Below are 144,179 nucleotides of genomic sequence, written 5' to 3'. Positions count from 1 at the left end.
CTAATGATCACAGGCCGAGGGTCAGACAGAGACCAGATTCCCATCAAGTACAGATCTTATATGGTCCTCTAAAGGTCCAGCCAGTACTTTACTCCACTGGTGCTGAGAGTAGCAGAACATTGTAGTACTCTGGTGGGCTGGCTCCTTTAACATAAGAACCTTTATACAGGTTGGAAAGTGTCTGCATAATTTATCACAGGTAGTCTTGCTCTTTAGAACACATTGAATCATAAACAGAAATTGAAATAATAGTTACCCTCAACTAGGTACTTGGTAGTTTTAGATTAAGTAAAAAATGAGCAAAGCTAAGAAGCAACTTCTGGTGGGCTCAGAGCATGTCAGTGCCCCAGTGTAATAAGTAAGTCACTGCCTCAGGAACCTCACCTACAAGGCAGAAACAGTCTTTGGTGGCTCCTTTCTGTGAGAAAACAGTGGTGGACAATGGGTTAATAGATGGATACTTTGATATATTAGTCATATTATATGTGTATCTACTAAAATATAATAGGACTTACATTCTTTTTAGTGTTTGTAATATGCAATTTCCCTAACACAGTACTTCAGATACAGAGCCTCCTCGTATAGAGTCTGAAATGGATCTACCTTGCATAATAGTAACTCATTTGTGTAGAACTTTACATTTTACAAATTACCTTATTGATATCTAATTTCATTTTCAAAATAGTATTCTATTTTCCATTTTATGGATGAGGCTTAGAGAACTTGTTACCCACTTAAAAAGTTTACTGGTATATAACTTTTTTTTCTTTTAGTATTTTTCTATAAAAAGTACCTGATGATTATTTGTTGCCGAAGGGTAAGCAAATAATTAGTAGTTGGCAGGGGAATAAATCCCAGATCTTCAAACTTATGGATTCTTTTTTGTTTAAACCATATGGCCTTTCCCTTTCATAGCAGTATTTTGGTGAATCTACAGTAGAATATTAAACATAATGAAACATAAGGAATTTGTGAGTCGTTTTTTTAACATTGTAATATTTTTTTTATTTTCCCAGTTACATGTAAACAATTTTTTACATTTGTTTTTAAAACTTTGAGTTTCAGATTCTCTCCCTTCCCTTCCACCCCCTTTTAAAGTGTGAAGTTGTACAAAACATTTCTATAAAAGTCATGTTCCCTCCCAAAAAAACCTCAAGAAAAGTAAAGTAAAAATAAATAAATAAATAAAAAGAGTATGCTTCAATTTGTATTCAGACACAATCAGTTCTTTCTCTGGATATGGATGGCATTTTTTATCATAAATCTTTCAGTGTAGACATGGATCATTGTTTTGTTCAGAATAGCAAAATCATTCACAGCTGATCATCCCATAACATTGCCATTACTTTATGCATACATAGTACATTTTACTTTTCTTGAGTTCGTGGAGGACTTTCTCGATTTTTCTGAGAGCATCCTGGTCATCATTTCCCATAAAACAATAATATTCTGATGAGCAAGCTGATTTCAAAAAGCCAGGAAAGACTTATATAAACTGATGCTAAGTGAAATTAACAGAACCAGTAGAATACTGTACATGGTAACAGCAAGATTATGTGATAATCAACCATTATAGACTTGGTTCTTCTCAGCAAAACACTGATCCAAGACAGTTCCAATAGACTTGGATTGGAAAATGCCATCTGCAGCCAGAGAGAGACTATGGAGACTGAATGTGGATCAAAACACACTATTTTTACTTTTTTTTTTTGTTTGTTTGCTTTTTTTCCCTTCCCCCCCAACCCCCATAAAATGACTAATACAGAAATGTGTTTAAAATAGTTGTACTTGTATAACCTATATCTGATTGCTTGCTGTCTCTTAGGGAAAAGAGGAAGAGAAGAAAACATTTTAGAACTCAAAATCTTTTTTTTTTTTTTCACTTTTTTTATTGTTGTTTGCTTGCTTGTGATTTTTTTAGTGTTTTTTCCCTTTTAATCATTTTTTTTTTAATTCATTTTTCCAAATTATCCCCTCCGTCCCTCCACTCCCTCCCCCCGATGGCAGGTAATCCCATACATTTTACATGTGTTACAATATAACCTAGATACAATATATGTGTGTAAATACCATTTTCTTGTTGCACATTAATTATTAGCTTCCGAAGGTATAAGTAACCTGGGTAGATAGACAGTAGTGCTAACAATTTACATTCACTTCCCAGTAGAACTCAAAATCTTACAAAAATTAATGTTGAAAAATACCTTTATGTATAATTGGAAAAATAAAATCCTATTGAACTTAAAAAAAATAATAATAATATTCCATGATAATTATATACCACAATTCAGCCATTCCCAAATTGTTGGACGTCTATTCGATTTCCATTTGTTTGCCCTGAGAAGAGAGCTGCTATAAATATTTTTTACATATAGATCCTATTCATTTTTTAAAAAATCTTTTTTGAGATTCATATTAATGGTACTATTAGGTCAAAGGATATACCTGATTTTATAACCCTTTAGGCATAGTTCATATCTTTTGATCATTTATAGATTGGGGAATGACTCTTTTAAAAAATTAATTTAATTCAGTTCTCTATATATTTGAAAAATGAAGCTTTCATCAAAAAAACTTGCTTCAAAATTCTTTTCAAAATTATTGCTAACTGTAACCATTCTGTTCTGTTCTCTCTTTTCTTTCACCTTGACTTTCCACAAAAAGTGTTTTGCTACTAGTCATCCCCTTCCCCAGAATGGCTACTCTTCTATCCCCCTTTCCCTCTTCCAGTATGTACTTCCCCTTCTACTATGCTGCAGGTAAGACAGATTTTATACTCATATTGAATGTACATGTTATTTCCTCTTTGAGCCACTTCTTAAGAGAGTAAGGTTCACTCGGTCTTTCCCTTCTCTTCTTCCTCTCCCTTGTAAATATTCTCTTGCCTCTTTTATTGCAGATAATTTATGCCATTCCACTTCTCCCTTTCTAGCACATTCCCCTTTCACCCCTTAATTTTATTTTTTTAGATATCATTACTTCATAATCAACTCACACCTGTTCCCTTCATTTATATATCTATCTCTATCCATATATATATATATATATATATATATATATATATATATATATATATATATATATATATGTATACTCTTTCAAACTGCATAAAAATGAGAAAGTGCTATTGAGTTACAAATTTACAAATATCCTCCCATGTAGGAATGTAAACATATAAATCTTATTAAGTCCCTTATCATATCACTTTCCTGATACTCATACTCATACTCAGTTTTGCTGGGTATATGATTTTTAGTTGTAAGCTAGCCCTATTACTTTTTGGAATATCATATTCCAAGTCTTCAGATCCTTTAATGTAGAAACTGCTAAAATATTATGTTATCCTGACTGTGGTCTCACTACACTTGAATACTAGAATATTACATGCTTGTAATATTTTTTCTTTGATCTGGGAGTCTGGAGTATGGCTATAATATTCGTGGGAGTTTTCATTTTGGGATTTCAGGAGATGATCAGTAGATTCTTTCACTTTCTATTTTACCCTCAGATTCTAGAATATCAGGATAGTTTTCCTTGATAATTTCTTGAAAGATAATATCAAAGCTCTTTTTTATCATGGTTTTCAGGTAGACCAATAATTTTTGAATTATTTCTCCTGGATCTATTTTCCAGAACAATTGTTTTTTCCAGTGAGATATTTCACAGTTTTATATTTTTTCATTCTTAGTTTTGTCTGATTATTTCTTGATTTCTCATAAAGTCATTAGCTTCCATTTGCTCAGTTCTAACTTTGAAGGAATTATTTTCCTCCATGAGCTTTTGTACCTCCTTTCCCATTTGGCCAATTTTGGTTTTTTAAGGCATTCTTATTATTAGATTTTTTGTGGGTTTTGTTTTGTTTTGTTTTGTTTTGTTTTGCATCCCTCTCAATTCTTTTCCCAATTTTTCTTCTATTTCTCATACTTGATTTACAAAATCCCTTTTGCTCTCTTCCATGGTCTGAGATCAATTCTCATTTTTCTTGGAGGCTTTGAATGTAGGAGCTTTGACTTTATGTTCTTCTGAATGTGTGTTTTGATCTTTCTTGTCACCATAGTAACTTTTTATGGTCTGTTCATTTTCCCAGCCTATTACTTGACTTTTAACTCTCTGCTAAAGTAAGGCTCTGTTTCTAAGGTGGAGGGGTGCACTGTCCCAAACTATTTTCAGAAATCATTCTAGGGATCTGACCACAAGCACTCTTTTCTGCCCCTGCCCCATTGTACCTATAAGATCTAGTGTGCTAAAGTAACAGAGTCCTCCAGTGCTAGCAGAAAGACTTACTGTGACCTGAAATCTCCAAAAGCTGCCACTGCCATCATCACCCACACCTATTCCTCATTTGTTGGTTTCCCAAAGCCCTTTCACCCTACAAACAGACTTTTCTAGCTGATCTTCCAAGTAATTTTTGGTAATCTCTGTGCTTAGAATCTGGAAACCATTAGTACTGCTACTGATTCAGAGGCCCAAGGCCCATTCATGCTTTAGAGTGGTAGGACTGAGTCTGGAGCTGAGGCTGCGCTGATGCAGCTTACACTGGGACTGCACACTGGACTCCCACTCTTGTGCCACAGATTTATCCTGCTGATCTTCTAAGTTGTCTTCAGCAAGGAAGTGTTCTACTCTATCTTTTTGGGTGTTTTGATGCTCTAAAGTCTGTTTAGAATGATTATTTAAAGGAATTTGAAGCTGTTTTGGGGGAGAGGTCAGCAAATCTCTGCTTTCCTTCTGCCATCTTTGCTCTGCTTCTTGTGGGTTAATTATTAGGATGTAATCATTAAGAGCCCCACAGCTCAAGAAGGATTTGTAGCATGGTTTTGGGGACACTTTGGGTTCATTGACTCCTAGGGAAACTCCAAACCTCCATCTGAATCTCTAAATGCTACTTGCAAAAATAGCGAAAGAAATTAATATAGCTAGAATGTGGGAATTATACAATCTTAGCATTTAGAATTAGCAGGGACCTTATAAATCATTCTATTCTACTCCTTTCATTCTATGAAAGAGAAAACTGAGGCTCAGAGAGAAAAATGTCCAAAGTTATAAGTGGCAAATAGCAAAGCTAGGAAAACAAAGTCATGGAAAGAGTACTGCAATTAGGATCAGGTTACATGACTTCAGAGAAATCACTCTCTGAGACTCTATGTCAGTATCTCAAAGATGAAGAAGTTAGGCTAAAAGACCTCTTCATATTTTTTCCCCCCACCAACTTATTGAATTTTTTCAGGCATATTATAGAAGTTTTCCATGTCTCCTGTTCATAGCAAAGGGGATCATATTTTTTGTCTGTAGAAAGCAGCTATTGGATCCTAGACTTATTCTCTTGATATGGTCTTGAATAAATCATTTAAATGCTCTGGATCTCCTTTTTCCTAATTTGTAAAATGATTGAGTTGGAAGAATTCTTCCTACTCTAAATTCTATGATCTATCACATATTCAATCAGTTACCATATCTTGATTTTTCTCCCTTCATAATATTCACTTAGATCCTTTTTCTCTGTTCATTTAGTTACCATCTTAGTTTCTTAACTATGTTTCAAGTCCCTCCCTTCTCCAATCCATCCTTTACATGGCTACCAAAAAGACTTTCTTAAAGCTCATATTTGTCTATTTCTTTCCTGCACAAAAAGCTCCATTTATTCCCTCTTGCTTCTGGAATAAAATATGAACTCTCCTATTTTGCTTTTAATGTTCTTTATGTACTGTACTCAAGCTCTTTCCAACCTCATATGTTACTCCCCTTTCTATATCCTATGATTCAAATAGAGTGACTTTTTTGTTCTTTAAACATGGAACTCCCATTTCCTGTCTCAATGACTTTTCACTGATTATCTCTCATGTCTAGAATGTATTCTTTTCTTACCTTTACCTAATTAAATTTTCTTCCTTCAAGACAACAGCTGAAGAATCATCTTCTATATGAAGCTTTTCCTGATTTCCTCTCCAACTTTTACCCTGCCATCAATCACTGGTTCCTTTCTCCCCACCTATCTTGTCGCTTGTATTTGTTTTGTATGTGTTATACAAGCACACAAATGTACACACACACACACACACACATACACACAGAGTTATTCTCTTCCTTAATAGAATATAATCTGCGTAAGGAGAGATTGTTTCACCTTTTGTTTTGTTTTTTTGTTTTGTTTTGTTTTGTTTTTTATCCCCGTCACCTAGAACAATGCCTGGTACATAATAGGTATTTAATAAGTGAAGTTAGACTAAGAAATAAATGGGTTTTGGAAAGGAAAGAGTACTATGACATGTTAGTAATAGTTGAGGAGCCATTGCTTTTGCTTCCTCCCTGTGTCCTGCCTCCTTATGTATCAGCTTTGACTCTGAGGATGCCCCAAGGAAGGTGGAAGACAAAAGATTAAGTTACCAATTCTGGAGCCTACACAGTATCTGCAGGTGAGGCTTATGATAACTTAGCCCGGTGTCTTTTATTAACTGCCTACTATGTGGTGGTACTATTGTGCTAGGAATGATAGAAAATCATTCCCTTATGTATCTGATAGTTTATAGAAGGCTATAACAGAGAAATAAATGATACATATCTGTGTGTGTAAATAAAATTTTTTTATAATAAAGCATTTTTTCCTTTTTTTTTTTTTTTTTTTTTTTTTTTTTTTTTTTTTTGGCCACATGGCTAATGTGAAAATGTATTTTGCATCATTTCATATGTATAATGGGCATCTTATTTCTTGCTTTCTCAGTGGTTGGGGGAGTAAGTTAAAGGAGGGAGAAAATTTGGAACTGAAAATAAAAATCAAAAATAAGGAAACAAAAACAAATTGATTAGCTTTACAGTATTATTGTTATATTGTTTTCTTTGTTATGGCCACTTCACTTTGAATCTGTTTTTCTAGTGTTTTTCTTAAACCATCTCCTTTTTTATTTCTTATAGTACAATAGTACTTCATCACATTCATATAACCATACTTGTTTGGTTATTTCCCTATTAATGGATACTACTGTAGTTTCTAATTTTTTGTTACACAAAAAAAAAGAGGTACAGACATTTTTGTATAAATGAGTCCATTTCTTTTTGATGTCTTTGGAGTGTATCTCTACTATTTATATTGCTGAGTCAAAGGGTATGGTGCAATTTTATAATTTGGGGAGGCATAGTTCCAAATTGCTTTCCAGAATTAATGAATCACAGATCACACCTGTATCAGTAATTTATTAAAGTTCTTATTTTCCCTGCAAAAATAGTATGGCAGAAACTAGGCAGTGATCAATATCTAACACTCTATATCAAGGTAAGGTTGAAATGGTTTCATGATTTAGACCTAAAGGGTAATACTAAAAGCACATTAGGAGAAACAAGGCATAGTATACCTCTCAGATCAGTGGAGAAGGGAAGAATTTATGGTCCCTAAAGAACATCATGATATGCAAAATGGATAATTTTGATTATATTAAATTTAAAAGGTTTTGCACAAACAAAACCAGTGCAGCCAAGATTAAAAGAGTGCAGTAAGCTGGGAAGGAATTTTTACAGCCAATGTTTCTAATAAAAGGCCTCATTTCTTTCTTTTTTTTTTTTTTTTAAGTTTTTTATTTTTAAAAACATATGGATAGATAGTTTCAGCATTCACTTTTGCAAAAACCTTGTGTTCCAAATTTTTTTCTCCCTCCCTTCCCCTGTTCCCTCTCCTAGATGGCAAGTAATCCGATATATGTTAAATATCTGCAATTCTAATATAGATATTTCCACAATTATCATGTTGCACAATAAAAATCAGATCAAAAAGGGAAAAAAATGAGAAAGAAAACAAAATGCAAACGAACAACAACAAAAAAGTGAAAATACTATGTTGTAATCCACACTCAATTCCAACAGTCCTCTCTGTGTGCAGATAGCTATCTCTATCACAAGACCATTGGAACTGAAAAGGCCTCATTTTTAAAATATAGAAACAATTGACTCAAATTTATACAAATACTAGCCATTTTACAGTTGATAAATGATCAAAGGATGTAAACAGACAATTTTAAGACAGTAATTAAAGCCACTTCTAGTCATATGAAAAAATTCTCTAAATCACTATTGATTAGAAGAAATGCAAGTTAAGACAACTCTGAGGTACCACTTTATACTTCTCAGACTGGATAACAGAAAAAGATAATGTTGAATGTTGGAGAGGATGTGTAAAAACTGGGACATTATTGTGAATTGATCTAATCATTCTGGAGAGCAATATGAAGCTATGCCCAAAAGTCTATGCACAGAGATTGTGCATACCCTTTGATCTAGCAGTTTTTCTACTCTAGTTTGGGTCTGTATTCCAAAGAGATCATAAAAAAGGGAAAAGGACTCATATGTATAAAAATGTTTGTATCAGTCTTTTTTGTAGTAGCAAGAAACTAGAAATTGAGTGGATGCCCATCAGTTGGGGAATGGTTTAATAAATTATAGTATAAGAATTTAATAAAATATTATTGTTCTATAAGAAATAATGAGCAAGATGATTTCAGAAAAGCCTGGAAAAACTTACATGAACTGATGCTAAATGAAATAAGTAGAATCAAGAGAACGTGACAAGAGTCAGTTGTTGCCCCAGTATCTGAGATTTGGGAGCTTATCAAATACTAGTTTCATATATTCCATATATTATGTATCTAAACTATTGTGTATTATTCTGACTTCCTGTTTCTTACCTAATACCTAATTGTTTTGATAATTACAATTTTATAATATATTAATATATATATGTATGTATAATATATTAAAATCAGGGACTGCTAGGGCTGTTTTCTTGAAGAAATATTTCAAAAGCAGTATTAGTAGGACTTCTTGATTGGATAGAAGTGAGGAAGAGGAAGAATCCAAGATAAACCAAAATATAGAAATTCTCCCAAGGTGAAGGGATGGCTGAGTGATTAGCGCTCCCAAAAGAAAGCATGAGCTTGTAGAATAATACAGGGTTTTTAGTTAAAAGTTCAGAGTTAAAGGCCTTTCTATGCCATTTACTAATAGTATGACCCAGGCCAAATCACTCATCTCTCTCCTCATATGTGGAGTGTGGAACAGAAAAAAAGGTTAGGATAGATATTTCTGAGGTCTTGTCCAATTTCATTATTCTGTAATTTTGATATGTAATTGGCAATTATTTAATGTAGTCATACTTTCAAGAAACTAAAGGTAATTGACCAAGAATCTTCTGGCAAAAGAGTAAGTGATATTGAGCATTTCAAACAACATAGCAACCATTGTGTTAGAAATTAATAACCGGGGCACCCACTTGGTACTATTTTCTACTATTTCTAGGCATAGGACCAGAAATGTTATGGTGTGGTAGTATGGTACAGTATTTGAACAAAATTAGAGCACAGGTATAGGAACCAATACCTAGGTTACAATTATTTTGGAGACATGTTTGATGGGACTGAAGGTACTGGGATAGAGCAGAGTAACAGATCTTTCTCTAAATGGGGCTGAGATTTCAAGCTCTTTTCAAACTCTGATAAATAAAGGTTCCCCACTGTCTGCCTAAGAGCCCTACTGACATACTCAGATCAGGAACAGAGGTGGCATTCTGAAATAAAGACAATTTGGAAGTAATTAGACTAGATGATCTCAAAAACTTCTCACATTCTATGGTCCAATGCTTTGAAGGTGAGGTTCAAACAGGCTTGGTAGAATGGGCAAAGTAGACCATACGCTTATTTCAAACCTGTTCTGTTTACCAGATATACTGCCTCCTTCTCTAGTAGGAGATGTTGAAGGGCCCTGAGTGAATTTCTTAGGTAAGATTCCCAGCTAATAAAAAGTTCAAACTCCAACTCTTTAGGTCCAGGCATTGGAACAATCTGGAGAGTGTCTCATTTCTATTACACCAATTAATTGCAACACATGCCAAGGACTAGTTTCACCACTGCCAGCAGGTTATTTGATAGGATAGGAAAAACCTGAACAGATATTATAAAGGCAGAGTGCAAGTAGCAGTAAAGACAATGAGAAAAGAGTAAATGGCCAGAGAGAGAAGAACAAGAAATATTTCCAGACTCGGCCAATGATGTCCAAGAGTCTGTCTCTGACAAAAGAGTACCAAGTAGTAGAATGTAGCAGCTCACTATGAGATCAACCTCAGATTGTTAGAGGACTCTAGGACTCTGCATACAATGGTTGACTAAATGTGTGATATTTGTATATTACAGTTACCTCTCTTTTCCTGCACTAGGGACTGTGTGGTTTATTTCTAGAAACAACTAGCACAGTTCCCTGCACATAATAGACACTTAGTAAGTAAATGTTGTGTTGCTATGAATTGACATTCCCTAAACTTTCTTTATTAGTATTATATCAGTCTTATCTATTTTTGGGATGGGGACTCCGACCTATATTATTTCTCTGGTATAGGAAATTCCTACCAATGCAGATCAACAACTCTACTGCAATTTAGTACCTTAAGAGAATTTCCTGAGGCACTGAGAGGCTAAGTAACTCTTTCATGGTTGCACACCCAGAATGTGCAGGACCTAAACATGTATCATTCTGACTCCTAGGCTGTACAGGCCATAATTACTCTCATAAATCAAGATGCTTGAATTTATCTAAATCATTTCACTACACTGAACTTAAGTTTTTTGATCTATAAAATTAGGATTTGGACTAGATGGTCTCTTGAGGTCCCTTTCAGCTCCTTCAATCAGTTGGTCAATAAGCATTTATTAAGTATTTACTACTAAGCACCAGACACTGTGTCACTCTGGGGAAAAAGATACAAAGAATGAAGCAATCCCTCCTTGAAAGGAGCTTGCAATTGATAACTAACTGGAAGAAGAGTGATACTTTTTTTTTTTTGCTTGTTTATTTGTTTTTTAAAGGGAAAGTTAGAGGAATAGGTTACCTCCTTAAGAGGAGTCACTTTTGTGGGAAACTGGACCAGCTGTTTAAGCCTGCATTTGTAAAAGACTTTCCTTGATCCTGTGTCCCAAATCATAATGTAGACTGGCATGATATTATGACTGACTTCTCTAAGAGCCCTTTTGCCATCTTAAATCAATGCTTCCGGGAATCCTCCCACAGGAAATTTAAAGAATGGGTTTCAAAGGGATCTTTAAAAATAGACAAGCTAGAGGGTAACCAGAGTAATGAAAAGCTTCAGCTTCATGATAGATGAAGACCATATAAGAGTATTATACATAGTTTAGAGAAAAGAAGACTTGGTTGATAGTCAAGTTTCTTCCATGTATTTGAAGGATTGTCTTGTAGAAGAGGGATTAGATTTTGCTCACCTTGATTCCAGAGGGCAGAAATTACAGAAAAATAGATTTCAGTGTGATATAAAGAAAAATTTCCAAGTATTAAAAGCATTTTTTCAGATTTAAAATGAACTGACTTGGAAACTAATGAGTTCTCTATCACTTGAGACCTTAAAACTAAGGAAGGCCAACAGCTATTATACAATTATAGAGTGAATTCCTATGGAGGTATGTGAGCTTAGATTAGATGACTTCTTAGATTAATTTAAACTTTGAGAGTCTGTGAATACTATTGGATCTATAAATTCTGGTCTTTTAAAAATTTTAGTATAAATGCTGGTCTTTTTTTAAAATTAGTAAATTAAATTAGTAATTATTAGCTTATAACATTTTCATGTTTGTATGTGACTAAGCAGATGATGTGACTTTAATATTTCATATTACTATCTGATAGGTTCTGATCGATATTTGGGATCCCGAGACCCATCACGATTGAGCAGCCGGGACCCCTCCTCTTGGACGGTAGAAGATGTGATGAAGTTCGTCAGAGAAGCTGATCCTCAGCTGGGACCCCATGCTGACCTCTTTCGAAAACATGTAATTCTCTTCTTGGACCTATCTCAGATGGAATTTGATTTATGTGTGTTAGTTTTATCTTAGCAGTTTGACAGTAAGCTTTTGGATGGCAGGCATTATGTTTAACTATTCAGCATTGAATAGTTAACCACAAAGGTTCTTAACCTGGGGTCCAAGAACCCCTAAGGGATCTGGAAATAAATTGGAATTGTGGGAGAAAAGACTTACATCTTTCTTTTCATTAAATATATAACTGATATTTAGCATTCCCATCAATTATGGGCAACAAACTATTATTCTGAGAAAGCATCCAAAGGCTTTTTTTAGTCTGTCAAAAAGGGGCCTCTGTCTTAGAAAAGATTTAAGAACCTCTTTTCTAAAACCTGGTACAAGTCTAGGTGCATAGTAAGTTCCCAGTAATCCTTATTCATTAATTGACTCATTTTTCTTAAACTACAGAGGAAACAGTGTCCCCTCTAATTGGGTCCAAAGTTCTATCAGCCAATTTATTAACAGATACTCTGTTGAGCACCTGTTAGCATCTTAGAGCTAGACAGACACCATAAGAAATGCAAAGGGAAAAGACCCAGCTTCTGCTGATGTAGACATCATAGTCTAATTGGGAGATGAAATACATACAAAATAGTGGAGAACAATAATAATAAAATTTTTCATGTGTGTAGCACTTTAGGAATTACCAAGCACTTCTTTGAAGTAGGTGTTATTCTCATTTTATGGATAAGGAAACTGAGGCTTCAAGAAACCCAAAAGCTTTCCCACAACCACTTAGTAAGTGGCTAGGATCCACAGCCACCTTTCCTGTCTCCCAGGTCTGACATTCTTCCCACACTGTTGCTGTCTCTTCATGTGAGAGAATATGTAATTCATTAATATACAAATTTTAAATAGTAAGGAAGCAACAGATTAGAATAGATTCCAGGACAAATTGGGCTTAAGCTATGCCCAGAAGGACAAATGGCATTTGAAGAGGCTCAATGAAAAGAAGAGGCCAAGAGAAGAGCAGAATGTTCATGTGACAATGAGGAGAAAAGCCAATCACTGGAAGACAAGATGGAGTTGGTAAAGTGGGGCATAATGGAAAGCCTCAAATGCCAGAGAAGAACTGTACTTTGTAAACCCTTTAACATAGCACACTAAGGTTTGTAAAGGACCCTGTTCAGGAAGTGGTACAAATTATATCATTTCCATTTTACATGTGACCTCACAGAAGGGAAGAAAGATAAATTTACCCAGAGTTAAACACAATAAGTGTTGGAACTATGATTTGGACTTATATTTCCTGACTCCAACTCTGAATTTCGAATTTAGACTCCAAACACCAAGCTCTTAGTGTTAAATATATTGCCATGATTAAGGTTATTTTTGATGTGGTCTCCAATCAAATAATTATTTCTCCAGCATTTAAGTAGCCTCAAGGAGGAAGAAAGGACAACTTGAGACCTGAGTAATCCTTATGTGATATCTGATATACCAGGCAACACCTTAATATCTCTGTTTGATTTTTGAAGGCTCCTATAACTGTTATGCCTGCTTTTAATTCTAAGGGAACTACTATCTGACTTCTGTTAACTCCCCTTTCTCTGGTGGCAGGAGATTGACGGAAAGGCCCTGCTCCTCCTCCGCAGTGACATGATGATGAAGTACATGGGGCTAAAGCTGGGCCCAGCGCTGAAGCTCACCTACCACATTGACAGACTAAAGCAAGGGAAGTTCTGAAGAACCCCTGGAGAAGGATATCTTTCCCATCTGCCTAGCCCCAGAGGCCCAGCTCACACCTGCTTGAGGCCCCCATGGCTCAGTGCAGCCCAGCACAATGCAGCATCATTCTGGGGGCCTCCAAGTCAAGCAGGCACCCCTCCCTGCCCCTTGTATGCACGCACGCACGCACGCACACCTCCGGACCCCTGCCCAGCACCCAGCAGGTTCCTGGAAAAACAGGCTCTGCCCCTGGCCCTGAAGAGGGCTGTCCAACCACAAAGGTGAATTTAATGGTCTTGTTCATGGGCGGCTCCCGGGGAAGTTTGCAGAGCTATCCCATTTCTGTGCCGATGGAAGACTCCAGACGGGAATGCATTGGATAGCTGGTTTGGCCACCTGGATTTTTTATTACCTGATCGGAAATGCCTGGCTTCTTTCCTCCAAGCTGGCTTTTTTCTTGTGCTACTCCTGGGCTGGTTGTCTTGACAGAGGGCTATGAGACTCCAGGAAGCTGTTTAAGGAGCAGTCTCCTTCCTTTTCCCTCCCCTCCCCACATTGACCAGTCTATTCCCCTGCCCTCTCCCTTTCCTCACTGAGGCTGGTCACTCTGAAATGTGTGCTTTTCCCTCCAGTGACATGCTCTTCCATGAAGGGCCAAGGAGAGGAGAAGGAACTGTCCATTCACCTGCTACACTCATTCCTCTGGAGGGACAGGGGAGTTTTGCCACCTTCTCATCTGGGATTGGTACTGCTCTTCCTCCTTCCCCAAATCTACTGGTCCCAACCCTTCCCTACAGAGAGAAGGTACCTGGAGCTAGTGAAGCAACATTTGATTCAGAGGCCCACATCCCCTTGTATTTATTCCGGGTGGTGTGGCCTTGCATGGAGGGAATGGACTGAGCCCCTGATTAAGGAGCTGAGACCAGGCACTTACATATTGTGGGCACTGCTTAAAGAACAAGAGTACTAGGCCTTGTGGTGCTAGCCAGCTCCACTGCCAGTAGCCCTACCCTGAGAGGTGCAGACTTTGGGAGTTTTCTATCAAGTTAGTAGCATGGCCCTACCCTACATCATCCCATGGGGCCTCCCTAGTGCACCACAACCCTTCCCCCTGCTACATACTCCCTACTAATGGTGCAAATGTTTTCTTTTTGTAAGTCTTTTCTATTGTTATTTATTTTTTTCCAGCACCTGTGCAGTGATCCACAGCTCTCATCCATTCCAATCTAGAGGCTAGGAAGTGGGCAGGAGGAGGAATAAGACTTAAAACTACCAATAATCTTCCCCTTCCACCCCCCTTTTCTCTCCCTCAGCCCTGAAAGATCTTAGCCCCTTTCCAGAGGACTTATGAAGGTTAAACATTTTTCTTCTGGTGGGACTGGAAAGCCAGCCACAGTCCCCAGAGGCCCCTGTAGAAGAGGTTCAAGGGCAGCCCTGGAATCTAACTCCCTAGTCAGTACAGAGGGCCATTCACTTTTCTACCTTCAGTCCTGATTCTCTTTTACTCAATCTAATGATAAAAATCCCTCAAAGAGTGCTTAAGGCATCAAGGGGTCCTACTTCAGTATGTTCCCCTTCACATCATCCTCTGCTCCTTAGCTGCCTCTCTGGGATTTGGATCAGATGATTTGTAAGAATCAAGAAAATTGAGGTAGGAAGGGGGTACCCATTAGATGTCTAAGAACGGTATAAATCATTTCAGGTACTCCCAAGTTTGGGGAGAATAGTCAGTTGGCACCCAGCAATGAACTTGCCTCTGGCTTGGCCAGACAACCCTCTTTCTTCTCGTCTTCCCTCACCTCCTTTAATTCATTCTTCTCTCACCACCCCTCCCCTTCCAACACAAGCAAGGCAACGTGGCTGCCAGCACCTCTGAAGCAGCCTTGCTGCCAGCATTGGTCTCCCAGTCCAAGAGTTTGATTTCACAAGCTGTCCATAAACATCATTTGTCACTGGGTTAATAGAACAGAGTGCTACCCATGGTCTCACTGATGCTCTCACCCAGATTCCTTTTATGTCAATTTGTTTATAAAGAAGAAATAAAAAAAACAAAACAAAAAAAAACATTGGTCTCATTAATCATCAATCAAGTCATTTTGAAGCTTACTTTGTGTCAGGTGAAAACAAAAAACCCCTGAGGAAATTTGCAGTCTGGTTAAGATGATATGTGGCCTGTGTGGGGTTAAAGTCACTTACCCCCAATTGCCACTGGAAAAAAACAATGTGACAAAATAGTTAAGGAATAACAGGTATGTGAAATAACAACAGGGAGTTTGAGATGGAGCAGATCAGAATGGTTTGTAGGTGCCACTTGATAAAAGAGAGAGAAAATTTGGCTAAATGGAGAGGAGCAAGGAGGCATACCAGAATAATTTTTTTTTTTTTCTGACAATAATGGAGTAAGTAGACACAGACCAAAGCCAAAGAATCAAGTTTTTTCTGGGATATGGCTCCATTCAGTTCATTTCATAGGACATTTATTTAGCACTGAAAACATCGACCTGGTCCCAGTGCAATTCCAAGGAGTTTTCATAATAGTGATATATATGTAGATTAATATAATTCAAGAAGGAATGTGATAAAGGGCTGCTTTAGGGATATTAATTGTGAAAAGGAAACAGACACTTTCCACTTAGGCCTCAGAGGATTTGTGAAAATTAGCACTACTTTCCAAAACTGGGCCTTGAGAAGACTTACATTAAGTGAATTGGAGGGTGGGAGATGACTGGAGGAAACAGATTGAACTGAAGTCTGCCTGCTTTGTGAGGTGAAGCCATGAAGATGCCCCGGGATCATATCTGTCCAGAGGGTACCGAATCAGCTCCCTTTAATGGGAAAGCAAGTGGTGACAGAGCTGAACATGCATAACCCATAGAACCATAAGAGGAAAATGGGTTTTGGAGTTGATGAGAACAACTTTATAATCAGGTACGTATAGATCTCTTGGGGGAGAGGAAAGGTTTAGGATCCTTAGATGCCCCTCCCTGCAGTTGCTTTCCACCAGCTTGCCTTTCAGAGAGATCTCAGTGGAACAGTGACATTGGTCCAACTCCTTTGCTGTTGGCAGGACTTCTTACTGTGACAACCAACTAAGGTAGGTCTTTCACCACCACTATAACCAATCCCACCTCACTCCCCAAAAAGAAAATTAACAAGAGACACATATGCCAATTTCCCAAAGCCCTATGGGATATGGGGTGTACAGTTGTTATTCTCCTCTAAGAGTATTCAATAAGCATTTGATAATTGGTCACTGACTGGGGCCTAGTGAGAAGAATGCTTTCTACATGGTTTACCTAAGATAGGGCCAAAACAACAAAATCAAATGAAAAAGATGCACATCTTTAGCTAAATAATAATAAAATTAGATGGATTCAGAGCTAGCTAAATGTTGAGACAGTCCCAAGGAATAGTCTCGGTAGCTTAATGTCACTTTGGAAGGAGGTCTTCCTTTAGTAGATCCCCTAGGATCTGTGCTGTTTAACATATATTTGTCAATGATATGAATAAAGACATAGACGGTGCCTTTCATCAGAATTCTTAGGCGACAAAGCACAGAGGGATAACTTGACATTGTAACTTGTGATCTTCCCTCCTAAATGTACCACCCACTTCCTAATTTCCTGTGTCCAGTATTACTTTCTGTCAAGTTACTCAGGTTCTTAACCTCAGATTCATGCTCTCCTCTTTATCCTTATTATCCATAGCCAATCAGGTGTAAGTCTTGTTGACACTATCTCCCCAGCATGTCTCATCTCAGTCTTCTGTTTACTACCATTCTATCCCTGGCTTTTATGATCTAATTAGTTTCCTTAATTGTAGTCTTTTTTCATTTCATTCTCCACACATCTGCAAAATTGATGTTTCTAAAATATGGATCTAATTTATAACCACCCCCACTTAGGAAACTTCATTGGCTCCTCATTACCTAGTAGTTCATTTGTTTGGCAGTTAAATTCCTTTCCTTCTCTCTGACTCCTATCTTTCTCTCAGGTTTACATCCAAGCATTTGCTACACCCAGTATTTGGCAAGTCTATGTAACCGTACCTGGAATGCTCTTCTTCATTACCTGTCAGATAATCATAAAGCATTTATTAGGCACCTACTATATGCTAGACACTGTGCTAAGTGTGAGAGAGAGACAAAAATTAAAGTCTTTATTCCCAGGAAATTTGTATACTATGGGCAGGAGGAAGGGGAAATAATGTATACATTCTGTGTGTGTGTGTGTAAAATAGGTATATCATTGGCTGGGGGGAGGCACTAGCAGCTAGGGAAGGGGAGATCAAAAAAGATCTCATGTAGTAGTGGCACTTGAAAGGAATCTTAAACTAGGGATTGTTAGAGATAGGGATAAGAAAGAAATGTATTTTAGGCATGGAGGCAGCTTGTGTAAAACCACAATGCCTTGTGTGAGAGACAAGTAGATGAGTTTGGCTTGAATCACAAAGTGTGTGAAGGGGAGTGACAGTAAATCTGGAAAGATAGACTACAGCCAGGTGGAAAAGAGCATTAAATGCCAAACAAGTTTATATTTGATGCTAGGGGCAATAAATGGACTTTTTAAGCAAAGGAGAATATACCACTTTGGCAGCTATGTGGAATGTGTAGTGTAGAGGAAAGAGATCAAAGGCAAGGAGACCAAAGGGGAGCCTATCTCAATAACCTAGGCAAGAAGTAACAAGGGCCTAAACTAAGGTTCTTTTGGAATCTAAGCTCTCTACGAGGCTTCACTCAGCCATCCCCTCCTCCATCAGACCTTTCCTGATAACTCATCTTTCTCCCATCCTCACCCCCAAGCTACTTTGTAGTTTTAAAAACATAAGTCTATACAAATTAAATTCCCTTAATATAACATAGGCTCTTTAAAGGCAGAGACTTTCACTTTTATGTGTATACCCAGTTCCTTGTATGCAGTTTACTTATTGAATAACCAAATGAAGTCAAGATTCACAAAGATCATTACAGGCTAGAACACTGAGCAGAATCTGATCAATGAAATTTAATATGGTTAAATGTAAAGACTTAGGTATAGTATGTATGTTATATATATATATTATATGTAGTATATACATGATGTGCATATACACACATTTTTGTGTGTACTCACACACACATATACATATATACAAAGAGTGATTACAAAGTCCTTGTGTAACTTAAAACATTAATAAAGATGGGTGCATATGATAGAAGTACATGGTAAATTACATACAGTAGCTGAAATCTTAAAGTTTTAAGTTACACAGTTTGCCTTTTTAAACTTTGAGCATAACCATAGCATTGTTTTGTACCTCAGTAAGGACATTAAAAATTAACCCCAAAATTAATAACACTAATAAAATTTTTAAGGATTTACTTTATATGTGTCATTTAAAATTATACATTTCTAAAGAACCCTGGCTGATACGGGGTTGGGCCTTCTATGGCTGAAGGGAGTCAAAGGTGAAGGCCAAATTGGGCTGATTTACCACTCGCTACAATGATAAGACCTAGCAATGCTAACGTATCAATATTTGCTATAAGGATTTGTTGAATATCTCAAGAGTTAACTATTGAACATGAGTCAGGCTATGGTTACATGTCAATTTTACATGTAAACACACAGCAACTCATGACTTTTGTAGTTTTTCATCCAACTGAATATCATAGATGATAGATATTCATCTTCTTTCTTACCCTGAGTTGGATCTCTCATCAAGCTTCTTTAAACATTTTTTTTTTACTTCCACTGAATACTGTTTCAAAAGGTGACACTGTTCATAAATTTCCCACTATCCATAAGATTTTGTAAACAAGTCTCTCATTGCCAATCATTGTTGCATTTAAAACTCTTTATCTCCCCCACTTGATAACTAAGTTACCTTTTTGATGGTTACAGTTTTGTAGGCTCTTTTGCTGTGCTCATTCTGCTGAATGATCTAGATTGATGAAACTTATGTATGAAATTATTATAATGATTATCATTTCCTCCAGCTCTTTCTCATTTTTTAGTATCAAGAACTTCTTGAACTAAATTATTTCTGCCAACTGTTCCTTCTTGTGTCCTCTGATACAAAACAGAACAAGCTTAATTCCTCTTCCACATTACAGCCCCTTAAATATGCAAAGAACTAATATCATATCCCCTGAATCTGTAAGCTAAGCTTCAGACACTTACTAGCTCTGTGACCCTGTTTGCCTCATTTTACTCACATGTAAAATGAGCTGGAGAAGGAAATGGCAAGCCACTCCAGTATCTGTGCTGAGAAAACCACAAATGGGGTTACAAAGAGTTGAGTGAAATGACAACAACAACAACAAATCTGCCCAATCTCTTCATCTGATTGTCATATGCCATGAACCTGAAGCCCTTGCCTATCCTTGTTACCATCCTTTGATCATTCTCTAGTTTATCATTGTACTTTCTATCTTCTAGTGGTTAGAACTCTATAACAGCACTCTAAATGTGGTCTGTTCAGGATGTAGTACCACTGAATCTTATCTCTTTATTCCTGAGAGCTGTGAATCTAATTGCAATTTTAAGTTTGCACAAGCTTTTTTGGCTACTACATTATGTTGCTGAATGGAATTGAAACCCTAGGTCTTTTGCAAACAAACTAATGTCTAACCATATATTTCTCACCCTTTACTTATGAAGTCAAGTTATTGAACCAATATAAGATTTTGATGTCTTTACCTATTTCATCTTATTAGATTTGCCCCAGTATTCTTGTTCATCAAGACATTTTGGAGGATTGCTTGGTAGAGAATAAAAACAAGAATGGAGTAGCAATTTCTTCTCTCTTTTGTCATTTTATCATTGTTTCAATAACCCCCAAGCATTGGTTCTGTCTGGTTTTTGATCTTTCTATTTTCCCCAGTATAACTTTTTAAAGATGATTTTCAACATTCACTTTTGCAAAAGCTTGTGTTCCAAATTTTTTTCTCTCCTTTCCCTTCCCCTCCTATCTTAGACAGCAAGCAATGCACTATAGGTTAAACGTGCAGTTCTTCAAAATATATTTCTGTATTCATCATGCTGCTCAGGAAAAATCAGATCAAAAGGAAAAAAAGCAAATACCACCCAAAAAAAGGTGAAAATACTATACTTTGATCCACATTCAGTCTCCATAGTTCTCTCTTGGAATGTGAATGGCCCTTTCCACCACAAATATACTGGAATTGCCTTGAATCATCTCATCATTGAAAAGAGCCAAGTCCATCACAGTTGATCATCTTTGTTGCTGGTCTCTTGGTTCTCTTCCCTTGAATTGGTGTGAATCTTTCCAGGCTTTTCTGAAATCAGCCTGTTCATCATTTCTTATACAACAATAATATTCCATTTCCTTCATGTGCCATAACTTATTCAACCATTCCCCAGTTGTTATCCACTCAGTTTCCAGATTTTTGCCACTACAAAAAGGGCTGCTACAAACATTTTTGCACATGTGGGTCCTTTTCCCTTTTTTATGATCTCTTCAGGAGACAGAATGATGGAAATATGAAGACAAAATATTTCTTGAAATGTTCAAGGAGCTCACAGTCTAATGGAAAAGATAAGCTGCAAAAATTATGTACAAACAAGATATAAACAAGATAAATTAGAAATAACCAACAGAAGAAAGTCCATAGAATTAAGGGGGATTTGGAAAGTTTTCCAAAGAAAGGTTAGATAAGGATTAGAGATTAACAGTGTCAAAGATTAGAGAGTATTCAAATAAAATGAAGCATGAAACAGGGCCATTGGATTTGTCAACTAAGAAATTGTTTTGGAAATTTTTTATTTCCTTTTATTATTCAGGATTTGGGATAATTCTTAAAATTTTTGGTTAACTAAAAATCTGTATTAACATTAATTAACATTAATCACCTGATCAAAATTTGTTCTTTGGGATGCAAAAATTTACTTAAAGCCTTAAACATTTCTTAGATAAAGAAACCTGAGGAAGAATCTCAATTGTACCTGATTCTTTAGTTGTGTGGCTCAGAATGGCGAGTGATCACCACTTATTAAAAAAAGCTGGAGAGCTCTCTAGGAACAAAACCAAAGTTTATTCTACGTTCTCCAGAGAATCAATTATCTCTCTAGTTAGACAAGCAATCAAAAGGAGAAAGCACCTTTGGGGTAGGTTTTACACTTTAAATAGTTTTACACTTTAAATAGTCCCTTATGCAAATACCTTTCCCACCACTGACCCTCATCCTCATTGGCTGAGAGTCTTACACTCTAAATTCTGGAACTAGCCAGGAAATTGAAATTTGGCCAATAAGTACATAACTGCCCATATTTGATTGAGGTAGGAAGAAAATGATGTCATGAGAGAGCAGCAGGAAGGAAATTTAGGTATGTCCTTGAGTCAATGCCCAAGGACCTTCAGGTCTATACCAACTCTGGGGTAGATGAAGCCTTAACTTGATTTTCACAACTGTCTTGAGAGATCTCACTCCATCTTGTTCAGTTACAAGTAAAAATCCTCCTTTTTACCCAGCCTGTTTGTGAATCCTCTAAATGTAATTTAATCTATAATCTGATTTAGCTTCCCTACAATTTGTTTGATAAGATTTGTTTCCTTAGGGAATGTGTGAATTTAAGTATGTTCAATTTTTAATGACATTGAAGGAAGCATGGCATCATGTTTTTTAACTTATATGGCCTAGGAGGAATGTACAAGATTGAAATATATAAAAGAATTATTTCTCTGACACTCTGATGTAATTTTGCTTGTTAAGAAACCTTGTTGGAATTGTGTGGTACGGAAATGGTGAGGGAACACCATTTAATAAAAAAGCTGGAGAGAGCTCTAGAGAAAAGCAAAGTTTATTGTACATTCTCGCGAGAAGGGCGTCCCACTCTTCGAGTAGACTATCGAAGAGAGGAAGCGCCTCCTGTGGGCAGGACAGCACCTTTAATCCCTAACGCAAAACGCCCCCTCCCACCACTGACCCTCATCCTCATTGGCTGAGAGTCTTACATTCTAAACGCGAGATCTACCCATGAAATTGAACTTGACCAATAAGTACATAGTTGCCCATATTTGGATGAAATAGGGAGATGTCGTAGGAGGGGAAGGCAATGCCCTTCAGAGTCCTTCAGGCCTACTCGAACTCTGAAGTAGATGAAGCCTTACTCAATTTTCACAACTGTCTTGAAAGATCTCACCTCATCTCATTCAGAATTGTAAGAAACAAAGTATCTTAACAAAAACACCACTGACTCACTGATGAATGCAAGAAAGATTTATTTTACATTCTTGCAAGAATGGGTCACTAGGTGAGTAGACACACTTTTGAAACTCCAAAGGCAGCATTTTATTTTCTATCCTGAAGCAAAAGTCCCTCCCCTGATTCCCCATTAATTGGATGTTACAGAAGTTACATGACATGAATCTCCATCCCTCATTACATAGCTAGTCCCTGCCTCAAAGGAGCTTACATAGAGGAAAGCTAAGGGCAAAGAGCAAAAGATTCTTTTCAAAGCACAAGGCACTGCCCTGATTACAAAAAATTAATCCCTGTCCCCAAGGAGCTTACATTCTTTTAAGAGAAGATAACCTTAACCCTTGATTATTCCTTGATGTCCTTGTGGGTTTCAATTTTCTAATTTAAGTATCATTTCTCCAATTTAATTTTCATAACTGTGGAAATCAAATGCCTATCCATTTCTCACAATTTCCCCTCTTTTTTCTTTTTTTTTTTATAATTTGGTTTCCATATTCTTTTCTAACCACCTCAAATTTGGCTAATTTTTTACATTCTACTTCGTGGAAGTCTATTAACCTTTACAGGTTTATAGATCTCTTTACACAGGATGGATAATTAATCCCTGAATTTTCTGCTAATTCTTCTGTACTAGGAGTGAAACTGATGCAGTTAGTGGCAGTGCAGAGAGTTGGGGTGTGTCAGAATCCCCTTCTGATCGGCCCAGGTCCAACATGAAAGAATTCAGGAACCCGAAAAGTTTGATTGGCAAAAGGGAAGTTTTATTGGCACTGAGAAGTCAATCCTAGCAGAGAGATAAAGATATCTCTGCTTAGCAGAGATATCCTGGCTGAGAAATAAACAGAAGTGTTAACACTGAGAAGAGAATGTCTTTACAGAGGGCAGGGATCCTCACAGGCAGTTATGCCAAGGAGAGAGGTTCCTTAGCAAGGCATGTTCTTGCTTTGGGCCTCTGCAAAGAAATGAGCCCAAAATTCTCTTTTACTAGGAAATCTGAGATTCAGGTTTCAGGTTGAAAAAAAAGCCAACACCCCCTCCTAACCTCCAAAGCTTAGATATTCATCTTGGACTTATATCAGACCCAGATCTCCCAACAGAATTTGAATGGGGATCCGCCTAACAATGGGGGGAGGGAGGAGTATGATTTGCCTTAAAAAGGCCCAGCCTGAGAAATATATTTTTTCATAGACTCTATGGAGCCTGGGAGACCAGGAATCTCCCTTCTTTTACAGATCAAAAGGGGACACAATTTCAGAATGATAATTTTACAGATTAAAGGGAACATAGTGTTTACACCCTCATCAAAACTACTTCCAATTGTAATACATGTTCCTCCTTTTCCTGCCAATACCTTTCTTTTCTAAAGTTCTATTTTCCCATGCCTTTCTGCTATTAGCATTTAACTACTCTGTTATTTCCTTCACTGCCTCTCTGGTGTAAGTTATCCAATAATATTTACTCACCAGAATAGTAATGAACCAAATCCAGAACTAGCTTGTTAGCCTTGAATTCATCAGTTACTCTTATTCACTTCATTCTTCCCAATTCGTTCTTACTTTCTTCATCAAATGCCAAGATAAAAGGAATATAGCTAATTGAATTGGTGCACAGGTGCCCATTCAATTCCCAGGCAAAGCAGGCTTGAGAGTGCTGCCTCCCTAATACCACCCAAGGTTTGCTTAGGGTTTACTCATCCCTGAGAAATTGTCAACTATACCAGACTCGGGTACATTATACCCTAGATTTTGGAATCTTTCATCCTGCTGTGAGAGGCAAACTGATTAATCTCCACAACAAAAGGGCTAGTATAAAGCATTGCAATTCTCCCAGGAATGTTATTTTGGAAACAGGAGGAATTCACATATTTTTCTATACTCAAATGGAACTATCTGATTGTGGGGCAGCCCATGACACAAACACAGAAACATAGCTTTTTGTTCAGACTCTTTACAGAGTACTTTACCAATTCTACCTGAAGCATTGGTGTCTTATCACTTGCCTTAAGTCCTTGAGTCCAAATCTTCCTAAGAGAACTATACTTATTACCAAATTATTCTTTGATCTACATTTTCTAAATGTCCAGCCCTTGTAGCAAACCAAACATCATTTTAAATTTGACAGTCAGTTCCATAAAATACTCTTTTTCTCTATCAGAATACAAACACTTATTATACCTATTTATCTGTGACTAGTTAAGTGTCTATAATTCTATAATTTGACAAGCATCAAATTAAATTGTGGGGTATCTTTTCCAGTAATAGGAACCCAAATCATAACACAATGTCCCCATCCTGAGCCCCAAATGCTTTTGTAGCAGGGGAGTAGCGTTAATAACCTCCCCCCGCCCTTTCACAGGATCGATGAGCTCCTTACAGGGAACCTACTCAGATACAGAGCAATTTGGGGCCCATTCACAAACCAGTTCCAGGTCATTCCTAAACCAATGGGACCTAAAGTCCTTTGGGGTATGGAGTGATGATCTCATCTTGAAACTACTTCCTGCTAAGAATGGACACTGAGCTAGATCAAACTATTTGGAAGGGTTTAAGATGATTGAAGATCCAGTGGGTTGAGTCAGATACCTGAGGTTGATTAATATAGCTGTCTAGTGCTGGGCATTTGAAAGTGAATTGCTCAAAGCATAGAGAAAACAAACCTAAGAGGACTGACTAGAGAGAAAGAGCAAGAGACCGCTAAGAGCAGAACTCTCGTTCATGGGAGGTGTGCCTATTCTTTCCCTGAAGAATCTGTACATAACTAGTTAGGTGTCATCTTTTTTTAATAGAGACTACATTATAACCCAAAAGCAATTTTGAGAAAGGGAGATTCCCATCAGAATAACAGAAGTATTCAGAAATCCTTCCTTAATAGGTCTCATTTACCTGTCAAAAACAGGATATTGAGATAGAAAGATTAATCCAGACTTCTACATGAGCCATGTGTGTAAAAAATCTCTACCAGTGTTTTTGTTTTGGTTTTTTTTCCCCTAGACAAGTAATTGCTCTTTTTTTCAGGGTCTCTTGTAGGGTGGCCTGAGAGAGATCAACATAGATTGGCCAGAAATGTTCTTTTTTTAATTTAATTTAATTTTTTTTAATTTTTATTGCTTTACGAATCATATTGGGAGAGAGAAATTAGAACAAAGGGGAAAACCTGTGGGAGAGTTAAAAAGACGGATTAAAAAAGTGAATATAGAATGTGTTGACTGACATTGTCTCCTTAGTTCTTTTTCTGGATGCAGATGATGGCACTTTCTGCCCAAAGTTTGTTGTAATTGCTTTAAAAGATCATTGAACCACAAAGAATAACCAAATCTTTCATAGTTTATCATCACACATTCTTGTTGTTATTATGTACAATGTATTCCTGGTTTTGCTTGTTTCATTTAGCATCAGTTCCTGTAAATTTTTCCAGGTCTTTCTAAAATCAGCTTGTTCATCATTTTTCAATAGAACCATAATATTCTGTTACTTTCATTTTACTACAACTTGTTCATCCATTCCCCAATTGGTGGGAGTTACCTTACTTCCAACTTTTTGCTACCACAGAACTGCTACAAACATTTTTGCCCATGTGAGTCTTTTTCTGTCCTTTATTTATTTTTTTTTATTTAGTTGTTTATTTACCAGATATATGCATGGGTAATTTTTCAGCACGGACCCTGGCAAAACCTTCTGTTCCAACTTTTCCCCTTCTCCCCACCCTCTCCCCCAGATGGCAGAGAGACCCATGCATATTAAATATTTTAAAGTATGTATTAAATACAATATATGTATACATATCTATAGTTATTTTGTTGCACAAGAAAAATTGGACTTAGAAACAAGGTAAAAATTACTTGAGAAGGAAATCAAAAGTACAAGCAGACAAAAGCAGAAGTGGAAATGCTATATTGTAGTTCATACTCATTTTTCATAGTTCTTTCACTGGGTGTAGCTGGTTCTCTTCATTATTGAACAAATGGAACTCATTTATCTCATTGTTGAAGAGAGCCACGTCCATCAGAATTGATCATTAAATTATTGTTGAAGTGTATGATGATCTCCTGGTCCTGCTCATTTCACTCAGCATCAGTTCATGTAAGTTTCTCCAGGCCTCTCTGTATTCCTCCTGCTGGTCATTTCTTACAGAACAATAATATTCCATAACTTTCATATACCACAGCTTATTCAGCCATTCTCCAATTGATGGGCATCCATTCATTTTCCAGTTTCTGGCCACTACAAAAAGGGCTGCCATAAACATTTTTGCACATATAGGTCCCTTTCCCTTCTTTAAGATCTCTTTGGGATATAAACCCAGTAGTAACACTGTTGGATCAAAGGGTATTCACAGTTTGATAACTTTGAGCATAGTTCCAAATTGCTCTCCAGAATGGTTGAATTCATTCACAATTCCACCAACAATGCATCAGTGTCCAAGTTTTCCCACATCCCCTCCAACATTCAGCATTATCTTTTCCTGTCATCTTAGCCAATCTGACAGGTGTGTAGTGGTATCTCAGAGTTGTCTTAATTTGCATTTCTCTGATTAATAATGATTTGGAGCATCTTTTCATATGGCTACAAATAGTTTCTATTTCTTCATCCGAAAATTGTCTATTCATATCCTTTGACCATTTATCAATTGGAGAATGGCTTGGTTTCTTAAAAATTAGAGTCAATTCTCTATATATTTTGGAAATAATGGCCAGAAGTTTTCAAAAGAAAACATGTTTGTGACTATAAGACACATTATACAAATTAATAACAAACTTAAATAAAATTGACTTTCCCATTGATGTAACAAAATAATCCATAAGTTCCCTTCAAAAAAACCTGAATAAACTTGAATTTCCTTCTCTAAACCATACCAAAGATGTTTCAGCTTTAGTTTCAATAATCAACAAAGTAACGGGTCTCATAGACAGTTGTATCAATTATTTGAAACCTTTGAGGAGCTTGTTTTATACAGACACATACATATAGCAACAGATAGATGACTGGGCCAAATACTTATTTGCCTAATTGTAAGATATAATGACTATATATTTTCAGATCAAAAACAGCAAGATATTACATACTTGAACTGTGCTTATGGCTTCTATTGATCATTGAATCTAATTATAGAAACTTGCTTTAAGAGGAAAAAGCCTGATTATAATAGCTAACAATCTTACCTTATAGCCAACTCAGGAATCTATTTGAGTAATTTACTGGTATTTACCTCTCAAATGGTGGGGTACCAACTTAATTCAGATAATCATTCTCAAATTCAAAACTCAAAATGATATCAGTTATAATCCCAAGAGATTTCATTTCAGTAGCAAATTTCACTAATCAGAGGTTTTAAATCCTAAATTATCTAACTCATGTGCCTGCAGAGCACAGCCAAAACTAGAGGCAAGATTATCAGGTTGAAATCCTGTTCTAGGTACTTCAAGAAAACTATAGATCACATTTTCTATCATATTCATTAAACAATGAGACCATGAGACACTTAATAAATATTAGATAATTTGCTGAATGTGTATTGAAATCACCACTTTCAGGGAATTTGCTGTTGACCAGAAATCTAACAAACTTCTCTTAGTTCCTTGCATTGCTAAGCAGTAGAAGCTTTGATCTAACATCACAAATGACTTTGTCTTAAAATAACCACAGACTTGAAAAATAAAAACAAATATTCACATAAATGTAAGCTATACCTTTAAACAATAGAAGCAATTAATGTTAAAGGAATTTCATTTAACCAGCAAGCCCCCCCACATCCCCCCCCAAAGGATTTGGGTGAGCACCAGTGAGTAGGTTGGTTTTCTCACTTCTAAGGAGCAGCCACACCCAGTGGAAGAGGGGTGGACTAAATCTTCATCTTCTCCAGTCCACAGATCATGACTAGTATACAATTCTCAATCCTAAATTTCAGATTAACTACAAGAAGTCCCAATCAAAAATCTTCAGAAACCTAGAGGTGAAGAGACTGGACTCTATACCCAAACCTGGCAGGTTCATAAACCAGGAGAATGGGCCTTAGAGCAGGGGCTGAATCTTCCTCCCTTGTCAGCCTAATCCCACCTTAGAGTCCCTAATGCAGGCAAGTAGAAGGTGATAGAGATAATCTAGCTCCATGATCCCCACCCTTTGGGGAGATGGTCCTGTCTGAAATCCAAGCCATGTCAAACTCCTGAGACCTATCCCCTAGGAGGATTCCACCTTGCCATACCCTCTCAGGAATCCTGATATGTCCCTGAGGTTAAATGTTCCCTATAAAATCTACTTAGGGGACATCTTGTTTTGAATCAGGCTGCTATGGCATTCCATCCCATGGTGTCTTTCCCTTCCCCTTCCTCCATGCCACATGGTATCTCCCCTAATTCTACTACTTTCTGACCTCACTTTTCCTTATAGCTAGCTAACTCTTTTAAGGTGCTAAGTCCCTTTCAGGATTTAGCCTTCTAGCTAAGGATATGCCCCAACCTCATGGTGTTTCCCTTATACTGACAAATGTCAAGTTCCATTAAGGAGCTAGCCCCTTCCAACATTATTAAAAACACTATGCTCTCATCGAGAGTTATGCCAAAAAATTTATCAAACTGTGCATACCCTTTGATCCAGCAGTGTTACTACTGGGCTTATATCCCAAAGCGATACTAAAAAAGGGAAAGGGACCTGTATGTGCCAAAACGTTTGTGGCAGCTCTTTTTGTAGTGGCTAGAAACTGGAAAATGAATGGATGCCCAACAATTGGAGAGTGGTTGAAGTGGTATATGAATGTTATGGAATATTATTGTTCTGTAAGAAATGACCAGCATGATTAATATAGTGAGGCTTGGAAAGACTTACATGAACTGATGCTGAGTGAAATGAACAGAACCAGGAGATCATTATACACTTCAACAATGATACTATATGAGGATGTATTCTGATGCAAGTGGATATCTTCGACAAAGAGAAGATCTAATTCAGTTCCAATTGATCAATGATGGACAGAATCAGCTGCACTCAAAAAAGGAACACTGGGAATTGAGTGTGAACTGTTTGCATTCTTGTTTTTCTTCCCAGGTTATTTTTATCTTCTAAATCCAATTCTTCCTGTGCAACTAGAGAACTGTTCGGTTCTACACACATATAATGTATCTAAAATATACTATAATATATATTTAACATGTATAAGACTGCCTGCCATCCAGGGGAGGGGGTAAAGGGAGGGAAGGGAAAAGTCAGAACAGAAGTGAGTGCAAGGGATAATGTAAAAAATTACCCATGCATATGTGCTGTCAAATAAAAAGTTATAATATGTCAAGTCTGGGCTAGCTCCTCTGAAAGGCTCAGAATAAATCCTTGCCCCATGTTGGGCGCCAAATTGTAATTTTCTGGTTGTCTCTCAATCATAATCCTTCTCTGGGAGGAGGTTTCTTTTCTGTTATTCTTTTTCTCTGTGAGCAGGTTTCTTGGGAAGCTTCTGGAGCCTCCAGTCAGAGCAAAGGTAGAATCTCGAATCCTCTTCTTCCTGAATCCTGGCTCTGAATCTCCTCCAGCTTCCCTGAAGTTCTCCTGGGAAGTCTTGTCCTTAACCCAAACCAGACTGCTCTCCAGGCTCAATGTTGCCTCCTTTTATCCTCCCAGAGAATGGGCTTGTGGGTACTCCCAGGGGCTTGTGGGAACTCCTACAGCCAATGGACTAGCTCCTTTTAAAGGTGGGTAAACTCCTTTTCAGAACTCCTTTTTAAAGATGTGAACTAAAGGTGTGAACCCTGAGCTAGAGAATTGTTAAGTACCGACTTAGCATCTAGTAAGAATCGAATAATAACAAAAAAATTTTTTTAAACATTATGCTCTCCCACTCTATTTCATATTTACCATTCCTTGTGTCTATTGTGTCCCTCTATTTTGTCAGTAACCACTTCCTTAAATAAATATAGCTTTTAACAGAGAGAGTGGCCAATGTGAATTCTTCACATGACCGAACCCCAATTTCTGATTCCTTTCATCATCTGGTGTTCTACATAACCCACATCATTTTTGGATCTTTGTGTGGGGGACATAAAGATCCTTATCCAAACTGACTACTCAGAACACTTGAAGTAGAAAGTAGAAAACTTGTTTATTATAACTTCTCATGAGAGGCAGGCAGTCCAGCCATGAGACATAAAGGGAAGTGAAAGTACTCACATCAGTAGAGCCAAAGAATCAGTGAATATATACAGTTTTTATAGAATTTGTTATAGGAGACTACATCACAAGAGAGCATGGGGATGGAGGAGGCATCTAATTGGTTGTTGCTATCTGGAGAGATTGGAATAGAAGCTTTCTGGCTTAGACCTTCAGGCTTTAGATAATCAAGCCAACAGTGGTCAAGATAATAGACTGAATATTGATAAATGTCAAACACTGATAAATGTCACTGCCTGGTGTTAAGTAAATATGTCTGCATATTTTATACTTATGCAGGATACAGGGAAATAACAAAAAGGGGTGGGGGATTCATACAATACTTATCTTGTAAGTTCTTCATCTTTCCATCTCACACACTTGGACCCTATCAGTTGATATCCCACTCCTCTCTCTATGCTCAATAGACATAACATAACCTATCACAAAAATGGATAGGAATCTCATGTAATTTACAGTCACATTTCCAAGTACACATACCAATTGAAAAAATTAATTTTAAAATCAATATTTTAGCTTATGAGATTCCATTCAAACTATCAATTGCTTTTGCAAATCTGTCTTGTCCCTTGTCCTATCTTTTTTTAAACTTTAAGATTCACAATATAGGTATTATCTAATATTACTTATTAGATATATAATATCTATATTATATGTCTATATATACATATGTCTAGCAGAGATGACAAAATTTTAAAGCATGGCTCATAATTTTTACAAATTGCCCAGTATACAATTTAGAAAGCAATATATTTCATCTAATTAGGAGATACAAACATATAATCTTTTAGGTAAGTTACCAGAGAACTATTTTTAATAACTAATTTTTTTTAACTTAAAATCAAATCAAATGAAGATTTAAACTTCAAGTAGCAATACTTCATTATTAATGTATACATATTTCTAAAATCTTATTCCCAAATGCATCAATTGAAAGTAATTCTATCATATACAACTTAAATTTAAATACACAGTAATTTAGGTCATATTTTTGGGAGAAAACTCTTCTTCTACCTCAAAAACTTCTTTCTCCCAGACTGCCTGAAATTTTTGAAATGGCAATAAGCTATTTGAGTCTTGAGATGAAGGCACAGGCCCCTGGAAACAAAATGACAATAACTCCTATCTCCCCTTCCCCAAAATTTTGTACTATTCCTTATGTGGACTTCTGTATTGGGAAGGGGGAAAGATTTTAAAGTATAAAATAAATTTCCCTAGATTTTCCCAAGCCATGTGGTAATAGGCCATACCCTTTTACAGAATCCAGAGTTCCCTGAGAAGAGTCTTGGGACTCTGGAATATTGGGGAATAGGGACCCATCTAGAGAGAAACAGGCTGACTCCTAAACATGGGGTTTGGGGGAGCTTACCATTCTTTGGAGAGGCTGAACTAAATTTGAACCCTATCATTCTCAGTCCCCTTTAGGGAGAGAAGCTTGAAAACTTAAGAAAAATTCAGATTAGCTTGCATCAAAATACCTTACAAGCACTTTTAAATTCTAAAATGGCTATATTTTTTTCCTTTGTACATCAGCTGAGAGAAACAGAGAAAACATACTCATATACACAAACATAAACTGCTTTTAAATTCTTTTTCTTTCTGCCTAGTACAGAGTTGTTCCTACTTTCTGGAGAAGAACCTCTTTTCTGGAACTCCACTTCTTTCTTTACTAGAATTTTTTGTTACTCAATTCTAGATTTCCTGGCATCACCTCTCTTCCAGAACTGTATAAGAGGTATGTACCAGGAGTTCCCACTTCTTGGTACCATTAAATTCCTTAGCCTGTCTGATATCTCAAATTTTATAAGATAGCCCCAACTATCAAAGGCAATACTAGATAGTCAGTGTTCTTACCTGGCTGCTGCAGAACATACCCTTCCTGATTTACTAGATTCATTAGTGTCTTACTGAGTCCTGGGATCTAAGTTAGTCTATGATTGAAGGACACGAGCCGAGCCACAAAGCTATTAAAAGATCAACAGGATGTGTCGTCAATTTGTGCTTCAATTGGAGCTAGCCCCAACTCATAATGTGTGGATCCTGGATGACCCCCCATTTGTAAGAAACAAATTATCTTACCAAGAAATCCACTGACTCACTGATAAATGCCGGAAAGGTTTATTTTATATTCTTGCAAAAAAGTGAGTAGACACACTTTGAAACTCCAGAGGCAGCATCTTATTTCCTGTCCTGAAGTATAATTCCTTCCCCCCCCCGATTCCCCATAAATTGAATGTTGCAGAAATTACATGACATGAATCTCCACCTTTCCTTACAAAGCCTGTCCCTGATCCCAAGGAGCTTCTAATCTAGAAGGGGGAGGTAACAGAATAGGGCTAAGGGCAAAGAACAAAAGATTCTTTTTAAATCTCAGGTCATCACCCCCATTACAAAAATCAGGGTCTGCTTCCAAGGAGCTTACATTATATTTTTAGGGAAGAAAAACTCCACTCTTGATTATTCTTTGATGTCCTGTTTCAGTTTTCTTAGGTTTCATTTCTCTGATTTAATTTTCATAACTGGAAACCAAATGCCCATCCATTTCTCACAGAATCTGAAACAAGGTTCAAGTTTTCTAAGACCTGAACATATGCTTGAGCATAATAATAAAATTCAGAGAGGAAATATTTCTCCCATTGGATTTGGCAATTAAGAGATCATTGAAAACTTCAGAAAAAAAGTTTCAGTGAATAATGAAGTAGGAAGCCAGAATGTAGAAAGTTTAAAAGAATGAGAAGAGGGGGAAAAAAATGAATATATTGTAGTCAGCCGTATTAAAGAATTTGACCACAAAAGGCAGCAAATATATAAGACAATAGTTAGTAGAATGGCTAGATCAAGTTAATTTTTTGAGGATGGGAAACATGAACATAATTATAGGCAGTAGGGAAGTAGTCAGTAGACAAAAAGAGATTGGCATTATGTGAGAATGGAGATGATAAAGGGGGAAGTCTCCTGGAGAATACAGAATGGAACAGCATCACTTGCATATGAAGAAAAGTTTGCCTTGGCAAGGAGAAGAGCCACCTCATATGAGGTGAGGAGTAAAGGTGGAGATAGTAGTAGAAGACAGCTGAGAGATGTAAAGAGGAAGGGAAAATGGGGTTTTTTTGTTGTTGTTGTTGTTGTTTTTTTTTTTTTTTTTAGCCGCACAGGGAAATATGAGACAAGAGTCTAAGCTGAGGTGGGAGACACTATGTGAGACTTGAGAAGGGACGAAGAGACTTGGAATTGCTAGTGCTGAGTAGGATATTGAATCAGTTAGGGGAGTGTAAAAACAAACAAACAAACAAACAAAACAAAAAAAATAGTGACAGTCAAGTTGAGATTACATAACAAATTTGTATTCAGTTAGTACAAATTTGTGATTTTTCTGTAACTTTATTCCATAGAATATAAGTAGGAAGAAAGGCAGTAAATGATAAGGGCTGAAGTTTGGCAGGGCAGGATAAGGGAACAAATTAATATCTATATTATAATTATATTTTTATTTTGTTAAATATCTCCCAATTACATTTTAATCAGATTCTTGTTTCAGAGGTTTTTGCTGACAATGAATTTGGCATCCCTGGTGTAAATATATTTTACCTAGATTTTGCAAACATGTCATATTATTTATTCATATTGCTTGCATCTGCTCAGTCTGGTGTTGAGGTGATAGGGAAATGGGGAAAAATAGAGCCACAGGTTGGGCAGGATGGTAGCAGATGATTTTACTGAGCTTGATGAATTCTTGCAGGGTCTCTAGAATACCTTGAAGACTTTTCCTTCCAATATAATCTGCTGTCATATCTACTTTTTTTCAACATATGTATTTTGTCCTTCTCTCAGGTGCTTCCTAGCTGTGTGATCATGGGCAAGTCATTTAACCTGTGCCTCAGTTTCTTCATCTATGAAATAAGAATAGTAGCACCTGCTTCACAGTATTGTTGTGATGTTCAAATGAGATAACTTATTAAAGCAAACCTTAAAATGCTACATAAATTTTAACTATTAGCCCCAGATGATGCTTCAGGACAATTCCACTGCTCTGCTCTTACTTATTATGACTCCCTTCCATGAATATTAAAGCCTGGGAAATTTGCTCCTCTGTACCTTGAAAAGTTTCTTTGCTTTCCTCTCATGTGTGCCTTTGCTCATCCTGTTCCTTGTGCTAAAAATATCCTCCTTCTTCACCTTTACCTATCCACTACAGTCTAACCACTGAGCCTCTAGGAAGGCTTCTTTGAACTCCACTCCACCCCAATTTAGTGAAGGTGTTTTCCTACTTGGTTCTCACATGGTGCTTTATTTGAGCCTTTCCAATGCTTTTATTATGTAAAATTATGCTAGTAGAATTATGTTTCTTATTTCCTTATTAAACTGTTAAACTTCATGAGTCGAGGGAACTCTATCTCCTCTAGCACCATGTTCTCTACACCAGAGGCAACTAATATATTGAAAAAATGTATGTACTCAGAACTCTGAGAGACAACTCCATGGTGGGAAAGAAGAGCTAGAGTTTTTCTGGGTAGAGACACTAGTGTAGTTGGCCATTTCCTTCTTCAGCTAATTTTATAGATGAGAAAAGAGGCAAAACAGAGTTAAATGATTTGCCCAGAATCACACATCTAGGACTTGTCTGAGGCTGGATTTGAATTGATTAAAATGAGTCATCCTGATTACAAGCCCCGTGTTCTATCCATTCTGCTGTCTTAGCTGCCCCTTGGCTGGGTTTGCAAAACCTTTTTCCAGGAGGTTCCACTCATGACCATAAAATTTTAAATTTAGAGGAAAAAGGACCCTAGAAGTCACTTAATTGATTTTTCTGCCTCCCCATCCCATTTTACAGTTTGAGAAAGTGTAGACCAGAGTGGGGAAGTGATTTACTGAAGATGGAACCCAGATATTTTGATTCCAAATCCAGCTCTCATTTCTACACATTCTGATATTTTCCTAACTTTGTATCATCAATAAGACACCAACCTTCCATTTCCTTTCCCTGACTATGGACCTCAACCCCGGAGTTCCTAAAGTGAAAATAAAATGCCCTAATGGAAAATAAAACCAATAGCCAAAAAGTCTTGGATTTGTTGAAATAGTAAGTTATGCCTTACTTTTTGATCAGAGATATTCTTCTCCATCCTCCACTAGTTGCATGGAGTACAGCAAAGAGCCACAGAACCCATGGCATTGTCACCTGGGGAACCAGCTTCAGGCATTCTAATACACCCTGGCGCTGGGCACCTGCCTGGTGGAGACACCAGGTTTTGAGACACCAAGGCACCAAGCTTCCTGAAATGGACCTCAGCATGCTGGCTCGAGGTTCCAACATTGCAAATACTTGATGATGGCAGGGGATGGGGGTGTGGGTACTTCCAGGCTGCTGGGTTCTGGACAGGTGAGTAAGGTCAGGCACCTACAGCAAGGGTGTGATAGGCTAGGACTTGAGTCTTTTGTGGTTTGGGCTTAGACCATCCAAATGAAGAAAATATGGGCTCTAGATGAAGTAAAGCTTGGATCTGAGAAGACATTCTTGCTCCCAGCTTTTGGGGCATGCTGAGTTCCTTAGTGGGCCCTGGATATTAGCCTCCATATAGAGTAGCTTTTAAAGGCACAGACCCTACCTCTTCCCTGACCACTGAGCTCAGCCCTATCTTGATGTTTCCATCTTTCTGTGAGATCACAGTAGGGGCCTTGACAGGGAAGCACCCACTTCCTATTTCATCCACTGCTGCCCACCAGGGAGCTGAGTGAGTTTGAGCCCCAACTGCCCCTGAGCACTTTAATTTCAGCTGGGGAGTCAGGGCAGTAGGAGCCCTGGCTGGATCCTAGGGACAGTTTGTCATGTGTGTGGGAGTTAGCCAGCTGGGGGGAGGTTTGGAGTAGAGGAATGATGACTTAAATGGGTTCTTGGCCCTCATACTAGCCCTCCTCTACCTGTTTTTCTGCCCTTCCCCCCTTGCCCTAATCACAGAGATCACTAGAGACTACTGGGTCCTTCCCCCAACCCAACTTTCATTTTAGATGAGGCTTCCAAGAACACTGATCCACTTTCTATGGAAGAAGGGGGAGGTAGAGGTTGGAGAGGCAGCAGGGAAAGGGGGCTGAGTTTCCTTAGATAGGAGAGGAATTATCTGGAGGTCTGTTTTCATTGCCATTCAACATTTATTAGTTGTCTACTGCATATAAGATCTTATGCTTGTTGCTGAGATAAAGACAAAAACAGACCACCTCCTCTCCAGGGTTTACATTCTGCTGGATTAGGGAAGATGCATAACATAGATAAGTAAATACAGTATAATATGAGGAAGAGGGAGGGAAGCCCTTAACAAATGGAGGGAGGAAAGAACCCTTCACTGGAATGGTGGTACTTGAGATGAGTCTTGATTATGAGAAACTGAAATGAGAGGAAGTGATGGATTCCAGGCCTGTATACAAAGGCAGAGTGTGGGAAGATTGAATGTCCAGTACAAGAAAACAGGTCATAAGGCCAATTCATCTGAATGTAGATGCTTCTGAAGGGGACTAAGTTTCCATGATGAGAAAAGTAGGTTAGAGTCAAATTGTAGAAGACCTTAACTGGCAAGCAGGCTCATCCCAGAGACCATGAAAATCTACTGAGGCTTTTTGAGCAGTGGAATGTTATAGGTTATTTTGGGCAGTTATTTGGAGGCTAGAAATAGTAAGGGAGACCAGTTAGATGCAATATTACAATGGCATGTGAGGCGTAATAAGAGCGTTCAAATAAGAGGGGGGGGGGCAATAAGCCAGGTGAATGAGATGATAAAAGAGATATTGTGAAAGCAGAATCAACAGGGCTTGGTAAGTAATTGGAGGGAGGGAGAAAAAGAATGACAAGAGTGAATTTTAGGACCTTTCAGGTTACAAAACTGGTTTACTGGGAAGGTGATGAATTGCCCTCAGTTGAAAAGAGGGAAGGTTGAAGAGTAGGTTTATAAGGAAAGATGATCAGTTCCATTTTAGACATATGGAATTTGAAGTGACAAGACAGCAAGGTGAATATGTCCATAAGGTTATAGGTTGCTATAGGTTATATAAGATGAAGCTTATATAAGAGAGTGATTAGGGCTAGATTTACAGATTTGAGAGCTATTTATATAGAAATAATAATTGCTAAGTTTACTTGTTTTTAAAAGTTGATAGGTTTTATTGTCAGCTTTTTGTTTTTTATCAGTCTTTTCTGCTTATAATCTCCAAGTGGTAAAATATGACAAGACAACTTTGTAAACAAAAATAACTGTTCTAGTGATTGCATCTAACAATGCATGCAACATTCTGCTCCCAAAGTCCCACACTTCTCTGCCAAGAAAAAAAGAAAAAATATTATCTATTCTCTAGTAGCTGTTATTAAGAAAGGGCTTCCTTTTAGTGATTTTTGGTTTGTTTTTGACAATTCACATTATTGTTGTAAATCCATTATATTCCTTCTTTTTGGTGATTTTTTTACATTTTATTCTGCATTAGTTCATTTAGGCAGCCTACGATTTTCTGAATTCCTCATATTCATCATTTCTTTCCTATAAAATAATAATCCATTATTCATAAATAAGTTAATTGTAAACTGATGAGTATCTCATTTGTTTCCAGTTCTTTGCTATCTATTCTGCTGTGAATAGGCTGGTATATTATTGGACCTACCTTTTTATCCTTAACCTCCTTGGAGCATATATCTAATAATTGGATTATTGGGTCAAGGAATATAGTTTCCATACTTTTTTTTTACATGACTTTAAATTGTTTTTCAGGATGGTTGGACCAATTCATAATGCTACCAATATTATAGTAAGTTTTCCTGTTTTCCCATAGTTGAGCCTCCCAAACTGCATTTCCATTTTTGTCATTTTTGCCAATTTGCTTTTGGTAAAGATGATAATTGAACCCATATGAACAGCAAGAATATAGAGAGGAGATGAGGATCCAAGACAAGAAGTTTAAGAGGAATGAAGCAGAAGAAGAAAAGCTGGGGGGGGAGGGAGGGAGGACAAACTAGGAGATAATGATCCAAGAAGGGAAATTCAGAGTTTAAGAACATCAAGGTTGACTGCTTATGATGAGATAGCAGATACATATCAGAAATTTATGATACTTCTCCATAGTTTGTTTGCTGATATGAGATGAGTCATGATAGTTAAAAAGGTTCAACTGAGAGCAGTGTTTTTACGAAGTCGTCCACAGAGAATCTAAGTTCAGTCTGGTAGTGTCTTAAGAATAAACCATGAACTTTTATATATTTTTGAGCATGCTTGGCAAATTTGACCTCAAAGATTCCCCTGAGTTGTGGTGGTTGAAACATATGTTTTGGAATATGATTTTGGATGGAAATAACTTTTTTCCTTTAAAAAATACTATAGGTAAAGAGGAAGATGAGTATTCTTGTGATGAAATCCACCAGAGAGAGGCGAGAGGCATGGTAAAGAGCATTTGGGTGAAGGTTAATGGAGGGAGAAACAAGGGTTATTTGGTCTTTAGAGTATATACCACCTGAATGAAAAGAAGTATTAGTTGAGGAGAGGTATGAGAAATGTCACAAGGCTGGCAGAAAGGTATGATCTAATAGTGATAGGTAATGTCAGTTATCTAGACATTTTTTGGAGCTCTCTACCAAAACTACCAAAATAGGGCAATCAATAACTTCTTGATATTTCTTTATATTAATTTCATCCTACAAAAAGTAAAGGAGAGGTTCTATATAGGATCTTATTCTTGCTAACATAGAATTTAGTTTATGGGATAAAAAGAAAATTACAGATATTTGATTTGGGTAGTAAGGAGCAGTGGCTCCCTCCTCAGCTGCTGTGGTAGAGCACTGAGCCTGGAGTTAGAACCCCAGACACTGAGGAGTGGTAAAATGGGAATGATAACAGTACCTACCTTCCCAGGTTCTTGTGAGGATCAAATGAGATAATATTTGTGAAATGCTTCAAGTAGTAGATATTACATAAATTTTATTGTTATTAAAATCATCAAGTTTGTTCTAGAAAAGGACAGAAAATTTGAGAATAGTCTGACATAAATCCTACATGTGAGAAAACATATTTAAAAGGCTTAAGAAAAAAGATAGGTAAAATCCCAAAGAACAAAATTCTACAGAAGTGAGCCCTAGAGGGATGGTGAGATGCTCTGAAATGAACACAAAGAAAAACAATTGTAAGGAGGAAAAGAGGGAGTTGTATGAAAAACTGATATATATGCACAGGGAACTTACCAAACAACTTTAAACTTTAAAAAGAAATGTATAGAAGATGAAAATAAGGGCAGGATATGGGATGACTCTACAAGCATAGATAGATAGATAGATAGATAGATAGATAGATAGATAGATAGATAGATAGATAGATAGATAGCTTGGTGAGAGGTCTTTTTCAGTGGAGTATCCCAAGCAACTATTCTTGATCAGGATTATTTAACATAATCGATGACTTGTGTAAAGAAATATATGGCATGATCATCAGATTTGCAAATGACACCAAGTTGGGAGCAAAAGATTCACTAACTGATCCTAATAATAAGAAATTTAATAGGGATAAATTTGAAATCTTAAATTTTGGATTTTTAAAAAATGATCTCTATGAATACCGGACAGGGAGACATAGTTGGAAAGCAGTTTGTTGTTTTTAGTGGACAAGGAAAGCTTCACATGAGCCAGCAATGTGGTATGTCAGCCAAAATGGCTACATAGAGAAGCAAAGCTTCTAGGAATAGGAAGGTGACAACCTTCCCTTATGCTGCTCTTGTCAGGCCTGGGACGCTGCTATTGTGTTCATTTCTAAGCACCTCTCAAACTAAGAAGGACCTTAATAAGCTTGAGAGCATATCCAGGGCAGATAACTAGGGTGAAAAAGTGCTTGTAAGAGTCCCTGCCACATGAGGACTGGTTGAAAGGATGAGGGATGTTTAGCCTGGAGAAAAGAATACTCAAGGAAGATCTGATCATTGTAGTCAAGTATTTAAAGGGCTGTCATGTGGAAGAATATTTATTTAAATAGACTTGTTTTACTTGGCCTCAAAGGACAAAAACCAGAAGTAATGTGTTGAAATTGTAAATAGGTATTTAAGAGAAAGCTCCTAGCAATTGAAGCTGCCCTCGAGTGGAATGGCTGCCTGGGGAAGATGGGAGTAAGGGATGCTCATTCCTCTCAGAGGTCTCCAAACTAAGGCTGAGTGGACAAATATTAGGGAATTCTTTTTGGGTGAGGACTAAAGTTGACAGCCTTCCAGGTACCTTCCAACTCTCAAATTCTATGATTTCATGTCTGTTTTTGTTGTATATGTGTGTGTGCATGTGTCACTCTGTGATGGTTTTTATATGTCTGGTTTGAATGTGTCTGAGTAAGCTAATATCTTGTTTCTGTAAGTAAAGATGATCTTTAAAGTTCATAAAATGCCTTTTTTATAATATATGTAATACATATAACATATATATTATAATTATATAATGTAAAGTAGGATCATTATTATCTCTGATTTACAGATGAGAAAACTGAAGTTCAGATGAAGTTATTTTGATTTACCCACACCATTAGGAAATACAAAAATGAAGACTTAACTACATCTCCCAAGTTCTAGTCCTATGTTTTTTCCATTGTATGTGCATGTATATGTAAAAGGATCAGGATGTACATGTGACCAAGAAATGTGATGGTTGAGAATTGACTCTTCATTATCCTACTTTCTCCTTTCTTCCTCCATCCTTGTGAGGCCTCCAAGTCAAGTCCCTTGGATAAGTATCTTTCCCTTCACTGACTTCAGTTTTCTGCTCTGTAAAATGAGAAGTTTTACTAGATGAACTTATTTCAAAGGCCTTTCCCACTTTAATATTCTATGAGTTAGAAGACCCTATTCTACTGTTTCCCTCTCTATAAACAAAAGGGCCGTTTCTGCTCTAGCACTCTGGGGTACCTCTAAATCTTAGTTCCCAACCATAGCCTGTCCCACAGTGGAAAATTATCCTTCAATTTTAGGGTCCCTGCTTTCTCCCAAATTAATCCTCTCTGCCTTCTAATTATTTTATCCATTACTGCCCTTTATGTTAAAGCATTATCTCCAGAAGTCCTGTATATATATATATATAGTCTAAGCCTTGCCAGCAAAGTTGGGGTAGGGAAGTTTTTAATAGGATACATCCACTCATTACCATCCCAAATCTTTTAACAATGGTGGTGAGAACATTACATAAGTTTGTAAAATGCTTCACATTAGCCTTGAAGGAAAAGAACAAGAAATAGATATCAAAACTTCATAAAGGTCTGGAGTCTGAAAATATGGAGATGTGCACGGCTTTCAGGAACCAAAAGATTCTAGAAACCCTGGACATCTAGTTAAAAGATCATAAGGGACACAGCTACCATCTCATCCAAATCATGCTTAGCCAAAGTCCCCTTTGTATCATCCCTCAAAATGAATCTTCCTTAAAACATAAGAAACCAAAAACTGGGCATAATAAATATTCCAGGTATAATCTGACAAGAGCAAAGTTGAGTAGAACCAGCATCCTTTGTATGATAGACACTATGCTTCTCATAATAGAACCTAAGATTGTAGTAGCTTTGGGAGCTGTCACATAACACGTTAATTCATATCAACCATGTGGTTGGCTAAAGCTCTTAGATTTTTCTCATGCCAATAGAATCTAAGCATTTCTCTTTCTGCACACTAACTCTTGTCTGTGCATCCCTCATGCTTATCTATTTTGTATGACATGAAAATGAGAAGAGATAGCTAACCTTCAAATGGCAAGTCAGACTCCAAAATTATATTGATGAACTGACTTTATCACAGATGAAATTTCATAGAGATAAAGGTCAAATTCTATACTTATGTTAGGATGTTTCTTTTTTTTTTTTTCCAACTCGGGCATGGGGAGATTTGACTAAGCAACAATTTTGGGGGAGGGAAATACTCAATAACAGGGAATTTTTATGGAAAAGCTCAATGTTAGTTAACAGTATGACAGAGCAGACCAAAAAAAGCTAATATGATTGTTAGAAAGGTGTGAGTGTCCTGCTATATATACTTTGCCTAGATCAGAAGAATTTGGAATATCATATTAATTTTCCAGTGCTACATTTTTAGAAAGCCATCCATAAACTAGAAAGTAGAGGAGGATTAGAAATCTCAAGATTATGTCAATTGAAAATGGATCCAAGATGGTGGAGTAACAAGCAATACAGCCAAGCTCTCCTCTGCAAAACTCAAAATAGATTTAGAATAGGGCCCAAATCCAGTCGTGATGGAGAAATCCAGCAAAAGTCTAGAGTGAGTTATTTGTCCAACCCAGGTTCATATACAGAGAAATTCATGGACAATGTGAACAGTGTTGGGGCAAGACCATTCTGCTCATGTAGCACTCTAAAACCAAGGGAGAAGCTGTGCACTAGGACAAAAGGAAGTTTCAGATCTATGCTGAAACACTGCTAGGTCCATAGCAGAGCATTGTGATGGAAAGAGGTGACAAATGGAAGCTTTGTCTGTTTCTGGGCAATAATTCTGAGACACAGATCCAGAGCATATTGAAAAGGGGATGTTGAATTTGGAGTAGTGTTATCTGTGTTAGTAGTGTTCCTGAATAGGGAGGCCTTAGACAGTATATTGAGGAAGAAGGAAATTCAGAAGCAAACCTCAGCTATGTGACTGAAATCCCAGGAGCAGAACAGGGATTCATTTCCAGCATCTAACCACAACCTGCAAAGGAATAACAAGAACAGGAATCCAAGACCAAAGGGGAGCCTATAATTCTTTAATTCTGAACCAACAGAGCTTTCTAGCTGGCTGATAGTCCAGGAGCATTCGACTTAGACCAGAATACCAGCAACCAAGACTTTGCCTTGGATCAGACCACTTTTGAAGCACTGAAAGTTTCCAGGTCCTAGCCTGTCCCTGAAATCCTGGACACAAGAAAACAACTGTAACAGAACCAGTGCAGACTTTTCCTCTAGAAATGCAATAGAGCCCACCCTTGACACCAAGCCTGAAATTAAAAAGTAGTCTGGAAAAATGGGCAAACCAAAAGAATCCAACAATAATGAACTATTATAGTGGCAGGGATGCTCAAAAAACAAACTCAAAAGAAGAGAATGATTCCAAAACATCTACAAAGCAAGCCCCAGAGAAAACTCTGTTCAAACCAAATTCAACTAGAATTCCTGGATGAGAAAAAGCAAGAATATTAAAAATAGCATTTGTTTTTAATTAAATGAGAGCACTGGAGGGGGGGGAAACCTATAGGGTAGATATAGCAAAAATAACTTGCCTGGAAAACATCAAAAAGAAAATTTAAGAATCATATCTGAATGCCATGATAAATGAGCCCAAATCTCTTAGAACCAGAGGACAAAAATGGAAATAGAAAGAATCCACCAATCACATCCTCAAAAAAACCCTCAATTGAAAACAGAAAAGTTATTACCAAAATTACTGACTGAGAATAATCAGGAGGAAAAAATCAAGTGTCAAGAAAGCCACAGAGAGGATCACACACAATTTTGCAGCCATTACTATAAAGTATCAGAAAACTTGAAATTATTCCATAAGGAGTTCCAATCATTCCAGATGAAAAAGCCAGAACTGCAAACAAATTTTGAAGTTCAAACCCAGGAGTGAAGAGAAATATAAAAAAGGTAAACATAAAAGAATAAAGTGACTTAGCAAGAATAAATTACCTACATTCAAATATGAGAGATAAAACATACATTCTCTCTGACCCCCATCATCATGAGAGGTCATAGAGTCTTAATTATACAAGGCCTAGGAGTTATATTTTGATGATCTTAAGAGAAGGAAAGAAAGAGACAGGGCAAAGAAGATCATTGAAAATTATCTTCCACAGGATGTGCAAGTAGACTGTTCAAACAAAGAAAAGGATATGGAGGAAGTAGTGGACATTTCTCATCCAAATTGATTAAGGGAAACATACACACACACACACACACACACACACACACACACACACACACACATACACACACACACACACACACACACACACAGATAGATATAGAAATAAATCTCCAGAGGGGAATATGAGAGAAACAGAAAGGCAGAGCAGGAATTAGAGGAAAACTAGGCAAATTGATAGATTAGTCCTGCAAAAAAAGCAAACACAAACCTAATATTCACAAAAATATTTATAGCCCTCTTTGAATTGGCAAAGAATGGGGATCTGAGAGGCTGCCCATAACTTACGCAATGGCAGGACAACTTTTGGTATGTAAATGTGATAGGATAATATTATGCTATATAAAATGATGAGATAGTTTTATTGAAATCTTAAAGTTTTTTATTAATTTATCATGAAGTGAGAGAACAGGAAAACAATTTATACAATCACAATGATCCAGTAATTAGTGATTAGTGATTAATAGTGATTCTAATCAGTGAAATAACCAACTCTGATTACTGAAGGGTTAATGTTGAAGCATGTTATCTACTTCATGATAAAGTGGTTAAATAGAGCAGAATGAGAAAAATACTGTTTGGACATGGTCAGTGCAGACATTGATTTGGATTAAGTATACATGTTATGTATTTTGTTTTTCCTGGGAAGGGTAAGAAGGCAGATTTGTTGCTGATTTTTAAAAAATGTAATTTAGAAAGACTGTGCCAATAACCATATAAAAATCCTTTGAAAGAACTAGAGGTATTTCACCTGCAAAAGAGGAAAGAATTAAGAGAGGAAGAATTGTCCAGCTTTCAGTCATGAATATTTTTTGTAACCCCCATAGACTATAGCTGTCCAGATTTGCTATAGCTTTCCTTTCAAGGAGCAAGTGGCTTTTAATTTAATTAAATTTAATTTAATCATCTTCAGTGATCAACCCAAGAATAAAAAAATCTGACACTTCCATTTCTTCTCCCTCTATTTGTCAAGAAGTGATGGAACCAGTTGCCAGGATATTAGGGTTTTTTTGGATGTTAAGCTTCGCTTTTATACCTATCTCTTTCACCCTCATCAAGAGATTTCTTAATACATCACTTTTTGCCATCAGAGTGGTGTTTGTACTTTTTCCTGGAAACCTTAATTCTGACTTAATTCATCCAGGCTGACATTGCTCATGGCGTACTCTTCATCTAACTTAAATAAGGTGACAATATAGCTTTGTCATATTCCTTTTCCAATCTTAAACCAATCAGTTCCTTTTTAGGAGACAAGATGATCTGGTACTTTCATCTCTTGAACTTGACACATTTTGTTATGATCCACACAGTGAAAGATTTTAGTGTAGTCAATGAATCAGAAGTAGATGCTTTTCTGAAATTTATTTTTTTTTCCATAATCTAGCAAATGATGGCAATTTGCTCTTTATCTCTGAAAACCAGCCTGCTCTTCTTGCAATTCTCATTTCACATATTGCTGAAGCCCTGCTTGCAGAATCTTAAGCACAACCTTACTGCATGTGAAATAAGTTCATTTTTTCAGTACTTTTTTTAAACATCCCTATTGCCCTTATTTAAGTTTGGGACATATACAGATCTTTTCCAATCTAGTGGCTACTGTTGAGTTTTCTAAATTTTCTGGCATATTGAATGCAACTCTATAACATTATCTGTTGGATATTCTATCACCTTCGCTAGTTTTATTGTTAGTGCTTCTTCTTTTTTGTTTTTTTAAAATAGTTTTTATTTACCAGATACATGCATGGGTAATTTTACAACATTGACAATTGCCAAACCTTTTGTTCTAATTTTTCCCCTTCTTCCCCCCCCCAAGATGGCAGGTTGACCAATATATGTTAAATATGTTAAAGTATAAATTAAATACAATATATTTACATGTCCAACAGTTATTTTGCTATACAAATAGAATCGGACTTTGAAATAGTGTACCATTAGCCTGTGAAGGAAATCCAAAATGCAGGTGGACAAAAATAGAGGGATTGGGAATTCTATGTAGTGGTTCATAGTCATCTCCCAGATTTTTTTTTTCTGGGTGTAGCTGGTTCAGTTCATTACTGCTCTATTGGAATTGATTTGCTTCATCTCATTGTTGAAGATTTCCACTTCCATCAGAATACATCCTCATACAGTATTGTTGTTGAAGTGTATAATGATCCCCTGGTCCTGCTCATTTTCACTCAGCATCAGTTCATGTAAGTCTCTCCAGGCCTTTCTGAAATCATCCTGCTGGTCATTTCTTACAGAACAATAATATTCCATAACATTCATAAATCACAATTTATTCAACCATTCTCCAATTGATGGGCATCCACTCTGTCTCCAATTTCTGGCTACCACAAAAAGGGCTGCCACAAACATTCTTGCACATAGGTCTCTTTCCCTTCTTTAAGATCTCTTTGGGATATAAGCCCAGTAGTAACACTGCTGGATCAAAGGGTATGCACAGTTTGATACCTTTTTGAACATAGTTCTAAATTGTTCTCCAGAATGGCTGGACATATTCACAGTTCCACCAACAATGTATCAAGTGTCCCTGTTTTCCCACATCCCCTAGCAGTGCTTCTTAAGGCCCATTTGATTACTTTCTCTAGGTTGTTTCACTCCAGATCAGTAACTACACCATCATGGTTACTAGTGATATTAAGATCTTTCCTGTAAAATTCTTATGTATCTTCTTGTCACCTTTTATCAGTTTCTTCTACTTCTGTTAAGTCTCTACCATTTTTGTCTTTTATCATGCTTATTTTTTACATGAAATGTTCCTTTGCTCTTTTTAATTTTCTTGAAGAGTTCTCTTATCTTTTTCCTATACTATTTTTTCCTGTGTTTCTTTGCATTGTTCATTTAAGAAAACTTTATTCCTCTTTGCTATTCTCTAGAATCCTGTATTTAATTGTCTACATATTTGCCTTTCTCCTTTACTTTGTTTTTTTTTTTCTCACAGCTACTTGTAAGTTTCATCAGATAGCATTTTGCTTTTCTTATTCTTCTTTTTCTTGGGATGTTTTTTGTTGTTTCCTTTTGCACACTATTATAAGCCTCTTGACCACAATTTTTCAGGCCCTCTATTTACCAGATCTAATCCCTTAAATATATTCATTGTTTCTATTTCAAATTCATCAGGGATATCATTTAGGTCATGCCTATATATATGGTCTGATGGTTTTCCCTGCTTTCTTCATTTAAGTATGAACTTTGCAACAAGAAGCTATAGTAAGCTCTAAGTCTTGTTTTTAGCTGACTGTATAGAACTTCTCCAGTTTTGGCTGCAAAGTATATAATCAATCTGAGATCAATATTGACCATCTGGTGATGTCCATGTATAGAGTTGCTTTTTGGGTTGTTAAAAGAGTGTTCAGTATGACCATCAAAGCATCTTGACAAAACTCTTATTAGTCTCTGCCCTTCTTCATTTTGTACTCCCAAGGCCAACTTGCTTATTATTCCAATTATCTGTTGATTCCCTGTGTTGCTTTCCAGTCCCTTATGATGAATATAATATTTTTTAATGTTAATTCTAAAAGATGTTATAGGTTTTCATAGAACTGAGCAACTTTGACTTTTTCAGCATCAGTCATTGGGACATAGACCTGATGTTGAAAGGTTTGCCTTGGATCTGATAGATCTCATTCTGTTATTTTTGAGTACTTTGTTGTTCACCCTTTAAAAAACAACAACAATAACAAACAACTTTGAAGACTACTGCATTGCTTCTAAGAGATTCTTCCCTATAGTAGTATATGTAATCATCACTCAAATTAAATTTACCCATTTCCATCTATTTAAGTTCACTGATACCTAAATTGTTTTAATCTTTCTGTCCCCTATTTGTAGCTTATTTGGTTCATAGATCTTACATTCCACATTCCTATGCAATATTGATCTTCACAGCATTGGATTTTCCTTGCATCCATTGATGCATCTGCAGCTGAGCTTCCTTTTGACTTTGGCCCAGCTACTTCATTAATTCTGGAATTTTTTGTAATTGTCCTCTGCTCCTCCCCAGTAGTATTATGGAACCCTTTCTGACCTTAGAGGCTCATCTTCTGATATCATCTCTTCTATCATTTTAATACTGTCCATGATGTTTTCTTGGCAGAGATACTGGAGTAGTTTGTCATTTGTTTCTCCAGCAGATCATCTTTTGTTAGAATGCTCCACCAGGATCTGTTAATCTTGGTAACCCTGCACAGGATGGCTCATCATTTTGCTGGCCTATTCAAGGCCTCCATCATGACAAGGCATTTAGGAGAGGGTTGTGGAGGCATATAAAATGCCCTAAGGAAGAAGGATTAGACTTTTTTTTGCTTCACCTTGGAGGGCAACACTATGAACAATAGATGGTTATAGCTACAAACCCTTTTCAAATCATAGAACAAAGATTTAAAACTGGCAGGGAATTTAAAAGATGATCTAATCCATCTGAAATCTAAAATAGTTGAATGGCTTGCTCAATAGTCATACAGATATATGTATGTGTATACATATTTATTCACACATATACATATATATGTACACACACACACACACATAGCAGAAGTGGAATCTTCCACTTGGAAGTGTGATCCAAACCAAGGTGTTTGCATCACAAATCAGGACAAATATAAACCTCTTAATTTTATAGTTTAAGAAACTTGAGTTCTGGAAGGTTATTTGACTTGCCTTTAGTCATAGTGTCTGAAATAGGATTAAATCCATGTCATCAGACTCCATAGCCTTTTTCATCTTTTCACTCTGTCATGCCTCTACCTACTCCAAATCTGCTTCTTTGTCTAATATTACTACATGCCTATTTGGTATAAGAGAAAACTTCCAACAATCTGAGCAATCCAAAGAGGAAATAGATTGCTTTGGGAAATAGTGGATTTCCCCATCACTGGAAGTTTTCAAGCAAAAACTGGTAGCTATTATTCAAATACAAGTTTGACTAGAAAATCTCCATGTTCCCTTCCAACTATGAGATACTATCTAATTCTGTCTTTGAGATTCATCTATTTCAAACCACTTAACTTTACTGATAACCTCTCTAGGCTCAAATTCTTTAAATGATTTGCCCAAGGTCCTAGTGGTGTCTGATTCTTAACATCAGCTTGCTTTTGAGAATATCAGACCATCTCTCTCTGCTATGCTGGGAAAAATTTAAAGCCTCCTGAGCTTTATGCTGTCTTCTTTTATTCTTTAGGACCCAAGCCGGAGCAAGGCCCCACACTGCAGGGCCTCCCCATCAGGCCATCATTTCTCCCCTTCTACTTTTTCCGCATCCGAGATTGGGAGCCGAAAGGGGCCAGGCCCAGCTGGGGCCCATCCTTGCTCCTTCCAACCTGTCACTTGGCAGCCTCACCGTCCCTGGAAAGTGTGTGGGCTTCCCCCAGAAAGCTTCCCTGTCCTGCTGGTCCCAGTCCAGGGCCCAGCTGCTCGTCTATTTCAGTCATCTCTGAATCCTTGAGACCCAGAGGCACAGAGCACAGTCCTTAAGGGTAGGAGGACTGGGGAATGAAGAAGGTGACTGTAGGAGAGGAACTAGTGGGCATTCTCCAGAACCAAAAATCACCCTTGGAGATGAGCTCCACAAAGCCCTCCCCAAAAGAGACCCTTATGGAAACACCTCAGGGTCTGATCCCCAAAGAAACACTCTGGAGACCAACTTCAATAGGGGAGGCCACCTCCAAAGAGACTCCCACAGATACATCCCAAATACAGACTCAAACAGAAGAGACCAGAACTGACTCTTGGGAGTCCTTTATGAAAATACTCATGGAAAAGACCTACACAGAGGAACCCCTAGAGGAGATACCCAAAGAAACTCCCTCAAAAATTCCCAGAGAAACACAGCAACTAGAGATTTCAGCAGTAGAAACCCTATCAGATACTCTCTCCTGGGAGTCCCTCAAAGAGATACCTATAGCAGGGACAGCTCTAGATGAGATGTTAACAGAAAATCCCATTGGGGAATCTCCCTTCAGGAACTCAAAGGGAGAACCTTCCTTGAAGGTGCTGGCAGAAGAATCAATCTCAAAAGAGTCCCTTGAAGGAAGACCCTCAGGGGAGCCCCTACATGTGCAGCCCCCACCAGAAGAGCCACCTCCTGAGGGCCCCCTCTCCAAGATGCCCCCACCTTTGCACACCCTGTATGTAAATCACTTGAACCCACAATTCTCAGGGGCGGTACTCTCCTGTCTGCTGCGGGATATGTTTGAGCGTCTGCACTTGCCACTGGAGAGGGAGGCCATCAGGGTGGTAAAGAAGCATCGTCGTGCCCATGCCCTGATACAGGTGCCCACCTCGATAGCTTCCAGTACTGTGGCCCAGCAGCTACAGCAAGCTGCCGAGGAGCACGTGCTTCTGAAGGACCTCGTGGCAAGGGGCAAGATGCTGGCAGTGAGCGAGGGCCCACGGATCCTCTTCAGCAGAGAGGTAGGATGGGCAGGGCGGGGCCATAGCGGGATGTTGGAGAAGGGGGGGGAGAAAGCATGAGCTCAACCTGCAGCTATGTGTACTGGCATCTGGAAGGTCCTCCAGGATGCAGCTTGTAGCCCATGAGTGCTGTGGAAAAATGGAAGTTCTGTAAATGGAGATAGGGATTTTGACAAAGACTTGGGGCCTTGTTGAGGCATGAGGCTAGCTTCAGGAAAAATTTTTCTTCTATAGCGGGGAATATTGTGGAATCAGAAGGCCCACGTTCCCAGAGTGGACACCCCTATCCTATCTTACCTGGCTGTCTGATAACAGGAGTAAAGGCAACCATTTCTTGCCTCCCTCAGGCTCTCATCTTGGTCTATTCCTAGTTACCCCATCTCTAAAGAAAGAGGAATGTAGATGGGTGGTAGAGAGGAAGGAAGTCTCCTGCCCTGTTCTAAGTAACTGAGCTTTCAGAGTCCAGGTTATGTGTGCATTTTGATCCCAACTTGTTAGTATCCTAAAAACAGAGAAACCATATTGGGCCAGGTGCAAGTGAGGGGAAGGGACAGGAAGATTCAGCCATGAAATGGAAAAAAGGGAGAACAAGGTCATCCGGGGAGGAGGGCACAGTGGACAATAAGGAAGACAGGAAGGAATCTTTTCGAGGAAAACTTCTCAGTAATAGGGAATAGCTCAAGCAGCTCTTGGGCAGGAAGGATGCCAGGAAACAATAGAAGAGTTCAAATAGTTGGATGGCTCTCATATAAAAGAAGGATTAGGCTTGTCCTTCTCGGTCCCAGCGGGATGACCTAGAAGCAATGAGTATAAAGTACAGAAAACAGATTTTGGCTTAATGTAAGGAAAAACTTCATAAAACTACATCTCAGAATTGAAAAAAGTCCTCACAGACCCTCTAGTTCCAACCACATCTGGAGAAGAATCCCTCATAGTATTCCTGATAAGCAGTCATCCAGCACCAGCTCAATGGGGATACCCACTGCCTTCCAAAGCTAGCCCACTCCCAAAGCCCAAAGCTTTGTTTGAAGGTTCTTCCTTATATCATACCTCACTTTTCACTTCAGCAACTTCTGCCCACTCTCATCCTTTTTAGGTCAGCGCTTGATAAGGGGATACATCAACTGCTAACTTCTAGTATTTCCCAATTCTGTCCTTTAAAAGTTTCTAGGTCTGGAGGATTCAGCTTTGGCACTTTCTCATAGGCCTCATTGGCATGAGAGGCTGAAGCATATGCTCTTAATAACAGAGGGATTAGAGGTAGTTCTTATTAGCACCTAAGAGCATTCGGGAATCAGTAGGGGAGATGGGGTGGTGACCTATGAGTGTTGCTGGTGCCATGAGGGGGACTCAGAAAGCCTGATCCAAGAGCAGGCATTAGCAATTTGCTACTCATCCGGTGGTCACTGACCACTTGAAACCAAGATATAGGAGAGCCCCCATCTCTAAAACAGTCTAGGAACAACAGGAAGTTGGAAGAGAAGCTATCCAGTCTATTCTATAACTGACAAAAATTATAACTCCAGCAAATGGTCATCCAGGCCGGTTTTTGGTTTGTTTTTTTGAGACCTCTATGAGGAAAGATCCCATTGTCTCCTGGAGCAGCCCATTCATTCTATTTTGAGTTGGCTCAGAGTTAGATTTTTCTTTAGATCAAGCCTAAATGATTACAGTGACTGCCAAATTTTCCATAGTGCTTTAAGATAAAAAACCACTCAGTGTGAATCCTCCCATCTGACCATCAAAACAAAACTATGAGATGCCCCAAAAATGCTGAGGAAGCTAGAGTTCGGAGAGTTGTAAATGCCTTGTCTATGATCATACAGGGCTTTGAGATGGAATTCAAACTCATTTCTTTTTGGTCCTCAGAAGGTGAGGATCCCATCATCAGTAAGCAACCTCAACATACTGGCACACATACTTAGGAGCTTCTTGAGCCCAGACTGAGATACACATTTGCTTCATCTCTTGTGCTCTTCCACCTTTGATCAGTGCTAGGATGCCTAAAGACAGAAAGGAACTCCTTGCGATATAGAAAGTCGCCCATACCAGAGAGCTTTAAACAGCCTAAAAAGACCACTCGGAGTCATCAGGGACACTTTAGGGAGAATTCCTTCTTTAGCTGGAAGAAGGAATGGATGACCTGAGATTGCAGAATTCCAGCATCATAGGGGTTTGTGCTCATTCCACAGATGTGGGATTGTCATTTGTAACCAAGAAGATCATCCTGGCTGGCTGATACGATCTTATCCCACATGGGGGAAAGCTATGGCCCAGATCTGAAGGGAATTTTAAGAGTCAATTCAATTGGATGGAAGTTGCTATAAAGTAAATTTAGGCTTGATGGAAGAAAAAACTTTTTAATAGAGCTATCCCAGTGGGTGGGCTGCCTCAGAAGATAGTTAGTTTCACCATTTAGGTCCCCAAGAAGTCCCATTTGTGTCCTTTCATTCTTTTATCCTTTCTGGGAGGTATAAGGGAACCCAAGAAAAGAGATAAGGTCCACTTTATATGGGATCTAAGTACTCCCATTCATGCCACTTCCCTTGTGAGGAGGCACACTAGCCTAATTTCTCTAAGACCTTAACTTAGACTGGTCCAAAGCTTGAGATTCTGTAAAAATTCCCCCCCCCACCTCCCATCCTGACTCCCAGTCCACACCACTACAGATCCCAGGTTGCATAAACTGGACCCCCCCCTCCCTCCCTTGGAGACCCTTCCCAGGGAAATTCTAATGGTGGAACTGTCCCTGTTCGCCCTTCAAGAAACAGGCCTGGCTGGTGATCAGAAGCCTCTCTAGTTTATTCCTTCCCAGCCAGAATGTAAAGAGGGGGAGGAATAAGCCTTATCCCAGAGGATATTTCTGGCAGCTAAACCCCTCCCTGCATGCTCTGGAGAATGGGAACTCCCTGCTTGTTCCCCAGGCCTCCTTCCCCTCCTGTCCCTCCAGAGCTTCCAGCCCACAGATGATGACAGCACCCACAACTGTGACTCTTACGACCACAGCCACAACCAGGCCTCCCGACCAGTCCCAGCCCGGCCCAGCGCTGGGCTCTCGGCAGACTGGCCTTCTGCCCCCACGGCCTCCACTCCACCTTCCAAGGCCCTCCGGCCCCACTCCCCCAGCTTGCCCTGGGCCGCTCGCTCAGACAGTGCCATTGTGCACCAAGAGATCGTGGGGCAGGAGAAGCTCTTCCATGGTGCCTTCCTAGGCAACGAGACGCGCAACATGGAGTTCAAACGCGGGGGCGGCGAATACCTGAATCTGGCTCTGAAGCATCATGTCCGCCGCTACGTCTGCGCCTTCCTCAACAGCGAGGGGGGCAGCCTCTTTGTGGGCGTCGAGGACAGCGGGCAAGTGCGCGGCATCCACTGCGACCACCAGGAGGAGGACCGCGTGCGGCTGCTGGTGGACTCCATCCTGCAGGGGTTCAAGCCCCAGGTGTTTCCCGAGGCCTACACGCTCTCCTTCGTTCCTGTGATAAAGGCGGGGGGCAGCAAAAACAACCTGCTCAAGGTGATCCGCCTCACGGTGCACAGGCCCAAGGCCCGCTCGGAGCCGCTCCTCTACGAGACAGACCTGGGAGAAGTGTTCCTGCGACGGGATGGCAGCATCCAGGGCCCGCTCTCTGGCAGTGCCATTCAGGAGTGGTGCAGGCAGGTAACTGGCGGCCTGGCCCTGAGCAGAGGTGACAGGATCATCCTAGAATCGTAAGGCCTTAGAGCTAGATGGGACCTTAGGCCAAACGCCTCATTTTACAGATGAAGAAACTGAGGCCCCGAGAGAAGGGATTTATCCAAGGTCACATAGATTCAAGCCTAGGCCCGGTGACTCCCACTTCCCATAGAGGACACCACAAATGGTTCCCTCTCCAGCCCCTGGGCCCCTCCCCCGCCACGGCCATGTTAGCCTAGACATTCATTCAACATTCCTGCCGTCCTCTCTGCGTGCAGCTAGGACCTGACGGCACGGCTGTGACATCACCTCCACCCACCAGTAATTCTTAACGCGCAACATGGGCAAACTGCTCCACGGAGGCGCGAGCCAAGGACTGTACGCGCTCCGAGGGAGAAGGTGGTTCTCCCCACAATGTCAGGGAAGCCCTCCTGGAGGAGGGAGTCGCTGCGGAGCAAGGTCTTGGATCCGTAAGGGTAGCCAAGTCTGCTGTGGGCAGCGTGTCACTTGGGAGCTGAGGCTTCAGCTTGAGGCCTACACAGGGTTAGGGAGTGAAGAAAATTCTGGCCCGGGCCTCAGGAGGCCCGGCCGGCAGGGCTTGTGGGGGGCTGGTGACCTTGAACAAGTCCCTTCTCTCTCAGTGGCCCCGAGTCTGTCAGTTTGTCACATGAGGTTCCAGTAGAAGATAGGTTGGAGCACTTAATACTTGAAAGGATGGACTTCACAAGGTAGAAGTTGGGCGGGGGTAGAAAGGAGTGGCCAGAACAGTGGGGGGGGATCATTCTAGAAGGGGGGGGATGGCAGGGACACACTAGGGAGGAGAGCAGGACGAGGACAGAAAATGGAGTCAGGCCATTCTGAGTGGAGCGCACGGCCAGCTGTGAAGGGGTTTGTAAAGTAAGGTTGCCTACAAAGCTCGGAAGGAGCTGGTGCAGAGCCCGGAGTGCCAAGATCAGCAGTGTCTGCCTGACTCTGTAGGCAGTAGAGAGCCTCTGAGAGCTCTTGAGAAGAGTGACCTAGAGCAAGTGGGTCATGAGTAGTGGTGTAGTGAGGAGCGCAGCCTATGAAGGATGGCAGGGGAAGAAAGGAGAGGTGGAGGCAGAACAGGTAGGAGCCTTCCCAGCAGTCCAGGCCAGAAGAGAAAGCAGCCCCTCCCAGCTAGAGCTAGCAGGCTGGCAGTGGCAGTGAAGAGCTCGGTAGGCACATGGGCCCCCTGGCTGCCCGCCCCTAACTGACTTGTATATCCTCAGAAATGGATCGCAGAGCTGAACAAGCTGCAAAAAAGGGTCAGTGCCTTGACCATGGAGAAGGAGCATCTCCAGGAAGAGCTGAATCGGGGCCTGTGCCAACAGCTGTGCCAGCAGCCCTCCTCCTGCATCTGCTGCATCATGTGACAGGCCTTGCAAGCCACACCCCAGAGGCCGGGGCACCACAAACCGGATCTTGCATCTCTTCCAAAAGCGCACTTTCTCCTTGTGCTCGAACTCATGCTCAGGACCCTCGGGGGCAGCCCTTAGGCAGGCTCCCCCACTGGCCCCTCCCCGATGGTTCTCAGCTGTTTGAAACCAATGCTGGTGAAGTGCTATCCCGGGCAGGCACAGGTGGGGGGCATGGAAAAATCAGTTTTAAAATGACTCATTATCAATCCTCCACTTCAGGGGAAACTTCTCCCAGCCTCAGCTCTGAGAAAGCTGGCACTGCCTGTCAATTTTCCTTCATCTTCAAGCAACAACATCGGGATCCCGGAGCCCCCTGAGGGAGGAAGCTAGGAAGCTAGCAAGCAAGCATAGGTTTGTCCATGAAGCACTTATGTTCTCATGCGATAGCCATCTTTAACCTGCTCCCTACACAGGCCTGCTGGGAATTGTTCTTTGCAAAGCTCTTTAATAAAGTCAGTCATATCTGGGCCAGCAATAGTTGTGATTTCACTGGCAGCCGATAGTCCTAGATCCAGGACTGCAGGGCGCACTCGGGGCTCAGCCACTAGGTCCCTTCTAAGCACGAGAAAAGGCAAGGTGGTCCTGGGATGGTCCAGACTCCCAAGGAAGATGGTTTCAGGTATAATTGTCCCTTCTGAACTCAAACCATCCTCAGTGATATCCTTTAAACCAAGCTCTAAGTTACCCAGGTATCAGTCCTGTCTGACAAACATTTGCCCTGAGTCTCCATTGCAAAGGAACTTAGCTCACAACTCTGCGAAATTTAGAGATGATACTGTTCTCATGGACCTCATAGGCTGGTGGGAGGGGAGGGGTGGGGGATAGCAGCACAAAATATTACCTAAATAAAGAGAGGCACAAAGTTAAATGGAGTCTGAGGTGGAAGACTATCCCTGATGGACAGTCTAGTGAGGTATGGGGCACACTGAAGGGGAAGTGAGTGATCCGGGTTAACTGAAGGGGTAGAGGGTAGAAAAGAGAGGAATATGAGCTAGAAAGGTAGGAGCACTCCAGATTCTGGAGGGCTCTGAATGTCAGAAAAGTTTGAATTTCATAGCGAGCAACCATGAAAGACTTTTGAGCCAAGGAATGACATTAAGACATGTCAGAAAAATTATTGTGACAGAACACAGGACAGAGTGGAGGCAAAAAAAACCCCTACTTACACAGTGTGTTATTGTAATAGTTCACATCAGTGGCAATATGGAGCCTTGTACTAAGGCAGAAATGGGAAGGGAATGCTACAAAATTCATATAGCAGAGGTGGGAGCTCAGGAGGTGGGGTAGAAGAGACAGAGTTTAAATAGAAAACTGCATTAAGAGGCTCCACAAGAGAACAAGTTTTGGGGAAAAGGTGAGCTCAGTGTTGGACATGAGATGCTGGCATCTAGGCAGGATTGTCCTAAAAGCAAATAGAAATAAATGCAGGTCTGAAGTTTAGAAGAAAGGACTCAGTGTAATAGATGGAGGGTGTGCAGAAATGGTAGCTGAAGACCAGGAATGAAACTGCCAAGGTCAGATCTTTAAGGAGCACCCATTAGGAGGTTTACAAGAAGTCAGCTGGGGGGTGGGGGTGGAGGGAAGAAATGGTCACAAATGGAGGGATGGGAGTATAGTTTTCTTTGAAGGCAAGGGAGAAAAGCATTTGTGGGAAGATGGCCAATCTTTCCAATGGGAAGATTGGGAGAATGAGGAATAAAAATGACTGTTTGACTGTTCGGAATGTCGTCTCTAGAGATCTTTGAAGTTTCAATAGAGCAGTGAGGGTGGAAGCCACCTTGGTAAAGGGTTAAAAAAAAAAATAGGAACTAAGAATTTGTTCAATATATTTCAATCATGATTATCTCTGACCCCATTTTGGGTTTCCTTGGCAAAGGTACAAGTCTGCCATTTTCTTCTCCAGCTTATTTTATAGTTGAGGAAACTGGATTGTTACTTGCCTAGGATTAGCTAGTAAGTATCTGAGGCTGGATTTGAACTCAGTCTAGGCCAGAACCTTATGCACTGTATTAACTAGCTGCTATTAAGAGTCCTGGATAGGAAACTTTTCACATTTAGTCATGGAGAAAGGGTAGTAGCTGGATAGGATATTCAAGGGAAGATCTTTCCAGAATGGGGAAGCTCCAGTGCATTTGGAGGTACATGAGAAAGTATCAGTGGCAAAGAATTTAAGATGCACGAGATACTGGGGCAAGGTCCTTGGAATGGGAAGGGATGAGATTCAAGGCACATATGCAGGAGTTAACTAAACACCAGGAGTGGGGAGGGAGGTAGAGGAGTGATGCTATACAGTAAAGAATTGGGGTGGGAGGGGCAGCTGGGTGGCGCAGTGGGTAAGGCACCAACCCTGAAGTCAGAACGACATGAATTCAGATGTGACCCTCAGACACTTAACGCTTCCTAGCTGTGTGACCCTGGGCAAGTCACTTAACCCCAATTGCCTCACAAAGCAAAAAATGGAATTGAGTGTACATCTGCTTCCCAAAGATTAAGATCAAATCATCTGCTCTAAAGATGGCTGTCTGGACTAGAAATTATATGGGGAATGTCATAGGCTGGATAGTCCAATGAAAAGAGGGGTAGAAGTCAGGACTAGATTCAAATCAATTTTGACAAATGCTACTGGTGTATCCTGGGACAAGTCATGACCTTCCTGGGCCCAAGTTTCATCTTTAAAATGAGGTTGGATCTAATGACTCCTGAAATCCCTCTTAGCTAGTGACTCATTATGGGACAGCCTAGGTTCCGTTAACTTCGAATTTCTCAAGCCCAACTTATACTCCCACATGAGATCCTCCAAGGCATCTGGCAAGGGAAGCATCTAAGTCCGCCTGAAGACTTGATCTAAACATGTCACTGTCCTACTCAATTACTCCCTGTTCCTTTTACATTTAGAGCCCTTCATAATCTAGCTGCAACTTCTTTCCAGCCTTCTCCATTCTACTCTTCCTGCCAGTTCTCACAAATGTTGTCATTTTGTCTCCTTTCTCTTCTCTTTGCCTTCTGTGAACACCTTGACCACTTGGTTTCCCTCCCTCAGACCTTGGCAATAGTGCTGCCTCTCCCAAGGCTTTCCTGACTCCTCCCTCTCCACTCCATCTATTATTGCATATTTTATATATGTGTATGTATGTGCTGGGAAATAATGTTTACTCCAGCAGGAGCTTATTATTAAATTCTTGAGTTTTTAAGCCGTTTTGTCTTTTTTTCAATTTTCCGTTACTGTTCTTCCCAGTGGGACTAAGCTTCCAAGTGTCAACACTGTTCTGGGAAGGAGGTCAGCCACATATAGTCATCTGCTCATATGATGTCAGTTCAGTATCAGAAGCCCCTGTCATGTCTATAGACAACCAATATAGATACATTTTGGCCTATATGGTAATGCGTAGACATTTTTGTTAGGTGGAAGAAAAAGGCAATCAATCATTGAAGATACAAGACAAGACCTGGGTAATTTTCTTTTTATTCCATTGACAAAATACATGAAGTCTGGCTAGAGGATTATGGGAAGGCAACTCCATCCCTAGTTACAGCACATAAGAAAATAGCATCTCATACTTGCATTAACACCATTTAGGAAGAGCTCCCCCCAACATTGTTTTTAAAAAAGGCAAAGCTTGTCACCCTCCTCCAAGGGCTTGAGAGGCAGTTCTGTGTTCCTTTTAAAAGCCACCCCTTGATGCAAGGAGGGACTCCCCTGGTCTTAGAGGTAGGTTGGAACAGGCAGCCCAAGCTTTAGGGTTAATGGCATTTCACATGATTTCATACCAAGTACATTAAGCCCAGGTGGGGCTAATCCCCTTCCTAGCTCACAGCAGATCACAATTCTTCCTTGGATTTCTCCTCCCTTGGTGGCATGAGACAGTCTCAAGTCATCTGAACTACATATCATAAAATATAGCTTTCAAAAAGCCCTGGGGCCCATGCAATCTGGAGATCAGAGGGCTGGGCATGCTATCAGCTTCTCCACCAGTGGCAGGAGGAGAAAGAAATAGAACTTTTTCAAGCAAAAGACTAAGCCATCCTTGCCACCCACTGCCTCTAAAGCTTTCCTTCTGTTTTCTCCCTAGGCGCCCCAACATACTAAACAGGGCCTAGGAATAGGCAGTGTATTACAGAAGGGGGAGGAGGGGAACATCCAAGTCTACATGATGGGACATGCAATAACTGACAAAGTTTGGGAATTGTTTTTTTTTTCCCCCATAATAAAATAATTTTAATTAAAAAACATAAATGTTGAGAGTGAATTCAAGACTTTGAATTCCATCCAAATCCAATGGATCTCGTGGCAGAGTTGTTTCTGGACAAAGAGAAAAAGATATGTTAGTCATTTTGGGAGATGATCTAGACGGGGAGTAGTGGGATAGTGAGGGATAACCTCTAGCATGGCAGAGGCCATACCTCCTCTTACCCCGCTCCTGCCCCCAACACTATTAGCAACAAATCTGAATTCAGGATCTAGTTCAGGAAAGACCGCATTTACAATGTTCAGAGAAGGAGTGTAGAGAACTCTGGGAACTAGTCTAAAACTCTTCAGCAGAGCATCCCTGACAGAAAGTCATCTAGCTGCTGCTGGAACTTTAAGGGAAAGAAGCTCACTTCTTAACAAAAGTTATCTTTTTGTCAGAGAGCTTTAAGTTGTTATGCTCCTCCTCCCCAGAAGACAGTCTATTTGTTCTGAAACCACTTCAAGTCTCCAAGGTAGATTCATATCCTACCCTTATTTCTTTGTTGTCATACAAACAGCCTCTAATTGATAGAGCTTGGTCAGGAGCGCCATCTATTCCTGTCACATGAACTGGTTCCATTTCTGTCTGCTGAAGTGTGTCCCTCTGATTGAAGCAAGGTAGTCCAGGGAAAGAGTACTCAGTTTAAACCATATCTATCATGGGAAAAGTTCTCTTCTGACCAAGCTCTATCAATTAGTTTCCTTTCCTGTATAATGAGATTAAGTGAAATATTCTCCAAGTTTCTCTTCCACCTCTTAACATTCTATGATTTTTATCAACTTTTAATTTCATCTAATTTCACTAATTGAGGCATCAATCTTCTAGACAGCCAAGTATCTATCCTTGTATCTCAGTTAATTATAGGCAAAGCAAAGCAGAAGGTGCCAGAATTCAAACATTTAGAAAAGTTAAGCCAGCAGTGAATACACACTCCACCCACCACACTGAAAATCTGAAACAGCTCAGGCAGAAATAAAACCTACTAGGGGCAGCTAATTGGTGCAGTGGTTAGAGCACCAGCCCTAAAGTCAGGAGGACCCAAGTTCAAATCTGACAGTCACTTAACCTCAGCCAAAAAAAAAAAAAAAAAAAAAAAGAAAACCTACTCACCTCTGGCTAGGAGTCACAATTTTAAATCAAGATTCCCTTTGTATAATTGGTATCACCAAATGTTACCCTCCACTCTAACCCATACACACAGGATTGCTGGTTACTCCTCCAAAGCATGAATGAGGTTCCCAGATGCCCACACCTCAGGTCCAGCACTTTTTATTAACCACTGATGGCCTCCCTGGCCATCCAACTTAAACATTAAAAGATGCTTAGATGCTTATATCCTACACAAAGCCAGAGCTTTAATAGCTTAAAACCCAACAAATATAAAAAATGGGATAAGGAGGTGATGGATTCAAAGTCTCCTTCAGATCTGCTGTTGGCCCATTTTTTAGACTGATCAAATGTCATGAACTCAGCAGTCAAAAGAAGGGAACAGTCACTTGAAGGCCTCTGTGAGATCCTTCCTTCCAAGGATGTCAGATAATTATTAGGTCAATTCTATATCCACTAGAAAGCCTTGGGAGAGTAAAAGATACTTGTGTTAAGAGAGTAAGGCTTTGAGAATCCAATCCCCTAGACTGGAGTCAACACATTATAGCCCTGGATCACAGTTTACATTAGCCAACTCATGCAGCCTGGTTCAAATCCAGGCTTGCCCCTTCCCAGCTATGTGATTTTAAGCAAAGTGTCCTCAATCTGTGAAATGAGATGATAATACTTGTAATTAACTTTTTCACAGGGCTACTGTGAGAGACAGGTAGGCTTGGGAACCATTACCACCTGTCCCTATATTGACAAGTCAACAAGAAAATGCCTCATACCATCAGAGCAAGTTTTTATGCCCTGTTGATCATTCAGAAGGGATAGAAAGAAGCAACTGAGGGGTAGCTAGGTGGCGCAGTGGATAGAGCAGCAGACTGAAGTCAGGAGAACCTGAGTTCAAATCTGGCTCTGACACTTAATACTTCCTAGTTGTGTGACCCTGGGAAAGTCACTTAACCTCACTTGCCTCAGCCAAAAAAAAAAAAAAAAGTAATTGAGTTAGTTCCTAATCCTATGTCTTAATCAGACATGTATCAACTGAGTCACATGTCCTAATTCTCAATGCCTTCCTAATTTCTCTACTGGAAAAGATGTAGTAATAACAGATCATCATCCCTAGAGCCAGAAACATGGCCTTCCCACCCAGGCGATGCTCAATACTGTCCTATGCATCGTGTCACAAACCCAAGTGAGCAAACCAACAGTGTTAAAGAGACATTACCCAGGCATCAGTCATGATTTATTGATGGGAACTTCAATTCGGTGATTTCAGAGTCAGGGGAGCTGCTCCCACTCCGGTCACTGTAGGTATCCCTGCAGAATCCAGAAATTCTATTAAAGATCTCTTGTAAAGGCCATACCTTACTTCATTTATTCATGGTCTCCATCTGTTCCAGACCCATACCCTAGTACAGATCTCAGTACAGACCTCTTCCTATATCCTTAGTTTTGTCTCCTAAGGTACTTGCCTTTTAAATATGGGGGCAAGAATAGTATCAGGTTAAGACATGACTTATGTGTGACCTGTACGACCCAAAAAACTACAGCTACGTTGTTGTTGCCCAACAGGAAATTCAAGCTTTGTCTTTGCCACTTAGCTATGAAACCGCAGTCAAGTCATATCCTTTCTAGGCCTTCTGTAAAGATGAAGAGGAATTCATAAAGAGTTTTATTTTTAGGCTCCTTAGAGCAATAAATCCTTCACAGATATGGAGACCAGGACACTAATACCTACTTGCTTCATACAGCTGGGACACTATGTCCCCAAAACTGTGGCATACAGGAAAGACAACCAAGGGTCATGAGTCAAAGTGAAAAGTGCTTCAACAAGGAAAAACTAAACTTGATTAAGAAAAACATCCAGATCATAGAGGACAAATCTATATAATTAGAAAGGTATTCATGGAAAAAAGGCCACATGAAAACTCACGTGTTCCCTCTGGTTGCCTTCTAAACTTATCAACAATCAACTATAAGACACCAAAGATGAGCAAGGAAGATTTGGCACCTGGGAGAGAGTCTGCAGCCTTTCTGGAGATAGTGAGTGAGCCTTCCAGCTGAGGCCAACAGGAGGCCAAAGTAAGGAGGAGATGGCTTGATCGGTCTGGACAAGAACTCAGGATGATACTGAACACCAACAAAAAATGGATGATCTGAAAAACAAATTGAAAACATATATTATGAATATTTGTGTAATTGCCAAATTTACCGATTCTATTTCCATTCTTACATGTATGTGTTCTCTTGCCTTCTACCACTTGTGCTATCATATTCACCAGGTGAAAACCTGGGCTGTCATAAAATGCCTCCTAACTGATATGTGATTCTAATCTCTCCCCATTCCAACCCACCCTCAATAATCCTCCAAAGGAGACCTGTATGAACTGATGCAGAATGAAATAGAAGAACTAGAAGAACAATTTATACAGTAATGATACCTTAAAGAACAATAAGATGGAAGCACTTGAGAATTTGGATCAATACACTAACTATAAGTTGAAGGATGAAGGATCACTCACTTTAAAGGATGCTTATGGACCTAAGGTATAGAACAAGAAAATATCTTGGACATGGCAAATGTATAGATGTGTTTTGTTTGACTATAGTTGTTAAGAATTGTATTTACCCCTTTTTATTTGGGGGGAAGTGGCAATAGTGTTGCCCCTCACCAAAAAAAGATGAAAAGAAAATGAAACACTAAAGATAATACATAGAAAAAAAGCACCTCAATCCACAAATTCATTATCCTGACATTTAAAGTCCTCCACAACTCTTCCAAATGATTTTTCCCAACTTTATTTTTTTCTACTCGTCAATGAAATGTAGAACCAGTATACAATTAAGATTCATTGTAAGGGCAGCTAGGTGGCTCAGTGGATAGAGCACCAGCCTTGAATTCAGGAGGACCCAAGTTCAAATCTGACCTCAGACACTTAACACTTCCTAGCTGTGTGACCCTGGGCAAGTCACTTAACCCCAGCCTCAGGGGAAAAAAAAAAAAAGAAAAAAGGAAAAAGAACAAAAAAAAAAAAAGGTTCATTATACATTAGATAGAATGCCAGGGCTAGAGTCAGGAGACCCAAGTTTAAATCTAACCTCAGATACTTAGTAGCTAAATGATTATAGCAAAGTCACTTGCCTGAAAGCAGTTTATTCAAATATAAAATATGGATAATAGCACCCACCTTGCAGGATAAGATCAAATAAGATACTATCCCATTATCTTGCCAAGAAAACCCCAAGTGGGGTTATAAAGAATTAGGCACAAAAAATGAGTGAGCATCCCTTCCCTCTACTTTTACCATTTCAGCCAAACTGGTTCAATCTTGTTCCATCATCCAATGCTGACCTACCCATGCCTTACTAAGGGCCTGAAATCATCCTTTCCTCATCGATATTAAACTCACTCTTTTCCTTCAAAGCTACTCTCTCCTAAACAGAAAGTCTTCTTTCCTGCATTAGGCTCCTTTATAACACTTTCAGGTCATATTCTGCCCCATGTGTAATATTGTACATATTTTACAAGTCTTTTAACTCTAATTTGATTGTGTGGAGACCTCAGTTCAGAGTACAGTGCCTTATGTGTGAAAGAAACACGTTTTTGAAAATGGAATAATACAGATCTCAAATCTAGGGAAAGGGAAATAAAATGTCAGACCCCCCCCCCCAAAAAAAAAGAAAAAAAAACTTCAACTTGGAACTTGGAAATACTGTACTTGGAAATACTGTACTTTCCAAAATGACTTTTATACTATTCTGAAGAAGTAAAACAAACACAGGGATTTACCAACATCACTGCTTCTAACCTCCTCCAGAATTCTCTTTTCTTCTTTCTTGCCCTTTCTAAGGCTAAAGGTTGAAATATTGAAAGAACTACCAGAGCAGAACATTTCTGCTTGTTGTACTAACTCTCTTGGTCTTTAGGTCTACCCTATTAAATGCTGAGGAGTCTATACATTTTTCTTATTTTTCTTATTTTTATATGTGATTAATTTTGTTTTTGGTTAGTTTATATGTGCAGCAGGGAGTCTAGTAAACAGATCCAACCTAGGAGTCTCAAAGCCTTAGCTTAGGTTCCAGTTGTTTCTTTTGACAGGTACCTATTATAGAGAAGGTACCAGATTGCGCTGGTTAAAGGAACTGTTATTTGGAGCTCCCTACACAAAAAAAAGTTTTATGGTTAAAAAAAAACTCCAGATTTTAAAAAATTGTCAAATACGAGAACTTAAGAACTTGCAATTAATCCAACTATCCAAGTCCTTACCCTCCAGCTCCACAATCTCCATTCGTTCTCCTTCAACATCTTGGCCCACAAACTTCAAGCCTTGTTCTTCCAAACACTTCTTTAAGACTGGATTCACCTGAGGGTACAGAACGCTCCTTCAATGACATGGTGCTTCTAGGAAGACAGAAAGGAGGCTGCAGAAGCCCCGATGCGTACCTCAAACCTGTGCCGGTGTCTTTCCTCCAAGTAATCAGGATCCCCATACAGCTTTCCTAGAAAGGAAACAGTACAGGCTATAGTTTCTCACACTCCTGTATGAGCCTCAATTCCCAGAGTCAACAACCCCTTCCCTCTTTCAACATCTAGGTCTCCATAAATACACATTTTCCTTCTAGGGTCCAGTCCCAAGACTTTATGACTTCTGCCATCTTCAGGCTACTGACAGGGCAAATATCTCACTTTGGGAGAATGCCCCCGAGGTCAGTACACAGGTATCCACTCCATGTCAAAGCATCATGTCATATTAAAACTGTTTTACCAACAGAGAACCCAGTAATATTAGGTGGGATATGCCCATTTATTCATCTGTCCTTGAAAGAAGCTGAGCTAGGCAGGTATGTTCACAGTGACCACGCATCTTTCAGTGGTATCTGTCACTTTCCTGAACTGTACAAATATGAAGACACAACAATTGGATATTTAAGCACAAGAAGGGGCTGTATTACTTCTCTAGGCTGAAAATAGCAAGCAGGACATATTTTGGTAGAACCATAGGCCATGTGTCATCCAAAGCATTAAGTAACCTCTTCTCAAAAACATCAAGTGGTGGTTTAATCTCATGTTCGATAATTCCAGAAAGAATCCCATTTCACTTTGGAATACACTGTAGTAGTGAGGGAAGTTTTTATATTGAACCAAAAATCTGCCTCTATAAAGCTTCTGGCCATAGCTCTGCCCCATCTCCTGCTTCAAAAAGTAAGTCCACTCTCTTAGTAACCAAGTTTCAGCAAGAACAAGACCCATCAGCAATAGCGGCAGATCTGTTTTAGGCATCTTTTCAGCCTGAAGGCCCCTTGGCTCTATCCCAGCTTGCCTCAAGCTGAAAGGTCAGGTCAAAAAGAGAAATTCTTCTTACTCATGATTGAGTTCTTCGTTTGGAAGAGGGTCCTCCTCTTGCCAAGTCTCATGGTACCGCCCATTTGTCCAGGATTGTGTTCTGGCATGTCAATTACCTGGAAATTAGGCAACACATCATCTCCTTGAGAACACAAGTGGCCAACAAGTTGGCTATTCATCCTTTCCTTCTTGCAACTTAAACACATACAGAATGCTGCTTTGACATTATGGCACTGTTAGTGAGGGAAAAGACTTGCCGGGCCACTAAAACTGGTTGTCAAATTAAATTTGGAAGATTTTTAGCTATCCACTATTTTACCAAAAATGCCTATGCTTTTTTGGATAATGGTGAACAGATCAGGGATACAGATCTCGGCCTCAGTAGAGCCAAAGCGGGTGGGATGAGAACAAGGGCTTGCTTCCCAATTCATTCACAAAAGAACCTCAGTCAAAAAGGGGTCTCAGAAGGTCAACATGTGAGGCTTACCACAGGATGACTTGTCTTAGGGTCAAATTCTGTTGAATTGGCATCTGTAAAAACCAAAATCATCCTCTTAAGAAAATATAGTTGCAAGAAATTCTGTTCCTGGTAATCTTATTCTATTATAGCTAGAACTTTTCATTGCTCTCAGCATGAGCAGAATAATTCTCCCTGATTCTATTTCCTAATCTATCAAATGAAAATAAGAGTGCCTATTCAACCTCAAAGCATTGTTATGAGGACCAAATTAAACTATATTTAAATAGGTAGATAGATGTTTATAGATGTGAAAATGTATACCCCCAAATTATGTGTTTGTGTGTGTGTGTGTGTGTGTGTGTGTGTGTGTGTGTGTGTGTGTGTGTGTATAAAGCATCACATATACGTTAGCTATTTTTAACGAAAGAACAAAAACAAAAAGGATTAACTTCAATCTTTTTTTCTCAAATCTGTAACCAAAGCAGCTTGGTAATGTTTCTTGAGCAACTTTTTTATGTGCATGTCTTTTGTATCCGCAGCTACCTTTGATAGCAAATGTGTCCGATGTGTCTTTTTAGGCAGCCAAGTATTGTGAAAAGAGCCATGGGGACTGAGCCCAGAGGACCCTGCTTCACCAGTTACCAGTTATGTTACTTGGAGAAGCTGCTTCCTCATTTATAGTCTCTCTAACCTGACAGAGTTGTTGCCTTTGTAATTCACTACGTCCCCCAAATAGGAACTATTACTCTTGCTACTAGTATTACAAGAGTTTCACTCCAGATAGCCCTGTCCTTGATTGTGAGCATCAGAGCCCAGAATCTCCAGGGAATAACACAAAGTTACCCAAGTCAGGCCAATGGGCTGCCTCTATCTCAGTGAACTGTAAGGGAAACAAGATGGATTTCTGGCCATACCTTGCCAACCGAGAACACTTCGTGAAAATTCAACCACTGCCAGCTGCATTCCTAAGCACACACCTTTCATAGGACAAAGGAGAAAAGACCACATAGTAATGGGCTACCTGTGAAGTTCTTTGAACATCACAATTTTCTGAGTCAAACAAGCATCATAGGCCCACGTGACCTTGAGAGCATGCAAGGGAAAACTTTCTGTCAAAGGTGGAACCTTCAACTTCATTGAACACAAGTAGTGTTCTTACCATAAAGGGTTTTAGAAATTCAAGTTTCTTTCCTTTCATTAAGCTTCCCATTTGCAACTAATCAAGCTGAAAATTACTACAACTCGATGCACTAAGAAGCCTTGCAATTAGAGGCAAATTGTATCTCAATTTAGGAACAAGTAATACATTAGGTCTCCTGAGCACTGTAAAACAACTGCATTTATTTGGGAGGGGGAAAGAGGAAGGAGCTCTCAATTGATATTTCCCTCTCCCCAAGCTCTCCTAAAACCCACACCCTTTCCCTTGGCAAGAAAAGAAGCTAAGTCCCAAGCTAAGAAATTCAATTCTAAAAGGCAGTTTGGATTTCTCCCAAGCAGAAATGAAGTTTCTCCTATAATCCTAGAATCTGTGTTATGGGAATGAGGCACTTGTGTAGTAAACACCCATGCTTTATTGATAGGCTCCCAATATGCACCTCTTCAGCCCCTTCCCTGCTCCAGGTAAGTCCTACATTATAATTTTACCTAATCTCTTACCTAAGAATGGCTTTTTCTGTTTCCGTGCCCAGGAGATGGCTTGAATTTTCCCTTCTGTTCCTCGAACACCAAATCCCCCAGGAACCAGCACTCCACTGTGTGAAATAAAGCAAATGCACAGATAGCATCTCCTTGCTTATCTCCCTTCCATAGGCTTAATATTCTAGGAATCCCAATAGAGACACTAAAATATTGATGCATCTTTTGCTTTGGGGGTTTTAAAAAACATTGTCAACTGCAGAAGTGAAAAAGGGCATCCATTGACTTTATAGCCAGAAGTATAGGTTTGAGACTGGGCTCTACCCCTTGCAGTAAGCTGTGTGACTTCAAGCCAGTCATTTGGCATCTTCTGTAAAATGGGGCATTTGGATTAAATAGGCACACTTCTAACCTACCAAGTCTCTAAAAGAACCCTGCTGGGGTTCTTCAAAAAAGGCCCAGGATTTGCAAAGCTATATTTAATTGATTTCATTTCTGGATCAGCATGGTAACTACTATGATACTGTGAAGTTACTCTGTGTCAGACTCCTTAGTCTTAATGTGTTGCTGATGCCAGAAAGCAGATTATATCTCTGCCTTTCTTTCCCCCCATCTTCAATTCATGAAGGCTTTGATAAAGCATTTCCTGAGACCTGCTCCTCTGAAAGCCCAAAGCACAAAGTATTCCTTACTTGGCACTACAGAGTTTCTGCCAAGCTTCATGATATCGAACAGGTTCCTCTTGTAAAGTACTCGGCTCCAAGTCAGCTGAATCGATGTACTAGGGAAAAAGCCAGAAAAGGGGAAATTTTTTTTAAAAGCAGACATATGAAACTAGTTGTTTGGCTTTGACATGACTTTTCTTTCCCATCTTCTTTCTAACACAATCAAAAATTCTCTCTTGCAAACCTATGCCAGCAGGAATTAGATTATTAAATAATGGGAGCTGGCCAAGGAATCGAGGCAGTCAAACATAAAGAGCTTACTATTGTCAGGTAGTGCTTTAAGCACTAGGGATACAAAGAGGCAAAAACAACATCTGTAGTTATCAAACTAATGGGGGGAAAAACAAGTCAACATATGTACAAACTAGGTATAGGATAACAAATAATTAAAAGGGCTGGGGTAGGCTTCCTGTAAAAGGGGATTTCAATTGCAACTTAAAGGAAACCAGCAAGAGATGGGTTATCTAAGCAGAGGAAGGAGCATTCCAGGCATAGAGGATAGCAAAGAATAAGCTTGGAGCAGAGAGATGGAGGGTCTTAAGGAACGGCTGGGAGGCCAGTGTCAGTGGACTAGAAAGTATGGGGGTGGTGGAAAGTGTAAGACTGAAAAGGGAGATTAGGTCATGAAGGACTTTGAATTCAAAAAGAACATTCTGTATTTGATCTGGCAGATCACTGGAGTTTAGTGAGTGGGAGAGGGGAGGAAGGGATGATGTGGTCAGAGCTCCATTTCAGGAAGATCACTTTAATAGCTGAATGGAGGATGATCCAGAGGAAAGACCTGAGGCAGAAAGCCTCATAGTCTAAGCGTGAGGTGACAGATGAGGGCCGGCACCAGGGTGGTAGCCTCCCTCAGAAGAGGGAGAGAATTTAAATGTTGCCAAAATGAAATCCATAGGTCTTGATAATAGCTCAGATATATGGGATGAGATAGTGAAGCATCAAGTATGGTTCCTAGGTTGTGAGCCTAAGGGACTGGGAGGATGCTATTATAGTAACTAAGAAGGTAGGAGGCAAGGAGATTTAGGGGAACAGAAGTTCCGTTTTGGATATGTTTAATTTGGAGGTCTACTAGACAGATATCCAGTTCAAGATGTCAAAAGGCAACTGAAGATGCCAGACCTGAGGATGGCAGAGGGGTTGAAGCAGAATTAGTAGAATTAGCACCTGCTAGAGAACTGCAACACAGAAATGGGAAAATTCAATCCCAATTGAAAAATCAGAGAAGCCATTTTTGCTTTTGGGGTTGATAAGCTAGGTAATAAATTATTTCATTCTCCCCAGCATGTTCAGGCATGACATAAGTCTTCTGGTGCCCTGGCTGGGAAGGTTGGGCTCCTAACAAATTTTACCTACTATTGCCTCATGATGGGTTCTGGATGGGAGATGGAGGAGGAATACAATCATTATGGCAACATGGCAAAAGTGGATTTTTGGGAAACAAGCTCTACCTGAAGGAAGCTAGCAGTTGGGAGAGGGATGTACCACATCAGGAGCATATCAGCAACACATCAGTGTTTTCTGCCAGCCCAGGCCTGCTCTATTTTCATCGGGTCACCTGACACTTCCTGCCCCCTAGAATCACATCTCTTCCTTCTTCACTGTTTCCTGAAGATGACCAGCTGCATAATATGGATGCCCAGTGCCAACCAGAAATCTAAAGTGCTTTCAGAGAAGGAAGCAATGCCCCCTCATCCCCCCAAAAAAGATGGAACACTGGTCCTCAGGACACTGAGGACCAAATTATCTCTAAAGTCCCTTTCCTCTTTTAAATCAGTGACTTTCAGACACTTTCAATATGAACCCTTGATTAGGAAGCTATTTTAATACTACAAGCCATGAGTCTCTCCATGTCCACCCTGCAAACACTTTACCCACCTTTATCTCCAGCTTGTGGTTGATGGCTAGGGCAGAATGCTCCAAGGCTTTAATGACAGAGGCATAGGAGTCTGAGAACTTGGTGTATTTCCCAACCAGAGCAATAGAGCAGGTTTCCAGCAAACGATCATACCTGCAAGTCCAAAAGCCAACAAGTACGTGAGAGGAAAAGGCAGAAAGTGAGTATTTTCTAAAACAAGAGGTGCTCTGTATGCCATGCTAAGGTGGGAGAAAACATCTCTAACCCAATATGACTGGGGTAATGAAGGAGGACAGGATGATAAGAGCTCCCTTACTGGACTCCCTGGCTGTCTTACAGAGCCCATTGGGGAAGATGGTTCTTAGTGTACAGTCTCCAAAACTGGATAATAAAAAGCCAGCAGGTACATAAGTAGGATATTCAAGTGCCACAAAGCTCCGAACCCAGGGAACCTAACCAGATCAGGGGGCTCAGGAGCTTAACATAAGCATTCAGCAATCAAGCCAAAGTTTAGGAATTAATGAAAGACAAAGCCTTGGTTCCAAGAAGCAGTCTAATAATAAAAAGATCACCAAACTTGGAGTGAAAAGACAAGTTTGAATGCTAGCTCTGCCACTGCTGTGTAACCTTGAGTAAATCACTTAATCTGTCCAGAGGTAATGTAAAATGAGGGGGCAGAGAGAAGCTCTAAAGGTTAAAGCAATGAAGCAGAAGACATCTGTCTTAGAAAACCAACACAGCTGAGCAAAGCCTCAAGGATCAGGCCAAATCCTGCCTACTTCTACCTTTAAGGTACATGGCACCATCTGCCTCCGATTGCCAAGACAGACATTAGTTTTAGCTTCCAGTACCAACTGTTTGCACTATAGCTGTCAGTAACAACTGTGTTTAGATGTCTTTTCAGTGCTGGTAATGGTTTCTAGTGCCATCTAAACAGAGGCAGTGAGAGGAAAAGGGGACAAATGAAGCCCCAGCAACTCCTCAACCATAAAATGAATTTGATTAGATGAAGCCTATGGTACCCTGGCTTCGTTTATACTCTTATTGCGCGGTATAAAAAGGAGAGCATGCTTTATACCCTTTATACAGGGTGTAGGATTTAGCAATGTAAAGGATATCAGGTCACCTACTCCATCTTGTTTCACATGAGAAAACCCAGAAAACTTCAGTGACTGGGTGAAGGTCACACAGGTAATAAACAGAAGTAAGAATTATACTTGGGTCCAGAGCCTCTCAATCTAATGCAGTTCTAACTAGTTAATAGTGGACCCCAGAAAAATGCTTAGTCTAGGTTGTTGTTCTAATCCCTGCTTCATAAAGTTGCCCTGGGTTTCTTTTACTAAGGCTCACTATCAACAGTTGCCAAGTTGTCACAGGGACCATTACCATAGTTACTGCCTATCCTCCCCCCTAAAACCTCTCCCTTTGATTCCCCCTACACACAATTCAGCCAAAAACCTCTCTGGTCAACTTGAAGGATTACAGAGAAGTAATGGGAGGGGGGTGAGTGGGAGAGGAGACAGGGATCATCATGAAACACTGCCTGATCAAATAAAAACCACTCTGAATTCTAATGTGAATTCCCAAAACCTAAAAATCATTCTTACATTGAAAATAAAACTTTAGCTGATCTCAGCAAAGGTCCTAAAATCTCAAAGAATTATTATTCAGCTTCTCTCAAATCAAATGAGCAAGCGGAGTGTATGTTTAAATAAAATCAGATTAAATTCAGAATAGGTTTTCATCAACAGATAACTTTGATCTGGTTTAATTCTTTGCAAAAAATAATCTCTTCTTAACTTTCCCAATGATATGTCCCATTTCAAATAAATTTTAGTTTGTCTAAGTCTTTCCCAGAGTTGGGAAACATTTAATTATGGCTTCAAGCTCTATTGATCCCTTTGTGAAATCATTGCTTTGTTCCATGTGCAAGACCTTCATCTCAGTAATCCATATGGCAAATTCCTTAAATGTCACAGATTGAATGGATGAATATAAGCCCTTAACTGGTACTGAAAAAGCAACTCATAGAGGATAATAGGTCAAGAATGAATTCTTCAAGTACATCCCAAGGCTCCAAATACAGGAAAAAGTCAAAGTCTTGTTACTAGCTCCTTTTATAAACAAGATCTCAGAATCATTTTATTACGTAAAGTGACTGTAAGAATGAGCACTGGGGATAAAACGAGCAACAGGGGGCAATTGGTGCAGTAGATAGAGCACCAACCCTTAATTTTGGAGGACCTTGAGTTCAAATCTGGTCTCAGACAGTTAACACTTCCTAGTTGCCTCAGACCTAGTTTCCCCCCAATTGCCTGGGGGGAGGGAGGGAGGGAGCAATGGCCATTAAAAAAGGTTACTAGATTTTTTTCCAAAGAAAAAAGTAACAATGGTGTAATAATTTCTGCTAAAGAGATTTATATAGATACATTACAATAATTACAATTACAAAAATACTTTAGTGATGCTAGTCCTATGGGACATAAGACTGGGTAACCAAAATTCTTTCTATTTGTGATACTTACCTGTCAGCCATCTCCTTCCATTTCATCAGCATCTTTCTTGGCTGCCTCTCAATTGGAAGGTCAAGTCTTCGTAGGAAGTAATCTACAACACCCTGCTCTTCTAGTAACAGAGGGACTCGGTAAATGGAAGAAACATCATGGACACAGATGACCTGTTAAAATACAGAATCAGCAGAATTTTAAAATAAAACTAAAATAAAAAATAGAAAATCAATAGGGGTGACTGGGAAGGAAATTTATCATAACTGGTTCTCAAACCTATTAGTCTCAAGACCATCCCCCCCTTTTACATTCTTAAAAACTGAGGGCTCCATCAAACAGATTTTGTTTATATGAGTTCTGCTTCTACATTCAATTGATTGCCATATATTGGCAACATACAGATATGTTGCTGGAAAAGGAAATGATTTAAAAGATGAATAGTTTTAACCATGATAAAAGGGTATGGGACCTCCAGGGGTACGTTAACTATACTTTGAGAATTGATTTATTAAATCAATCCATTGTAAAAGGAGTAAACAAAAACAAGTTGGTTAGTTATAATAAAGTAATACCTTTATTAGTGAAGGAGTTACCATAAGTCATTCTGTGGTTGGAAACTTAGTTACTAGAGTAATTCACTTGGGGATAAAATTTCCTCTTCTATCATTCCCCACAATGTGGACTTGTGATCTTTATATCTACATAAAGCATGCTCTTATGGCTGTCCAATTATACCACAGCTCAGGAAAGACCAAGGAGTACAAACCTCTCAGGAAGAAGTAGGCTATAGCCTCTTTGAAAGGTTTGCCATTGACCCCTTAGTTCCCCTCATTTCACAGAACACTCAAGTGACTTAAGCAACTCTATCCTCAGCATTTATTAACTGAGTTATGTTTAAAAATTCTACAAGAATTTTGACATCTATATAAATCTCTTTAGCAGAAGTACTTTCACCAAAAGCTACTCTTTGTTAATGCTATGGAATAGCACCAAGAGTAAGAATAACAGGAATCATAAAGTTCCCAAAGACAAAGGACATCAGAACATCATTGATATCTCCTATCTTCTATATGACATGAGACTACAAGCTCATGACCAAGTAGCTCATACCAGAGCTGCTCTTCTAGTTATAGTCAAAAGTGCTCTATAGTGAGATTATTAAAAGGTCACCTTCGCTTACATATTTTTCTTAGTCATTATAAAATATAGTTCCACTTAGTCCTTTGGGATTACCTTAGGTAAGAATAGAAAGTTCTGTAGGAGAAGTGGCTCTGCTGGCGAAGAATACTATAATCAGAAGTGTCCTTGACTATATATAGATATAGATATAGATGAGCAAGAGCTACTATGCTCGAGCCTAAAGAAGCCTCAAAAGCTAAATGCTGCCCTTGCTAAACACAAAAGGAAAACTAAGGCTATAAGCTCCCTAGGAGTAGAAGGGTAGAAATTCACAGCAATTTAGGGCATTTGGTAAGGGAACCCAGTGCCTTACTTATATTAATTCCAGAAGTCATCATTAATTCCTCAGGGGTAAAATTGGCTATGAATGCTATAGGGCTACCTCCACAGCTTGCTTTGGAAAAGTTAGACACAGAACTAGAGAAAAGAAATTTGTAAACCTACTTCTTGCCAGGAATTTAGTCATTTTATGTCCTGAGGATTGGCATTTCATCCACATGGGGAGGATCAGACTGGTAATGCCTTTCTCTCCAAATCATAAAGTACAATTAGATGAATGCAAATAACATCTTGATATTTCTATTTCATGTAAATAAACCACATCCTGTCCTTTATAAGGAAAAATGACTAAATGAATTTTTTCTAGCTACAATAGTGGACTTTCACTGAAGTTCTTTGCTCCCAAGAAGCTTGAAAGATAGTAACAGAGTTACATGAGGAAAATGGGGTGCAGAGATTAAGTGACTTGCTCCAAAGGCTGAATGGGCTGCTTAGAAGTGGTGGGATCCCTCTACTTGAAAGTCTTCAAGCAAAGCCTATCTGACCACTTAACAATATTTTGTTACAGTTGGAAGGGAAATCATTTAAATGATCCCGTCACTTTAAAATTGAGGAAACTAAGAATTAGGAAGATTTTCAAAGCAAGATACGTACTAGTTAATATCTGAAATAAAGCTCATTGCTAGTCAGTGGCTGGGATGAGCAATCACATCACTTATGTCAGCTTAAAAAATTGTTAAGATAAAAAAGTCACATTGTATATATGTACATATGGGACAATCATTTAACAACCCCTGCAGAAATCCATCATTTGAGGGAGGCTGGAAGAAAATGACCATTATTTCTTATATTAGGCATCAAAAACTGTGTAGTAGGAAGAGCTCAGACCCACTTTTGGCACATCCATTTCCTAAGAACTACAGAAAATGCAGATTTTCATGCTGAAAACTAGAGGAAGAGGAGATCTAAAAATCAAAGTCAATCTATATAAATTCTGATAATCCAAAGTGACCCAAACCACCCACAAGACTTCATTTGGAACAATGCACAAAAGAAATTACAATCCAATTAAACTGAAATCTATTTATTTAAATCAGACCCCATTATCTCTAAAATTGATTTACTCTTACTCCAAGTATGGCTTACAGACTAATAAGAATTAAAATTGTTTGGACTGATCCTTCCCTGCCATCCCTCCTGCTACCTAGATAAAAGAAACTTGAAGTAAACAGCTTTGTATTGCACAGTGCACAAAAATATCTCACATGTGGTAGACAGTCAAGAAATGTTTGCTAAAAGAAAAGCTGGACAGCTTTCCTTTTCTCTCTGGAATGGTTCAGCAGAGCTTCATTACTCTGAAATGGTATAAATTCTATCAAACAGCCATTTGCACATGCATAAACACAATCCAAAATTAAATGTGATGAATTTAAACACACAAAACCACAGAATCTGAGGTTGGAAGAAGCCTTGAGGATCACTCATAGTTTAATTCCTTCATTTTACATATGGAGGAACTGAGGCCCAAGAGGTCTCAGAGTCAGACCTGGACATACCAATCAAGGGACTCCCAGGAATAACTGATGGGAATTGGTCAGGGCAACAGCAATGACCCCTGCATTAACAGAAATAACAACTCTTGCTCCCAACAGCACTCTTTGCAAAGGACTTTTTCACTGGATACCAGCCATACACCAGCTATGTGAGATGTAGATCGGACAGTTGCTCAGAAGTTGATTTATCCACCATTATAAAACTATTAAGTGGAAGGGGCCTTCTAATTGCGAATCCAGTCTTCCTTCCATTATATCACTCCATACATGAAAAGAGACCAAGAATCCTTTAAGCCAAAGTATGTATAAAGTTAAAAAACAGTAATTCTAGGAAATACTTATCTTAACCTTTTATCCTACTTATCAATTTCCCAAACACTTACTTGCTCTGGCTCGACATGACAGAACATGGATATCTTTTCCTTCACTGAGGTGTCAAGAGGATTGGAGCATCTGCACACCACCTACTCCAAAAGATGAGGGCACAATTTAGCAGAGGAAATTAAAAATACACAAATATTGTCATTCGAGCTGAAGCAAATAGGAATCATTTCATTACAGTATATAAATGTCCCTGCCAGATTCTGGAGAAATTTGAAAACGCCCCCTTGTCTCTTTTCAGCTAAATTTTGCAGTTCCAAAAGTGGAGGCAGACCGAGAAATGAGAATTCAAAACAAGACTGCTTAATGAGCTATAAGAATGAAATGCCCATTATTTTGTGAAATAGAGAAAAAAGAATCTTAGTTAAGTCCAGAACACAACACTAGTTACAACATGCTTTCCAAAATATGTTCTGTGGACTGTGAGTGGTTCCCACAATAAAAAGGGGAATTCTGTGTGGGGAAAAGCAGAATGTTAGAGATATATACTGCATTCTACAATATTATGTATTAAAATTTTTTAAATCTCTTTTGTCAAGAGGAATAGAAAGATAAGGGTTAACATCTGCTATTCTGCTCCAAAATTTCACCAATCCACCTTTGTCTAGTGATATTCTTCATCCTCAATCCCATACAAAATTAATTTGCATAAAGTATGTCATTGAAATAATTTTCTTTCAACAACTATACTTACAATTCAAGGATCTACAATTTTATAAGCATGTATGAATTGATTCATACCAATAAAAGTTTACATCCCTTTTATGCAGTAATGCAGTCAAACAATCTGCCATTCTGTTAATTGGGACATTGCATGCTTAACTTGGCTGCTCCAGAGGCAACGGTCCCTAACTAAAAAGCTCACTGCCAGGTCCCCCCTGAAATCTTTCTAGCCTGAAAAGATAGGTTACTAGGAGAAGCTAGCACAGTGGATAGATTGCCAGGACTGGAGTCAGAAAGAGTCATCTTTCTAAGTTAGACAGTTACTAATTCTGTGACAACTCCCATCACCCTATCCCTCAGTTTCCTAATCTGTAAAATGAGCTGGAGAAGGAAATGGCAAACCACTTAATACTTTTGCCCAAAAAATCCCTAAAATGGGGTCATGAAGATATGCCATAGTCAGAGCTGGTATAAACTGGTGTATATATAGCTGAGTAGCTAACTTTAGAGGGCATTCTATTAAGAGATATTAAAATTATTCCATTCTACAAAAAAGTTTTTGTTCATTTCTAACTAATAATTTTGGCCATACATTTAAGACTAAAATTTAATCTAGCACAAAGAATTTTTTTAAATTACCAAATCTGGTGAAAGTCCAAGTCCTCTGAGTTCACGAACACTATTCTGGGTAGGCTTAGTCTTCTGTTCACCTGTAGAGCTTGGCTATTTTACAAAGGGAAAAAAATTTTAATATATGGAATTGAAAATTGACATTTCCCTTAAATGTTAAAAGTAGGGAAGATAATTTGATTATGTACATGGTTCCCATTTGTTCTAATACCCAAAAGAACAGAAGACAAAAAGTCTAGTATTTAGTGCAAACATTGCTCTCCACTTTCTCTGGTTCCCCCTAAAATTTCTAGCACCTCACCTGTGGAACTAAGCTGACGTGAATGTTGCAGAAGTTTTCTCGTTTGACTTTGAATTGAAACTGGCGGAAGGCTTCAATGAAGTGCATGCTTTCTATATCTCCCACTGTCCCTCCAAGCTAGAAGCACAAATTTTGAAATACATTATTAAATCTTCCTCCATTTGCCCATTCCCTTCTGTTATATCAAACAAGCAGCATAGCAACAGATTCTCCATATAGTATGTCAATTATCAAGAACACCACATTTCCTTGAGCTTTAATGTAACTTTTTCATTTTTTAAAACAGTATTTTAGTTTTTGTAAACACATGTACAAATAGTTTTCAATATACGTTTCTCTAAAACTTATATTCCAAAATTTCTTCCTTCCCTCCTGACTTTCTCCCTCTCCAAGACAGCAAGCAATCTGACAGGTTAAGCATGAACATTATTTTAGACAAAATTATGCTTCCCCAAAAGTATTCTGGTCCTCTCTATATCTGTGTCAAGGAAAATCTAAAATCACGAAAGAAAGAGTTAAGTGATTCTCAGTCACAAAGAGAACTCCCTAATTCTAATCTCCCAGTGACTGCCATGGGCAAATCAATGCTTGAGCTATCTTTGAAATTACATTGAGATGATAATAGTTGGGGTAATTACTAATTTGACAATAAATAGCTACAATAGTATTTTCAACATTCCTAGGGTCTAATTAAAGAAATGATACTATAAATTATGCTTTTATTCAAGCAAACATCTATCAATACCTGCTTCTCATTCTTTAAAATTATATGATTGATTGTTATACCTTTTGATTTATTCTATTTGTTGCTACAGTAAAAATCCTAAGATCAATGATTTCATTGATGTGGATACCCAGGGTTAGATCAACCACTCAAGTCTTTGTTACTCACAAAGACTGCGGCCAAAACAATTACCTATGCCCAGTCTTTTTGATAACTTGTCTTAGATGTATACAATACACTGCCTCACCTGGATCCAAAAGCCTTTCCAAAACTCAGCATCACTTCCATAACAAGATAATGAACTTGTGCAAAGCATCATTAAGAGCTCTCATTTCTACAGCTCTTTAAAATTTACAAGGGCTTTTCTCACAGTGGAGTAGTTGGTACAAGTTGTCATTCTTATTTCATAAAAGGAGAAAAAGTAACTTGTTCATTGTAACATTTGAGTTGCAAGCGTCTGAGCCAGCAATCCCCAAACATGACTAGTGCTATTTTCCTTTCAGCTGACACAGTGTAATCCAGGACTAAGGAAGATTAGAATATACAAACCTCAATCACACACACTTGAGGCTGTACACCGTCTTCATCTACAGGGATTAATGCCTGTCTCATTACCCATTCTTGTATTGCATCTGTGATGTGAGGCACAACTAGAAAAAGAAGAAAATAGTATAACTTATAAAGCTTATTATAACTTATAAAAGACTTTTCTAATAGCACTGATACTAATCTAAACAGATTTAGTTTTGAATGAAATCCTTGAATTAAGCAAATATAAAAATGGAACACAAACTATTAAAGAATAAAAATTCAATACCCTGCAACATCAAATCCTTAAGTCGGTCCATCTCTTCAAGGCCACTCCACAGCTACACACATCTGATCTCAAACACTGACCTAGTCAGCTTTCCCTATGATTTGTGAAGCTAGCAATGTTCCAACCATTTCAAATGGATCATAGAGAAAGCAGATGAATAGGATCTAGACTTAGAAATCAAACTACAGGTCTCTCCCAATTCTGAAGAAATGGGGGGAAAAACGTTCTCTGTTCAGAGTGGAGGCTGAGGTTAAAAAATATGCTAGAGGGGCAGCTAGGTGGTACAGTGGATAGAGCTCCAAGTCAGGAGGACCTGAGTTCAAATCTGGTCTCAGACACTTAACACTTCCTGTGTGTGACCCTAGGCAAGTCACTTAACCCCAACTGCCTCAGGAAAAAAAAAAAAGAGATGCTATAGAATATATCAGATCTGGAATTTCCAAAGAATAGAATTTCTACCAAAAATTATAGATAGTTCTTTAGACTACCTGTCTAATTTCCTTCCACTTGGCCTAAGCTAGCCTAGTCACTACTGTGGTCCAAGTTTACAAGGCAAGTAGAAAATCTACCTACAGTATAATTACCGGGCTAAAATTTTTAATTCCTTGGGGCCAAACTGTTTGGCTCATTTTCTACAGAATCTAGAGGCATGACATTGCCATTGCACCTGTAATAGAGTCCTTGACTTTGAAGTCTTAAGGACCTCAAAAACCCAATACTAATTTCATTTTCAATAAGAACCAAAAGGTCCAGAGGTTAAGGGACCATGTAGGAAAGGAAGTACTGATCAAAGATGCAGTATGGCTTCCTCAAGAATACAGACTAATACATCAGACTCCCTTTTGGCAGGTTTCCTAGATTACCTAGATTTCTTAGGTTACCAGACTGCCAGACCTGTTCAGTACTTTTAAAGTGGATTACTTAAAATTTCAACAAAGCATCTGACAATGTCTCTGATGCTACCTATGGAGAGAAAAGATGGAGACTAACAGTATATTTACCTGGATTCAAAACTGTTTCAATGAGCTATTTGTTCAAAGATTTTAATGTAATCATGAAAAAGTGGAAACAAACTAAAACAAGATAAGTTAAACAAATTATGGTAAACTGATGTAATGGAACACTGGAATGTAATTAGACTGAGGAATACAAAAGCATTCAAAGAAATCTATAAGCCTTTGTGAAATGTGAAAAAAAAACCCAGAAATCCTCTTACTAGGATCATATAAAGGAAAAGTAAGTGAAAATGGACAAAGAATCCTAATGAGAAGGGGGTAGCTAGGTGGCTCAGTGGATAGAGCACCAGCCCTGAATTCAGGAGGACCCAAGTTCAAATCTAGTCTCAGACACTTAACACTTCCTGGTTGTGTGACCCTGAGGAAGTCACTTAACCCCAGCCTCAGGGGAAAAAAAAAAAAAAGAATCCTGATGAAATCTTAGAGGTAAGAGAGAAAAATCAAGATGACACTTTGGATTTAAATTAATCAGTCAATACAGAATTACTAGGCAAATTTAATTGTACTGATGTTCAAGACTTGGTTTTAAAGAATTTAAAGGAAAAAAACAAAGAACTGCTAAAACATCCTGACCAAGAAGTCAGTGGGAGATAGTAGTAATAGTTTTGACAAATTGAATCTCTAGTGGAACGTCCTAATTTGAAAAGTGTTAAGCATGTTTATTAAAGACTCATAATGGGCCTAAGTGGCATTCAAATTTGCAGGTAATTGGGCTAACATAGAGTATAACAGTCAAATTTCAAAAATGTTTGGACAGACAAAAATACTTAACAAAGTCCAATGAAATGAAGTTCACAAAATTTAAGAAATCAACTTCACAACCATATGGAAGCAAAAGCTGACCCAACCTTAAGGCTGCATTAAGAAAAACTATCATTTTTTGTTTGGAGGGTTTTTTTTTTTTCCCTTTCATTTTCATTCTTCTTTCACAACATGACAAATGCAGAAATATGTTTAACATGACTGTGTGTGTGTGTGTGTATATATATATATATATATATATATATACACACACACAACCTATATCAGACTCCTTACTATCATGAGGGCAAGGAATAGAAGAGATGGGAGAAAAATTCAAATTCAAATCTTATAAGAAATGAATGTTGAAAACTATCTTTACATGTAAATGAAAGGCTTCTTTTTTCCCAACCATGATTCTCACCTACCTTTTAATTGTTCTTGTCCCATTAGAATTTAAGCTTCTTAAATATAGGAATTGTACGTAACTTGGTTTATATTTGTATTCTCAGTCCTTACCCAGTGAAAGGCACAGAGCAAGGGCTTAATAAATATGGCAAGGAAATGTGCAAGGAAGAAAAAAAAGTATACACTGGTATCAAACTCCCAGTCACAAAACTCCCCAGTTAAGCCCAAATGAGACTAATTGGGAAATGGTTAATAAAATAAATATAACCTAGATAATGTTAATTTGTGATTTTCTGGGATCTGTTTGTACTTGAGTTTGACATCACTGGTATACAGAATCAGGGAGCTAGTTCTCCAATATTGTGGTTCAGCTGTGGGGAGGAAGAGTGTGTTATGAGCAAATTTTAGGAAGGACATTAATAAGCTGGAGAACAAACAGTGGAGAAAGGTAACTAGGGTGATACAAGGTCTAGGTCATACCACATGAAGATCAGTTAAGGGAACTGAAAGTTTAGCTTAAATTAAAACTTGAATTGGGGCTGGGGGGCAGCAAATGTGTTTAAGTATTTGAAAGTTTGTTGTCATAGAAAAGGAATTAGATTTGTTCTGCTTGACTCTAGAAAACAAAATTAAGAACAATGGGTAGAAGTTTCAAAGAATCAAATTTTAGTTTGTTAGGAAAAACAATTTCAACAATTAAGGTTGCCCAAGTGGAATATACTGCCCTAGAAAGTCATGAATCCCTTCTTCCTGGAGGTTTCAAATGAAGATTGACTAGATGTGCTCTGGAAGGGATTCTTGTTCAGATGTTACTTGGATTAGATAATCTCTAGAATTCAACTAGTTCTTGATTTGACCAAGGTCAGAGAACTATGCAAGTCTAAATCTGGTAATTTGTGGCAAGATGTACATTCCGAGACTCTGATGCTTTAGGTAGTGTTCTTTTCACCATACTATATTGATAAAAACAGCATCATAAGCCTTTAAAAAGGAGCATGACGCTACGTAACCTACTCATGGACAACTGTTACTATCTAGAACTAAAAGGAGACAGATTACTTACTAAAACACTCATCACTAAGCTTCCACATTTTTAGAGTATTATAGTTACCTTCCACTATGAGACAAATATTCCTCAAGTTGTCTATCCCACACGACCCATCCTTTATCATCCTTGCTCAAATCACCTGCATTGTTCCATATCCATCACTGAATTTCTGTATAAAAGGTATTTTGGTTCAGAGGAGTTACATTAGTCAAGTGATGGCTTCAGACAATGCCATCCATAGCAGGGGCTTCTTTTAATTCATTTTGAGGGAACTTCCACATAACTAGGAATAAGCTTTAAGTGATTAACATGCAATTAAAAGCAGATGTATTTTGTCTAAGTCATTCAGTTTCAACTTATCCCTTGAAGAAACTCCTTGATGTTTACCTTGAAATATCTGTACAGACTCACAAAAAGAACATGAGCCCTTACAAAGTAATCTAAGAAAAGCTCCCATGAGCAGGTTTTACATAAATAATCTATCTCTCAAGATAACACCAGGAGTCTGCAATATCAAAGGAGTCCTTTGCATTTTCAGACAGAGATATGTCCCAACCCCCCCCCCCCAAAAAAAAAACTCATTACTACCTTGGGCTACAAATCAAAGGGACATCCAGTATTACCTTGGACAGTTTTTCCTAAGTAATCTCCTTTACGCTCCTTGTTAATAACATATTGGTAAATCTTTCCAGTGGTCAGGTTATTGTCCTTGGTGAGACGGATATCGAGGAATCGTTCATAATTGCCCAGGTCAAGATCTACCTCCCCACCATCATCAAGCACAAAAACTTCACCTGAGGAAAATGTTAAAATAGTTGAGGTTAAAAAGGCATTGAACACTATGAATTAGAAAATCATAACGTGTTATTCTTTTATAGAACAATTTTTGCATATCTTCCTTAATGTAGTGAAACATCATTTGACAGGAAAACAAAAACTATAGAGGAATAAAGAGCCCCTTCCTTCAATGGCCAACAAATAATCCCTCTCCCTCTCTATTGTATTACTATGTACATTATATATACTATGTATCCATTTATTAAGAATGTAAATCCCTTGAGAAATAATTGTTTCATTTTAGTCTCAGTACTGGCACAGAGCAAGTACTAAATATCTGTGGGTCTCTCATAATCATAAATAAATTCAATCAACAACTCACAGGGTGACACATGTCAGTCATGATGGTCTGGCTTATTCACAAGATTGATATACAAAAATATGCTAATGTCTCCCATCCTCTTTTGAAAAGAAAATCAAGTTATAGGTCAGAACTCTGAAAAATTCATGCGATCCAAGATTTGACAGAACAAGCAAGCAGGGGGGCAGTTAGGTGGCGCACTGGATAGAGCACCAGCCTTGAATTCAGGAGGACCCGAGTTCAAATGTGGTCTCAGACATTTAACACTTCCTAGCTGTGTGACCCCAGGCAAGTCACTTAACCCCAGCCTCAGGAAAAAAAAAAAAAAAATAGATGAGAACAAGCAAGCAGCAGAGCAGGCTCTGATCAATATCCAAGTGATCATCTAAATGGGTTCTTCCCTCCTAGGCAATTGACACTTTAGCAACCCATTATTTGGCAACCAACTATCTTCTAACTAGGGTGCTCCTCAAACAACAGACTGACTATTTCCAGACCTGTACTTAGCTTCCTAGAAGCTGGCAAAACCTTAAAGAACCCAAAATCACATTTATGCCCCAACAAATATCAGAAGACTCTAGCAAAATAATTGGAAAAGCAATTTATATTTTTACATATCCATGATGAATATTAAATAGCATAGCTATCACTACAGCAAAACTCCCAAGTCAAAAAATTTTAACTATTATTGGTAATATAATATTCAACATTACAAAATTCTAGTGTAAAAGAAAAACTTATTTTAACCTTATTTTAGGTTATAACAAGTTGACCTTTTAACAGACAGATGCCACCAGTGACTCCCCTGAAGTCCTATTGGTTTTAAAAAATTCTTTAACTTAACTTCATCTTCCAGTTCCAGTATGGCTTCTGCCTTGACCCTCTCAAAATTCAGTGACAATGGCTTCTTTGATGATTTACACAAAAGACACTTCGTTTCATCTCCTGCCTCCACGCACTTTCATTGGCTTTCCCCAAAGACTATCATTTTTCCCTCCTGCTTTCTTTAGGTAGATCTTGGCTAAAATTTCACCTTCTGGAAGAAGCCTTGTTGCTAGTGCCTTTCCACTAAAATATCTCCCATTGATCCATCTATATCTTATTTGTACATAGCTGTTACTATGTTGTCTCCTCCATAAGCCTGTGAGCTTCTTGAGGACACAGCCTGTTTTTCCCATTTCTTTGCATCTCTAAAGCTTAGCACAGGGCTTGAAACATAGAAGCTTAATAAAGGCTTGCTGACTTAACTCTAAATTAATAAACAGTGAAGAATATTACTTGGGGCTAAATCCAAATAATAATAATAAAACATCTGTGTAGCAATTAATTATGTGAAAAGCACTTTATAAATATTATCTCATTTGAGATTCACAGCAACCCTAAGAAGGTTGATACAATTATCCCTCCATTTTACAAAGTAATCTGAGATGACTTTCCCAGAGTCACACATAGCTGGTAAATGTTTAATAAAAAAGCAAAATTTGAAGTCTGGTCTTCCTGACTCCAACTATAGTATTATATACTGTGCCACCCTAGCTGTACAACAAAAAGGTTCAAGGTCAAGGAATATGAAGTTGTGTCTGCTTCTCTTTATATGGGTCATCAACATAAGAAATTAGTTTCCCAAGAAAAACACTTTTCAGACATACTCTTCCAAACATTTCCAAATTATTTTGCTATAAGGGAACTTTATGTCAAGCATTGTTCCCATAAGTTGACCTTGTTTTTATGCATATTTATTCAAAGGATTTTTGTTCTAGGAGAATTTAATCTAAGTGCTTCAAAGTAAGAATATTCAGACCTTTCAAACATAAAACTAGCTACATGATATAAAATTTAAAACTGTTATATATCTTGAACAATATCACAACTATGGACAGTCAATAACTAAGAAAGTCATGAACCATACCTGGCTTCTTAAATTCTTTTGTAAACTCCACTTCAAAACTAGCATTAAACCTAGCTTAGCTACAAAATCCATGTTCAGCATTCCTGCCACTGACTCAAATTCAGGAGTCTTGCTGCTTCAGCTCACATAGGACTCAAATCTTTGAAAATCCTAACACATAAAGTCTCTCTAACCTTCTGAGAAAGAAAACATTCTACTACTCAGAGTATTCCTAACTCAATGAGTTTTGTAAAATGAGATTTTCTCTATGGTTTGGGAAAAAAAGAGAGGATGCTACTTACCATGCTCATAAGGAGAAAATGTCCCAGCATCAATATTGATATATGGGTCAATTTTAATTGAAGTTACATGTAAGCCACATGATTTCAAAATTGTCCCAACACTACTGGCAATGATCCCCTTTCCAATTCCTGAGATAACTCCACCAGTGACAAGAATGTACTTCATTTTATTCAAAAAGACCTGAGGGAAAAAGGGGAGGAAAGTCTTTAGAATAAAAATAAAATATTTATTAAGAGAGGTTTCTCTGAAGAGTTAAGTATCCAAGAATCATCAGGAAGTGACATTGATATAAAAGTGAATGCCAAAATATTTTTAGCAAATCAAAACTTTAGAAAATACTATACCAGATGAAATAAAATTGATAATTACATTCCACTTTTGATGAAATAGGTACAGAAAAAAATACAATGAAATTTGTGCAGATTTTCCATAAAAGTTCAGACATATTTGTGAGTTAATTCCACAAACGGCCCAGTTCTAAATATCTGATGAACAATTTCAGAACTGGATACTTAGGTACACTTTAAGAGCCAAAAACTAATGTACTGGCACCCAATGTCAAATTTTCCTTAAATGGAGAAAAATTTAGCCGACGGCATGGAAATATATCTATGTCCCACTAACCCTCCAAAAGCTGTTAAGCCAAACTGAATGCAGTGCATCAACCAGAAAACAAAAAAATTGGATTATATTCCCAGAATCTATTATGCCAAGGTATGGATGTTCTTATATCAATTTTAGTATATAGATCAATTTTCACTGAAGTTAAATTTAAATCCAATGAAATCCACTGAGGTTCAAATCACATCCCCTTAGCACTTCACTGGACAGCCTTGAAAGACTATTTCAAAAGGAACATGCATCATCCTATGCTGACCTAGAATGTAAGACCTCTCTCAAATTAGCTGAAAATTTAGCTGAATCCCAATTTAAATACACTAAGCCCAATGCAAGCTAAAACACCAGGAAAAAGACTTGCTTTAATATTCTAAAAGACTGCTCTAATAGAAAAATACTCAGGATGCTAAGGTGTAACTGACAGAAGGAAACTGGGATGTGCAGTCTAGCTAAAGAAGGCTTTAGGAAGGACACTAAGCACTATATGAGAAAAAGGATTTTTTCCTGCTTGTTCCCAAAAAGGGAAGACCCAGGAATAACACCTGTCAATCACAAAAGTAGGCTTGGGGGGGGGGGGGGCGGGCGTAAAGTAAAAGCTTTGTACTGAATAGAACTATCAGAAAATAAAATAGGTTGTTTACAAAGATGTAGCACTCACCAAAAAACACAAGCAGAAGCTCACGGCCAAGTTGTCAGCAATGTTCTAATATGGATTCTTGGTTACAAATAACTAGCATTGGGGGCAGCTAGGTGGTACAGTGGATAGAGCACTTACTCTGAAGTCAGGACTCCCCAAATTCAAATCTGGTCTCAGGCACTTAACACTTCCTGGCCATGTGATCTTGGGCAAGTCACTTAACCCCCCCCCCAAGAAAAAAAAAAACACAACATTTATGTGATGCTTCAAGATTTGCAAAGCACTTTTGCAATATCTCATTTTATCCTCATAACCACTTTGGGAGGTAGGTGCTATTATCCTCATTTTACAGATGAAGAAACTGATTATTGGCTTTTAGGGTCCCTTCTAATCAAGATTCTATGAGATACCAACCTAGAATTCTCTTTAATTAAAAAAATAGTTCATCCAGAAGATCGCTGTACATTTCAATGCTGTATGAAGATGTATTCTGATAGAAGTGGATATCTTCAACATAAAGAAGAGCCAACTCACTTCCAGTTGATCAATGATGGACAGAAATAACTACACCCAGAGAAGAAACACTGGGAGGGGAATGTAAATTGTTAGCACTACTGTCTATCTACCCAGGTTACTTATACCTTCGGAATCCAATACTTAACGTGCAACAAGAAAATTGGATTTACACACATATATTGTATCTAGGTTATACTGTAACATGTAAAATGTATGGGATTGCCTGTTATCTAAGGGAGGGAGTAGAGGGAGGAAGGGGAAAATTTGGAAAAATGAATACAAGGGATAATGTTATAAAAAAATTACTCATGCATATATACTGTCCAAAAAAATTTATAATAAAGTGACTTTGTTTTCAATTAAAAAAAAAAAAAGTTCCTTGAGGCACCAGAGTAAATATCTGGAACAGTTTGGGCCCTAATAAATTTAGTTATGGTAAAAACATAGTAACAAAAAAATAACCTTAGTTTAAGCCTCAACTCCACTGTTTACTTGCTTGCTATGCTTAAGTGGACAAGTCTGACACACTGAATCATTTTCTCAACAAAAATTGTATTCTATTAACTATGTCAAGTAGGATCTCGTGAGGTTCAAAAGAGATAGGTATCTGAAATGTTCTGTAACCATAAGTACCTCAGAGGATAGCTTTGAAGAAAGCAATTCCTAAGACTTTAAAGGGATAAAGAAATGAATTATCATTAATAGGGACTATTTTAATTAAAATGGACTATATAATGAATAAAGTGCTGGAAATTTGACATAGGGTCAAATTTAGACTCTGACTCTGGGCAAGTTACTTCATGTAATTCCCATATCGTATTCTTCCTTTTTTTTAATTAGTAATAAACATTGATATTTAAGTGCATAAAATTTGTAATGCACTTTACATAAACTATCGCATTTATTCCTCTCCACAATAATGTAAACTAAGTACCATAAGTATTACTAAACTCATAGTCCTTTTATAATTCACCAACATTTATTATGTATCAATAAGCCAGGATTGGTGCTTTTCAGGAGTTATGTGACTTACTTGTCCATGGTGTTAAGCCCTGGCCTCTCGGGATTCCAAACATAACATTCTATCCACTAATATTTTGAGGAGCCAATGGTGAAAGTGGAGCTGTGGGTAACACGCAATTAAGTGAGGGCAAAGGGAGAAGAAAAGAGACAGATAACATATGGGACACAAAGGATGAGCCTCACAACATCATCACAACATCACAGCATCACAGAAAGTTAACCCAGCTTTCAGGCTGCACCAATTTCCTTCTAAAATAGGAAAAAAGTGAAATCAGCTAGGACCAAGCATTCTCGGAAATCCTAACCAAGTGGAACCACCACAGAATCTAATTGAACACTCTCTTCTGAAGAATCCCCCAAATTTATCCTTGGATGACAAAGCCTTGGATTGAAACCGAGGGGTCCAGCATGAAAAGCTTGCCAATCATTGTGTTATACACATTAAAGGGCCATCATCACTGGTAGCTGTGTGAATAGCAAGTCCCTTTCCTCATTAGCAAACTGCGGAGATCTTGGGGGTCTCAGTACCACGATTGTGGGTCTCTCAGGGTAAGAGATACCTTATCATCTCATCGGATACCCTCAGGAAGCCTGAGAGGGGCAGGTCTGGCCATTGTTACAATCACCGGTTTACAAAGGAAAACTGAGGACCGGAGAGAGGCAATGGCTTGCCCATGGTCACACAGCAAGTTGGTGACAGCACCGAAACTAGCCCTCCAGTCTGTTTCCCTAGTTCCGGACTGTTTCGGGCCAGGATTTCAATATGAAGTGGGGTGGGGGCTGAGTGGAGAGGCGGATGGAGAGGATCCGTCCGAGTGGTCTCTCCTCCCACTTCCCCCACAGCTCTCGCCGAGGACCGGAAGGAAGCCGGGACCCCGAGGTGCCCAGACCCCAGTGGCTGCGGCCACGCGGCCGGCGCGAGGAGCCACGAGCCCGCGGCCCCAGACGGCCCGCCCCCCGCCCGTTACGCAAGCAGTCCATTGGGCGGGAGGCTCAGCCACCTGGCCCTCGATTGGCCAGCGAGACGCCGGTCACGGAGGCGGGGGGGGGAAGGAGTGGAAAGGGATGGGGGGACCATGGGAAAGGAGAGAGAAGGGAGGGAGGATGCCGGATGCCTCAACCCCGCGCTCCGAAGCCGGCTGCTTTGCTGGGTTCGACCCGGCCCAGCTCGGCTGCAGCTTTGGCCCCTCGCTGGGACCAGAGTGAAGCGCGGCCCTACCTACTAGACCACGGCAGCTCCAGTCCTGTCAGTCCCGCCACCTGAGCGTGATCATCCGCGGCCGCCGCGCGCAGGTCACTGAAGAGTCGGGCGGGCCCGACCGGGAGTCTTTGAGGGAAGGCGGGCGCGAGGCGGTGCGCGCGCACAGGTCCCGGGGCGGGGGGCCGCCGACGGGGAGGGGCGGGACCCAGAGGGACTGGGAGGGCCTTAATGCGCAGGCGTGGGCGGGGGCTCCGAGCTGAATTGTAGCTACGATCGAGCCCCGGGAGAAGGAGGAGCCCGAGGAGGACCCGCCTACGTCCGCCCCTATTACCCGCCCGCCCATCCTCTAGTCCCAGGTATCTAAGAGTGTCCGGCTAGCACTAGCATAGAGATCAGGTAGCCCAACCTCCCTCATAAATGAATGACCACACAGATTAATCCCTGAGCTCCGGGGTTACCTAAACGAGCTTAGTCCCGGTCTTCAAGAAGTTTACCTTATAATAGAAGGACACTTTTTTAAAAGAGCGCACAGGGGGGTTCTGGAAGGACAGTTAGGTGGCCCAGTGGCTACAGGGCTGAGCCTGGAGTCCTAACGGGGTGACAAGTCACTTCACTCTTTTTGCCTCAGCTTCCTCGTCGCAAAATGAACTGGAGAAGGAAATGGCAAACCACTCCAGTATCTTTGCAGAAAAAAAAATGGGATCATGCAGAATCTGACATGACTGAACTTGGCATGCTTTTTCTGAAAGCAGTGCTGATTTTTGATGGTCCTAGAACTGGAAAGTAGGAAGAGGGAATGTCCTCCTTCTGTTGTTTGTTTCCGATTTGTCAGGCATGTAGCTTGTATGTAGTTATTTCTGTGTAGTCTTTTCCCATTTGAGTTTGAGCTCTGAAAACAAGAACTGTCTTCTACCTTTCTTTGTCTCCCAGACTTAGCAGGATGACTGGTACTTAGTGAGTGATTAATAAAAGCTTATTAGCATGAGGAAAGTGGGACCCAGAGGTCAGTAACTTGCCAAGAGTCAGATACAAAATGGCAGAGGCAGGGCCCACATCCAGTTCATTTTGATCCAGTTCATCCAGTAATTGTTTGCTTTTTTACCCAAATGGATAGGACTCAATGTTGCCTAAGTTTACTTTCTGATAACCAGCTAAGTAATCCCAGCTAGTCACACTATGTGCTTCAGGCAGCTTCCTAGGAGTCATTCCCTCCTCACGAGGCCCCAGGAGAAAAACAGTTTACAGACCTTTTACCATTTACATAAGTAAATATTCAGAGAGGTCCAAAACAAAGTGATGGGGAGGTGTGAGGGAGAGGCTCTCAGTGCTTTAGAGTTGAAAGTAAATTTCAACTACCTATTAGACTTCTCAATCTGGATATCCTATAAATGTTTTAAAATCAATATATCCAAAACTGAATTCATTATCTTTCTCTCCAAACTCTTCCCCTCTTCCACATTTCTCTATTACTGTCAAGAAAACCACCAATTTCTCAGTCACCCAGGCTCATAACCTAGATGCTCCCCCACCCCATATCCAATCCATTCCTAAGACCTGTTGATTGTACCTTTGCAATATCTCTCTAATATACCTCCCTTGTCTCCTCTGATACTATTATCACTTTGGGGCAGTCCCTCAAAACTTCATATCTGGACAATTGCAGTAGTCTGCTGGTTAGTCTCCCTGCACAAGACAATTCCACTACAATCACTCCTTCACTCAACTGTCAAAGTGATTTTACTAAATCACAAATCTAACCATCCCACTGCTTTCCCCCTACTCAATAAACTCCAGTGGCTCCCTATCACCTCCAAATGACTATAAAATCCTTTGTTGGATGTTTAAAGCCCTTTATAACCTCCCCCCCTTTCTAGGCTTCTTAAACCTTCTATCCCTCCATGGCCTCTTTGATCCAACTATGCAAATCTTCTTGCTTTTCCTTACACAAGATGCTCCAGTGAGGACTGTCTCACTCCAGCTCTTTCAGAATTTCAGGCCTACACTGGTCTCTCCACACTTTTGAACAGAGTGTAGACAATTATTGTTGCTAGTTACTATATTAAAAAAAAAAAAAAAAAAAAAAAAAAGGCCAGGATGATGAAAGAATTTAAAATCTGTTGTATGAAATATTTTTAATGTATTACAAATATTTGACCTGGAGAACAGAGGACTTTGGGAAAATATTTTAGCTATCTTCATATATTTGAAGGACAATCATGTAGAAGAGGATGTGTGGCTCTGGGCTTAGTTGGGGATGACAAGGAAAAGATTTTAAGGAAGAATATTTTTACAATTAGGAAATTGCTGCCCAGAAATAGAATTGGCTGCCTTATGAGACTGTCATTTCCCATCACTGGAAAAAGTTGGATGACCACTTAAGTAGCATGTTGTAGTTTAGATCCATGCCATTGAAAGGGTGTAAGACAGTTTGATATAGTGGCAGTAACAATAACTGTTTGGAATCAGAAGATGTGGGTTTAAATCTCAATTCTGCCTGTCTCATAATACCTGAATGACCTTTGATCTTTCCAAAAGTCAGAACCTTTGATTGCTCAGTATGGCTTCCCACCTTTAGATTTTTCCTTGCCATTCTTACCAGCTTCGGAACTGGCAGTCTTGGAGTTTTTGTGACTCCCAGTATTCCAGAATTCATGGCAGTAAAGAGACTTGGAGGAACTCACCAATTCTAAGCCCTGGAAGTCCAGTGCTTATTGATGACTGGCTTTTTTTCCTAAATCTTTTAAATATTTTGATGGTTGAATATTAAAAACACATTTTCAGATGAGACTAGAAGGAACTCTCTCAAATTTTATCTGACTGGGTCTTCTGATCATTATTTAGAAATTTTGTATAAGCAGCACTTGGATACTAGAGCCAGCTTAGACTGATTCACAAGAACCAGAGCAGATAAATATTTACCAGCCCATTGCGGTGGTTCAAAGTAATTTGATCCTTCAAAATGACATCAGAGTGAAGAAACACATTGTTTGCAACTTGCTTTGGATTCAAAAGGACAAAGCACAGTGTCCCCAAAGATAAGGAATTTGATAAAATGCTACTAAAGTCTATATATTTATTATTCAGTTTTGTGTGAATCTAACCTACCATAGGGGCAAGGCTGCTTCTTTGTATTACAAAAGCAGAGACTTAAATAAGTCCTGATTATTAATGATAATGACAATAATGATAGTCATTAGGCATGTTTCTTTAGCACTATAAAATTTATAAAAGGCTTTCCTCAAAACAATACTGTGATAAATAGCTGTTGCAAGTATTTATAGCTACATTTTATAGTTGAGAAAACATACCCAAAGATATCAAGTCCTTTCCCCATAGTTTTATAGCTGATAAGTGATAAAACTACACTTCACATTATTAACACATTGACTTTAAACAAGTATAGATATTCAAAATGAACAAAAAGGGCGACTCAGAATAATGATTCTTGCCTCCAAATTATCCCTCTTTCTTGGCTTTTCAAGGTCAAAAAATCACAAAGAGCAGATGTGTCTAATGGGTTGGATGAAGGCCTCATTCAGGTGCCCCCCAAATAATATTAATATCCCATGGGGATACATGTGTATATGCATATGTATGTATGTATATGTATATGTACACATGATACATACAAAGGTGTGTGTGTGTGATGTAGTTTAGTATGCTCTATTTCTTTTTGAGGTTGGAACCTCAAATATGTAGAAGTTGCCTGGATTGACTTCAATCAATATAGTTCAACCAACAAGCTAAATCCACACATAACTAAATCCAAGTTATATATTAAATAAATACAAAGTGATTATGATGAGAATAGTTAAGAAAAAGAGAGACTATAACTAACTAAATCATAAAAGACATTTTGAAAGAAGTAGCACTTAAGCTGAGTCCCAGAGGGAGCTAGGAATTCCAAGTGAAGGTGAGAAAGGACAGAATTCCAACCATAGAAGAAAGGTTCTACAAAGACATTAAGATGAAGGGTAGAAGGTTATTTATAGGGAACAGCAACTAGGCCAGTTTGGTTGGAATATAGACCATGTAAGGAAAAGTAATGGATAATCAGTTTTGAAAGATAACCAAATCCACATTGTATTTTAAAGGCAATGGAGAGCCATTGAAGATTCTTGAGTGGCAGAATGGCATGGTCAGACCTGTACTTTAGGAATCTCAATTTGGCATCTGTGTGGAAAATGTATCACAGAGAAGAGAGAATGAAGGTAGAAAGATCTAATAGGTGGCTATCTGTGGTAATAAAGAAGTGATAAAAGACAGAGAAAGATGGAGAGGGAGAGAGACAGAGAGACAGACATAGAGAGGCAAATATAAACAGAGACAGACAGAGACAGAGACAGACAGACACAGAGAGAGAAAGAATAGGAAAAGTCAGTAACATCCTGGATGAATGAATGATGAATTTTCTTCAGAGTTTGAGACTTCGAATCAGAAAGACCTGGGTTTCAAGTCCTGCCTCAGATCCTTACTAGTCTTGCAATTCTGGCCAAGTCACTTCCATTCTGGGTCTCAGGTGGACTTGATAACCTCCAAGGTTTCTTCCCTGTGATCTCACAAGATGGATACTCTCTCCAATAATGAAATTGCAATTACTCAGGCTTTCTCATTTTCTCAAACTCTTGTCAAAGGATTATAGAAACTGATAAGATTTTGGAGGTTATTGAGATCAAGCCTTTTATTTTATAGATGAGAACCTTTGGCCCAGAAAAGGTATCCAAAGTCACACAGGAGAGAGGTGGGATTTTAACTGGTGTTCTTTAATCCCAAATACAGGATTTTCTCCAGTGAATAATGCTTCATCTCCATCAAAGTAATAATAGTCTGTACAATAGTAGTAATAAAAATTATTAAGAACAATAATAAACTATGCAGTCATTGAATTGGGGAGGGGAGAAGAGATTTAGAAAGTAATAGTTTCATCTTCATTCAACCCTGACCACCATACTTCTCTTCAAAATTGCTTTGGGCTTAGCTGAGGAGGGAAAAGAGTCTCCTATAATAGCAAGAAATGGCAAGTTCAGAAGTGGAGAGCCAAAGTTAAAAGCAATATTGCTCCTCTCACAACCCATTAGTTTATTCCTTTGAAGAATGTGTAGATCTAGTGACTAAGTCAGAGAATAAGATGACAGACAGAAAAGATGGGGCTTTTCATTTCCTTAATTCTATGTATGTGATTTATCTAGTGTATGCTGTCATTGTACATATTCATCTGTTTGTGTTTTGATGTTTATCTTTCCCTGCCAATGTCATACATTAATTATAATATCCAAGAAGACAGAGTCTCTGCCTCTTTAACTTGTTTTGTCAAAATAATTACTGTGTATGACAAATGCTTTGGCAATATAATCCCAGTTTTTGCTCCCACTGATGAGTTAGATTCTCAGAATATAGCTACTATATCCCTCAGAGATCTAGGAGTAGTTTTGAGGAATTAGGTAAGTGACTTTATGTAGCTTCTGAGCCCCTACTTAGGTGTTTCCCACCATAAATATCAGTTGAAAATCATTTAGTCAAGCAGACTCAATTAGCTTTTAGAAAGGGGTATTTACTAAAGTGGTATAAGAACAGTTGTTACAAAATAGCCTTGCACCCCAGAGTCTTTGATACATTCTCCCACATGCATGTGCAAAGTTCAAGGGAGAGTGGATTCAAGCTTAGAGTGCCTATGTGGCAAAGGAGTACCTCACAGCTCCTGACTGATGGAAGTCTTTTTCCTTCTTATTATGGGATGCTCAAGAAGTTTCCCTTAGGCATGGTGTAGCTTTTTTCCTGGGCTTTTTCAAGAGCATTTTCATCCAGTCTTTCTTAGGCTTCAGATGCAGACACTGCCAACAGCTGCTGCTGTAGATGGGAAGATGAGAAGTCAAAAATCAGCCATATTCTTTGAAGTTTGAAAGGTCCTACTTTGAAAAAGGATAGAGGTGGAAGAGTGGAGGATGGGGTGAGATCAAGGCTGAGACATAAGTACTTTCCTGTCTCCCCAGGTCCCAAGCAACTCCCCAAGAGATTTAACTGGAATATCCTATAGTTATTCACTTCTCCCTAGAATCTCAAATAAATTAGCCAGATAATTTCTAAAGAACCTCTAGAATTATGACTAAAATTCTTCAGTCTGATCACTCTTTTTGGTGACATCATTTCAGTTTAATTTTCACATGTAAAATGATCAAGATTTTCTACATTTAGTTTGAATGCCTTTTATTTGTTGGATTCAATTGAGACGAGTTCTCACTGAGTTAAGATACCAGATGTATCATTTTATCTTTTATTTTAGGTGTGTGTTTGGGGGGGGGGGAATGGCTCAATGTACCTTTCATGTATATGTATATATATATATATATATATATATATATATAGGACAAAATTATATGCAGTGTTTTTGGGGGTAGAGTGTTAAGGGATTGTGATATTGTAGTTTCTGACAGTGCCATTTATTTAGCTTCCCATTTATATAAACTGCTTTATAATTCTTAAAGCAGCATAAATATAAAACTGGAAGGGACCATAAAGGTCATATAATCCAATCCCCCATTTTACATATGAGGAAACTGAGACCCAGAGGGGGTTCAGATCACACAGGTAACAATAAAATATAAAAAAAATAATTTTAAAAATTCTTCATTCTGTCCTCTCAGATCCAGTTACTAAGTCTTACAGATTTTACTGCATGGCTCTGTCAAACTTTTATTCTACCAAACTCATCAGTCTTCTACTATTTATTTCTAGAGCCATCACCTTGCTGTCATTACCATTTATCTGGACTTTGCAATAGCTCCCTAAAATATCTTTCATTTATGACCAAAGAAAAACTGGAGATCATTATTGAAAACAAAATAGAAAATTTTAATTATATCAAATTGAAAGTTTTTGTACAAACAAAATTAATGCAGACAAGATTAAAAGAGAAGCAATAAACTGGGAAAACATTTTTACAGTCAAGGTTCTGTTAAAGGCCTCATTTCCAAAATATATAGAGAATTGACTCTAATTATAAGAAATCAAGCCATTCTCCAATTGATAAATGGTCAAAGGATATGAGCAGACAATTCTCAGATGAAGAAATTGAAACTATTTCTAGCCATATGAAAAGATATTCCAAGTCATTATTAATCAGAGAAATGCAAATTAAGACAACTCTGAGATATCACTACATACCTGTCAGATTGGTTAGAATAACAGGGAAAGATAATGCAGAATGTTGTAAGGAATGTGGGAAAACTGAGATACTGACACATTGTTGGTGGAATTGTGATCACATCCAGCCATTCTGGAGAACAATTTGGAACTATACTCAGAAAGTCATCAAACTGTACATACCCTTTGATTCAGCAGTGTTACTACTGAGCTTATCCCAAAGAGATCTTAAAGAAGGGAAAGGGACCCACATATGCAAGAGTGTATGTGGCAGCCCTTTTTGTAGTGACCAGAAACTGGAAACTGAGTGGATGCCCCTCAATTGGAGAATGGCTGAATAAATTGTGGTATATAAATGTTAAGGAATATTACTCTTCTGAAAGAAATGACCAGCAGGATGATTTCAGACAGGCCTGGAGTGACTTACATGAACTGATGTTGATGAAATAAGCAGGACCAGGAGATCATTGTATATTTCAACAACAACACTATATGATGATCAATTCTGATGGACATGGTCCTCTTCAACAAAATGAAACAAATCAGCTCCAATAGAACAATGATGAATTGAACCTGCTACACCCAGCGAAAGAATTCAGGGAAATGAGTATGAACCACTACAAAGAATCCCCAATCCCTCTATTTTTTATTTCCTTCACAGGTTAATTGTACACTATTTCAAAGTCCGATTCTTTTTGTGTAGCAAAATAACTATATGGACGTGTATACATATATTGTATTTAATACATACTTTAACATATTTAACATGTATTACTCTACCTGCCATCTGGGGGTGGGAGTGGGGGGAAGGAGGGGAAAAATTGGAACAAAAGGTTTTGCAACTGTCAATGCTGAAAAATTACCCATGCATATATCTTGTAAATAAAAAGCTGTAAAATTTAAAAAAAAAATCTTTCTGAGTAATTTTTCTTACACATAATCTAAACATATTCCACTGTGCTGAAATCTTCATTGTCTCATTGTGCCTTACCAGAAAATTTTCGAACATCTTTGCTTGGTATTCAAGCCTCCTACAAGCTGGTACTTGTACCTTCCTAGTTTTCTGACAATTTTCTTGCCTTAATCTTTTTGTGTTTGTCCATTTCTGCAGTGTCCTCTTCCCCTAACTTTGTCTATTGAATCCTACTTCTGAAAGTGTTGAAGAGTAATGAACAAGCACTAGTTTTGAATTCAGAGGCTCTGGGTTCAAATCCAAGCTGTCCTGTTTATCAGCTATATCATCCTGGGCAAATCACTTCAGCTACCTGTGCCTTAGTTTCCCCATTTCTTACATAAGAAAGTTGACTGCATGACCTCCAAGGTACCTCCTACCTCTTCATCTATCACTTTATGAACCTTTAAAATCTAATTCAAACAACACTTCCTCTAGGATGATGCTCCTATCCCTTGTTATCAGTAATAATCTTTACTCCACCCCATTCTGTCTCTTTGGTTTGTGCTCCTTTAATTTACTTATCTTGTAATGTGACATCTTAACTGTATCTGGGTTGCTATCTCTTCAAATACAAAGTACAACTTTTTATACAAGTTTTTCCTAATCCTCTCTGATGCTAATGGTCTCCCACCCTAACTATTCTGAATGGAGAAAGAAATGGCAAATCACTTCCGTGTCTTTGCCAGGAAAACCTCAAAAAGGGTCACAAAGAGGCAACACCTGGAGCAATAAAGATAACTACTACTCAGAAAGCTTTTAGTTTATAACTCAGTTGTGTTAAGAGATACTAAGAAATAATAAGATTATTCTAGTCTGAAATCTTGGTTTCACTGTAATCAAAGACTTAATCAATCTTTCTTGAGTAAAAAGACTTTATCAATTTTAGGGAAGAATCCAATTCCCTGAAATGAAAAGATTTAAATTTTATTTTTTTGCTGAGGCAGTTGGGGTTAAGTGACTTGCACCAGGTCACACAGCCTGGAAGTATTAAGTATCTAAGGTCAGTACCACCAAGCTACCCAATTTAAATTTTATTTAAGAGTGGAGGTAAATGGCCTGGATAAAGTACTAGGTCTGGAGTCAAGAAAAGCTGAGTTCAAAATAGACCTTAGACACAGACTAGCAGTGTGACTGAGCAAGTCACTTAATCCTGTTTGCCTCAATTCTTCATGAGTAAAATAATCTGGAGAAGGAAATGATAAGCTACTTCAGTACCTTTGCAAAAAAAAAAAAAAAAAAAAAAAAAAGACTCATAAAAAGTCCAACAGAACTGAATAACAAGATTATCTCTGTTTACCTTTGACTAGATGGAAATAAAAAAGCATTTAATAAGTACTTCCTGTGTACTATACATTATGTAAGGCTGAAGATGTAACCACAAAAAAAGCCAGACATTCCTTGCCCTCTAGTAATTTACATTCTTCTAGGGATAGATCACTTTTAGGACAACTGGGGTTAGAAGAGGGTAGGGAACTAACTGTATGGTTCCAAGCTGGCCAGGAAATGACCCAATGGTCTGGTTCTAGACAAGCTGAAAGTTTCTTTATTAAAGCTGATCATCCTGGGCTTTAGGGGCAAGAGCCAGAACTCTAGTGGGAGGAGGTGGGGGAAGTTCAGAATATGGGTAGCAGAGTTTGGGAGTAGTCTGGAAATTATATGATGACCTGGTTCTAAGCAAAGTAAAATGAAAGTTCATTTAGAACCAGAGCTTCTGAGTTCTGGAGTGAGAGGGAGAAGGGGCAGAGAAAAAAAGAAGGGGGGAAGGATTTGTCAACTGTTGGTTTCATAATATTTTCTTTGAGAGTTTCGATTCTCAGTCAGTGAAACAGAGAGAAAAAGAGGAAGAGAGAGGGAGAAAGGAAGGAAGGGGAAAAGGAAAGGGAGGGAGGGGAAAAGAAAGATTATATATGGCTAATATATTGATTTGTTTTGTCTATTTTTATTGGTGAAAAGGGAAATATTAGGGGAAAGTTTGATTCTGGTACTCTTAGTTCAAGCTCATTTTGGAAATAAATTGACCTTTTAAGTGTTTGAACCTTTAACAAAGGAGCATTATTTACATCTAATATAGCAATAAGACAAAAATATGATACATATTGTCTGTTCTAGTAGAATAAAATTTCCTTGAGGGTAGGACTATGTCATTAAAAAAATTTTTTTTTTTTTGAATCCTACAGTTTTTAGATCAGCCTTAATCTTGGACTTACTGTTGATCATCTAAATGTAATAACCTTATTCAATGACTGAGTGGACATAATATTGAAGGAAATGGATCTTGCCTGTCCTGACATCCATCCTATAAACAAAATCAAAAGATAGAATGAAGTTTCAGTTAAATGGAAGAATATTTTACATGTTAATTTTTGGCCTGGTATGATAAATAAACAAGGGGGAAATTTGGTTTTTATCACGTCCAAATCACCAAAGAATATAATTTTTTAAAAGATTATTTTAAAAATTATTATTGTGTGTATATGTATATGTATGTGTGTATATATATGTATGTATATATATATATATAGGTTATACATGTACATAAATTTTTTACATAGTTCTAAATGAGTTATGTTGGGAGAGAAAAATCAGAACAAAAGAAGAGGGGAAAAAAAGGTGAAAATAGTATGCTGCAATCTGCAAAGAATATAATTTCAAAGGACCTTTTGATCATCTTGCTATGTAATCCTTATGTCTTTGCAAAAAGACTACTACATGAAAATAATTAGCTAGATAGTCTGGCTATGCCAGCTCTCAAACTCTCAAAGCCATTATTGATACTCACCACTTGAGTCAATACATCTTGACCAGCCTTTTCTATTTCCATATTAAGATAAAGGCAGCTGCTTCTAGAAGTTAAGTAATTTCTAACCTTGCCCTCTATCCTTGCTGTGTTAGATCTAAATGAACCTCGTTTTTAAAACTATTATACCTCAAATTATCCCCAAATTGAACTTACAACAACAGGATACTGGCTTTAGGCCCTCCCCCAGCATCTTCCTTTTAATCAGTAATTATAGATCAGCAAAACAAATCAATTCATTGGCCATTTCTATTGTCCTTATCTCTATGTCTGTATATTGACCAATGAAAATGATTGGGTAAACAATCAAAGTAGAATAGTTTTTGATAAGTATAGCCAAGAACAGCAACTACTGGGGTAAGCACACTTATTTGACCAAAACAGCTCAGAAAACTGGAAAACAAACTGGAAATCAGATATTCACCAACAATTTAAAATATATTATCACAACAACTCCAAATAGATACAAGACATAACTATAAAAGATCATAGCATTAAAAAAAAAAAAATTAGAACAGAAAAGAAGGTTCCTTCACAGATATAGCAAGGGAGGAAATACCTAACTAAAAAAAAAGGTTAGAAATAATCAGAGAAGGCAAAATGGACAATTTAGATCACATGTAAATAGAAAAGTTTTTGCATGAGCAAAACCTATGCACTTACAAAGAAAAGCTATTTAAGGAAAACATGCAGCAAATTTCTGTGGTGAATATCTGATATCCAAAATAAATAGGGAAGTGATATTATCCCTGATACATAAATTTTCAAATGGAAAAATGAAAGCTAACAGTTACCATATGAAAAATGTTACAAATCACTAATAATGAGACATGCAAAATACAACTCCAAAGAATTGCCTTACACTCATTAAATTGGCAGAGATGACAAAATGGGAAAATGGCAATTATTAGATGGGCTTTGGGAGGACAGACACTAATGTGCTATTGCTAGAATTGTTGTCCAATCATTCTAGAAAATGATTTTAAATTATAACTCAAAAGTCACCAAACTTGAGTGCTGGAAGCTATCTTTATGTGTATTGGAAAAATAAAATACTACCGAGGAAAAAAAAAGACAAGGGAAACAGATATCATGGTAGAAATAGCAAGATCTCTATTTGTGATCCAAGGGAGGATATAATCACCAGTGCTTACTTTAACAGACTGGAGTCAGTAGTGTATCATGCTGAGAATATATTAATCAACAAAAGGAAGTATCCACTAAAAAAAAATCACCAAACTGTATGTCTCAATGACACAACCACAGACCCCAAAGAAATCAAGGACAAAGGTAAAGAACTCATCTTACAAAAATACTTACAGCAACAATTTTTGTCAGTGCGAAAATGTGTTCAGCTATCTTCCGATATTTTATTTCCAATTAGAAATGAAATCATATTATACTGGAATGTAATATTATTGTATAGATTCAGAGAAACTTGTAAGGAATATAAGAACTGATTCAGAATAAACTGTATATATGTATATATATATATATATATTTTTTTTTTTTTTTTTTTTTAAGGACCAAAATAGTGTAAAGGAAACAGTGACAAAGCAATGACAAAATATGACTTTAAACCTTTGATGATGAGGCTGCTTTTTGACAGGGAAGACCAAGACTAGAGGGATGGAATAAAACATACATTTTTTAGAAATAGACTGTATTAATTTGTTTTGCTTGTTTATGCCCATTGGTTGAAATGGAAGTATAAGGGGAGAGCCTGATGCCAATACCCTATTAGTTCATGTTCAATTTGGGTAAGAAATGAGGCATTTATAAATCATTGAACAGTTGACAAAAGGAGGTTTGTTTTTCAGTCATTTCTGTTGTGTGAGACTCCCTAGTTGGGGAGTTTTTTTGGGAAAAGATGCTAGAGTAATTTGTCATTTCCTTTCCAAAACAAGGTCTGTTTAGCCCTAATATAACAAGATATAGGATGTGGATACAAAGGCATTAGCTTCCTTTTATCTCAGTATGGAAATGTGTCCATTTAAAAGTAGGACTGAGTGTGCTGACTCATGTCATCTTTAGACATCCATCAAGTTGCAGGACTTCACTGTATGTATATAAAAAGACAGATCCAATGATCAAGAGTCTGATGATCTCAGTACTGAGTCTGGTCTAAGAGAATCCAGAGTTGAGATTTCTTATTGGGAGACTGTGTCTTTCCTCCTTAGCCAGAACTTTGCCTCACTGTTGCTCTTTTGCCTCGACACTATTACACTGTTAGATTTTTTTTGTCTAACCACAAATTTATAAATCAAGGTTTAGCCCCACTGCCTTTGGTCTCTCCCTCAATGGAATAAAAAAACTTATGAACCTGTTTGAGTCCTTTGGTATTCTTGGAATTAACAGCCATTGTAAAGCCTCTGTGACTCTGGTCATTTGTTACCAGAGTTTATATTTGTAATAAAAAATGTCTTTTAGAAAAGACCACTATGAAAACAATTTCAGTTTATGAACCAATATATAGTGCTAAAGATGAAGAGGTATAAAAATTCTATAAGAGCCAATAAAACAATTCAAATTCGATCAACATATACTTTGACAAGAGGCAAGTCACATGGTTGATAGATCTGTCCTCAGAATCAACAAAATTGGGGTTCAAATTCTGCCCCTTGAAAGCTCTCAGAACCTCTGCCTTTTTTTTTTCCCCACACAGAGTACAGGTAACCAAACAATAATATTAGAAATTGACTTTTCAAGAGTGGTGGCTAACTTGGGAATTTGAAAATTCCTGGATCTCTTGGTTAATGCTGACTGAAAGATCTAAAATATAAGTCAGAGCAGGGGCTTAACCTGCATAAGTAGAAGGAATTTCCTCTATTGGGGACTGTTTACTATACCTATAAAATAAAAGACATCTGTTAAAAAAAAAAAAGGGGGGGTGGTGGTGGTGGTGGTGGTGGTGGAATGTGTAATTAAATAAATAGCCTTTTGATACTTAGTGACTTTAATGTAAATGTGGGAAAAGGTAAGGACCGTGAAAATATATGGGAAAATATGACTTAGTAATAAAGAACATAGACCAAAGATTTATAATCTATAAAGAAGTCCTACCTTCATGAATACCTTCTTCAAAAAAAGATAAGAAGGCACTAGATTTGATAAGCACTGAATAATGTCACAGAAATGACATAATATATTTTAACCAATAAGAAATGACCCATTTTTGATGTTGGCATCATTCCTGAATCAGCAGTCTATGTACAATCAGAACATCAACTTGTTAGAGCAAAAATCAAATTTAATATAAAGTCCGAAGAAAGAATAAAAATGAGAAAAAGATATGGTAAAGAATAAAAATATATAATAATTAACTTTTTCCTAATTTAAATACATTACTGATGCCATGGGCTATGGATGGAATAAAGGACAATGATGTTGATTACAATGATATGACACAGAAAATTTATCTATATAAATCAGTTGCCCTATTGAAAAGACCAAAAGAATCTAAAGAATACCTTTGTCAGCAAACATTTGACTTGCCAAAAAGATGTGGCAGCTAAAGGCAACACAGAATTGAAGTCTATTTGTAAAATCTTATAGAAAAGAGAGTATAAAATTGTAAGTAGTATCACTTTATACAAAAGAAAAAAGCAGTGGAGGGTAAAATCATTTTAAACAAATTTTTTCAATAGACCCAACTAAATAAAATCAACCTAGGGGTATTCTGAGATAAAAACAGGAGGTTCACTTAACTGGTAGTATAACTGATCTTTGCCATGATGAAATTACCATGATGAAATAACAGCATGTGATACCTGGTGTGGAAAAATGCAAAGAGCACCTTCCCAGAGTGTGGGGACATGTCCCCTGCTGCTTTCTGATAGAACATAGGGAGCTCAAGATTGATGGGCTGATGCCTATCTGGATGGCTTATAAAAGAATGGTTAAAGCTTGTTTCTTTGTTTCTGTTTCTGTCTTTGTCTATGTCTCTCTCATTTTTATTGTCTTGTATTTTGAGAAGACAGCAGTATATATCAGAGCACGTACATGTTCTAGATTGGAGAGAGGATAATCTATATCCATGAGCAGTTTCTTTCTCTTTAGGGTTAGCTGAGATGATTTGTGGTAGAAGCATAGGCAAAAGTAAAGATATGCTTGCATATAGTTTGAGAGTTCTTGACAAAGGACTATTATACCTTCACAAATTGTAGTACTCAAACTACTGATAATTTTTTTGCAAAAGTGTCAGACATGATGAGATTATTTAGCCCAACAGGATAAGCTCATGAACATTGATCAAGAACTCTATCTTATGTTAAATATGGAAATTTAAAATTTAAAGGCAGCATAAAACTAGAATCTATTCTTCTAGCCAAAGAAGGCAGTGTCTCATGAATAATCTCAAATTAGCAAGTTATCAAATTTTGAGAGCTATGGAATTGGACACTGTAGAATGAGAAGTGAATTGATATTGCTTGTTGGAGAAAAAAGAAAATTATATTTCTAGTTCCTTCTTAGTGTCAGTGGGTTATGAAGACAATTCAAATTTGTTGGAAAGGAGATTGCTTGTTCAGCAATTCCCTAAACTATTTTTACTCTCTGGGGGGAGTCAAAACCATAAGATTGTTGTCTAAATTTGGGGAAATGATGCATGGCTCTTTGGGAAAGATGGATTTCCCTGAATCTTAGAGAGTTGTGCTCATTAGCTATTTTGAGTCCTGTAGTGAGTTTCTGCAAATGTTTTATTGCTCTTTTAAATTCTTACCATTCTCTACATGTTTTCATTGAAGTAAAATAAATCATTTGCACCCAATATGAGTTTGTTATCTTAAGTGTTTCTATGGGATCTAGGGACATTTTTTTTTTCCTTAGAGAAACCTAAACTTGAACTATATCATGAGCATATTAGTAGAAATATTTCTTATCACCTTTAAAACAACTTAAGCTCCTTACAAGTAGAGATTGTTTCATTCATTGTATTTGTAACTTTAGTGCTTAACACATTACTTGGCAATAAATAGTACTTAATAAAAGCTTGTTGATAGATTGAGTCTCCTCTGCTCCACACTCCAAATCTAGATCATTGAATTCTATAAAACAATGAATATTTGCCTTCTATATTAGCTAAACATTTTACAAAAATGATAATAGAAGTCACCTTAATAAATTATTTTTATAAGACAAATACTGTCTTAATACCCAAACTAGGGAAAGATAAGAAAGAGAAAGAAAATATAGACCAATGTCACTAATGACTTTTGATGCAAAAAAAAAAAAAAAAAAATTGAATAAAATATTTTCAAATAGTCCTATACAATACATACAAAAGATTATTCAGTTGGCCAAGTTATATTTATACTAGGAATGTAGGGATAATTACATTAGGAAAGCTTTAAATGATCTGTTAACATAAAAGAAAAACAAAAAATCCCCATGATTATATAAATAGATGTTACAAAACATAATGCCCACATATTAACAGATGAAAAAGCAGAGGAATAGATTATTCCTTAAGATTATAAATACAAACTTACCTAAAACTGAAAGGTAACATCAATTGCAATGGAGAAATACTATAAGCATTCCTAACATGATTGGATTTTACTGTTACTACTTACTATTATTTAATATAATTCTAGAACATTCTAGCTATAGCAATAAAATAATAGAACAAAAATCAAAAAAATTTAAACTTTTTATTTTCAAGAGGCACAGATAATTTTTCAACATTGACCCTTATATAACCTTATGTTTCAGATTTTCCCCTCCTTCTTTCTCCCACTTCCTCCCCTAGATAACAAGCAATCCCATATGTTATACATATTAAAATATATGTTAAATCCAATATGTGTAAATATATTTATACAATTCTCTTGCTGCAAAAGAAAACTCAGATCAAAAAGGAAAGAAAATGAGTAAGAAAATAGAATATAAGCAAATAACAACAAAATGAATTAGAATGTTATGTTGTGATACACATTCAGTTCCCACAGTCCTCTCTCTAGGTGTAGATGACTCTCTATATCACAAGATCATTGGAATCGGCATCAATCATCTCATAAGCAACAGCAAAATTAATTGAGGTATTAAGTATAGGCAAAAATATTTCTGTTTGCAGATGATAGAACAGTTTATTTCTAGAATTCTAGAAATTTTTTTTAAATGATAAAAACCCCTGGTAACTTCTATGTATTGTACAAGATTATAATACTAAATCCACAAAAAACATCAGTCTTTTTGTATATTACTAACAAACTTAGTAGGAGGAGAGAAAAATTCCTTTCAAAATAACTGCAAAATGCAATAAAATAAACCTTGGAAATTAACCTATCAGGATACTTAAGATATACATGAATACATTTCTAACCACTTGACAAAAATAAAGACAAATACTTTTAGAGAAATTATGAAGTTATGACATGTCATGTCAATATAATTAAAATCATAATGCTTTAATGGAATATGCAAGGATGTACCTTATTCAAGAATCACTAGGGGAAGAATTCTTAACAAGGAATAAATGTGATTACAAGTGATAAAATGGATAATTTTGGTTTAAAAAAAATTAAAGTATCTTCATATGAATAGAAGAAATGCCTCTGGAATTTGAAGAGGATCAGGTAATTAAAATAAATTCTGTGTAACATATATTTCTGATAGCAAAGACACACTGGGCATTGAGTCATAATCTAGAAAAGAGTTACAATATGATTCAGTGATTTTCAATGATGTCATACCCAACCAGCCTTACAGAGACCCTTTGACAAGCCAGGGTACCTGGCCTTGAGTTCAACAGATTTTGAACTTGTATCTTGGCACCATGTGCTACAAAAACTAAGCTAAACTGTGAACCTAATCTCTTTTCCCTCCTCAGAGATTGAAGTGTGTTAGAGAGTAAGTTTATATACTTGTTATTTTATATATATATATATATTTTTTTTTTCTCCCCCCCCTGAAGCTGGGGTTAAGTGACTTGCCCAGGATCACACAGCTAGGAAGTAGTGTTAAGTGTCTGAGACCAAATTTGAACTCAGGTCTTCCTGAATTCAAGGCTGGTGCTCTATCCACTGCGCCACCTAGCTGCCCCTTGTTATTATATTTTTAAAATAAATATTTCTTTGCAAAAGCTAATCTAAGTAGCTAAATGCTACCAGGGTTCAGATGACCCAACCCCTATACTTGAGAGAATATAATTTGTGGGAGTTAGCAGAAAACCTAGATACCCCTACATTCTTTAATACTATCAGAAATCCTTAAGGAAGGGTGAAACTTAACACATGGCCTTCAGGCAGTGCAGGTCAAGGTAGGTAGTATTGAACTTCATTGTTCATTCATTGATGTCCTTTATAATCAAAAGGAACCAAAATTACATCATTATGTCAGGATTCAATGTGAAGTGTATCCAGCTGTAGCTGATCAAACCAGAGCAAACTCAGAAGGTTCTACCATAGATCAGGCATAAATAGTCTATATGAACATTTGGAAAAGAGATGTCTCATTTTGAACTATTGCAATTTTGTTTTGCTCATATTTGATATGTTTTCTTGGCATTAATTGTTAGGGCAAAATTAGCACAAACCACAGAAAATCTATCTGTACTTTGTTTCACATCTCAGCTTCAGGGGTTGCATTGAATGTGTAAACACCTGCAAATAAGAAATCATGCAGCAACTCTCCTTCCACTTTAGTCTTAACTTGTAGCCTTTTCAAGTTAAATAATTTTGTGCAGTAGCTGACCTTGATGCCATCTTCTTCCTTGTTGAATGAAAGAATGTTAAAAAAAGCACATAACCCTATTTTATGCTAATGGTGTTGGGAAAATGTGAAAGAATCATTCATTTTCTAGAACCTCTGCATGCATGCCTTCATGAAACTGGAGTACAATAATGATGACCTTCTCCATGCAAATTTTGCCATGATCTACAAATTTTCCATGACTGACAGTAAGGCCATGGTTAGATAGACAAACATTATATATAGACCTATATTCTGCTCCTGGTATTTCTCCTGGAATTGCTGAGTATCAGACACCATGTTGACTATTTCTCAGCCTTTTCTGAAGCCACTCTGGCTCTTAGTTAGGTGAGCATCTTCCAGGTGAAGGATCAGCTGATTAAGGATTTTGACAAGAATCTTGTCAGAACTGTGATTGTCACAGGACAACCCATTTCCTCTTCCTTTATACAGATGGACAATGGAAATATTCTTGATCTCTTTGGGGATAATCTCCTTCTGTCATAACCTGGAAGATTTCAATCAGCTTTTGTATGAGCAATGGACCCATTGCCTTGCAAATCTTTGCTGGAATAGAATCAGCATCAGGTGTTTTGCCACATGAAAGAAGCCTAATGACCTTCAAAACCTCTTCTTCATTTGCAAGCTCAACTGATTGACTTCAATCTGAGGTAAATGGTCAGTGACCAGAATTGATTGATGATAGTCTGTTGAGAACATCATAGAAATATTCAGCCCATCTCTGCAGGATCATGTCTTTATCACTGACCAGTATGGCTTTGTCAGCATTGAATAGGTGAGATGTACCATAGGTTTTTGGCCCATAAATAGCCTTTAAGGCATCACAGGAATACTTTGAATTGTTACTATTGTGGTAAAACTGAATTTCATTTGCCTTTTTATTGAGCCAAGAATCCTTCATTTCACTAAACTTTGCTTGCACTTTTCTTTTGATGGGGTTAAATGCTGCCTTTTTAGAGGTGGATGAATTATCCTGCTGATAAATCTGTAAGGTTCTCATTTTTCATTTAGTAGCTTCTAAATTTCTCTAACTTTTTCATCAAACCAATCCTGATGTTTGCAAATGCTCTGACCCAGATGAGCAAATGCAGTGCTGTATACCAAATCTCTGAAATCTGCACACTTCTTTTCTGCTCCACTATTGCCAACTGTGTGTTGGCTCAGCTTTAGACTATTCATGCCAAGAGAAGTGCTCTAATTTGCTGATATTGAGTATTCTGATAGTCATCCTGACTTCAAGCTGCCACTTTGTTGAATATAAATGTTTAGCTTTAAGAAGATAAAGTCTACGATCCTTCCAGTACACTGTGATACATGCCTCTTTCATCACTCTCACATCCTGTCTGTCTCTTCACCTTACAATAACATAGTTTGTTTCTAAAGTATATACATAATCCATAAAATTTTATCACATTTGAGGTAAATGGAAGACAATGTTGGTGGTGAAGAGATCATGAGATACCCAAGTTTCCAGTATTAAGTGATTGTTGTTGCTTTTTCTGACTCCATTCCCCCCAGAGACCCCCTGCCATGTCTCTACCATGTACAAACTATGGGAAGACATGAACATGATAAGTGGCCCGAAACAGATAAATGAATGAACTATGATCTTTGGAAAAGACATTAAAATTGATGAGATCATATATCCTTCTCAATATCTTAAGAGTGTTTAAATTGAATTAAATCCTCTTCATCTTCCTAAGTAGCTGGTATTTCAGCATGAAGTACATTAGACCTGGAGTTAGGAAGAGGCATCAAATCCAGCTTCTAACTAACATTTACTAGTTTGATGTTTGATCCTAAGCAAGTCATTTTACTTGTATGTCTCATTTTTCTCAATTGTATAATGTATCCTAACAGCACCTACTTCACAGGTTATGGCGAGGATCAAATGAGATGATATTTGTAAAGCACATTAGTACAGTGCTAAGCATAATAGAAACTGCTGGTTATCTTTTCTTCTTCAATTCCTAATTTCTTACTCAGAAGTCAAAATTCTTCTAAGCTCAAGGCCTAAGGGAATTTTTTACTTCTTCCTTTAAAATCTAGTCAACAAAGACCTAATATTTTCAAACCAAGCTTCATATCTATCTCTTCCTTGTCAACTTGACTGGTGCCACCTTATCCTAGGACTTTATTATATAATAATTATGTAATAACCTAGTCTCTCCATCTTCTGCTCCCAAATCTTCCTGTAGGACATCTTGAGATCTGTCTTCCTAAAATACTATTTTAATAATAGTAAAATATTATGTAGTTAGTCTACTTAAAAATCTTTTTTATCTCTTTATTGCCCTCAGCATAAAATCCAAATTCCTCAGATTGAATTTCTAAGTACTCCATAGTCTGGCCCCACCTTTCCTATCCAATTTCATCTCTCATTACTCCCAAGGGAGAATCTTCTGGTTCAGCCACACCAGTCTCTTGTCTGTAGATTCACAGAATCTCAGAGATGGAATAGAAGATCCTTAGATTCTAGAAGATCTTTAATCCAACCAGTCCCTATGGAATATCTTCTATAACCTGACTAAAGTGGTCATAGCCTTTGGGCTGAAAATCTCATTATGTTCCAGGGTGATCAGATCTACTTTGGGGTAACTCTTAAATGATAAACTTTTTCCTGTCATCAAACTTAAACTTGCCCCTGTAACTCTCAACTACCTCTTGGTTCTTTCCCAAGGTGAACAAACCAAGTGTCATCCTTTTCTCTGCTGCAATGCTTTAGATACTTGGAAATAAATATCTTGCTCCATTTAAGTATTCTTTTCAGTTAGCTAAATGTTCCCAGTATCTTCAGCTGACGCTTTTATGGCATGGTTCTAGGCCTCTCGGCCTAGCTCATCTATGTCTATCTTTTCTTTCATAATTTCCAGTTATGGTTTGATGAAAAAAAAAATGTTGGATTTAGAATGTTTAGATTTAGAGTTACATACAGGTTCTGCTCTTTATTACCTCCATGATCTGGGAGAAAATCACTTTAGTTTTCTTGATCTCTGTTTCTCTAGAAAATGAGAGAATTTCTCTCTGAATCCTCTGAGTTCCCAAGGCTTCCTATCACAAATCACACTTGATCTTGTTTTTTCTCAGCCCATCCAAGTCCTACTTTTGAAAGGGCAGCTCAAGTTCCAACTTCTCTGTGAAACTTTCCCCGACTTCTTTAGGCCCAGTAGTCTCTCTTCCAGTCTTTTTCTCTCTCCAATTCTTTCTTTCTTTCTTTCTTTCTTTCTTTCTTTCTTTCTTTCTTTCTTTCTTTCTTTCTTTCTTTCTTTCTTTCTTTCTTTCTTTCTTTCTTTCTTTCTTTCTTTCTTTCTTTCTTTCTTTCTTTCTTTCTTTCTTTCTTTCTTTCTTTCTTTCTTTCTTCCTTCCTTCCCATTCTGAGAAACAATTTTGACCTTTTATCATTTATTGCTTCATATTTAACTGCATATCTTAATTTCTCATTTAGACTACAGGTTTCTTGAGGGAAGGAAATATATTTTTCTTTCTTGTATCATTTACCCCACTTAACAGTACTAACCATACAGATAATGATGCTTAGTAAATTTAATTCAATTCAATAAAAAATTATTAAATGTTTAGTATATATCAGACACTATGATAAATGCTTGGGGTGCATACATATGTGTGTGTGTGTGTGTATGTGTGTATATGTGTGTTTGTGTGTGTGTGTGTGAATGACAGAGGCAACCACAAAAGTTCTTGGGCTCAAGGAGTTAACATTCTACTGTGGAAATACAACATGTATCCTCTTTTCCTTCACTTCTTACATCCAGTTACCAATTAATTCCAGTTTAATAAACATTTAAGTGTGTGCATATCAAGTTACTTCTCTGCTCTAATTGCTCAGCAATTATTTTTCTAGTTTTTAAAATAAGGTATTTTGGCCAGTTCCTTCAGTTTGCCCAAGAAAAGCTTTCTTGGTTTTCCAATTTGATGATTCTTCCTTATTATCTTTGCTGATATTCCTCCCCATCCATAACTGTCTGTTAGGAGATTCAGAACTAGGTTTCCTGTTCTCCCACTAACTCACATGATTTCTGTTGTTTGTCCTTGATTTTGAAAAGGTCTAATGATATCACAGAGAGAAGTAGTGACTAGGGGAATTAGATTTAAGTGAGATAGAGTTCCACAAAATCTTCAGCCTCACTTACTCTTCCAGGGTCATCAAAGTCCAGTGGCAAAGCAAAAGTCAAGGGCTCAGGATTCAGTGGATGACCTTGAGTGTCATAAATATCTGACCAAGCTCTAAATGCTCTACAATCCCTATTTCTGCCACTTCTGTGGCCAGTTGAACAAATTGTTCATATCCACACATTCTATTAAGAGAACTCTTCACATGCTTGGGGGTGGACATCCCATCAAAGGTTTATTGGTAACCCTCAACTTGGTGAGATGGCTCTGCTGGGGTATAGCTGCTGTTCATGTTACAGACTTTTGGAACCACAAATGAGAGATGAAAGGTAGACACTAAAAATAAATGAACAGTCCTGAAGTCCTTATACCAGAAGTATTAATTCTTCCTTAACATTCTATGCACATGATTTCAGTAAAAATATACTCTCTAAACCCAACATTTGAAGAAATATTGACTGGAAGATACTGTAGTTTGGTAAAATCAGAAGTTGTTCAATGATCAGATTCAAAGAGTACTGGTTAATGGATGGACAATCATTGGGTGGGAGGGCAGTACCTAGGAGATCCAATGATCTCTCCTTGAATTTGTACTCTTTAATGTGTTTATCAGTGACTTGAATGAGGGCAAAGGTATATGAAATTTGCACATGACAGAAATCCGGGAGAAACTGCTAATACAGAGAATGAAAAAGTAAAGATCCAGAATGATTTTAAATTATCTTGAAAGATTGAATCTAATCATCTGAAATGTAATTGAGATAAATGCAAATTTCTTTTTCAGATCTAAAATGTTAACTGCACAAAAGGGGAATGGAAAGAGTAAGGCAGTCAGGCAATAGTTACAAAAAAGATCTGAAGGCTTTAATGATCTGCCATCTCAATAAGAACTAACCAAAAAAAGCTCATTTGAACCTCTGAATTAATGGGTACTATACCAGAAAGGGATAAGGGATTCACTATATTTTTGCTCTATTGAAACTATATCTAAAATATTATGTTTAGTTCTGCATTCACTTTCTCAACCTAAAAAAAGCAAATAATTTTGTTTTCCCCAAAACAGGGAATAATCATTCAAAAAAGCAATTGATACTATACTACTACCAGGTCTGTTTCCCATAGAGATTTTTTTTTTAAGTAAAAAGAAACTATATACATACAAATATTTTTAATGATTCTTTTTGATAAAGAGTAGGAAATTGAGGGACTGCCTATTAGTTGGGGAATGGTTGAACAAGTTGTGGTATATGAGTGTGATTGAATGCTATTGGAGTATATGAGATGATGAGCAGGATGCTCTCAGAAAAAAACCTGGAAAGATTTACATGTGCTGATGCAGAGTAAAGTGAGCAGAGCCAGGAGAACATTATACATAGTAACAATATTGTATGATTATCAACTGTTGAATGACTTATTTATTCTTAGCAATGCAATGATCCCATACTATTCCAGAGGAACTTTGTTTAAAAAAAATACTATCTCCACAGTTGTAACTGATGGAATCTGAATGCAGAGATCAAAACATACTTTTTTTTTTTTTTTTTTTGGCTTTATTTTCCCTGGTTTTTGGTCTATGTTTTCTTCTACAACATAACTAATAAGGAAATATTTTACATGACTACAGATGTATATCCTTTATTAAATTGCTTACCTTCTTAGTGAGGGTAGTGGCAGGGAGAGAAGAGAGAATTTGAAACTCAAAATTAAAAAAAAATGAATGTGAAAATTTGTTTTTACATATAATTGGGGGAAATTAAATATTAAAAAAACTAAAAACTAAAAAGCAGCTGATATAACCAGATTGGCAAATTATCTAGCTAGCATTTCCCCCAGTTCTTAACTAAGCGATGTATTTTATAGATTCCCACTAGAACTGAATTTGAGAGAATACTCAACAGTGATTTTAAGTCAGATATCTGACACTAAAAAAAAAAAAAGGAACAGGACTTTTTTTCAGAATACAGCTAGTATCTTGTAAGGTTATTAGAGACATGTACATAAAGGATGGTTGAAGGAACTGGGAAGTTTGGAGAAGGAAAGCTTAGTAGGGTCATCATGATTGCTACTTTCAAGAATTTGGCAGTCTTGATGAGGTCCAGCATATCCAGGTGGGCATCAACAGAGAAGGCCTGAAGTACCTTTACCAAGAACTCCTCTGACTAGCTGATGAATCCATTACTTGGTCATAGTTCCCTGTGAGTGCAATCCTTCTATAAGTTTTGTTTCTTGTGTCGAAGTTAGCCTAACCCTTAGAACTCATTTCTCAGGTTTTAGTTTCTTTTCTCGCTCTCTTTTTTTTTTTCTCCCCCCAGGGTTCTCTAGTACCCTTAAGGAGTTTTGAGGGTATTTAGGTTCTCAACTAATGGCTCCACCCCCACACCAATGGGTCTTCCCCAAATGAAAGAGATAGTCCTCTTCAACCTAGTACCTTTTAGTCACTAACATTCAGATTAGCTTTTACAAAGAAATATTTAATTCAAAGGATTTTATTTTATATTCTTTCAAGAGCAGGTATTTAGGCTAGTAGGCATACTTTTGAAGAGTAAAAGCACATTTTTTTATTCCCTATTGGGAAGCATAGTTCCTTCTGTGATTTCCCTTTGTTTGGGTTTAACAAAGGTTACTAACTATTTAGAGCACCTAATGTTGCAACCTGAGCATAAATCTCCACCCCTGATTACATCTCCTCTTGGCATTCACCTTATTTGGTCATAGTTCCCTGTGAGTGCAATCCCTCTATAAATTTTGTTTCTTGTGCTCCAAGTTACCCTGACTCCTAGTATTCCTTTCTCAGGTTTTAGTTTCATTTCTCTTATTTTTTATTTTTTTTTAACTTAACTCTTTAGTTTAGTGGAAACAAAACCCTCATCAATTCTCAAAATTGATTGAGAGGGTTTTGAGGAGATTCTCTCAGCCTTAAGTGGCCCTTTTGTTCTTAAGTATTTTTCAAGTGGATTTTCAATTTCAGTCCCACCCCTGGTGGAGGGCTCTAGAAACCCTACTTTTACTATATCCAACCAGAAAGTTAAGTTATGATATTAAACCCCAAGGTTATATTTTCCCTATAAAAGATCCACTTGTAAAAAAATAAAAAATAAATTTATAAAAGATCCACTTGTGATGTAGATGTTAGCTAAAGCACTTTTGGGGTTCATTAGTCTGCCATCACATCTTGCCTCATGGTGCTTTTCTCCTTGTTATAGCTAACTTAATATGTCTCCAGTTTCTTCTACCATGAAGAAAAGTGTGGCCTCCTTTGATTGGCTGTGTAGCCTGAAGAGTTAGAGTCTTTATAACTGGCCAGATTGAAGCAATCTCTTCTGGTGTTCTCTTTCCTACAATTTCCTGAAGGCGAAAATTCCTGGGATCATCAGAATTTGGGGATTAAAGTCACAGGTACCATAGAGCCAGATTCCAGATTACAGTCAATCAGCCTAGAAAGGGAGCCAGGGTCCCTGGGTCTCAAGCCTGAGGAGAGTTTGGAACTGTGTTCTATAGGAATAGATCTAAGCTGTGAACCTGATGGAAGGAGGTAGGAAAATAATGCCTCTTACTTGTTGATGGAGTAAAATTATATATGTGTGATTACATGAACCAAATATTCATTTGAAAAAGCTTATTTGATTGTAGTGGTGAAATAGAACCAGGGACAGGGGATTTCCCTTAAAGATATCAGAGAAACCTGGTTTAGGGGCACAATATAATTTGCCTAGCCTTTAGGCAGTGTATTGCCAAGGTAGTTAGTCACATATTATTTCTGCGGGATCTCTTAGTCTAGGGTATCTCAAAAAATTAAAAATCTCAAGCAGAGAATTTCTCCAGGGGTCCTCACAAAAGTGAAAAACTCATTTTTATCCCAGTCAAGACTCAAATATAACATTAGCTATCAGGGGACTCTCATTGTCTGAAGGCTAGGTGTATTAAAATATCACTTGTCTCCTCAGAGTTCTCTAGTACCCTTAAAGAGTTTTGAAGGTTTTTAGGTTCTCAACTAATGGCTCCACCCCCCCTTCAATGGGTCTTCCACAAATGTAAGAGGTCCTCTTCAACCTAGTACCTTTAAATCACTAACATTCTGATTAGCTTTTACAAAGAAATATTTACTTCAAAGGAATAATCACAAACATAAAAAATTGTGTGGCTCCATCTTCCTTCTCTTTAATGACTCCTCAGTTTCAGCTACTCTCACCCACATGGGAGAAAGATGCAATTTGCTGGGTAGAACTCCTCCTTGGAACTGAATACCTCCACGTGGAGAGAGGTACTTAAAACTTCTTATGTAACCTTTACACATCTAACGTTTATTTCTTTAGAAATAGATCACTAAATCAAAAGCTTCTTAAACTGTGGGTCTCTACCCCATATGTGGGGGTGTGAAAATTTTGGCAAAAGTAAAAGGTATCAAATATTCTGGGGAAGGGAAGAAGATTCATAGGTTCATGTTAGTCACGTGGGATTTTCTTGGCAGAGATATTGGAGTTGTTTGCCATTTTCTTCTGCAATTTATTTTATAGGGGAGGAAATTGAAAGCAATTTGGATCCTTCTGACTCCAAGGTCAGATATCTATCCACTGTACCACCTAGCTGCCCTCATAGGTTCATAGGTTAGTTCAATACCTGCAGAGTACTGTGCCAGTTCCAAGTCTAAGATCCCTACCTCCCACTTTGGACTCAAGTTCTAGGCAACTGGCTTCTCCATGCTTCTCTGTTGAGTGAACTGACTGTACCATCTCACCATGGTCACTATGGTTCAAACTCCTAAGTCTGATGGGTCCAGCGGGGTCATTGCCTACACTTGAAACTGAGGACAAATGAAACAGAGATGAACGAACATCCTCAAATCCAGTTCTCAGAGTTGGGAAAAAAGAAGGGGGAGTAGGGGCAGAAAGTCTTTCCTCTCTCACTAGTTTAGTTCATGGAGTCCCTGCTGAGATAAATTAACATCTTGACCCTCTGGATACAGCAGCAAAGAATGGACAGAAAAGATTAAGAGAGGCACAACCTATAACCTATAGATTGGGTAGCATCACCCACATGGGAGAAAAATGCAATTTGCTGGGGAATTCCTCCTTGGAACTGGACACCTCCATATGAAGAGAGGTACCTTTATTTCTTCAGACATGGTAGATCCAAAGCTTCTTAAACACCCCATATGGGGTCATATAACAGTGTGGGAATTGTGAAAAATTTGGTAACAGTAAAAGGTATCTAATATTCTTCCAAGATTTTATTTTTTATGTAAAAATAAATAAGCAATCCATCTCATCAGTCTATAAATTTGCTTTAGGCTTTTATAAATGATAAAATTACATAACAAAGAATTGTTTTAAAATAAATTTTTTGCTATTTATGTAAATGTTTGATTTATATACTTATGACTGGAGTTGTGAAAAAATTTCTCAAATGAAAAGGGATCTTGAGTAGAAAAAATTTAAGGAGCCCTGGCCTAGACAGACCTGATGTCTTAGAAGACGGCAGCAGTGGGAGTGAGGGAGCTTATCTTCTAGAAGAACTTTAGAATAGTTCTCTGGCCAGAAGCAAACAGTGAAAACTGTTCAATAAACAACATCCTTCTCCCTATGCCTATATCTTTCAGACACTGAATAGAGGGAAGGGATCCCCAAGGATATAGCTTATTGATGATACTCCATGTGCAGAAAGTATTAGGGACTTATTCAAGAACTGTAGTGTGATGGGCTTCTGGGGCTTACATGAGCATCTGGATATCTCTTCACATGGAGATCTGGAAAGCAGGCTTCCTACAGATTGATGATGAAATGTTAAGGGAGTGCAATAGATTGTAGTGCAGGCACAGACATTAGAATAACTGGTTCCAGAGAAGGAACACTGGGAAGTGAATGTAAATTGTTAGCACTACTGTCTGTCTACCCAGGTTACTTATACCTTTGGAAGCTAATAATTAATGTGCAACAAGAAAATGGTATTTACACACATATATTGTATCTAGGTTATATTGTAACACATGTAAAATGTATGGGATTATCTGTCATGGGGGGAGGGAGTGGAAGGAGGGGGGGGATAATTTGGAAAAATGAATACAAGGGATAATATTATAAAAAATATGAATTTGAGGATAAGAAATGGTTCTATGATTATGCTTAACATAACACAACTAAAATAAAAAATTCTGATCAACTGTAAAAAAAAAAAAAAAAGAAAGAAATTCTAAATGTCAATGAGAAGTTAATAAAGGTACATTTTCCTATTTAAAAAAATAATAATAACTGGTTCCAATCAGCTAGCTATGTTGAAGAGGAGACACTTTGGCTGCAGAGATAATTCAGTTCCAGCCATTGTCTCTACCTTATTTGAATGTAGCTGCCTCCCAACTTTCTAGCTTATTTTTTTCTCTCTTCCTTACTCTCCTTCCTTACTCTACTTTCAATGATCTTTGACTTCCCATCTCCTGACTGTGCCTCTTCCTGAATCCCTTCTGGTTTCCCTGGCTTCCTACAAGTCCCAGCTAAGATTCCACTTTCTGCAAAAAACCTTTCCTAATCTTTTAATGCTAGTGCCTTTCTTTGGTTGATCATCTCCTGGTTATTCTGTATATATCATATCAATATATAGTTGTTTGTATGCTCTCTATCCCTATCTTCCCCCTCCTATTAGACTGAAAGCTCCTTAAGAGCCAGGATTGTTTTTTTTTCATTTGTTTTGATTTTCTTTGTAATCTCAGCACTTAGCAGAGTGTCTGACTCTTAGTAAGGAGTTAAACAAATGTTTAGGTTCCCCAAATGATAAGTAGTCAGAGGATATGAACAGACAATTTTCAGATGATGAAAGTTTCTCTAGTTATATGAAAAAATGCTTTAAATCATTACTGATTAGAGAAATGCTAATTAAAACAATTCTGAAGTACCACCTCATACCTCTCAGATTGTCTTAAGATGACAGGAAAAGATAATGATAAATGTTGTAAAGGATGTGAGAAAACTAGAATACTAATGCATTGTTGGTGGAGTTGTGAAATGATACAACTATTCTGGAGAACAAGCTATGCCCAAAGGGGCCTGTGCATACCCTTTGACCCAGCAGTGCTGGGTCTGTATCCCAAGAAAATCATAAAGGAGGGAAAAGGACCCACATTTGCAAAAATGTCTGTAGCAGCTCTTTTTATAGTAGCAAAGAATTGGAAAATGAGTAGATGCCCATCAATTGGCTGAACAAGCTTGTAGTATATGAAGGAATGGAATATTATTCTATAAAAATGATAAATAAGCTGATTTTAGAAAGATCTAGAAAGATTTACATGACCTGATGTTGAACAAAAGAAACAGAACCAGGAATACATTGTACACAATAACAGCAAGAATGTGTAATGATCAACTATGACAGACTTGGTTCTTCTCAGTGGTTCAGTGATCTAAAGCAATCCCAGGACTTTAGACAGAAAATGCCATCTGCATCCAGAAAAAGAACTAAGGAGACTTGATGTAACTCAACATGTTCACTTATTTTTTCTGGTTTTTTATCTCTCCCATGGTTTTTCCCTTTTGCTCTAATTTTTCTCTCCCAACATGGTTCATAAAGCAATGTGTTAAAAACAAATAAAAAAAATTCTTTTTAAATTGATTCTCCATTGATTCTTTTATTTATGATGTTTACTGAAGTGAGAGGAGTCTCTGACCTTGGGAGTATCTAAAGGTCAGTAAAAGTGAATACAGAAATCTGGGACTCAGACTCCAGGCTGAGTGCCTGAGGGACCAAGAAGGGACCCAGGATGATGTTCAGGAGCAACATGTAGTTCTCCATCTGAATGGAAGGAATTATCTGGTAGCTGTGCAGTATTTGGACATTAACTTGGTGGGAGAAGTGCTGTGTAGGACCTCAACTAAATATTGGAGCCTACTTTCCCAGAGACTGAGATGATATAGGGAGGAGTGTGCCTCAGAAAGGTTGGGGGAAATATACGTTTATTCTTGCTCAATATTGTGTGGAGTAAGGTATGGTGAAGAACTTACAGATTAAGCACATATTGATCAGAGACTGCTAGCTAGTAAAATCAGGCCTATAGGCCCCAGTCATGTGAAGGCCTAGGCTGCATTCCTTTGCCCAAATAGGGATTAACCTATACGTGGCCGAAGAAGCTATAAATCACATTGCCAGCTGCATTCCACTGACCAAATGTGACCAATCACAACCTATGGAGGGTGGGATTTTGAAGGTTCTTTGTCTGAAATCTATAAAAGTTGTGAGCATCTTCAAGGGAGTGGCTCTCTCCTGCTGTGAATCTGGCTCACAGACCAGGATGGGGTCTGCTTCTCGAGATTCTAATAAATAATTCTGCTTTTCTATGAGTGATCTCTGAGTAATCATTTTTGGATAGGATTTTCTATCCCTCACAATATGTAAAGTAAATATCCCTTTGTTTAAAAAAAATGTTAAGTAATTAAATGGAACTTAAGGTGCTAGCAATGAATCCCTAAAATTAGGTAATAGTAGGTAGAAACTTTGAGCTATTAGAGGAAAAAAAAGACACCTTCAAACCTTTCAGGTTTGACTTTTTAAAAAGAGATCTGCTTTGTTTGGTCTTGAGAGAGTGGGGTCAGTACTTACACTCTACAGCAGTGTCCTAAGATTCAAAAGTGAAGACACTCTCGGGATCAAAGGATTACAGATCTGGGACTGGTAAAGATCTGGGCAAATGGCTTCATTTTATGGGTGACGGAACTGAGTTGGGCTTAGACAGGTGTGTGCAGTGAATAGCTCACAGACTGTATAAGTAATAATTAGTCAAGTCTGAGATTTGAATCCAGGTCCTCTGATTCCCAAATTAATCAATATTTATTGAGTGCCTACCATGCTTCAAGTACTCTACTCATACTGGGGATGTAAATCCTGAGAAGGAAATAATATCCTACCCAACTCTATTGGGCTTCCTTCTTAGGTATTATACTTTCTTATGTCAGACAAGAGAGAGAAGTAATACATTTACATTTTTCATAGTTCTAAAAAAGACTGGGCTGACTTTCATCTGATTTGGCATCTTTGTGAGCTCAACCTCCCATCCTGTGGGTTATCTGACTACCCCATAGTTCACACAGCTGGTCCTCTAGCCTCTTCTGGGAGGCTCTCTAATAAGGAGCTGTAATGAGGAATAATTATGTGCCTCACATCTTTGGAATTAGCTTTTGAATGTTTTGACCTGTCTGGCCAGTTACAAAATCTACACCACAAAGATGGGGCTTATGTGGGTCCATTTAACCATGACTAATGAGTGCCAAGAAAAGCGGACATTCTTTATAGCTCTCTGGCTTTGGAAACAAAGGAGTGCAGAGTTCTCAAAATGTTCTTGTCTTTGTTTTACTTTTGGGGAAACAAGGCCTCCATACAGGCTGAAATAGATACTGAATCTGGGTTCAGAGCCTCTGGAGTTCAAATCTTGACCATATTCCTTATAACAATGGGCAAGTGGATGCCTCTGGAACTCATGTACAAAATGTGGTGAGACCAAAAGACCTCTAAAATCCATCCTGGGTTTAAATCTATGATCTTATGATCCTCTGATACATACTGGTTAGCTAATGAGCTTCTGGCACATTACAATCTATTGAGAGAGCAATTCATCTAAATTGGGACAAGAAGAGCATTAGATTTAAGAGAGAGAAGAATTGAGTATGAATTCTGGATTTTCTACTTGGCTATGTGAGTGGCTTCAGGCACGTACTTCCTCCTTTTTGAGCCTGTTATCCTCATCTGTAAAATAGGCATATTAGACTAGGATCCTAGACACATTGAACTCCAGAAGAGACCTTAGAGGCCATCTAGTCTAATCCCTTCATTTTGCAGATGGGGACACTGAGGCCCAGCAAAGTGAAGTGACTGCCCAAGATCACAAGATGTAAATGAATCAAAGTCCTATGACTCCAAAGCCCATGCTCTTTTCATCATAGCATGCTACTTCTCCAACCCAGAGATGCAGATGGCATCCAAGTTCCCTTTCAGCCCTGACATGCTGTGAACCTCTGATTCTATAACATCTTTATCTAGTGAGTCAACAGTGGAGTCAGGAATACAACTTTGTCTTTTTTTCAGGCACTGGCTTCAAACTGAGACTAGGCTCCAGACAGCTGTATCTAAGATATATCTAAGAGATAATTTTCAGGCTCCTAGAGCTGGGACTCAAACCCCCTTCATTAGTGCCATATTCACTTAAAAGACTCCTCTTAAAACTGGAATGTGAAAAAGCTCATTTGACTCATAGGATATTAAACTATGCCCTCCAGTTCCCAGTGCTGTGTCTCACATAATTAGCACATAGTTCTCACTTGCACATGATGGTAGTTTAAAATTAATCAGCCCCTAAAACCCCCCAAACACCTTTGTTTAAATGATATTTAGCTTCCCTAGTACTCTAGGATGAGAGATATTCATCGGATATGGGTTTTAAACCTTATCTGAGGGATCTGCTGATGACCTGGAGTTGAGAGGATGCTGGGGTATGAAAGAATGCAGGATCTGGAGCCAGGAAACCTGGATGCCTGTCTCTATTCCCACATTGGGGTCACAGGGGAGCCACTTCACACTGCTCTGTGCCTCAGTTTTCTCATCCTGGAATGGACCCCCAGGTCACCTGGTTGTTGAGAAGAAAGTGCTTTGCAGCCTTGAAGTACTATGGAAATATCATTTTGGCAGAGATTCAGAACTCTTAAAGCTGCAGCTTGAAAACTATGGTAAGGATTGAAGTCTTGAGAACAGGGGAAAGAAATGACAAACCAATCCACTATCTTTGCCAGGAAAACCCCAAATGGGGTCATCAAAAGTCAGGCCTACTAGAGGCAGCCGGGTAGCTCAGTGGATAGAAAGCTAGGCCTGCAGTCAGGAAGACCCTGAGAAGGCAATGCCAAACCACTCCAGGATCTTTACCAAGAAAACCCTACAACAGCATTGGCGAGTCCGTGGGTCCTGAAGAACAACAATAATAAATGAGGGGTAGGCACAGAGCCGAGGAGCCAGAGCTGCAAAAAGAAGCAAGAGACAGTCCCTGCCCTCAGAGAGCTTACAATCTAAGGAGGGAGACAACATACAAACACAAATGTCCAGACAGGTTATAGACAGGATAAATGGGAGATTGTCAAGACAGAGAAAACACTATCTTCAAGGGGGGTTGGTAAGAGTTTCCCATAGGTAGTGATTTTTCAGCTGGGACTTGAAGGAAATCAGAGATTCCAGGAGGTGGAGATGAGAGGGTCATTCAAAGCATAAGGGAGAGCCAGCAAAAAGGCCTAGAGTGGAATGTCTTGTATGAGGAACAGCAAAAAGGCCAGGGTCACCAGATGGATAGCATATGAGAGTGAATAAGGTACAAGAGAATGGGAAAGGTGGGAGAGAGCCAGGGTTTGAAAGAATTTGAATGTCAGAGGATTTTACTTGATCCTGAAAGGGATAGGGAGCCTTAGAGTTTATTGAGTAGGGGTCTAGGTGGAATAACATGGTCAGACTTTAATTTTAGGAATATCATTTTTTCTTTTTTTTATATTATTTTCTCTGTTAGATGTAAAATAATTTTTTTACTTTTGTTTTTAAAACTTTGAGTTCTAGATTCTTTCTCTTCCTCCCTGCTCCCCCTCCCCCACCTTGAGAAGGGACATATAAAGTTATGCAAAACATTTCTATAAAGATCATGTTGTGGGGGAAGAAACAGGTTTCCACCCCCCCCCCAAAAAAAAAAATCCCACAAGAAAAATAAATCTGTATTCAATCTGCATCGACACAATCAGTTCTTTCTCTGGATGTGGACAGCATTTTTCGTCAGAGCAGTCTTGGATGGTTGTACTGCTGAGAATAACAAAGTCATTCATAGCCATTACTTTGTACACAGTACGTTTCACTTTGCGTGAGCTCACGGGAGACTTTCCGGGTTTTTCCGAGAGCATCCTTTTTTCCCTCGTAAATTTATTTATTTTTTAATGCACAATGCTTTGTGAATCATATTGGGAGAGAAAAATCAGAGCAAAAGGGAAAATCCCTGGGAGAGATACAAAAACAGAAAAAGATTTGCATTCGGTGCATTCATTCCCGATGCAGGTGGCATTTTCTGTCCACAGTCTTCCGGGACTGAGTGGGATCCCCGGGCCACCGAACAGCGGCGGGAGCTGACGGAACAACAGTAGGAAAGATCGCTTTGGCGATTGAGCGGGGGGTGGGCTCCAGCTGGGACAGGATTGTACTAAAAAGACCAACCGCCTTAGCCCAAAGCTGGGCATGGGGGGCGAGGCCTGCCCAGGATGGTGGCAGAAAAGGAAGGGTGGAGGGGAGATGTTAGAAAGCATTTATTTATAGACAGCGAGTGGCACAGAAGTGAAGGCCACAAGATGGAAGCTAGAATCCCACTTCAGATACTTATTAGCTGTGCGACTCATGGCAACTTACTTAACCACTTTCTGCCTCAGTTTCCTTATCTGTAAAATGGGATTAATAATAGCACCTCCTTCCCCCCCAGGTTGTGTGAGCTAACACAATTACAAAGTAACAATTACTTTGCAAAATTTAAAATGCTGCACAAACATTGTTAGAATAACTTGCTACTTTCTACTAGGAAGAAGTGTTAGGAAATGACAGCGAGGATTTTTAAAAAGCAGTGAGGAACACTGAAAAAAGGAGTAAAAGTATCGGAAGAGGCAGACTTCCTTCCCTCCAGATCGGGATTTTTTAGTTGTGCGGCCGGGTTTTTCTTCCCTGTTCGGTCATTTCTATCCCATCCCTGCGACCCCATTGGGGATTTTCTGGCAAAGATGTTGGAGTGTTCGCCACTTCCTTTTCCAACTCATTTTACAGATGAGAAAACTGAGGTACGCGGGAAAGAGTGACCTAGCAAGGGCGGCGCGGCCAAATCTGAGCGCAGGAAGATAGTCCTCCCCCGCCAGGCCAGCACTGCACTGTGGCGCCACCTAGCGCCCCGCACACGCAAGCGGGGACTCTGGGAGACTGGAGCACTTTTCTTCTTCACTGATCTGCAGTGAAGAACCAACAACCACAACCGCAACCGCAGCCGCAACACCCGCAGCGTTAGTTTCTCTACAGAAGCGGAGACGTGTGAATGGAACAAGGCCGAGTCAGAGCCGGGCAGCGCGGAGGGCCCTCGGAGAAAACCTTGTTTGTCCTTTGTACCTTCGGGGAGGGGGCAGGAGGTTTAATCGGAGACTCGGGTGTCAGAGTCTAAAATGCGGCAATTAGAGCAGGTGGTTTCTGTTCTGAAACCAGTGAAACCCTACTCTGTACAACGGGAGACCTCCGGGAGGAACGCTGCAGGCGGAGCCGGGAAGGCCTGGGCTCGAATCCAACGTTAGTTCTGTGGCCTGGGACTGCAGCGCTCTTGCTGCTTCAGCAGGAGGAGAGTCACGGAGACCTCACCCCAGGGCTGCGGGGGGGCCGGGGGCTCAAACTAGGGGAAATGTTTTGCAAAACCTACAATACTATAGAAATGCGCGCTGTTGTTAGTCATTACACAGAATAAGCAAACTTGGCTCTGAAGAGGAGACGCAAGAATGTTCTATATTGGGCTCCCTCCCTTGTGGTAGCTGGGGGATTATGGGTGTGGAACAATCCTTAATTTCACGTTTTATTTGTGTCTTGGTTAGTGTTGCTGAATTTTTCTTCCCTCCCTCCCTCTCCTTCCTTCTCTCTCCCTCCCTCCCTTCCTTCCTTCCCTCCTTCCTTCCTTCCTTCCCTCCCTCCTTCCCTCCCTCCCTCCCTTCCTTCCTTCCCTCCCTCCTTCCCTCCCTTCCTTCCTTCCTTCCTTCCTTCCTTCCTTCCTTCCTTCCTTCCTTCCCTCCTTCCTTCCTTCCTTCCCTCCCTCCTTCCCTCCCTCCCTCCCTCCCTTCCTTCCTTCCTTCCTTCCTTCCTTCCTTCCTTCCTTCCTTCCTTCCTTCCTTCCTTCCTTCCTTCCTTCCTTCCTTCCTTCCTTCCTTCCTTCCTTCCTTCCTTCCTTCCTTCCTTCCTTCCTTCCTTCCTTCCCTCCCTCCCTCCCTCCCTCCCTCCCTTCCTTCCTTCCTTCCTTCCTTCCTTCCTTCCTTCCTTCCCTCATTCCTTCCTTCCTTCCTTCCCTCCTTCCTTCCTTCCCTCATTCCTTCCTTCCTTCCTTCCCTCCTTCCTTCCCTCCCTCCCTCCCTCCCTCCCTCTCTCCTTCCCTCCCTCCCTCCCTCCCTCCCTTCCTTCCTTCCTTCCTTCCTTCCTTCCTTCCTTCCTTCCTTCCTTCCTTCCTTCCTTCCTTCCTTCCTTCCTTCCTTCCTTCCTTCCTTTCCTCCTTCCTCCCTTCCTTCCTTCCTTCCTTTCCTCCTTCCTTCCTTCCTTCCTTTCCTCCTTCCTTCCTTCATTATTTCCTTCCCTCCTTCCTTCCTTTCTTCCTTCCTTCCCTCCTTCCCTCCTTCCTTCCTTCCCTCTTTCCCTTCCTTCCTTCCTTCCTTCCTACCCTCCTTCCCTCCTTCCTTCATTCCCTCCTTCCTTCCTTCCTCCTTCCTTCCCTCTTTCCTTCCCTCTTTCCTTCCTTCCCTTCCTCCCTTCCTTCCTTCCTCCCTTCCTTCCTTCTTTCCCTCCTTCCTTCCTTCTTTCCCTCCTTCCTTCCTTCTTTCCCTCCTTCCTTCCCTCCTTCCTTTCTTCCTTTCTTCTTTCCTCTTTTTCTCTTTCTGTCTCTTTCTCTCTTTTCAATTTTTTAAAAAAATATAATGACTCTTTGAGAAGGACAAAAAGGAGGGTTACATTAGGAAACAAAAGTGATATAAAACCAAACAGAAAGCAATCTAATCAAGGATTTAGAAAAAAAATTCAGTTCTTTCCAGCTCTAAATAACAGGAGATATACCTATGATCATATCTAGAAGTCCTACATTTTTGTAGATACACCAAACTTTAGTCTGTGTATAATTTCTGGCCAACCCTAGAGTATCATCTATAACTTCCACACACTGTGTGCCCTTGTTCCCAGGCATGGGCATGATGGAAGCTTGAGTCAACACATAGACCTTACAGCCGGTGAGACAGAGGACTTGCCCCAGACAAACAAAAGTGTCCTGTAACACCTGGCACACGTCAGGACTGTTCATTTTACCTGTGAGATCTGGGCGTTGCTTCAGGAGGCAGGGTCTCACTGCCAGATTGCCTCACTTGTAGGAGAGCCACCTCTGGTACACTCTTTCCTTGGCTCCTGCCATGAAACATACAGACATGACCTGTTAGTTGTTATCACACTTCAGGTGGTTAGCGCACAATTATGAATATTTAATTTCCCAGAGGTTCATAGTCCCTCTGTAAGAGTTTTCTCTGCTTAAAAGCTTCCCAGTGCTATAATGGACTCCAACATAAACATGCTGCTGTGACTTAAAAGTTTAAAAAAGACTCTGGTCCTCTCCCAAGCTGACCAGCAAAGTCTCTGGCTGGCTTCATACAGTGTGAGTTGTTAACATCATTTTTATACTCTATAGAATCTCAGTTTGTTATCTACTAGAATCTCTGTTAGAGTTGTAAGGGACCCCTGAAAGAATAGTTCAGAAGTTCTTAACCAACTGACCACAGATCATCAAAAGGTAGACAAATTTCAGATATAGATGGGACAAAAAACAGCAGTAGCTTCCCTAGATCTGCTCCTTTGGGACCTTAGTTCTGAGGCCTGTCCTCTTCTTGTACAAGGTAGAAGGAATAGCAATGTCCCACCAAGTTAACAAACACCCTTGGTGCTTAGACATTGCTTTCAACATTTCATGGGAAGATCCCCATTACACCTGCTTTTGTATCATGTTAATGCATTTAGTGAGATGCTTTACAAACTTTAAAATGCTATTAAAAAGTGAGATATTATTATTAAAGCTAGAAGGACCCCTACAGGTTCAAATTCAACAAACATTTAAAGGCCTACTCTGTGTCAAGCACTATGCTAGGTGAAAAAAGAATTGCAATGAAATCTTAGATCCATAGGAATGGAGTGGGAAGAAACCTTAGATACCATTTAGTTTATTAGGGAAACCAAGGGTCAGAGAAAAAAAGTGACTGACCTAAAGTCACCCAGGTAGTCATTAACAATCTTGGCATATTTAGAAGTGGGCCCAGTAATCCCAAATCTAGGGCTCCTATTCTTACCCCCACAAGGTCTCCCAAAATAACCCAAGGATAGCCAGTGTTTTGGAAACTTATACAATTGAATCTGGAAGCAGGGCTTTTCCTGTTAGCAAAAATGAAGAACAGATGGAGCCCAAAGGAGCAGCCTGTAGTCTTTTATTTTTCTTCATTTTAAATGCTAATAGATTTTTGCTTCCAAATTCATTTTCAAATGAACCAATCACTATGTTTTTAATCACTACCAATCTGTAGGGTCTTTCTAGAGAGGTAAATTCCTTGAATTTGGAGTTGTCTCCAGGGTCAGGCTGATGGAAGTAAGCTGGGGGTCCTCTGCTGTCTGGTAGCTAAGACATTGACGTCTGAGGATAAGGCAGGGCAGGGCAGGAGCCCAACAGGAAGGTACTTTTTGTTCTCTGTTTTTGTACCAAGTCAATGGATGATTCATCATGTGCCAGATCTGGGAATAACCTTTAAAGGTCAATGGAAAACTGGAGAGGACAAGTGATTTGGTCAATGGCATTGAGAATCAAGGAAGAGCAGGGTACTTGAACTCAGATCTTCTGGCTCTTAGTCTCTTGCCATATTCCATGGCACCTCTCACCCTGTTTTATTTTTCAAGTAAACTTAATTTCTATTTGTTGCAGTTTCATGGACTCTGTACAAAACAAAGAATTGGGATCTGATTCACAAATTATCTAGTTTTCTGTGATTCTGTTTAATGAGTTAAGAGCCACCCTGATGTAGAGAAAATGGGGACCAGCAGTCAGTCAATCATAGAATCTGGAATTTGCCTTCTAGTTCCAAACTTTTACAAAAATCACAATCTTTGAATTGGAAGGGACCTCATAGGCCACTCAATCCAATCAGTAATTGACCAAAAATCCTGTTGGTTTCACTAGTTATATGATCTTACTGCTTTGGGACATGGGTTCCTCAACTGTCCAATGAAGAGCCTAATACTCCCTAATCTACCCCATATGGTTTGTTGGGGAAAGCTTTTATAAACCTGAAACCGGCTCATTACTGATCTGACTTGGCCATTCAAACCTCATGACCAGCAGAACTGAGATTATACCCTGGAACAGAGGAGCTCATTAGGCCATCTACTAAGGAATGAAGATGGAAACTGCCTCTTTAGAGAGAAAAGTGAACTCAGTTGCTATTTTTTTTCCTTCAGATTTCCTCCCTCTATAATAATAGTCTTCAATGTTTGACAGGGTTGACCACTTCCTCCTGGCACTGTTGTGAGAATCAGATGAGATGGCAATAAAGCAGTCTTTAGCACAGTGACTGGCATATAGTAGATACTTAATAAATGCTTGTTCCTTTGTCCCACTACTCCACTCTGTAGGTGTTCATTCTATTTTTCTTCTGGAAAATTCTGCAAAGTCATTTTTAGGTTTTTTTTTTTTTTTTTTTTTTTTTTTTGAGGCTGGTGTTAAGTGACTTGCCCAGGGTCACACAGCTAGGAAGGTTAAGTGTCTGAGACCAGATTTGAACTCAGGTTCTCCTGACTTCAGGGCTGGTGCTCTATCCATTGTGGCACCTAGCTGCCCCTTAGATTCCTTTTCTTCTACCTTTACACAGTCTCAGAAATCTCACAAGGTCCTAAAGTTTCAACAATGAGGTGTAAATAAGATAATATTTGTAAGGCACTTAGAGTGCCTGACACATAAGTCGATGCTATATAAATGCTTATTCCAGTATGCATGTAGATGATTCCCTAATTCAGTGCTCTATACTTTCCTGAACTTGATCATGTTCCATGTCACTAAGTACTTGCAGGAACTCTCTATTTAGATGTCCCCATTTCAGACATAATGTATCCAAATGTATCTTCCCCTTTAACCCATTCCTCCTCCAAAATTTCCATTTTGATTTAAGGCCTTGCATCTTTCCAGTTACCCAAGTTTGAAATTGAGTTTCTGTAAGGGCCCTTTAAATGGGAGGACACAGTGCATCGGGAGATTGAGGCCCGGAAATAATTTCTGTGGATATTAGGACTGCCCTTGGGCGGGATCCTGGCCATATTGAGATAGCTTCGTAATGGGTGACTCTCTCGCTGATTGGCTGTGTGTGTGACCTCACAGGCCCTATGTAAGCCCACTGCAGGCAGCAACCGCCCTCTTTAACCTGGTGCTCTTCACTCTGGCTCCTAGCCTGGGTGGCCAAGCCAAGATGGGTAGCCGAAAGAGGTAAGGGTTTTGGTAGTGAACACATGGGTCTTCTGACCAGGTGTTCACCAGGGAACCAACAAGTCAGGGCATCAGTTAGGGCATTATGTGAGTAGGTATAATAAAGGCTTTTAAGATTACACGTGGTTGTTCTTGAGTGCGCTACCGGTTATTAAGCTATAGATTCAAGAGATTGTGGCCAGAGACCTTAGAAGGCCTCAGAGGAGGCGAGCCGGGTAGAGTTCACACTGCAGAGGACAGTGGTCAAAGGTGCTCTGGTGGGTCTAGGACAGACTAGTAATTGTAACTGCCAGGAGAGCACGCTACAAGTTTCCATTTTTTCCTTTTTCAAAATCTCCACATTCAGTCTGTTGCCAACTCTTACATATATTTATTTCCATAACATCTGAAGTCAGGAAGACCTGAGTTCCTCGTTCTTTCCTACACACTACCCAGGAAGCATAGACCTCATCAGGTCTATAATGACAACTTGATGAATGGGCTTTCCCTCTACACAACTGTCAAAATAATCTTTCTCAAATACAAGTCTATACATCTGCTTTAGCACCTTTAGTGACTTTACTGCCTCTAGGATTAAATAGGCACTTCTCAGTTTGGCGTTTATGTATTTCACTAGGAGCTTCTGGGTGGTATAGAAGATTGAATGATGGATTTAGAATCAGGAAGAATTGACTCTGAGCACTGCAACAGACACTTAGTAGATTGGGTGCCACTGGGCAAGTCACTTTATCTCTGTCTGACTCAGTTTCCTCATCTAAAAACATGGAGACGGTTATAGCATCTCCCAGGGTTGATGTGAAGATAAAATGAAATAATATTTGTAAAGCACTTTGTGAACCTTAAAGCACTGTTTAAATGCTCCCTATTTCACAGACTTCCACCTAAGCTTCTAGACTGATCAATATTACTCAGTTTTGCATTTTCTACTATATAGTTCAGCTAAGCTTACATGTGTTTTCTCCAGACTTTGTGTGTTTCATCTCTTGCATCAGCCTTTCCCTTTGCCCAGTGCCTCCCCTTCTTGAAATGTATCCCTTCCTCATTTTACCACTAATCACCTCTGGATTTTTTTCCTTAATTTTTAAAATAAGAATTAGATACCAAATAAAATGGACATTTCATATACATTTGTTGTCACTGTTCAGTCCTTTAAGTCATTTCCAACTCCCATTTGGAATTTTCTTGGCAAAGATATTGGAATATTTTGCCATTTCCTTCTCTAGCTCATTTGACAGATAAGGAAACTGAGGCAGCAAACAGGGTTAAGTAACTTGCCCAGGATCATGCAGCTAGCAAGTGTCTGAGGCCGGAATTGAACTCAGGCCTTCCTGACTTTAAGCTCAATGCTCTATCCACTAAGTCACCTAACTGCCTCTTAGTCCGTAAAAGGCTCTTAATAAGTGTTTATTGGATTGGACAGATTGGAGTACTTGCCTGAATCAAATCAGTGGTCTTTGGAGTACCACTCAATCACCCACATTGGTATTAAAAAATCCACCTACGATTAAAGAACTTGCTATAGTTTTTTTTTTTTTCCTAGAGAAGTAGATTATTTGAGTGTCCCTCAAATGGGACACTCAAATGTCCCAAACTCAAATGTTGGGCCTTGGATGTCGGAAGGCTTGGTTCCACCATCAGCATAATGATAGAAGCTCACAATAACTGATGTTTCTATAGCACTTTAATGTTTTGAAATCACTTGCCAACAATCCCACAAAAATCCAGGGAGGGATGTGCTCTTTTTTGAACTCAAAGGTCCCTGATTTCATGCCCTATACACTACAGTGTTTGGCTTCCTTTAACAAATCATGTCAGCTTCAGCAAATCTACTTGAGTGTTCTGGACATTTGTCCAGGGAAGAAATTGGACAGGACTGGCTAGAAAAATAGATAGCTTTGTAAGGGACATTGGAGATCATTTTTACCTAGGAGCTCTTCATGTAAGGTCCATGAATTTCATTGTTTTTAAAGAAAGATTTTGATGATTTTCATTACAATTGGTTTCCTTTCCCACCATGTATTTTGTTTTATGTTTTTGAAATATGCTTATGAAAAAGGTGCAGAGACTTCTCCCAAACTGCCAAAGGGGTCCATGACATAAACATGATTAAAAACCCCTTGATTTAGCCCTCTAAGAAGTGAAATCTCAAGGAATCTAAGATGCAAAATTGTCAGAGTACTGGGTTCTTTTCCGAGATTCTCTCAATGGTCCTCAAAAAAGAAACACGACTTTGCCTTGGATAGTGGAGACTCTCACATTATACCCAATCAGGCTTTGGTCAAAGGAAGGACTGGGAAAAATGTGGAAAGGGGTTGGGAGCTAGGAGTCAAAGTGGGCATTTAATACCTGACCTCCTTATAGGTCCATAGGATCTAAAGTATGATTTGTATGACCTTAGCCAAGTCCTTTTACCTGCTTTATTGACAAGGCCACACTACTCCAGAATGAGCCAAAATCCAAGGACCTTGGAGTCTTTCTGGTTCAGACCTCCCTTCTCCTTTTACAGATGAGGAAACTGGGTTCGAGGGAGTGATCTTTACCATATTTTTGATTATCCCCATCTTCAGGGAGCCATTCTGGAGGGAGATCTTCACCTCCCAATCTCTCTTCAGATCACATGCTATTTTTAAAATATTGATTACTGGTTGTTATAAAATAATAAAACAAAAAAAACCCTCATTTTATACTCTTAACATTGGACTTCTTTCCCCAGCACATCTGGTATTAGCTAAATCTTCTACTTGAGTGCCTTGCCCATGTGTCACAAGCATCAGAGAAAGATCTCTAATCCAGTCCTTTTACTCTAAAGTCAATGTTTTTACCCTGGTACCCATGATGTGGGTATACCTGGTAACAATGTAGATCAAAGCCTTCTATTTGGATCTTTATGAGTTGTTGCTGATGTTTAAGTCTTTGATTTTATAATTGTTTCTGACTCTTGATAATCTCATTTGGAGTTTTCTTGGCAAAGATACTGAAGTGGTTTGTCATTTTCTTTTCAAGCTCAGTTGACAGATGAGAAAACTGAGACAAATAGGGTAAAATGACTTGCCCAGAATCACATTGTTAATATATATCTGAAGCTGGATCTGAACTCATGAAGATGAGTTTTCATGCTTCAGACCAGCACTCTTATCTACTGAATCATTTAGCTGCCCTTCATGTATTCCTATAATCAAAAATATATTCACAAATGGCACATCTTCTAGTGATGAATCTCAAGCAAACTACCTAGACTGGACCTTAAATGAAGGACAGACAGACAAACGTTTCCCAGCTTGCAATCAGAGCCTTTCCAGTTTGGTAGAATATGGCAGAACTTATACTTCCCCCAAAAAGTTTTTGAACCTAGGATTGTCTTTATTCCTGGAGGAAGGAAGCATGGAGAGGATCCTTCAGCTGCTCACACCTCTTCCTGAACTCTTGAATATTTCCTAAATTGTCTTTGCTTCTAAGAAATGTTTTAGCTTGGCTTCCTCCCAGTTTTCATTAAAATTCCACCTGCTTTAAGAAGATCTTCTCAATCTCTCTTAATTCTGCTGCCTTCCCTCTATTAGTTATCTCATATCCATGGCATTTGTTCATAGCTGTTTGCATGTTGTATCCCTGCCATTGGACTGTGTGCTCCTTGAAATCAGGGACTGTCTTTTGCTTTTCTTTGTATATCCATTATTCAGCATAATGTCTGGTACATGTTAGGACCTTAATAAATACTTGTTGACTTGACTTAATGTTCTTTAAAAAAAAATCAGGGCAGCTAAATAGTGCAGTGGGTAGAGTGCTGGGTCTGGAATCAAGAAGACTATTTATGGGTTCAAATATGACTTCAGACACTTACTAGTTGTGTGACCCCAAGCAAGTCACGTATCTCTGTTTGCCTCAGTTTTCTCATCTGTAAAATGAGTTTAATGACAAATGCCAGTGTCTTTGCCAAGAAAATCCTAAATGGGGTGATTAGTCAAGAAAACCAGGTGATGGTTCTTTCTCTGACTAAAAAGACCATACCCTAACTACCTTTCTGTCCAACTTAACTAATAACTACAACAATAACAAGAATGACAATTCATATTCATAAAGCACTTCAAAGTTTGCAAAGCACTTTACATATATTAATTCATTTGAGACTTACAACAATTCATTGAAGTAAGTGCTTACTCTAAGAAGTATCTTGGTGTACTGGATTGATCCTGGTCAAGTCAACTGAGGTGATCTCAATTTTCCCATTTGTCAAATGGGTGTAATAATCATGCCTGCCTCCTATAGTTGTGAGGCTCAAGTGAGATGACTGTAAAACATTCTGCAAACCTTGAAACTGTTTTTAGCTTTTTGTTATTTTATAGATGAGAAAATTGAGGCTGAGCAAGGCAAATGACCCTCTTGGAAATCATGCCTTATTACCTCCATTCCCTCTCTCCCCTGGTAGGGTGAACTCTTGCTGTCAGAAAATGGCATGTCTGGTTGCACTGCTGTACCCAATCCAGGACCACACAAGATAGGTCTGGAGCTTAGTATAAACATTTGTTGAATTAAAGAAAAATGTCCTTACCATGTATTCGGTTATCCCTATCCTCAGGGAGCCAATTTAGAGGTAGAGTCTCACCTCCCAATCTCCTGTCACATTACATGCAGTATATTTCGAACCCTGATTGTTATTGAACAATGAAAGTGGATGAACTCCACCCTTCTCCCAGTTTATACCTTCAGTCTTAGGTTTCCCTCTTCTAGTACATCATAGAAGGACTTTGTCTGCCTGGAAACTTGTGTTCTGTTTCCATGGCAACCAGTGTCTCTGAACTCTAAGCTGCACCTGTCAGAGACACCATCTTTTCTCAGAGGGCAAGGATGATAAGATGACAGAGATAAGGTGAAGAGATCTCAGAGACTATCTTGTCCAAAACCCTCACATGGTGAATGGGAAAAGAGTACATCAGAAAGACTGGATCTTGTCTCAGGTCTCACAGGAAGTAAGTGGCTGTGCTGAGACTCAAAGCAAGGTCCTTGGACTCCAAAGCCTGTGGTTTTTTGTTTGTTTGTTTGTTTTTCCATTTGAACATGTGAGGGATGGATGTTACAAGCTCCAGATCAAGGTTACAAATGTTGGTAATCAGCTAGTAAATTAAGACAATTCTTAGGACCACTTTACATTTTAGACTAGATTGGCTAAGATGACAAGATGATAAATGTTGAGGGGATGTGAGAAAATTGGGACACTGTTACATTGTTGGTGGAGTTGTGAACTGATCCAACCATTCTAGAGAGCAATTTGGAACTATGCCCAAAGGGCTATCAAACTGTGCATCCCCTTTGATCTAGCAGTGTCTCTATTGGGTCTGTGTCCCAAAGAGAAGAGAAAGAGGGGAGAAAGAAGGAAAAGGGAAGAAAATAGGGGAAGAAAAAGCAAGATAAAGAAGGCAGCAGTGGGAGGAAAGGGGGAAGAAGGAAAGGGAAAGAGAGATGGAGGAAGAAAAAAGGAAGAGATAGGAGAACATAAAAAAGGGAAAAGGATCCACTTGTGCAAAAATATTTGTAGTGGCCCTTTTTTTGGTGACAAAGAACTAAAAATTGAGTGGATGCCAGCTGGGTAATGGCTGAATAAGTTATCATATATCAATGAATGTAATGAAATACTAATGTTCTAAACGAAATGAAGAGCAGGATGATTTCAGAAAAGCCTGGAAAGACTTAAATGAATTGATGCTAAATGAAGTGAGTAGAACCAAGAGAACATTGTACACAGCAACATCAAGATTAAGTGATGATCAATTGTCAAGGATTTGGCTCTTTCAACAATAAGGTGATTCAAGGCAATTCCAACAGACTTGTGATGGAAAGAGCCATCAGTACCCAGAGAGAGAACTATGGAGACTGAATGTGGATAAAAGCATAGTATATTTATTTTTGTTGTTGTTGGTGGTGTTTGTTTGCTTGCTTTTTTCCTTTTTCATGCTTTTTTCCTCTTTTTAATCTGATTTTTCTTGTGCAACATGATGAATATAGAAACATGTTTAGAAGAATTGCATATGGTTAAAAAAAAAAAAAGAGCACCCCTCCAAAAAAAAAAAACAAAACAAAACAACACAATAAGATTGTACTCATCAGGGTCAGGCAAATGTTTCCCAGCAGATATCTCTTCAGGGGTCAAAGAACTACAGCTCCAATCTCTTTGTTGCTGCTTAGCTTACCAGATTTCACCAGGATAGAATCCTAGAATCTTGAGATCTTAGAATTTAGGCCTGTCACAACAGACTCTAAGCTCATCCAATTCACCCTCTTACTTTCCAGAAGGAGACACCATAGTTTTAATGGATGAACTATTGGAGAGAGTAACAAAAATCAGATTTTGAATCTTTCCTCTGTTATTCTTGATCTTTCTGAGTCTCAGTTTCCTCAGCTGTAAAGAGGGGATAATAATACTCTCATAGGATTGTTTTGAGATTCAGACAGGATCTGATTCAAATTATGTTGCAAAACATAAAACACTATATGAATAGCAGTTCTTCTCAGGACATAGAGACCCGTGGCATTAAATGGTTCATTCATGGTCATAGAAGTAAAAATCAGCAGAGTGAGCCAGAATGGAAAGTTGGGTTTCGGACTGCAAAATCCAGGGCATTTCCTGTATTGGTAATTTCTGGAGATCAGGGAAAGAGACTCCATACAAAAGGACTCAGGTGATCAGTCAGTATATTGGTCAGAAAAAGACCTAAAGCCAAAAGAGCAGATGGAGAGGTGGGGAGAGTTCTCAACTGTCGGATCCCAGAGATTACTAAATGACCTTCCTATACCACCTCTAAGGGCTGATCCATTTAGTGTTTCATTAATTCTTTTATCCATCCACTTACACATAGCAGGATACTGAGTGCAGTGGTAAGAGGGAAAGACAGAATCACTAGAGGATATATTTAAATTCTGGCTCTCTTATTTATGAAGCAACTCACGGCACAGTGGGTAGAGTGCTGCACCTGAACTCAGGAAGAACTGAGTTCAAATCTGACTTCAGACACTCACTAGCTATGTGATCCTTGACAAGTCAGTTAATCTCTATCTGCCTCAATTTGCTCATCTGTAAAGTGAGGATAATAATACTTAGCATCTATCTCTCAGGGTGGTGATATTGTGAGGATAAAATAATGTTTGTAAAGGGCTTTACAAACTTTAAAGCCCATTTAAATAAATGCTAAATATTAGCAGTAATCATAGTAGTAAGTGACTGAGCAAGTCCCTTCATTTCATTAGTAAAATTTAGTTTGACCAACCTCCTGTTTCATATGACTTAAAGCCAGTAAGATATTTAGGGTTCTTTTAATAGAACGCTATCATTTTATAGATGAGGAAATTGAAGCCCCAGAGAAGAAATGACTTGACCACAGCCACATATCCTATAACTTTCCATCCTATGATCCCTATCAGTGGCAGAGCCAGGATTTAACCCTAAGTCCTCTGCCCCCCAAACCAATGCTTTTCCTGACATCTCTCCACCCCCACCCCCCACTGTACATAGTGTTTTTGTGGAGAAAGGCCTTCGTGAAACTTAAAGCACAATATCCAATATACATATTGTTGTCACTGTTGTTTTTACATTGGGCTGTGTTTACAAAACTCATGAGCCAAGTAGAGCAAAATATTATTGTTCCCAAGACATTGAGACTTGGGGACCTGGAAGATTTAGACAATCTGGCTCCTTTCTGGAGGAGCTACAAAGATACCTAGTTGAACCTTTGCTGCCATATACAATTTTGCTGCTTGTCTTCTAGCTGGCCCACTCACCTCTTTTTGCCATCTTTTCCAGTAGTTCCAGGTGTCTTTGCCTGAGACTGAGGGCCCAGGCAGACTAGTTGGGTAGGGAAGGCAGAGAAGAGAAGTCTGGTTTGATTCCAAGATTTTGAGAAATGATATTTTGCTATTGTTGTTTAGTCATGTATGATTTTTGATATCCAATTTGGAGTTTTCTTGACAAGGTGTGAATTTAAGGTCTGGGCTAACTCCTCTGAAGGCTTCAGAATAAGTCCTTGTCAGGATAAAGAAAAGTCCTTGCCCCACGTGTGGACGCCAATTTGTAATGTGCTGTTGTCTCCAGAAGCTCTCTGGGAGGAGATCTGCTGTGTCAACTCAAATCTCTCGGACAGATTCTTCTTCCTGTAGAGAACCGTTGTCTCCAGGCAGTTGCCATTAACTCTCGTCCAGAGAAGTGACTTCCCTTCCGGCAGAGAGCCTCGTCAAGCCTGGTCTAAAGCAGAGACTGACTTTTTTCCTCCCGAGATGCCCTCTTTATCCTCCCAGAGAATGGGCGTGGGATAGTGCAAGGGCTTCTGGGAAGAACCACTTCAACCAATGAGCTTGCTCCTCCCAAGCACGCAAGCTCTTCCCCAGGAATTCACAAGTAAAAACTCCCAGTAAAGGCCGGAACTAGAAAATTGTCAAGTACCAATTTAGCACTTAGTAAAAACCCAGTATCTCATTATCTCATTAGCACTTAATAAGAACCTAACAGATAATGGAGTGTTTTGCTGTTTCCTTCTGTAGCTCATTTTACAAATGAAGAAACTGAGGCAAACAGCGTTTAGTGACTTGAGCTGAGAAAGAAAAGTCTTGCTGACTCCAGGCCTGGTGGTCTTATCCACTACACCACCTACCTGCTCTGGAAATGATGTAGCCTTTGATTTAACAGTTAAAAACATATTTGTACATGGTGGTACAATGGATAGTGTGGTGAGTTTGGAGTAAGGAAGGCTGAGTTCAGATCAAGCCTCAGACATTTACCGGCTCTGTGATGCTGGGCAAGTCACAACCTTTGTGAGCCTCAGTTCCCTCAATGGGAAAAAGAAGATAATAATAGCATTCAACTCCCAAGGAGGTTGTGAGGGTCAAATGAGAAAATATTTTTAAAAAAATGTTTAGCACATACTATTCCTTTCCCCCATATTCTTCAGGAAGTCTGTCACTAAGCAAGTTGTTATGAGTGAAGGGAGACTGCTAGGAAGATGGTTGAGGTGGCAGGAAGCTGGTCTGCTGACCTGACAGGAAGGTAGGCTCACAGGCTGGGGAGGGTGGATTTTGTTTTTTGTTTTTTAGTGTTGTTTATCTTTTACAGACGTCATTTCCCATTTCCCAATAGATTCCTAATCCCTCTCCCTACTCTCACATCAAAAGAACCCATTCTCATCCCAAAGAAATACAATAACAGTGAAGTAAAACCAACTAGTATGGGAATTACACCACTGTATCAATTATAAAGCATTTATTGAACACCTACTGTGTGCTTCTGCTATGCTGTACTAGGTTCTGGGGGTTCAAATACAAAGATTGAAATAAAAGGAGCTAATACTCTAATAGATGAGACAGAACACACAGCAAAACTATATATTTTTTTACTGTCTATATAAGAATATATATTTAAACAGTATTTTACTTTTATATATACATCAGGGCTTCTTAAACTTTTTCCACTTATGAGCTCTTTTCACCCAAAATTTTTTTTTGCATAATTCCAGGTCTATAAGATTTATAAAAATCAAACATTTACTGATAATAAATTATAATTCTGTAACTCCCACATTCAATTGAGGCATTTGGGGTTAAGTGACCTGCCCAGGGTCACACAGCTAGGAAGCGTTAAGTGTCTGAGGCTGGATTTGAACTCAGGTTCTCCTGACTTCAGGGCTGGTGCTCTATGCACTGCACCACCTAGCTACCTTCTACATTCAGTTTTGAGACCCAATATAGGGTTTCAACCTATAATTTAAGAAGCTGGGTATTAGACTATATATTTATACTGTATCTATACACATATATGAATATACAATATAAAACATATAGTAAAAGTCTAAAATGAATGAATACAAATATATACAAAGTATCTAATGCAAGGCAGCTTGGGATGTAGGGCACTAGCAGTTGTAATAGGAAAAGTTTCATGCTGTAGACGGACCCTGAACCACACTGTAACAGAAGAGTGGAAACCTATGAGATGATGGTTTCCATGTAGGAATTAATTCCTGGTATGGAAAATGGTTGGTGCAAAAGCATGGAGATTAGAATGGAGTGTTGTGTGTTGAGAACAGAGAGAAGGCTACAGGCTGGATTATAGGATTCAGAAGGAAGAGTAATGTCTATTGAGACTGTCTCAGTAGACACTGGAAATTTAGGCTGGTATGAGATATCTTAGGTCTTTAAAAAGCTAAATTGTTTCTATTTTATCCAGGTAATAGGAAGTTACTGGAATTGGAGGAGTAGGAAAATCACAAGGTCAGATTTCTGCTTAAGGAAAATTATTTTGGTTTTTAGTGTGTAGAAAGTCTGAGCCTGGCACATAATAAATGCTCCAAGTGATGTTGACTGATTGATATGGGGAAAGGACTGGAACAGGGAGACTTGTTGAGTGGATGTTACAATGATGTAGATGAAAGGGGAGGTGGGAACTAAGGATATAGGGAGTGTCTACAGATCCGCCTCCCCTTATATCAAAAAGAAGAGTGTGCTTCATTTTCCCTCCTATAAATCCAACAGGTCACTGTATTTAATCTCAGTTCAAATGCCTTTTAGTGCTGGGTTATTTTTTTTCCGCCACCCACAGGGTTGTAGTAAGGGGTGGGTGTAATGTTCTGGTTGATTTTCTGGAGATCTCTAGACAGCCTTCATTTCAGTGGAGTATAGCCAGGTGTGAAAGTCCAAATTCTTTATTGTCTCCTTGCCTGGGGCCCGGGATAGCTTGGTCTCAGTGGAAGAAATGCAGGACAGGCCAGCCACCACAGTGGCGTGAGATGGAGTGAATCTCTGAGTCCGAGGGCTTGTGCTCCAGCCTCCAGTCATCACAAAGGTGGGAAATGGAACAAATGTGTCTCTGAGTCCACCCTGGCTGAGTTTGTCCCAGTTTATGTGCTCTATTATAATTACATCATTTCCAGTATACTGAGTATAAGCCAATCATTATATCACTAGGGAACCATTATTTGTTGTAAGATTAAACTAGCTAACCATCCTCTCATCAATTCCACTGAGCATCCTTGTTTCAAGGACAGAGTTTTGGTCCATAACAGGTGGGGACTGGGGAGGAATCTCTTTCCATGTTTGTTTCTTTTTGAACTCTTAAGCAGGCTGGATAGTTTTGGGGGCGGCCCGAATAGCCTCTGAAGCTACCTTGCATTACATGCTTTGTATTCATTCATTTTTATAGTTTTACTGTATATTTTTATTATATATACCATCTATTCTATTCGAATGTTAGCTCCTTGTAAGGAGAATTTGTTTCATTCTTTGTACTCGTGTCCCTAGGACAGTGCTAGGCCTATGTAGTGCTTGGGCCACAATGACTCAGGGGGCTCAGATGGGGCCTTGAATTAAGAGAACGTAGGCAGAGGAACTGACCAGTGTTGTCCTAGCCATGACTGTGGCAGCCTAGGAAATCCTACTTCTGAACAGAAACTTTTACCCATATTAGGTAGAGGATTAGGCTTAAGGTCAGGAAGTCGTTTTTTGCTGTTGTTCAGTAGTGTCTTGCTCCTTCATGACCCCAAGTTGGGTTTTCTTGACAAAGATACTGGAGTAATTTACATGAACTGATGCTGAGTGAAATAAGCAGAACCAAGAATACATTGTATATACCAACAGCAAGAATGTGCGATGATCAGCTAGGAAAGATTGGTTCTTCTCAGTGGTTCAGTGATCCAAGGCAATCCCAAGGCAGTTTATGATAGAAAATGGCATCTGCCTCCACAAAAAGAACTAAGGACACTGAATGTAAACCAGCACATGCTATGTTCACGTCTTTTTTCTGATTTTTTTTAACCTCTCTGCATGGGAGAGTTTGCCCAGCATTCTCTAAATCCCTGGAACTCTTGCTTCTTACTTTGAGTTTGAACAGCCTATAGAGAAGACTTCCAGTGAAGCTTGGGAATATTGAATAAACCCTTCTAGTCAGCAAGTAAGTCCTTTCCCCTCAATCTTCCAAACGACCTCCATCAGTTGGAAAGAACG

General features: G+C 38.7%; 3 protein-coding genes across 30 annotated transcripts in view; 2 read left to right on the top strand and 1 right to left on the bottom strand.

The window, feature by feature from the left end:
* The window catches only part of SCMH1 (Scm polycomb group protein homolog 1), a 162,367-nt gene extending 146,792 nt beyond the window's left edge, over positions 1-15,575 (top strand). For 17 of the 21 annotated variants that reach the window (XR_012488523.1, XM_074305449.1, XM_074305438.1 and 14 more), the window contains 2 exons: positions 11,671-11,813; positions 13,404-15,575. Coding sequence is in view for 19 of the 21 variants with exons in the window: in XM_074305449.1 (XP_074161550.1) it covers positions 11,671-11,813; positions 13,404-13,529 (269 nt within the window). In the remaining 2 variants the exon portion in view is untranslated. Of the gene's footprint in view, positions 1-11,670; positions 11,814-13,403 lie in introns of those variants that run through there. The other 4 variants (XM_074305443.1, XM_074305454.1, XM_074305442.1 and 1 more) reach the window with 2 other exon arrangements.
* A 20,424-nt stretch (positions 15,576-35,999) lies between these two features.
* On the top strand, positions 36,000-56,756 carry SLFNL1 (schlafen like 1). Of its 6 annotated transcripts, XM_074305426.1 has the most exons (7): positions 37,401-37,667; positions 38,612-38,648; positions 39,218-39,276; positions 40,914-41,084; positions 49,942-51,173; positions 54,180-54,834; positions 56,100-56,756. In XM_074305426.1, the coding sequence occupies exons 5-7, from the start codon at positions 50,253-50,255 to the stop codon at positions 56,603-56,605; spliced, it is 2,082 nt and encodes a 693-aa protein (XP_074161527.1). In that variant the 5' UTR covers positions 37,401-37,667; positions 38,612-38,648; positions 39,218-39,276; positions 40,914-41,084; positions 49,942-50,252; the 3' UTR covers positions 56,606-56,756. The 6 variants fall into 6 exon arrangements, with proteins under 6 accessions (XP_074161526.1, XP_074161531.1, XP_074161528.1 ...); XM_074305425.1 differs by lacking the exons at positions 37,401-37,667; positions 38,612-38,648; positions 39,218-39,276; positions 40,914-41,084 and adding an exon at positions 36,000-36,243; XM_074305430.1 differs by lacking the exons at positions 37,401-37,667; positions 38,612-38,648; positions 39,218-39,276; positions 40,914-41,084 and adding an exon at positions 36,000-36,243 and having other exon boundaries at positions 54,124-54,834.
* Positions 56,757-59,734: 2,978 nt separating this feature from the next.
* Positions 59,735-136,914, bottom strand: CTPS1 (CTP synthase 1). Of its 3 annotated transcripts, XM_074305422.1 has the most exons (21): positions 136,753-136,914; positions 129,008-129,103; positions 96,894-97,052; positions 87,210-87,390; positions 84,505-84,675; positions 80,401-80,501; positions 79,128-79,244; positions 78,836-78,919; positions 77,536-77,616; positions 74,160-74,311; positions 71,655-71,787; positions 69,744-69,832; positions 69,073-69,167; positions 68,331-68,393; positions 67,444-67,487; positions 66,976-67,072; positions 66,057-66,112; positions 65,880-65,976; positions 63,624-63,768; positions 62,838-62,929; positions 59,735-60,588 (listed from the first exon to the last, which is right to left on the bottom strand). In XM_074305422.1, the coding sequence occupies exons 4-20, from the start codon at positions 87,373-87,375 to the stop codon at positions 62,845-62,847; spliced, it is 1,776 nt and encodes a 591-aa protein (XP_074161523.1). In that variant the 5' UTR covers positions 87,376-87,390; positions 96,894-97,052; positions 129,008-129,103; positions 136,753-136,914; the 3' UTR covers positions 59,735-60,588; positions 62,838-62,844. The 3 variants fall into 3 exon arrangements, with proteins under 3 accessions (XP_074161523.1, XP_074161524.1, XP_074161525.1); XM_074305423.1 differs by lacking the exons at positions 96,894-97,052; positions 129,008-129,103; positions 136,753-136,914 and adding an exon at positions 91,224-91,376; XM_074305424.1 differs by lacking the exons at positions 96,894-97,052; positions 129,008-129,103; positions 136,753-136,914 and adding an exon at positions 91,228-91,338.
* Between the last annotated feature and the right edge of the window lie 7,265 nt (positions 136,915-144,179).

Source organism: Sminthopsis crassicaudata, chromosome 3 (assembly GCF_048593235.1).
Source record: "Sminthopsis crassicaudata isolate SCR6 chromosome 3, ASM4859323v1, whole genome shotgun sequence".
NCBI lineage: Eukaryota > Metazoa > Chordata > Mammalia > Dasyuromorphia > Dasyuridae > Sminthopsis > Sminthopsis crassicaudata.
The sequence above is the reverse complement of the archived record's forward strand: the minus strand, read 5'-3'. Positions and strand labels throughout refer to the sequence as shown.

Bases quoted from the DNA above. Each gene is read 5' to 3' on its own strand.
- SLFNL1 (XM_074305425.1), top strand. From the start codon at position 50,253: ATGAAGAAGGTGACTGTAGGAGAGGAACTAGTGGGCATTCTCCAGAAC. The intron at 51,174-54,179 runs GTAGGATGGGCA...TTACGACCACAG, and splicing joins GGATCCTCTTCAGCAGAGAG to CCACAACCAGGCCTCCCGAC. The intron at 54,835-56,099 runs GTAACTGGCGGC...GTATATCCTCAG, and splicing joins TTCAGGAGTGGTGCAGGCAG to AAATGGATCGCAGAGCTGAA.
- CTPS1 (XM_074305422.1), bottom strand. From the start codon at position 87,375: ATGAAGTACATTCTTGTCACTGGTGGAGTTATCTCAGGAATTGGAAAG. The intron at 84,676-87,209 runs GTAAGTAGCATC...CATTTTCCTCAG, and splicing joins ATTTTCTCCTTATGAGCATG to GTGAAGTTTTTGTGCTTGAT. The intron at 65,977-66,056 runs GTACGCATCGGG...CTGTACCCTCAG, and splicing joins GACACCGGCACAGGTTTGAG to GTGAATCCAGTCTTAAAGAA.